The 135,229-nt window shown below is 42.8% G+C and overlaps 3 protein-coding genes across 4 annotated transcripts in view; 2 read left to right on the forward strand and 1 right to left on the reverse strand.

Annotated features, from left to right (window-relative positions):
- The first annotated feature begins 44,305 nt into the window (after positions 1-44,305).
- Positions 44,306-67,442, forward strand: WFDC1 (WAP four-disulfide core domain 1). The gene is made up of 6 exons (XM_077831507.1): positions 44,306-44,461; positions 56,364-56,559; positions 58,889-58,972; positions 62,754-62,894; positions 65,488-65,529; positions 67,384-67,442. The coding sequence occupies exons 1-6, from the start codon at positions 44,306-44,308 to the stop codon at positions 67,440-67,442; spliced, it is 678 nt and encodes a 225-aa protein (XP_077687633.1).
- A 10,260-nt stretch (positions 67,443-77,702) lies between these two features.
- Positions 77,703-121,296, forward strand: ATP2C2 (ATPase secretory pathway Ca2+ transporting 2). Its single transcript, XM_077831024.1, has 27 exons — positions 77,703-77,801; positions 90,215-90,322; positions 91,875-91,991; positions 93,696-93,785; positions 94,134-94,169; positions 94,279-94,340; positions 97,383-97,491; positions 97,578-97,727; positions 97,836-97,904; positions 98,358-98,433; positions 98,634-98,700; positions 101,139-101,263; positions 104,264-104,361; positions 105,339-105,440; positions 107,102-107,191; positions 108,824-108,928; positions 109,546-109,702; positions 112,048-112,218; positions 115,004-115,101; positions 115,204-115,254; positions 115,710-115,876; positions 116,482-116,550; positions 116,647-116,763; positions 117,474-117,621; positions 119,671-119,766; positions 120,022-120,163; positions 121,181-121,296. The coding sequence occupies exons 1-27, from the start codon at positions 77,703-77,705 to the stop codon at positions 121,294-121,296; spliced, it is 2,835 nt and encodes a 944-aa protein (XP_077687150.1).
- Positions 121,297-123,892: 2,596 nt separating this feature from the next.
- Positions 123,893-135,229, reverse strand: part of MEAK7 (MTOR associated protein MEAK7) — a 23,702-nt gene continuing 12,365 nt past the window's right edge. For both annotated transcript variants that reach the window (XM_077831090.1, XM_077831089.1), the window contains 6 exons: positions 133,326-133,556; positions 132,290-132,434; positions 131,115-131,555; positions 128,292-128,410; positions 126,935-127,114; positions 123,893-125,942 (listed from right to left, as the gene is read on the reverse strand). In XM_077831090.1, the coding sequence (XP_077687216.1) occupies positions 125,820-125,942; positions 126,935-127,114; positions 128,292-128,410; positions 131,115-131,555; positions 132,290-132,434; positions 133,326-133,556 (1,239 nt within the window). In that variant the 3' untranslated portion in view covers positions 123,893-125,819. The remainder of the gene's footprint in view (positions 125,943-126,934; positions 127,115-128,291; positions 128,411-131,114; positions 131,556-132,289; positions 132,435-133,325; positions 133,557-135,229) is intronic.

The raw sequence follows: 135,229 nt of genomic DNA on the forward strand, positions 1-135,229 counted from the left end.
CATTGATAACTAGTGCCCTGCTTCTGGTTTAATATTGCCATATTATTTGTAGGTTTGACTTCCAGACTTCACTCTTTCTTGGGCTGGAATATCTGGGGACTTGAAATGTACAAGAAAGTGCTTTGCTCATGAAAGCAAGGAAGCGGTCTCCTGTGGAAATCTGTAAATATGTGTCATTATAGCACACTCCTGCTCAACTCTCTCCCCACCTGCTTACCAAATCTCCTCTTATATCGCTTTCCATCTCCTCTTCTCTGCCAATGAGGGCAATTTTGTCTGCTTCTTCCACAGCCATTGTTTTTCGGTTCCCCATGCCACCTCTAATGCATGGAATAACTTCCTGGACATGGTCTTGTGAGGCTGCCAGCCTGTCCATATTGAAATCCCTCCTCAGGAACTACATCTCCCATGATACCTACAGAAAATGGGTCAGGAAGACATTCCTAGGTGTACATTTGTATTGCAGTAGCCCCTAGGAGCCCCAATTATATAAAATTTGCTTTCATGTAATCTGTATGTGTAACTTTAGCGCCATGCTCTCTAAACCCCAAGGGGTTACATATGTGTAATCCATGCTTGCTTGGTGTGGCGCTCTGTCTCCCTCTAGTGGCGCCTTGCCCAGCTAGAGATTAATGAGTGTGTTACAGCTTTAGCTAAGAGTCATGTGGCTTTTAGCTCATGCAGTAGGGGCTCAGCCACTAAGCTTCAGAAGTCCCAGGTTTGATCTCACCCGCCAATGACCAGGGGTTACGTGTGCACAAACCTTTACTATATAACCACTGAATCTTATTGTTGTAGCCCCTGTCCTTCCTCCTCCATGACTCAGAAATGTAGGGCTGGACGGGACCTTGAGAAGTCACCAATTCCAACCCCCTGCGCTGTGGCAGGACCAAGGAAACCTAGACCATCCCTGACAGGCATTTGTCCAACCTATTTGTAAATTGATGGATATTCCCAACCTCCCTTGCAAGCCTATTCCAGAGCTTAACTACCCTTATAACCTCTGTCCATTGTTTTGTTTACTTCCTTCACTGCATCATACCCGGAATTATACTATATTATCTTTGAGACTGAGACTGTGTCTTTCCGAGGGGGGTACCTAGCACACCTGTAGGTGCTGTGAAGTACTAAATATTATTAAAGTGAATAGTCTTATATCCCCCCTTCAAATAGCAGCATTGCCTGCCAGCATGCTTACTATGTGTACCTACATTCAGATGCTGCTGAGCAAGGAATGAATAATTTGGTACCCATAGAGTTGGTCCTTGTGCTAGGAGAAACCTAGTAGACTTCTTGGAGGGCCCGGCAATTCCACTTAGAATGTGTGCTATGATCTGCTAATAAAGATTCCTTCAGGAGATCCGCTGCATGATACATCTGTAAACAAAAATGTGGTACAAGATCTGACATTTGGCGTCACTAGAGTAAAATGTGCTTTCTCCTTTGGGGTTGCTTTGCTCTCAGCTGATTGGCTTATTTTTTGAAGTGGGAGGAGCGGAAGAGGCAGATTTGGGGTCATCTCATGATGTTAGAAAGCATTGGAGGCAGGTAGCAGTAATCAGCAAGGTAGCAGAGGTCACAGGAACCTGGCGTGTTGGTTCTGTAGCCTTTTGAGATATGGAGAGAAGGGGGGGGAGATGGCAACAAACAGAGGCAGCACAAGTCTGGAAATGCTGTCAGAAGCTCTAAGGAAAAGGCTAGGGTTAGGGCGAGAGGTTTTCCTAGAACTCAGAATCTCAGGTCACAGTGAGTTTGTGAGGTCTGCTGGAACTGGAACATCTTCCCAGGTCTGTGAATGTTCACAGTCCTGTACTGAGCTTGTTTGTACGTCAAACCCAGAACCGGGGCCACCTCTAGATGTTACATTCAAATCTAGTCCAGTAATGACTAAAAGTCATTATCATCTGATCAATAGTTCAGTGCCCTAAGTGAAATGAATTGCTTATGACCAGGCAATTCCTAGGGGTTGGGACCGCTCACGAGAATAAACTCTGGCAGCCTCAGTAAAGAAAATCATAATTAAATGGGCACAAGGACTGAAGTAGTCTCTCCACCGTGGCTCAGCTCATCCGTGGCTAAGGTGTAAGAGTGGTATAGTCTGGCTTGCATCACCACTTTGCTGCACTTGCAGTGTGGCCAGAGAGTCTCCATTCCTAATGCTTTCAGATCTGATCTCTTGCGGGAGCATTAATTTTCCTTGTGCAGCACTGTATTTGGTTCAGCTGCGGACACTGCAGGGAATGTGTCAGTGTTCAAAAATGAGTCTGAATGAAGGAAAGAAGTGTTTACCCTTTGACTAATCTCCTCCTGATTTGTTTCTCATCTTGGAAAGCTTGTGGTTAATTTGTAATCTTAGGTAAAGTACCATGTGTGAAGTAATTTGTCTTTCTTCTAATCTGAAATGAGAACCTTAAATCAGGCCTCAGTTTCAACACACTACAGTCGTTTCTCTCAATAGTCTCAGCACTGCAGCTTTCTTTTGTTCTTCCCTATTGACTTCCTGTATCTGTGGTAGATTCCTGGCAAGGAAAAAAAATGCATAGAAAAAAATAATTCTATCAATCCAATTTGTGAATTATAACTGTAAACTTTAATCACATTTCTCTTTCTCCAGAATTGGGGAATTTTAAGAGAGTCCCATTATCAATAATTAATTAAATCAAGTGTGACAGAAATGCTGGATGAAATCCTGGCTCCATTGACTTCAGTGGGGCCAGAATTTCACTTGCTGTGTTTTGGAGTCTCATGATCGTTATATTATTTATTATTTGCATTATGGTAGTGCCTGGAAGCCATAGCAAAGGATCAGGCCTCATGGTGCTTGGTGCTGCCCAGGCATGTAATAAAGACGGAAAGCTCACAATCAAATGACAAACAGGATGCAACAGGTGCATGAAACAGACAGACCGGATGCAGGTAGGTTGGAAGGAAGAGGGAACAATAAAGCTAACAGAGTTTGGCATAAAAATAAACAAACTTTAGTAGAAAACTTATCACAATTCCTCTGTCTCCCTATACTTTGGGTCAATTTTTCAAAAGTGCCTGACTTTCAATGGGATTCCTAAATGACTTAGAGTCAGATTTACAAAAGTATTTTGGTGCCTAAAGATACAGATAGACAGGCACCTAGTGGGATTTTCAGCAGTGCCTAAGCAGGATGGGTGCCTAACTCCCATTTAAAATCAATGGGAGTTAGGCATGTAACCTGTTATAAATCTCAGTTGGCACCTATCTGTAGGTGCCCAAATACCTTTGAAAATCTGGCCCAAAGTTCCTTTTGAAAATTTTACATTGTGTCCATAGTATTTTATTGCACAGCAGTTGCTATACTGCTGTTTATCACTGTACATGCCAGTAAAGAGGATAGATCGTGCAATATCAAGGAGTGAGAGCTAGAAATTAAACCTCAGAATATAAAATATGGATGGGGAAGAATCAAACTATCAAGCACCAACTGGATTCAGTTGGGTACCAAAATCTGAGACAGATTTTCAGTTGGCCACAAACCAACCTTTGAGGTCTCACGTGCAAATGTAGTACAGACGTCTGTTCATAGATATGAGCTGTGCAAATGGATGCATCAGTTGCTTTAATTCTGCTGATATTATTGCAAAGGTTCCAAATAGTGGAGCTAGCATAAGAAGTACATTACAAGAGTATCAATGAGAACGACGCTCAAGTAAGAAGATACTGGGGATGACCCAGTAGTGAGTTAACTTTACATTTTGCTTGAGAAGATTTGGGGGCTAAGTCCCTCCAGCCCCCCGACCCCAAAAGGAGTTAAGACTGTAGGAGTGCCCAGTGGACACAGAGGACAGAGACTTCCTCCACTCCCAACCCCCAGGGAGACCCATGGCCACGTCAGGGTGCCAGTAAGGTCCACAAGGGGTCGCTACTCTAGCCACGCTATTACTGGGTGATAAAGGTGAACAGCTCTAAGATTCATAGATTCATAGATACTAAGGTCAGAAGGGAGCATTATGATCATCTAGTCTGACCTCCTGCACAACGCAGGCCACAGAATTTCACCCACCCACTCCTGCGAAAAACCTCTCACCTATTAGCAGAGAATCCTCCAGCAAGTGACCCGTGCCCCATGCTACAGAGGAAGGCGAAAAACCTCCAGGGCCTCTTCCAATCTGCCCTGGAGGAAAATTCCTTCCCGACCCCAAATATGGCGATCAGCTAAACCCTGAGCATATGGGCAAGATTCACCAGCCAGATACTGCAGAAAATTCTTTCCTGTGTAACTCAGATCCCACCCCATCTAACATCCCATCACAGGCCATTGGGCCTATTTACCATGAATATTTAATTACCAAAACCATGTTATCCATTCATACCATCTCCTCCATAAACTTATCGAGTTTAATCTTAAAGCCAGATAGATCTTTTGCCCCCACTGCTTCCCTTGGAAGGCTATTCCAGAACTTCACTTGTATGACATACTGTAGCTGCTGCTGCTTCACAAATAACATGCATTTGTATGTATACCTTCTCTGTAAGCTTGTCTCTTTCACCAACAGAACTTGGTCTAATAAAAGATATTACCTCACCCACCTTGTCTTTCTAAGTTTTCAACATGCATTTACTGTCCTACTGACAGATCGGTGTATTTACAATGGCAGCAGGGTTTTGTTGCGACTTTCATCATGGTGTGATTTTTCCCCTTTCTGTATCACATACACCGCGCACAAATTCATTTCTCTCTCTCCCCCTTGGCAGTCCCTGCTCTAGTGTAGTTCAGCTAGAAGACAGCATGAGGGCAGTAGCTACAAATCATTGTGCAGTTCTGCATGAACAGGAGATGGCTGAAGAGTCAGACTTGAAAGTGACACATTTTCAGGTTCCTTTGGTTTCACTCTGCTCTGAGCTGTTAAGATCTTGCTTTAAAATTGAGGTATCAGCAGGCATGACCTCCCCGAGAACTATAGCCTGTTAGTATCAGAAGCAGACTTATTAGTGGGGATTCACATGGGATTTTAGGCTAATATGACAGATACCAGATACAGCAGGTTTGGTTCCTGGATTCTCAATTTGCACTCACTACAGGAATGCGTAGAAATAGATCTAGAGCTATGTTTGTTTTTCTCTCCCAGCTGTGCTTTTTAATTGGATAGTTTTCTATTTTGTCAGTTCAGTTTGGTACAGTTCTCATTGGGAAGCAAAAAAGATTCTACTTGGGTCATCACCACAGCAGAGATGCATTTTGTTGTTGTTCTGGGCATCTTTTGGCTTGGAGCCATCAACTGTTCTCATGTTGTCTTTGGAGCAGCCAGGCAGTCAGGATGTTTGGTGGTCTCATTTCCTTGATGGAGGAAGATGTGAAAAGGGAAAAGCTGGGGCAGATTAGTTTGAGTGGTTGGAGTTTTGGGCTACCGCATCAATAAGGAAATAGGATGGCCTGCGTTGTCCTCCACGTGGTCATAACACTCGCCACTCTGCATTAAAACAATGACTGTAATCAAGTCTCATGCTTCTGGGCTTCAGCCCGGCATCTGCAGGGGACAGGAAGGAATATTTTTGCCTGATGCACAATTGGTTGTATCTTGTGGGAATTTCTTATCCTCCTGTGAAGCATCAGAGATGGGCACTGGCGGGAGATGGGACACAGGACAGGCTGGACCAGTGCTCTGAGGCGGTACAGAGAATCTACTTTCTTAGGTGCCTGGCTGCTATGTCTTGTTCACATGCTCTGGGTCAAACTGATGGCCAAATTTGGGCTTTGGAAGGAATTTTCTTCTATGTCACACTGGCAGGGCCCTTGGGGGGGTCTTTGCTTTTCTCTGCAGCATGGGTCATGGGTCGACTGCTAGGATCACCTGGGCATATTTCACCTAACCACTTTCCTGCCATTGCAGGGGCTTCACACATTTGTCACAAAAGTTTAGTCTCCTGAGAACTGAAATGGTGAATTTTTTAGTCTGAGGGCTTGTCTACACGGGGACACTCAGGCATCTTTACACTACACAATGTAAACAAAAATCAGAGTAATTCCACAATACTATGGTGTCAACCACTTAAAAGTAATTATATACATACTGGCACTTGCCATTCACTATCACTTTCTTCCTCAGTATGTGAACACACACATCTGAGTTGAGGATTTAAGGCAAAACATAATTTAGACCAATGAACTAATAGAGTAACATACATTGCAATAGCTGTTCATTAGGGGTCTAAACAGACACAACTCCCATTGACATCTAGCCCTGTCCCTTAATGTAGAAAGCCAGCCCTAGCTGTATAAATGTTATTGACAATGTTTTTGGCATGTCACTTCCCATCTTAGAAGAACCCATAGTTTGATAGTCCAATCTTCAGCTGGTGTAATCGATGTATCTTCATTGAGATTGATGTACAACAAAGACCCAAGGGCTGGAAGTCAAAGTATAAGAAGATCTAGGTGAAGCTAGACAAATTCACACTGGAAATAAGGTGTACATTTTTAATAGAGAGAGTAATGAACCACGGAACCATTTACCAAGAGTTGTGGTAGATTCTCCATCACTGGCAATTTTTAAATGAGGATGGGATGTTTTTTCTAAAAGACACGCTCTAGTTCAAACAGGAATTATTTCAGGGAAGTTCTATGGCCTGTATTATGCAGAAGGTCACACCGGTCACTTCTGGCCTTAGACGGTCTTCCATCAGTGAAGACAGTGAGAGGAGAAAGAGTTTCATAATGGTTGCCCCTTAAATGTGATACACTTAGCAGCTGACAATCTGTGTTGCCGTTAGCGGCTGTCTATGTTGACTATACCAAAAAGCTGGTTGTGAGAGCCTGTGGCAGCCAAGAAAACTGCTGATCTATACATTCTATCCTTAAGGTCATGCAAATGATGGCTAAAAGATAGCCTTTGAACTGACACAAGAACTGAATCAGAACACATGATGGTCATGTATAGGGTTGGGAAGGAATTTTCCCCCAAGTTAGACTGGCAATGACCTTGGGGATTTGTTTGCTATCCTCTACAGCATGGAGGTGTGGGTCACTTGCAAGGATTATCGGGGTATATCTCCCTGCCATTGTGGGGAGCACCTCAAGCACTGGTGCACCTGGGTCCCTCCTATAGCACATAATAGTCTTAGTCTCCCATGGGCTGTAATACTTTGATCTACTTTTGGTTGTTGGGTTTAGTGTGCGGGTGCTGGCTGGTGTTGCTGGAACAGAAGATCAGACTAGATGATCTGGTAGTCCCTTCTGCCCTTAAACTCTATGACTCCATAACCACGTGAAAGTGAGTAAAGCCAGCGTTCAGACAAGGATGGATATTTTGAGTAGGAGGGTAAGATGAAATCACCTGCATCCATTCTCAGCACCATGTTAACTCATTGGGGTGACATCTACACAATCATCCCATTCAGATGTCTTGTATGAACACTCAACTAAAACATCCCTAGCACATATGGTCCAGGTACAATTTCTATAGCACTGTTTCTGTACAGCACTGCTGGCAGGGCTAGCTTCTCCAACCAGAGTGGGTCGGCGATGGGTGAGAGCAGAAGCATTGACAGCATTATTGACAGCAAATTGTCTCACAGTCCCAGCTGGAATTCTAGCCAAATTAACCAGAATTCCTCCAATGGCTACTGCTTCACAGCTGACCTTCCATCCTACCACTGCTCTGTGAACCTGCCCCAAAGCCACTCTATGGGCCAAAGAGGTAATGATGGTTCCCCAGGTTTGTAACATCAGAGTCTGTGTCTGGATATTAGGAATCTTTTCAAAAGATTTAGATTGTAAGGCTCATAGGTTAAAGTGGCCTTTCAAAGAGAAGCTCATGTTTATTCCAACATTTTCTGAGCCTTGAAATCAGTTGAATAAGTTTAAAAAAAAGATGTTTTTTTCAAATTAAATCAACAACAATAGAACCAAAACATGGCTAACAAAATTGCAGTCAGATTCTCAGCTGAGTTTAAAAGAAAAGGAAATAAGTTTTAGATACGAATTAGATATGTTCTTCAAAGGCTATTAGCTGAAATAGTCAGGGATGTAACCTCATGCTCTGGATATCCCTAAACCTCTGACTTTCAGAAGCTGGGACTAGATAACAGGGTATGGATCACTTGATAATTGTTCTGTTCTGTTCATTCCTTCTGAAGCATCTGGTACTGGCCACTGTGGAAGACAGGATACTGCACTAGATGGACCATTGGTCTGACCCAGTATGGCCGTTCTTAGGAGAGGTCATGACATTTGCAGATGACACTGAGAGCAGCATTACAAATAGATGAAATGCATGTCATCTATTTTTCTGAAAGGCTTTTACGTTAAAGACATTAGAATGCCTTTTGGATTATTACCATTGAGGAGATTAACAGAGTATCATACATTTATGTTGGTGTAATTCATCTTTCACCGTACTTGATATGACTGAAGCAATGGAGAATGTCAACTACAATTTAAGGTAGGGGAAAGGTTGGGTTATAAAATATAAGACGCTATCAAATAAGAAAGCAAAAAAGACCTTGAAGATTAGAAATCTGGAGTTCCTGGCTTCTAGTTTATTACTTGGATGACTAGACCGGAAAACTGGCTTGATCTACAGAACAAAATGTAGTGGTTTTGCTTCTCCAGGATTCTTGCAATTACATTTGAGATTAAACACATCCCACATTGAAATCAAAACTCAGTCAAAATGTTAGTTTAATCTCAAAATGGCAAGTTCCCCGTGGTTTTATATGAAATCATGAACCAACTGGCTTGGTCAAAAGTAGTCTTCTCCACAAACCTATAGGTCCTTTTAAAACCAGGCCTGTTTATGAGTTTGTACAAAAACCACAAAGGAGGTGAATTTCATTGGGTTTAGGGATTTGCTGTGACCATTCCATATGGCTCCAGCTTCCACTGCAAAGAATGTAGCTGATTTGTGAAATGAGAATATGTGCTATGGAAGGCACCAGCAGGGGATAAACATGTAGCTAGAAGCAAGCTTGGGGTGTAGCATTCAGATCTTGATACACACTTCCCAATTTGAACGTGTTTGATCTGGGATTTTGGTTCAGTCCATTACCACATTTGAATTCTTCCAAGTTCGGCATTTACTCAGACCTGGGATTCAAGCCCAGCTGTATATAGAATACCAAGGTATTATGATTTTACTCTCACAATTGTGGTATAATCATCTACTTTAAACAGAGTTGAATGTATGGAGTTATAATTCTTGGTAAAATGGGCATGTCATCTCACTTTGATAGCCCTGTATGGAGAGATTCACATGAAATGCTCTTAGGTATTTTAATCCTGACTCCATTAAAACTGCAGGAAATGAATAACCCAAATTGCAAAGTCAAAGAACCGTATTTGTATGTGATCTAACCATAGCTGCCACTTGAAGAAAGGGACCAAAACCAAAACACTCTCATTCAAAATATATAACAAGCAAATGTTTCCTTCCACAGCCTCTCTATTTTCTTTATTACTTAATTAAGTAATTGCACAGGCTGTCATTACAGACTGAAAAATCTGGGTATGTTTATGGAACAGGCAAAAGATTAAAAACTTCAGCCAGCTGTCTTATATCTTGCACTAATAAAGGAATGATAAAATGACCTGGAAATGTATTTTCACCTGCCAACCTGTGATACACAGACAGATCTCAGTGCAGATTCTTGTCTCAGTGACTCTTATGTAAGCTGGGGTAGCACCTTTAAAGTGAATGGAGATGAACCAATGTAAATGAGATCAGAATCAGTCCCGCAGAGTGTTGTGGAAATCCAAAATCCAATTCATGATCTGCATTCATTAGGGAATCATTTTAAAGTTTCAAAACAGTTGGGTGTATTTTCTTTCTTTAATGACAACTTCAGAGATAGCTTCAGAAGGGAGAGAAAGAAAAGAGGGAGGCATGTTGTTCCCTGGGTTCTAAATGTGTTCAGGATGTGAATTTATACCTCGGGATCATTGCTTAAAGGGCCTAATCTTGGTCCCACTGAACCCATTGGCATTTCTCCTTCCTACTGATTTCCGAGGAAGCAGGAACAGACCAAAGTTGAGCTGTGAGCAGAAATTGAGCATAAAGCGCCACAGAACATAAAAACCCAAACAAGTTTTTTTAATCACCTACCCCACTCATGTGCTTCTCTTTAGTTCAGCTCTAACCTGTGGTGCTACAGAAGTACCCAAATATTTGTCTTCTCACTTTGAGTAATGCCTGGGATACCAACGTTCACATTTGTTTCTCTATGCCATTGGCTGTTTGGAAATGCTTTGCATTTGTTCACTGGAAACTTAGACAGGGAGCTCAAGCAAACTGACTAAATTCCTTTTCCAGTTCAAGTTCAGACTAAGATCCTTTCCCGGTCAGCTATTCCAAACAGGACAATCAGTCACACTCCATTTTATAGGCTAAATGGTATTTCTAAACTTTTCACCTCTCTGTTAGGTCTCACAAGTCTTTATTTAACATGCAGCATGGCTTCCAGGAGAGGGAGCTACAATCAAATCCAAAGTCTATAATGGGGCGGATGATCTTGGGGAAAAGCGTGTTTGCAAAAATCATTGCAGAACGATTATTGTTAGCTCAATGCTACAGTTCCAGGCAGAATGATCAGTTTGTATTTGCAGCATCAATTAAAGTAGTGTCCTTTTTAGTGAAATTGTTCAACATGTATTCCTTGTTTTAAATATATTCGCTACCTAAACTGCCAAAGGTGTTTGAACACAGAACTCAAGTGAAATGAATGATGTATTTTACGTGTTATCCACGAGAGTGCATTGCTTTAAACTGACAATCATTAAAATACTCTTCTTTCTCCCCTCTCCTCTGGCTACCAAACCTCTTTCTACTACCATCTTTCTTTGCTGTTGTCATGGGAAAGGAAGAGTGAACTTTACATTTTCTTCCGAAGATCTGTGCTTATTTTAATATCCCATGGAAGTGAGTTCCCCGTGCTCGTTCAGCTGTTCAGAATGCTGTCTCTCATGAATTTCACCCTTGTGATTGACAGATCAGTAGTTCCAAGGAATGTCACTGTTGAGGGAGATCACTGTTACAGAGAAGAGGCAATCTCTTGGGTCATTTCCATGGAGGGCTTTGAAGATTCAGATGGAAACTTTGAATCTGACCTGGTATTCTGTGAGGAGGCAGTGTAATGAGCTAGTGATGTGCTCTTGGTAGGCTGTGTTGCTAAGATATATAGACACATTATGGACCATATCAAGCATCTTTTAAGACCATCATTTCATTCCTAGATACAATGATCTACCATAATGCAGCATACTGACATGGTCAGAAGGAGGTGCAGTCCCCTGGCCACCAAAATTTAGCAGTGGACTTGGTTTCTCATGCTATTTCTGTTGCTGAAAGGAGTGAAAATTCATTCTTACTCTGTCACTGGAAGGTCATAGAATCATAGAATATCAGGGTTGGAAGGGACCTCAGGAGGTCATCTAGTCCAACCCCCTGCTCAAAGCAGGACCAATCCCCAACTAAATCATCCCAGCCAGGGCTTTGTCAAGATATTTGTCAAATATCTAAGGAAGGAGATTCCACCACCTCCCTAGGTAACGCATTCCAGTGTTTCACCACCCTCCTAGTGAAAAAGTTTTTCCTAATATCCAACCTAAACCTTCCCCACTGCAACTTGAGACCATTACTTCTTGTTCTGTCATCAGCTCCCATTGAGAACAGCCTAGATAAAGATGTTGCTGACATTGAAGACTAAGGTGTCTCCAGTAACAAGTCAATGTCTGGAAGAGGGATACTGTCTCTCAAGAAGGTCTCTGGTAGAGAACAATATGAATCCCATTATTCCGTTCTCTTTGAATCATATGACTCATGCACTTCCTGCATTTCTGAGGCTGGAATGGTTGAGCTTGGAGAATTCATGGAATATTCAGCTTTTCTTAACACTCTCAGCCCTTTGAAGAGCTACTTTCTTTTCTCTCCTGTCCTTTTTGTCTATCGCTGCTAATTGTGCTGCACTGAACCAAAGGAGTAAACCCTCCATCCCACATTTCTATTTAGCATCACAAGCTCTTATTTATGGCCATCTGGGCTAGTGAACCTCGACTCTTTTAACTGGTCAAGTCATTTCATTTTGGAGCCCTCTAGAATATGTATGCTGAGAACAATAAGAGAAAAAGGCAGATGAACGCAATTAAAATCCTGTGTGAAAAAGAACAGTCATTGATGGTTATTTTTAATGCAGTAATTTTAATGGTCTCCCATTTCCTGCTATGGAAATGTGAAACTAATTAAATCTATGACAATAAAAAGTCCCTCTTTTCAACAGAATTCTTTACTAAATAAGTGTCTTCCTGAATGGGGGGGGGAACCCTTAAATGAAATAATAAAATAATTTGGCCATAGCCTTTCTACATTCTGATAAAGATGTTGCTGACACTGAAGACTAAGGTGTCTCCAGTAACAGGAATGTTTCAGCTATGCAATAGTTGGGAGTTGGGCTGGAAAATAATAACTCACCACGTGATCTGGAATTTGGTACCAAGATAGGAAGAGAAGAGGAAAGAGACGTTTCCCGTCCATAGCAATAACGCAGTGAGTTCATCTTGTAGACTCAGGTCCTGGTCCTGTTCAGGTATGTCTACACTGCAATTAGACACTCATGGCTAGCCCATATCAGCTGACTAAGGCTTGCAGGGCTCAGGCTAAGGGGCTGTTTAATTGCCATGTAGGGGCTCGGGCCACAGCCAAAGCTCTGGGACCCTCCTTCCCCACAGGATCCTAGAGCCTGGGCACTAGACCGAGTCCAAATGTCTACACTGCAGTTAAACAGCCCCTTAGCCTGAGCCCAAGTCAGCCAGCTTGGGCCAGCTGAGGGTTTTTAATTGCAATTTAGATGTCCTCTTACTGAGCATCAGCTCTGAAATTGCAGTGAGAACCCTATGTGGATATCAGGGGTGGCGAGTTATATGGGCCCGTGCTGCCCAGGCTCCAGCAATATTCAGGGCCTGGGAGCCCAGCTCCACCAGCTCCACCTGCTGCCCCCGTGCGCCTCCCCCCCAGTGTCCCCCAACCTCTACTTGCTGCCCCCACATGCCTCTCCCGGGCCCCGGAGTGTTCCTGCCTCAAGCCAGTGGCTCCGGTCTGCTGGTTCCTGGCATCAATTGCCGCCTCCACCAGCACAGACCCTCCCCCTCCCCACCGCAGTCACCGCTCCTGCCCCACACCGAGCAAGGGGCAGCCCCACACCCTCACCCCCCAGTGAGGCTACAGTGAGGGGCAGCAGCAGGGGAGGAGGCGCACATGTGATGACAGCCCCTGCCCCCCTCCCGGCACCCACCACAGGGGAGGCGAGGGGGCTTCCTTGACCTGAGAGAGGCCCTAGGAGTGGGTGTGGTGCCATGGGGGGGGCCTCCCCCGGAGCTCGCTGCTGTCACTGGGGAGAGGGCTGGGGTGAGTCTCCTCTCTGGCCCCAGACCCAGGGCAACCTGCCTGCACCCCAAACTCCTCATTCCTGGCCCACCCCAGAGCCCTCACTCCCTGCACCCCAACCCTCTACCCTAGCCCTGAGCCCCTCACAAACCCCTCATCCCCTGGTACCCTGACCCTCTGCCCCAGCCCTGAGCCCCCTCCTGCATTGTGAACCCCTCATCCCCAGCCCCACCCCACAGCCCTCACCCTGCACCCCAACCCTCTGCCTGAGCCCCTCCAACACCCCAAACCCCTCATCCATGGCCCCACCCCACAGCCCTCACATTTTTACATTGTTTAAATATATATATATATATATATATATATATATATATATATATATCAGCTTACAAGGCAGATGTGTGTCGGGGGGAGGACTTGGACCTGTTCTGGGCACCACCAAAAATTATACAAACCTGCCGCTCCTGGTGGGTAAAGGTTATACTGTTGAACTGCTGAACCAAAGAAGAGATGGAAAAGATAAGACTAGAACTTTTGATCTCATGCTTCCCAGGTTTGTGCACTGTGTGACTTAGTGGATAAGTGTGTTTGGATCCCTCTCTATTAGCTAGTGCTAGTCCACAAGAAGGTTAAGAATCTATTATTACCAGGAGCACCGACCCCATGGGTTTTCTGGGGCTGGAGCACCCACGGGGAAAAAATGGTGGGGGAGAAGTGAGGACATGGCATGCTTGGGGGAGGGGGCAGAATGGGACAGGAAGAGGTGGGGCAGGGTAGAGCAAAGACTGGTGCTGAAGGTCCCTGCTTCCATCCTTGCTAAAAACCCATGGTGGAGGTCATTGCATCTATCCTTGCACTTCTCCATGGTAGGGAACTCCTTTTGCTCTCCATCTGAGAAATTTTCTATACCTACCTCTCAGGATAGAGCAGTTTCTAGTTATAATGCCAGCATGATTTTCTTTCTTTAAGGTTGATTTCACTGGCAACAAAAGTCAAAGGTCATGTGAAAGCCAGGCTGTTTCCCATTCTTTCTATTTAATTTATGTTGTCAGTGAGGAAATTGTAAACAGAGCTGTTGGAATTAATAATAATATTTGAAATTATTAATATGGGAAATAATTTCCATTAATATTTGAAACACCGATTTAGTCCTAAATTCCTTTATTAAATCCAAAGGCCACAGGGTACTTTACGCCATTTCTCTAAACATGCCAAAAAAGCCTAACTAATAAGCAATTTAATACATCCAAACAGTAACAAAATATTTATAAGCATTTGATCAATATACTTACAAATGGGCTAAACCCAGGGCTCAGTCCCATATTGGTTGCTCCAACGTGGTCAGGCAGGTATTAACAATGAACCCTTTAAGAGTTTACTTTTTATACCCTTTAACAAACAAGTGATATCATTTTTCAGAGTAGCAGCCGTGTTAGTCTGTATTCGCAAAAAGAAAAGGAGTATTTGTGGCACCTGAGAGACTAACCAATTTATTTGAGCATAAGTGATATCATTGCCAATTATTGACTCCAGTTACAAATGAATTTGAGACCATTCACCCTTATTTCCAGTCTTAATTCAGATAAAATTTACAGTCTCTTTTCTTCCCAAGGCCTTTCCTTTCTTATCTTCTTCCCCACTCCTTGCTTACCAGCAGAACATGGGAAGGTTTGGGCTTGTTTCTTTTAAGACTGTTTTTCTTTGTCTTGTTACTGCATCTCTTTATTTTATTAGTTACTTTTGAAACCATACATCCTTCGCGCACAACAAGTAATACTTCTTATTATTCTCACGTCCTCTTTTACTTGATGATTGGGGCCTTCTTTACAACACATATATTTATCCTGAACCAAACTTAAGCTAACTTTAATTCTTTAATTTTATACTTATCCTACAAGAGCTAAGGCTTTTCCTCCTCCAGCCCTCTTGAAATGAAGAAACCAACTGTGAAAGAGGAACTCAGGCAGGTGGGCAGGGCTGGGTTTGCTGTTTTCCAAAGAGTGCTTCTTGACACTATCAAGTTCCATGTTCCTCTTGTAAATTTCCTTCTTCTCTAGCAGATACCAGCACCTGTAACAGCCTCCTATACATCTTAGGGGAAAATCTTGAAAACCCTGTTGCACATGTTTAACTTTGCTCCATTGACTAGGCCCATGATGGCAATGCAACTGCTCACATGCATGAAGTTACTTATAGTGTCTGTAGAAGCATTTGTCAAATCAAAGCTCTAGACTAGAAACTATTTGGGGGCAGGTTTCAGAGTAGCAGCCGTGTTCGTCTGTATTCGCGAAAAGAAAAGGAGGACTTGTGGCACCTTAGAGACTAACCAATTTATTTGAGCATGAGCTTTCGTGAGCTACAGCACTGGCCACTGTCGGAAGACAGGATCCTGGGCTAGATGGACCTTTGGTCTGACCCAGTATGGCCGTTCTTATGTTCTTATGTTGCCACTATACAAATAAAAATAATTGGGCTCTATCCTGTAAGATACTGAGTATTCTGGCCCCAGACCAGTAAAGTCAGTGGGATTACTCATGTTCTTAAAGTAAGCACGTGTTTATGTGCCATGTTGGATTGAGGCCAGAGCTCTCAGAACCTTGCAGGACTGAGCCCCAAAAGAGCAAGTCAGAGAAAAAGAAAGAAATCAGAGAAGGAATCCTTTAGTTATTCCTGGGGTGAGATCTTAGGGAAGGTGTCAAGACAAACCACGAGTAAAGCCTGTGTATTAGTTAAAGCAATTTACTGTAATTTAGTCTTCTGGAGGTTGCAGACATAAATCTCTTTCTGGCTGGCAATCTGGAAATTGCTAGCATTCTAAGTGTTAAATGTAGATTGACCTGTAAAAAGCACAGTCCAAAGAAGATGAAAACAGTTCTGTAAAATGTACTTTATTATGTATCATCTTCCCCTAAGTGAAACCACTTTGAGCGTATTCAGACACCAGCAGGAATAATTCATTGTATCATCTCCGTGCAGGGTGGCAACTTGCTTTCATATCCCCTGATGCTTTGAACAAATAAATGCTTTCTGTGGTACCTGTTGTCATCAAACAGCTCCCATAATAACAATGTCCAGCAAGGCTTGAGGCGAGGAAATTATTGTGACAGGGGGTGGGGGGGAGGATGCAGCTGTTTTCCATTGGGCAAGCCGGTTTCACAGCGCTGCCCCAGTTTCCCTTTAAGATAGAGTCTGCACTTGCACAAAGCAGGGAGGTTTGCTTTGTGTCTGTTCATGTTTCATTGCAACTCCACAAAGTGTTTGACACGTAAACTTCATGCCCGACCCACATCACATACCTTCCAGCAAATCAAGTCATGCACAGTGGCAGGCCATATGTTTTGCTTAATCTATTCAGTTTGCTTTGGAGCTCAGTATGACATAATTTATGCCTGGTTTCTGGGCCACATCTGTTGTTCCTAATTGGAGCTTATTGCCAGTGTCACAATAGAGAACAAAAGGGACAGTTCATCTGAGCACAAGGTAATGAGTTAAAGTTGAAATAATGCACTTCAGAAAGGTTCCTCCTAAAACTCCCTGTGACATCTCTACATCTCCTGCTGAAATCAGCATTGGGTGTAATCTCTGAAAAGATTCCAGCAGTGAAGTGTGGAAAGGAGAGAGAAGAGAGCTGAACAATAATCTAGAATGGACCTTTTGAAGTTTTTCATGGAAAACCAGAAAGAGCCACCCACCCCAGAACAGCCCAGTAGTTAGGATAGTCACCTCACAGACCCAGGTTCAAGTCCCCCTCGGAGAGCAGGGATTTGAATCAGGGTCTCCCACATTGCAAGTGAGTGCCCTAACCAATTGGCTATTTGGAGTAGGGTTATCTCTCTCCCCTTCTCTGGCTTTGACCAGAAATTCCATTCTGGATTTGAGAAACTTTCCCAATGAAAGAAAAGGAGTACTAGTGGTACCTTAGAGACTAACCAATTTATTTGAGCATAAGCTTTCGTGAGCTACAGCTCACTTCATTGGATGCATTCAGTGGAAAATACAGTGAGGAGATTTATATACACACAGAACATGAAAAAAATGGGTGTTATCATACACACTGTAAGGAGAGTGATCACTTAAGATGAGCTATTACCAGCATGAGAGCGGGGGGGCCTGGGAGGAGAAAACCTTTTGTAGTGATAATCAAGGTGGGCCATTTCCAGCAGTTAACAGGAACGTCCGAGGAGCAGTGGGGGGTGGGAAATAAACATGGGGAAATAGTTTTACTTTGTGTAATGACACATCCACTCCCAGGCTCTATTCAAGCCTAAGTTAATTGTATCCAGTTTGCAAATTAATTCCAATTCAGCAGTCTCTCGTTGGAGTCTGTTTTTGAAGTCTTTTTGTTCTAATATTGTGACCTTTAGGTCTGAAATCAAGTGACCAGAGAGACTGAAGTGTTCTCCAACTGGTTTATGAATGTTATAATTCTTGACAAAAATTCTTGGTGTTTCCATGGGCTGTGAATATCCATCCAGTTCAACTGAAATATGCCAATCTTGATGTGAAAGTATTCATCTATTCAATGCAGTATCAGAAGATAAAATGTTTTAAAGGAGAAAAAATTGTTTAAGAGGAGACTTTAAATCTTTTTCTTTCTGTCTGTCTTTCTCTTTATAACTGTTTGGAAACTTGAAATTGCTTTCTAACCAAACTTTATATCCTCAGAACAAACAGTGGTTTCTTACTTACGGTTTCTCATGAGAAGTTCGGGTCCTGCTCGCTCTGAAGTTATTTATTTGAGGGGAAAGAACGGCATCCACGCTGCAGCTGCTAATAAAAGTCCATAATGCAGAACAGTGCTTAGTTTCTTGACCACAGGGTATTACAGTATAACATTTCTTCTAAAAGATGAACTAGCCTTTTTAATGTTTTCAGCTTGCCAGAAAAGTTTGATTTGAACAAGAAAGGAGGAATCTAAAATGAATTTAAGAAGAAATCAGTCAGGTTTTATTTGTGGAACGTATGATCTGAGGACATTAAGAAATTAAATCCATGTGGGTCTTCATTGATCAAAACCACCAACGTCTATAAGCACTATAGAGATAAAGGACTCTAAAGGCATTGATGGTCTTGGAATAAACAGATTTTATATTAGCTTTAACACTGAGTTTCATCTCATGTAGTTATAAGAAAGCCATCCTGATATCCTGCATCAGTGATTCTAACTGCTGTAGTGAAACAAACTGATGGTCCACCTAATCTAATATCTGGCCTCCAGCAGTGACCCAATCACAGGTGCTTCAAAGGCAGGTATAATGTCCCCATAATAACATATTTTTGCAAAGCTATGATACTGCACCATGGTTTAAGGCCAGGGGTCCCCAACGTGGTGCCCACAGGCACAATGGCGCCCGCTGGGGCAGTTGTCTGCACCCACAGGACACCACGCCGCCGAAATGCCACAGACAAGCGTTGCCATTTCTCAGCAGCATTTCAGCAGCGGGGTGTCGGGCGCCCACCACAGTTTTCTGGGAATAGGAATATGCTATTCTCACAGAAAGGTTGGGGACCACTGGTATCAGGCAGTGCAGCTCTATGGAAATTAATGGATTTGTGCTGACACCAAGGCTAGATTTAGCATTTACCGTTCAGTCTTTAAAAGGATGTCACCGTGACGTGTCATTCCATATTCTTTATGAAAATATGCTTATGATATGAATGTGACATAAGTGAGATATACTTTATGCAGGATGGCTCATGTAGATATCATTGCAAAGGGTATGATTTACTGAATGCGATTATCCAATTTGTATGCCTGTGTCATTTCTGTATCTGAAGTTAGGATCTGGATCTGTATTTCAACTATGCTACTTTGGGTGACGCCCACTGCTAACACTTCAGGTACAACAATGGACAATGGACTGTGAAAAGCTTGGCCCTCCTGTGGACGCTCCATACTGCCAATGACTCATAGACTCTGTGATACTACAGAGTCAGGTGGTCTTGTCTCCTGATATTAAAACATTACCTGGAACTTCTTGTAACTTTCCATGGTAAGGGAAGGGGGGGGTCAAGTTTGGGAAACAAAGGATTCCCGCCTTATGTCAATCCTATTTAAGGGTGGGGAGGAAGGCAAACTGGACTCCTCCTCTCCACGGCTGCCTGCCCAACGAGAAAGACTGTCAAAGCCACCTGAAGGGAAGGCGAGGAGGGAGTCCAGACTGAGACGGGGGGTCCAGTCTGAAAAGGAATATAACTGGAACGCTGAACCACAGAAACTTTGCAACCTGCCTGCAACAACATCTAGGGTGAGAAATACTATTTGTAACCAATTTCTTTAGTGAAACTAGCTTAGTTTGCGTGTTTACTGACCAAATGAAATCAATCTGCTTTGTTCTGTTTGTTACTCCTTTTACCACTTACAATCTGACTCTTATACTTAATAAATTTTTTGTTTATTATTAAACCCAGTTTCTGTCATTTCTAACTGGGGGGCAAGAAGTGTGCATGCCTTTCTCCATGTTGAGGGAGGGGGCAAATTTCATAAACCCTTAGGGTTTGTACCCCTTAAAAGGAGTGAGCACCAGAGTGTTGGAGCAAGTCCCTTAAGCTGAGTCTACCCAGAGCTGATCTGCAGCTGGGTGTGGCCCTGTGTGAGAGAGGAGTTTCAATTGCCTGGCTCAGCAAGACGGGTTAAAGGGGGCCCAAGCTGGCAGAACAGGTAGACTCAGTTGTATCTCAGCACATCAGGTGGCTTCCTAAGGGGCATCACCCGTCACAGCCACCTTAGCAGCCAATGCCTAAACAATATGCTACTGGTGCCCTCTGCTCAGAACTACAATTGCTGTCTGTGCATTATAATTTATAAACCCTTCCTTTGCCGTAACACCCAACAGTTCCTGGATCTAAAATGGACCTCAAATTACAGCCTGCTGAAGATTACACAGTGAAACACCCGCTGATTTTTGGAAACAAAAACCTGAAGTGATTTAAAAAAAAAAACTGGTTTGAAAAGAAGCGTAATTCATTCACATGTGGATAGTTTGTTTTCAAAAGACGTCACGTTGTAGCTGTGTATAGTCTTACCCAAAATTAGAGCAAACGGAATCTAATCCAAGATGTCTGAAGGATCCATTGTAAAGTTGAGAACACAAAAGGGAAAATTTCAGGGTGGGTTGCATTTCCCCCTTGAAAATAAAACATCCTTCATCCATAAACAGCTGGCATGGTCTTTACTTACTCTTGGTACTGACAAGCCTTTGAAACGGTGGGAAATCCTGTCCTCATGTATCCCTGATACTCTGTTAAGTTGCAATCTGTGACCTTGCCGTCTGAGCCTGCATGGGCACTGAAATATCTTTCTCCCTCACTGAATCCTAGTGAGAGGCTGAGGTCAGTAGAAGGGCAGAACGCACAGCAGCTACATTTTCTTCCTCTGCGTTGGGGACTCTTTGCTGCCAGTTTTCGAGCTTTCATGATCCCTGTCATTTGGTACCTTAAACCAAAAAAAAATAGCATAATGCAAAAAATGTGTTCTCTGGTCGCTTAGAAGGGCCCTTTACATACAAGCTGCGGCTGATTAACCGCCTCTGAGATTCGCCTTTGCTTACAACAGCATAAATCTGGAGTAACTGCATGTTAATAAGAGGAATTACTATGGATTTACACCAGTGTAGACGAGAGCAGCATTAGGCTCTTTGTCACCAATTTTGACCCTTGTATTATTCTTGGTGCTGTATTATTTCAACTGAAGTGAAACAGCATAAATCTGGAGTAACTCCCCTTTGGGATGAGAGTTTACACAAAATTGTCATTGTTCTTTCTAAGGAATTTCCACTGCAGAGCTACGGTATATGATTCTCTATGTAAATTTTGGTTCTGGAATTGGTTCAGTATGCTTGGAACATTCCACCTGGTAGCTAGGAGGTTGAATGATGTAGTTAATTTTTTCCACTGTATTATAATATATAGCTCGTCTGTATTACAATATACAGTCTGTCCTTCCCCTGGCTGAATCACATTCCACTCTGATTCAGAACTGGGCAAGCCTGTTGAAGTTAATATGGGGTTACACAAGTGTTTTTTTTCTCCTGCTGATAATAGCCCACCTTAATTGATTACTCTCACTACAGTTGGCATGGCAACACCCATTTTTTCATGTTCTCTCTGTGTATGTATATATATATATCTGCCTACTGTATTTTCCACTGTATGCATCTGATGAAGTGGGCTTTAGCCCACAAAAGCTTATGCCCAAATAAATTTGTTCGTCTCTAAGGTGCCACAAGTACTCCTTGTTCTTTTTACAAGTGTAGCTGACAGCTGAAGTGAGCCCGAGGTGGGCTGAAGGAGATGCTTTTATTCTGAAAACTTCCCAAGCGTTCCAACATGCTTCGAAAAATGAAGGGTCTGACTCCTTGGCGCATTAGCAAAACCTGCTAATGGGTTTGAATCACAATTGGTGCAGTTTTTCTAAAGGAAAAACCTTTCCTCAGAATCCCATCTCCACCCAGCAGGCAGCTTCCACAATCATGCACTGTTGCTCCAGTCAAAAGAAATTAAGGGGACTAACAGCATTTCCCCAAGGCTTTCCAATGGAAGCAGGGCTTGCTAATCTTTAGGAAATTATGCTAACAAGATCGAGGCCTGAACTGCAGGAGTTCAATGCACCAGTCTCTGAAATCACGCACGGCCATTAATCTATCAGGGCTTTAATGAACTAGAAAATGTGTGCTAAGCAGCGATAGGAAAGACGCTGTAAAGTTCCTCCCCTTCAGAAACTGGGTTGATGACAGTGAAATATGAAAGCAACAAAGGGCTCAGCCAGCCAGAGACTGAGAAGCTCCTGGTAAATGTTGAGCACTTGCAACTCCTACTGAAGTCACAGCACGTCAGCACCTCTCTGGATCAAGCCATTGTGATTACAGATCAATACGATGTTTGGTGTCAATGTCAGAAGGAAACTTTCCTTTCAGACAATCTTCCATATTTCCTACTGTTTTGGGAGGCAGAATCTGTGAGAGAAACCCTTAGAACACGGGACACATGGCTGATCAAAACACAATCACTCAAACTGGTCAGAAAATTTAAAAATAAGGATGAAATTTTGGCAAATTTAAACTTGTTTTTTTAAAACTCATGTTTTGCCCCATTTTTCCCAATGACCCCTACAAGTTACTTATTTCCTGTGCAATATTCTATTCTGCTTGATTTCTATGGAATAATATTTCTTGATTACTATGGAATAGTATTTCTTATTGGACAGCATGCAGGGTTGATTGGTCGGTAAAAGAAATAAGCTGCTGTTGCATTCATGGTAGATGTCCAATTTAGTTTAATTAGAATCCCACACAATAGAAACTGGAGAGACTAGGAACAAATGATGAGTGAAGTGGGGTGGCCATTTAAGGGCTAGAAGCCTGGAGGTAACCAGCCAGGTCGGTACAATTAGCCCTACCTGCCACACCTGGAAAGCGGGTTGGGTTTAGTTAATAGAACCAGCTAGGTCTAGAGGAGATGATGCTCTGAGAAAGAACAGTGGGACAGGGGATGTTTAGGGAGAGGAACAACAAGAGTTAAGCTGGGGGGTGAGAGGGTTCAGCTGAAGCCTGCTAAGGCAGGGAACGACTGCTAGGAGTAAATAGGCTTCTGCTGGGGGCTCTGAGGTATTAGGTGGGAACTGAGAGACTCTAGAGACTATACACTAACTGCTGCGAGGGAGCAGGCTGCAGTCTTTGGGAAAAGACTCCAGGCAGGGAAGGCCTTGGAGGCCCCAACGTGAAGGATTACACGAGTGGACTTGTGGGAGGTTTGAGAACTCTGTTTTGGGATTGATTTGGGTACTTTACTTGATAAATCCAGCCCCAGGAAAGAGTTTGGCAAAACCAAAATGTCTTTGTTTTTGGAGGTTGATTTAAGGGGCCCTGAGTTGAAGGAGATTGGAGAAACTGAGGTAGGGCTGCTGCAGACTGATCTCTGGCCACAAGAGGTACTTGGGAGCTGGCTGGCCTGGTTACAAAGGGTTTTATTTGCAAGGAATGCTAATTGGCCATCCACAAGCAGCTTGTTTTCATTTGCTCCTTAAAAGAAACAGCCTGAGAACTTTTCTTTCACCAATCCTCCAAAGAGTTCGATCAGTGTACACATGTGCTTAAAGTTATGCACATGTAAGTCATAGCAGGATCAGTGCCTAAGTTAAGGGGTCTCTGCTTTAAAGTTTATAGCACCAGTGCCTAAGCCATCCTCCTATGATAGCCAACAAACTATAAAGCTTGCCAAGAGTGAGGGTGGGGGATAACTAGCTTTTTTTAGAAGTTGGGGGAAAGTTTTTAAAAGTTTCAGGGGAGGGGATCAGAAAAATGTTGAGAGAAGTTTAAAAAAATATAGAGGGGTGGGAAGAATCTTGGAGCTAATCACCATCCTTGTGGGGATGGGAAGGATATTTTCATTTGCTTCGCCCCCTGCCTTCTACTTCAAACACTTGCATTCAAGTCACTGCATATGTTGGCCCCAACTCCAAACAGCTCTGTGGTGGTCTTCAGCAGCACATCAATGGACTGTATACACTGTTTGGCATAGCCCCAGCTTCTGCATGATGTCTTCCCCTAGAGAAGGCCATGGAAGTCTGCATTCTGTGTGTGGGCTTTATATTTGCAGTAATTTAAAAAAATAACACACCATCTTTACTTTTGTTTTTTGGGTCAACTATTTAGCCTTCTAATCTCTGGGGGCAGTTCATCTAAAAACAAAAGGCCCTCAGTGTCTCAGCTGTATTGGGATGAAAGGAGTGTCAATTCTCTGTTGTGTTTTCTAATCTGAGACTGCTCCTCATCTCTCATCAGCAGTTACTGCTTTTATTCTGTAATCTCTGCCAGATTCAAGGGTCTAACAAAGCAAATTTAATGTTTATACATAAACTGCAAAGATATAATACAATACAGTCAGGATTTTCACATATTTCTGATTGTCTTAACCCTTGTGAGATCACTTTGAAGCTTTTAATAAAATGCCCTTTATTTATTACATCATACAATCTACATGATGAAAGGGAAAGCACCAACTTAAACTTGGCTCCGAATTAAAATTTTGTTGAAAGGAGATTCTATGCCCCCTCAGACCAATGAGAACGTTTCCATGCACAAACTTCCCAATGAAAACTTAGCTGAAAGCCAGTATTCACTCCCCTGTAATGCTTAAAACCCACATATCTCAGCACTGAGTCTGTAATTCTTGCCTTACTTGAGTCTATGAGAGTTTTGCCGTTAATTTGAGGGGGGACAGGATTTCACTATACAGTTCTATGAGCCTATGACAATTTATACCAGCTGAGGATCGACCCCCTTACTGTGAAATTGACCGTAACTAAAAGTCACGACTTGAAAACCTAGCCTGTTTCAAACGAGGAGTGAAAAGTCATTTCAGGATCTTGAGTTCCCATTGCCAAATGTTCTCATTTTACAATCACATTTCCCTTTTAAAGAAAAATGTTTTTCTTTTCCTGTTTATTTTGTAAAAGACTCACATGGACAGCAGGGGTAACTGACTACTAGACACACACAGTTATTCCAAGACACTACACTGACTCCTTAAGGTACCTTTATGTTACCAGAGCCATGTAAAGACGCATCAATGAGAATCAGGCCCAATGTGCTGTCCTGAGCACAAAGTAAATTGAAAAGATAGGGAACTCTATTTCAATATAGGGTGAAATCCTGGCCCCATTGAAGTAAATGGGAACACTCCTGTTGGTTTCAATAGGGCCAGGATTTCACTCCTGATCAGTTCCAGAGATCTTGGGTGACACTTGCTTTTTGAGGCAGCGACTATCTTTTGTGCTCTGTTTGAACAGCACTCGGCACAATGGGATCCTGACTAGACTTCCAGGGCCCTGTGGCAATATAAATAATAATACTTTCAACAACAGGCAGTAAAACGTTTTCAGGCAGAAGTGGCAGTTTAAAGTCTCTGGATGTCCCTTGAAATTGGCCTTCATTGATTTTCATGGCCCAAGATGATAGATATTCAAAAATCAACGGCTTGTGTTTTACACAACAAACTACCACTTAACGTGAATGTTGCTTCTTGCAGCATGTAGGACCTCAATCAGTTGCTACTCAGTGTTTACTTCCTTGCTTTAACAACGAGTTCTGCCTGTGTCAGGAGTCAGTGAAGATTCCAGGATTCAGCCGTATGTCCTGATATTTGGTTTTTACCCCCTTTCAAAGTAGGAGTCTGAGGGGGAGTATGAAAGGATAGCCAATGGGAGCATGTTGGGCCAATCCAATTCCCATTGAGTTCAATGGAAAGATGCCAATTGTCATTGATGGGAGATGGATCAGACCCTTGAGGGAGGGAGGGAGAAAGGGAGGGGTGGTGAGCTGGCCATGCTGCCTGGCAGCTGTGGGGCCAGAACAGGAAGCAGAGTGCAGACATGACACATGTCCCAGGATATGCAGGGATGGAGCCAAGAATCCAAGTGGAAACTCATGCCCAGTTTGTTTCTAGGCAGCACCTCCTGCCCTTTTCACTTCCCTGTGGTTCGGCCAGTAACTGAGCCTGCAGGACAATAATTAGGACACCCACTTAGTGTTTTATGAGCCCTTTCCCCTCTTTTGTGGGTTTTTTCCCATAGACTCAAAACGTCAAGTTTGCAAAGAGCTGGTTTACAAAATTCTGAATAAAAAATTCACTGCTTATGGTTCAGTGAAACGATCTGTCTAATCTATCTATCTAATCTATGCTTTTATGTGTAAATATTCTCCTCTCAAACTGTGAGCCCAGACAGCACTGGACTAGTGCATGAGGATGAGATAGTGAAACTGACTAGAAATCCCACCCCCATCCCTGCTGAAAAGTGAAGCCCACCAATCCATTTCCAGTGTCTAAATTAAATGAAAGGCACTGGGTAAAAACATCGGGTAGGGGGAACTGATGGCTTTTGGAGCTGTGGAACTGATGGAACGTATTAGTATTGGGCAGCGAAGAGAAGAATTTTATCCTGGGAATGTGCCACGTACCACCATCTTAGGCTATGCCCACACTTGGAGCTAGGGGCGTGATTCCCAGCTCGCACAGACATGCTCACACTAGCTCTCATTGAGCTACTGCACTAAAAATAGTAGTGAAGCCAGGACAGCACAGGGCATGGCAAGTGGCAGCAGGAGCTAGCTGTGCCAAATAGGTACCCGCAGGGTTCAGTTAGGTTTGTATTCTGCACCGCTCGCCCATGCCACTGCTCGCTGCTGCCCATGCTACCCCCGCTACACTACTATTTTTAGCTGGATGAGAGCTAGCACCTGTGTCTATGCAAGCTGGGAATCACATCTCCGCGCTAACTCTAGACATAGCGTGAGATGGACAGTTTTTACAGGAGCCTCCTGTGACATTACTGGGTAGAAGTGAGACTAATAATAAACCACCCTACTTTTGGGTAGCCACCTAGTTGAGCACCATTTCTCCATACTCGTGTACATCTCTTGAAGTGACAGTTTTGTTTAACCTGCTTCACTGGGTAGACTGTGCCTAATGCTTTAGTGTATGCATTCCTGAATCTGCATTTGGCTCATCAGCCCAGAGGGAACACACGTTTCACTAACAAGCTCTCAGAATAAAGGGCCTGGTTCTGTAAACAATTACTCACATTCTTAAGTGTTAGCAGGATCAGGCCGTTAGCAAAAGAGTAATTTGCAAAGTGTGATATAATGGTGCACCCAATTTTAAATTAACCTGGCATCCGTGATGACGCGCAGACTGAGAACTCGAATGCTGGTTGACAAGAAGCTTTAGAAGAAGTGGATACAAACAGATGTATCTGATTCTGATCTGATTCTGCAAACGGCTTTGCATTGATGCAAGGGTCCATCTGTGCAGAGCAGTGTGTAGGAGTAAGCAGTCTTCACACTAATTTTCCTGCTATGGATTTGGAAGTTGGGTTCAAATTCACTTTCCCTTGATAGGACCGGGTGGAGGTGATCTGTAATGACTTATTAATACTGTATGTGACCTGTGTTAGGATATAGATATTCAGGCCTGTCTGCAAAGGCCTGTACTTTAAGAATTTAGGTGTATTCTTATCACTTGGCTAGTTCTAGAGGTATAAAAGAAAGAATCAAAATCACTGTCTGCCGGTGTAAGGGCCTTCTCTTATTGTGACAGTCTGAGGCCCTGTTCTTAGGCTAAGGCCTTTGGCTAAGCGACAGAGGCAGCCATAAGCTAGGAAGCGAACGGTCATATCCTCACATTCCAAACTAGTCACATTGAAAGAAGGTGCTATTGGGCTGTTAGGATACAATCCTGTCCTGATAGTGCCTATCGCCTCCAGAGAAAGGGAAGTGCCTCGAAAATGTAAAAGGAAACTTAGTTTGATAGCATCCTGTCTGGCAAGAACTCACTTATCAATAGCTGGGATGTGAAATCCTCACTTCTGTATTGTTTTGTCATTATAGTTCCCACTTTGCTATTGTTTGTCTGTATAATCTCTGTCTGGTTCTGTGATTGTTTCTCTCTGCTGTATAATTCATTTTGCTGGGTGTAAACTAATCAAGATGGTGGGATATAATTGGTTACATAATCATGTTACAATATGTTAGGATTGGTTAGTTAAATTTCAGGAACATGATTGGTTAAGGTATAGCAAGGCAGAACTCAAGTTTTACTATATAATCTGCAGTCAATCAGGAAGTAGGGGGTTGGGGGTGGGCATGCGGGTGGGGGAAATGGGAACAGGGAATGGGGGTAAGGAAATTGGAATCATGTTTTGCTAAAGGGGGAAATGGGAACAGAGAATGTGGGTAAGGAAATTGGAATCATGTTTGGCTAAGGGCAGGAATGGGAACAAGGACACAGGTGTAAGGCTCTGTGGTGTCAGAGCTGGGAAGGGGGACACTAAGGAAGGAAACTGCAATCATGCTTGCTGGAAGTTCACCCCAATAAACATCGAATTGTTTGCACCTTTGGACTTCGGGTATTGTTGCTCTCTGTTCATGCGAGAAGGACCAGGGAAGGAAATGGGTGAAGGAATAAGCCCCCTAACAACCTGGACAGTGAATGTTTACTGTATGAATATGTTGGTTTAGTTTAATAGCAGGCTGTTGGAAAAACAAGTGGGAACGCAAGACAATGGCTCCAGTTAAGACACCTCGGGGCTCAAAGACAATGCCTGAGCTATTAACTGGGAAGATCGCACTTCCTTGTCTCCAGCCAAGTTACACAGCTTGGTTCGCCAATGCTGAGAACCAAAAGATCAAAAGGACCAGAAAGAGTTAAAAGGACTCTGGCTAGAGGTCAGGCAGTTGCAAAGGCATAGACTGACCCACAGACACCTGTTTGGGGGGCTGCCAAAGATAGGCTTTCCTAGGCTTCAGGGGATGGTGAACCTTTAGCAAGACAGGCATGTGTAGCTCTTTTATTGTTAAAACCCTCTTTCTCTTATATTCTGCTTTGTTCCTACTGTTCAGAGTAAACAATACTTTGATTTCAGAAAGCTCCTTTGGGTCACTGTGTTTACCGTTGGTCACAAGCTCGCAGAGTATCCACAGATACTCAACCCCATTCAGACCTGTTGGGGTAAGCACAGGTGACTCCCAGGGTGCTGTAGCGTGAAATCCAGTCTAAATGGGGAGAACTGTATGATTCCATCCCTGGGAGGTAATGGCACAAGACCTCATAGTTGTGGGGTTTCACTCAGAGAAAACAGAGAAGGAGCCAGCGGGGCAGCTAACCCTGTAACTGTGACAAGGGCTACCAGTGCTAGCAGCTCTTTAGTTGAGAATCTGGAAAATTTGGCTTTCAGAAAATTAAATGTATTTTCATTGTGTGCAGCAGTAGCATGGATCTATCCAATACACTAAATCTACCCAATGTACACACGATTCTTTGACTGAAGTGCCTATTGAATTCAGAGAGAAAGTTTGCATAACTGCAGGTTCTCTTGAAAAATCTAAAACTAAAAACATAACAAAGATCCCTTCTCCATTATCTCATTGAGAGGTGGGGATTGCTCCCCCACACATACATCTTGCAGAAAAGACTGTGGGGGCTTCCCCCAAACCCAGAGATCTATTTAAGCCCCAGTGCATCTGCACCAGCTCTAGCAGGTCCATTGTGACTGCACTACTAAGGACATCCTGCCACGGAAGTTGTTCCACAGAAAACATAATCCAGCCCCAAGCTGTGTGATCCTTTTTGTCTTAGCTACGCAGCCCCTCACCCACTACTCTCTCAGCTGGCTCAGTCTGCACCCCCTTCCCACACGTGGACCTCAGGCCAATCAAGCACTTTCCATGGGGGTCTGAAGGAAGAAAACTGATTGTGAAAGTGGCTGAGTCCCCACTTTAGCGTAGGTGGGGCGATTATGTAAGGCATTGCCCTCTCCGTCCATGGCTCATGATGGGACAAGATGGGACTTGGAATTTAACCACACAAGAAGCTATGATTTAGTTATTCCACTGTCCTCCCTTTTTTCCAACTCTTTGGGGGACTGAGACCAAGTACGTTACAAAGGAATGCTCCAAGGCTGCCAATAATGCAATTAAAAAATCAGGCCTCATCTGGGATTCTGGTTTGGCAAAAATCTCCAGCCTGCTGGATTTAGGTTGGGACAAAATCAGATTCAATAAAGTCTTTCCAGAGAAGATGAGAGAATTTTATTGTGTTCTCCAATTACCTCTGTAGCCACATAAGTAATTCACATAAAAAAAGTACTGCAGAAATTACAGGAGGGCTGGGCAGAGAAGAATGATCATTTGGAATTGAAGTGGCACAAAAGAATTAGCTTCTGGCAGACCCTCAAAGTAGCGAGCCATGGAATGGGATCAGAAACTCATGCAAAGTCAGCCTGTGTTTGTCTCATCCAGTCTTAAGAAACCAGCTAAAATATGATCCACTAAACCTGGACTTCTCTAACTTTCCCTATAACTTTTGCTATAAGAAAAGGAGTACTTGTGGCACCTTAGAGACTAACCAATTTATTTGAGCATGAGCTTTCGTGAGCTACAGCTCACTTCATCGGATGCATACCGTGGAAACTGCAGCAGACTTTTACTATGTAGGACCAGATGGGTGCTGGATATGTCCCCTCCCAGTAGGTGATGAGGGTATCCATGGCCACAGCATTACAGATATTATGGTGATAAGTATAGTACAGTGTTTCCCAAACTTGGGACGCCACTTGTTCAGGGAAAGCCCCTGGCGGGCCAGGCCGGTTTGTTTACCTGCCATGTCCACAGGTTCAGCTGATCGCGGCTCCCACTAGCCGTGGTTTGCTGTGCCCAGCCAATGGGGGCTGCGGGAAGCAGCGGCCAGTAGGTCCCTCGGCCTGCGCCGCTTCCCGCAGCCCCCGTTGGCCAGGCACAGCGAACCGCAGCCAGTGGGAGCCGCGATTGGCCAAATCTGCAGATGCAGCAGGTAAACAAACCGGCCCGGCCTGCCAGGGGCTATCCCTGAACAAGCGACGTCCCAAGTTTGGGAAACACTGGTATAGTATAAGAACCTATATAGAACAGAACTGTCCCCTTCTTCCTCGTACTCTGCAGATGGTGGTCTCCATGGTAGGAATGTGTAGGGGAGGAGAGGCAGGAATTGGCTGAGGGCAGGTATGAGCAATATGATCCCCCAACGTTTCCACGGAGATCACCCAGGACAACATATAATTTACATGATATATTTAGCTTATATTTCCTTTTTTACTTAAGTTAAGTGTCCTCCAAATACAGAGACGTTAGGAGGTTTCTCTGTGAATTTTGTTCAGGAAAGGAGAAGGAATCAGGAATGTGTTAGGGATGAATGTCTTTTTTTTTTTAAACCAAATACATTGAAATAAAACTGAACTACATACTTTGCAGTGCATTAAATTCACATGACATATGCCAGGAGAAACTACTCCACAGAGAGTTGGGGGTGTACTCTCCTCAGAGTTACAGCTGCGACTGCATTCCAGAGCTTGTACAAATTCATCAGTTCGGAAGGAAATGGCATTACACAGATCTGTAATGCAATCTGATTTTGAGCATTGCTCCTAATCCAAGCTCAGATCCAGTAGGATATCCTTGGTTTTTTTCATTTTGTGTTCAGCAAATGATAACCAGATTGTTTTCCTGCTGAAGCAGTAACGTCCACTGTTAATCCCTCTGTGTAATGTACAATATACTCTCATTCAGGCTTTACAATACAGATATAGTCATTTTTCTTGTTATTTCCTATGATGTAAACAGTTCCCTGATTCTTCCAAATCTTCCTTTGGCCTTGGCTACACTTACAGATGTACACCGCTGTGTGTTAAACCCGCCTTCGTGCAGCTGAGTAGGGAAAGCGCTGCAGTCTGTCCACACTGACAGCTGCCAGCGCACTGTGGTGGCCACATTTGCAGCTGCATTCGGAGTGGTGCATTATGGGCAGCTATCCCAGCATTCAAGTGGCTGCAACGTGCTTTTCCAATGGGGCGGTGGGGTGGAGTGTGTCGTGTGTATGTGGGGGGAGAGAGAGTGGGTTTCGGGGGGGCAGAGAGTATGTCAGCATGCTGTCCTGTAAGTACAGGTCCCCCTCCTTCCCCCGCCTCTCTCTCACTCACTGAAAGCAATGGCAGCTGTTTCTTTTTTTCCTCATAGACGAGATAAGCAGCCGCTCACCGAAACGTACCCCAATCCCCCCCCGCCACACCCCGCCGCCCCTCTCTTCAAGCAAACGTTAGCTGTCGGCACTCCAAACGGAGCCCCCTGCCTGCCTCTCGCTCAGTCAAAGCCAACAGTGGCTGTGTTTGTTTTTTGAATAAGCAGCCCCCGAAGCGGAGCTTTGAAAAGGCACTGCCGCGTCCGGAGTTCACAACCAAACAAGAGAGGACGCTTCAGTTAAAAGGCTTATGGGGAGTTTCCGGAGGTCAATCAGGGCGTAATAACGTTACTCCCCGTTTACACTGGAGCTGGAGCGTCTCAGCCAATGCGCAACAGCTGTTAATCCCCTCGGGGAGGTGGAGTACCAGGAGCGCTCCAGCCAAGGAGTCCGAGCGCTCTACATGCCTTGCCAGTGTGGACAGGGAGAAAGGTAGAGCGCTCTGGGAGGCTTGATTGCGGTATAACGTGCACATGTAGCCAAAGCCTTAGTCTCTGAAATATTTCGCAGCAGACGCACAAAAGGGAACTGAACGTGACTGAGAGTGCAAAACATCAACTAGTGCGGCTACAGCGCAGTACATCCAAAGTATTTCCATGTTTCCCCTTTATCTCTGGAATAGGAAGATCTCCAATAGACAGCACCTATGGAAAATTCAAGGTCTGCCATGCTTAAAAGCTGTGACTTACTGGGGACACTGCACTTCAGTAGGGAAGTTATACCAAGGGACTCCATTCAGCCGGAAAGTTTTGTGCTCAGTGTGACGGGGTGTTCCAGCCCTGCGCTGAGCTGCCGGGGTGGACCAATCATTCTTGGCCCAGGAGGCCATGCCTCCTCTTCCCTACTGCACATACTCCAAGTGGAGAACTCCGACAAAAGGAGGCAGCCCAGGCCAGTCGGAGGGAGTGGGGTGGGGGGAACAGAGGAGGAAGGGAGTACGCTGCTGGCTCCTGCAGCGGTACCTGCAGCACCCCTGGTGGTAAAGTCCAGGGACCTAGACTGCCCGCCAGATGACCCGCCGGCTGCGGAGACCACCGTGGAAGCCGAGCCGCCGCCTTCTGAAACTACATCCCAGCCCAGAGAGACATGAGGCCTATAGACTGATTGTTTGCTTGCCTTGCCCCGCCCTGGGGTTGCCCTGCTTTGCCCTGCCCAGGGGGCTAATTCCCCAGACGGTTGGATTGTTTGCTTCCCAAGCCAGGAGGCTGCCAGGCTATAGACTGCTTGCTTATTTTGTCCCACCCAGGGGCCGCAGCCTGCTTGCTGCTTAGCCCTGACCAGGGGGCTAATTCCCCAGACTGTTTTGCCGCCCCAACCGGGGGCTGCAGAGCTACAGACTGTTGCTTATCGCACCCCGCCCTGGGGCTGCAGCCTGATTGCTGCCAATAACTATCGCCTGCCCCTCGCCAGGAGGCTGCAGGGCCACAGACTGTTTGATAGTTTTCCCTCTCAGAATCCATGGATTACCCATTTAGGTGACCCCGTCCCGGGGCCGGGCCACACTTGGCAGAAATCACCCACTTACCGGGGAAGCCCACGGCCGAGTGGCGGAGCGGGCCACCCCCATACTGGACTGACGGGGGCACTCCAGCTTGACCAGCAAGGCCCCGCCCATCACACACAGATAAAATGGTGGAAATCGTCAATATACACTTCCAGGCCTGCAGAACTTTCATAAGAAATTCAGCGGGAGTACTAAACCTTTCTGTTCTAGCCAGTGACACAGAGACCTCACACTGAGATACTGATGGGATTGAGACCCTGATATTTATGCTTCTTCCAAAACATGCACAAAACTAAGCTATGACTGAGAGGGCCGAAAAAAAGTGACTTGAAAGCAGCTGAGGAAGTTATATCAGCCAACAGCCAGATTAGCAATGACTCATCCCCTTAATTATAGGTTCACAGATTCAAAATGGGCACTGGTTGGGGGATCTTGCATTAGCCCACCTCATTTGATGTTCATAAAAGGTCTGCTAGCTGCCTACATTCAAGTCTCTGCAGCTAGATGGCCTTCTGCCCATTCCCCACTTGTTTGGGAAAGCTATTCCACCGGTACTCAGCAGTATAGGTTAAAGCGGACTAGCTGCATAATTTTTGGAAGCCATAGTACTTCTTCAGGAAGCTTTTCCACCATTGCTGTATTGTTGCCAGGTTTCTTTTTATGTGATTGCACCTGTTGATTGCTGCATGTGCCAAATAGAGTAACTGCATAGTAAGACTGCAAAGACGGGGGCCAGATTCTGATCTCAGTTACACTAGCGTAAAATTGGAGTAAGTCCACTGAAGTCAATGGAGAATGATATCAGAATCAGATCCAGGAGTTCTGCATGCATTAGCAGATTCCAACAAAACCGTGACATAACTGAGAACTCAAGGACTGAAAGGAACAGCTGGATAAAGGAAATATATGTGATGTAACAGTTTCTGGTTTCCAGGTCCCCTTAGGGTTGCCAGATTTGGTTGGACATATTCCTGAGGATTCATCACATGACATAATCTTTAATTAAAGATTCATCTTTAATTCCTGGAGTGTCCAGGACAATCCCGGAAGGTTAGCAATGCTAGCGTCCTGCTTCAAGACATAAAGAGGCACTGGAGGATATAAGTCCAGGCACAAACAGTTCAAAATACCACAGCCCGAGGGACAAGTTATGCACTTACCATGAGAGGTCATCAACCAGGTTTAGATATGGCCTTCTCTGAAAGTGTTAAATGAAGGTCAAAGGCAAGAAAGAGACTTTCGTTATCTTTGTTTCAAGGTACGAGAAGAGAAGACAGACCAGCTAACTCCTCATCTAACCAATAGGATGATACAGCTGGATATGACTCGCAGGGCCCACAATGCTTAGGTGCTTTTTAACAAATCCTCGACAAGCATCCTTGCCGGACAGCCGTTATTGCCCTGCAAGGGTGACTGGCTGCCGTGGTGTCAGTCCCTAACAGCCCCCTTACATGCTTCTTTCAGTGCACTGGGGCCACAGTATGTCAGGAGCATGGCTCAAGTTCTGTATTGCCAGCTTCCAGGGGAATGATTTAGCCACCACTGCTGTGGAGAGAGTGTGACGGGCTGAGGCAAAAAGCTCCCATTTTCACAGACATCCTCATGCATTTGCATTGCAAGAGGGGACTGGCACGTTGCTCACAGCCACTGCCAAAGTCACCCAGTGCCTCTCATTGGACACAACAAAAAACGAAAGACGCAAACACTGTTTTGAGATGGTTACTTTGTTGCGAGCTGGTGTAAAGAGCTGCACAAAGGAAGCCAAGTGCAGTGAACAACAAACTATTGCAGAGATCCCCAAACTGTGGAGCATGCCCCCCTAGGGGGGCACAGAGGAACATTCGGGGGGAAGCGGGGGTGCAGCAGGGCCCCGGCCAATCCCCACAGGAGATGGGAAGGGAATGCCATCCAGCCCCACTCCACTCCCAGCTTTGCTCTGGCCCCACCCCCAGCCTCAGCCCCCAACCGCGGCCCGGCCATGGCTCCGCCCATGCCCTCATTCCCAGCCCCAGCCCTGGCCCTGCTCCTGCCCCAGACCCACCTCCAGCTGAGACCCCCTTACCCCTGTCTGCGCCACCCCTACCCTGGGAGCCGCAGCTCTGCTCCCAGCCCCTTATCTAATAACTGTTTAACATCTATACAGCCATAGAGCACTCTCGTAGCAGGGAATCATTTGTCTCCTGAATTACATGTAGGCACCATTCAAGCTCTCTGGGTGATGCCCTTTAAAACGTCCATGCTGAAAACTGCCAAACTCAGTCCTGTTTGTGACTCAGCCGACCCAGGATCCAGGCCTCTGGGCTTCCAGAGCAGGGGGCGGCTCCGTGTTCTATCCCCCACTGTCCCTGTGGAGCTCTGACTACCCACAACATGGTGAGGGCTCTAGGGTAAAGATCGTGCTCTCCCAAGATTATAGCAGTCTCCACAGGGCAGGAGGAGGGCACAGAGTGTCAGACTGGCTCCACCAGCCTACCTAGTCTTCGCCTCCTTCCCCTTTGCAGATTTTGAATGCTCAGAGAGGCCTCCTGGGAAGTATGGAGAGGTGGGGGAGACTGCCACAGAGGAAATGGACCCAAGGGGAGGGAAACCCACAGTTCTGCAGGGGACAGTCCCGCCCACAGGAGCTATTTTGGCTTCCCACAAGTTCTTCCAAGAGCCTGTTGAAATAATGAAAGCTACTCATTGTAGCGAAAAAAGCAAAATTATTCTCCAGACTGAGTAAATGTGGTTCGGAAGCTTGCCTCTCTCTCCAACAGAAATTGGTCCAAGAGAACATACTACGTCACCCACCTTGTCTCTGTAAACTTCCCCCTTGTAAGTGGTAAAATGTTTTGAACACAAATGTCGACGCTTCCTTCTAATTTTGTTAGCAGGACACAGTGTTTCCCTAATCAAATTCAGTTGCCTAATGTATATCTTATGCACCATAAAACTAGCTAAGAGGAACAAACACTTTATATGCCATTTACAGTGCTTTCCAAGGGATGGGGCCACTTATATTTGACCTTTGCGAGGCTTTGTGATGCCTGAGGCTAGATGCTTAAACAGAATCACCTACCTGCATTTTACATTCCCTTTCATCTTTTATTCCATGCAATAAATTCCCTGCACCCATTGGTAACAAACATCTGGCACAGAACCCAGCAGCCAGCTTTCTGCACTCAGAGAAGGAATCTATATTCAAAAGCAAGATTAATTATCTTCTGATGGTACTGAGCCTAAAACCACCACCTCAGAGGAGAGAGGTGTCATCTGGACTCTGTGAAATGAGCAATGGTCTTAGCTCTGTTCTTAGTGGGCAGTTTTCCACCAGGGGCCAAATGATTATAATTTTTTATTGTGCTCTCATTCCCCCATTTGTCAGATTCACTCACCTGTTTGACCACCTAGAAGTTGCCATAATAGAAATAAATAATAACGCTAATAATAGTTAAGTGGAGTGATGGATATGATGTAGTGGCTTTTTTATTCTACAAGCTCAGGTGACCTGTCTTGCATCCCAGGAGCAGGGTCCAAATTTCCAATTGACTTCAACAGAACTTCAGGGGCATTGCTAGGTGACAAAGGAAAGCAGGATCAGGTGTACAGATTTGCATGCTGTGATCATAAGGCTTCATCTGCCAGGAAGAAGAAGAAGAAGAAAAGAAGAAATAATAATGGTAGATTTTAGCTCAATTTCCTCCCATCCATTCTTCTCTGTGTGCCTATCTCCTTGCTCTAATAGAACAGAACCTAGAGCTGGATGATAATATTGAAGGCTGTTCTTTTGTCATCGGAAGATGTCTCAAAGTGACCAAGCAAGAGGGAGTTTTGTGTGGTTGTGACTTTTTCCATAATATTTAGTTAGTCTTTTGTCAGCGTGGCTAACTTCTTGGTTATGTTTTCCTGTAAGAACACCCCACCAGCTGCATACTCTATCATGTGACACAAACAGTTTTTACTGAAATCCATATGTGTTTCTGTGAGTTGAAGAATCCTCTCCACCCATAGTTCAGTAAGTGCACTTACGCCTGTATTCTCTGATATAAAAAGCCGTAAAGGGAATTTGGATTAGGCCATATATGACTAACTAAAGGCATTAGATCCCTAATGAGCAAGTTATCCCACAAATAAATGGCCTATTTTTTTACAGACAACTTGACCACCTCCCTGGTCATCAGCAATGTAGCATAACAAACTCACTTAACCCCCAGCCTCACTACTGCCCCTTAACTCATCATATAGACTTCATCCAGTAGCTGGCAGAGAAAACAGAAGGGCTGCAAGCTCTCAGTGCAGGGAATTTGCGAGAGCCCTGGCATGAAGGAACTGTGACTGAGTCTGGCCAGAGTGAGTTACCCTATCCTCCAGAATGGAATGAGAACCATGTATTCTGAGGAAACACTCAGCCTGACTTAACCTTTCCCTAACAGCCAGATCTTTCCTCTGGGACAGGGGGAAATCTTGGCATTGCATAGCCAACCTAGTCTGTTTTTGGCTGAGCAATGGCATTTTTTCCGTGGCTGCACAAACCACCCTCTGAGTTCTATTTGGAGCCTCACTGAGAACATTTTTTTCTTGTTATTTAATTAATTTATTCTGGTTCAACAGTGAGAGTCTGCCTCCAAGTGCAATTTTGTTCTCCAAGCCCTACGAAGTTGTCTGCCCATCCAGATGCTGCTAACCTGATCCATCGCCCTGTACTTCTCTATAATGAATAATGCAGCAGGAGCTCCTAGTCATGTCTCGCAGGTCTTGGGACTAGATGCAAGCTTGTGTCATTGGATAGATTCTACGTCCCATCATGGGGGCAAAGCTTCAGCTGCTGTGTATCATCATGACCACAATGAAACTACACCAATTTCCACCACTGTGGGATCTGGCCCATCACTTTGTTTATACATTTGTCGATTGTAGAATTACACTGACCCATGCATGGAGGAATGTGACTCTCCATGTTTAGGGATACTCAGCCAGGGTAATGAAACTTCCTCATCTGACAGTTTTGAAGTCAATAGGAGTTTTGTGCCATGAAGACATAAGGGCCAAGCCCCACAGCTGTCCCATGGTTTTTATACATGCTGTGAGTGTGGGAAACTGGAGTCATTGCAGAATGGCATATACCCATGTTTTGTCCCTTGACAAATAAGAAGAATATGGAATAAAATATGTTATTACGGGAAAGATCTTTTACAAATGAGCCCAAGACAGTCTTTGGCTTTATCAAATATGTCTAAGACATGGTCTACACCTATTTTTTATGGTATAACTTTCTGTTTAGGAGGGTGATTTTTTACTTTGGGGTTATACTGGTGTAAATATTTATGTGCACGCAATTATACTCGTATAAAGGTGGCTTATACCGAGATAGCTGACTCCCTTTCCCATGTGGGAATGACTATACTGATATAAGCATCTTTATAATGGTATAACTGCATGAATGGCACCAACTGGGGGCTTCCTGGGGGAGTAGCCCCCTGCTCCCCTCCCCCAAAGGTTTTTGCAGTTTCTCAAAATTCCATAGGTTGCCGAGCCAGCGGCGGTCAGAGTCCAGCCATTTTTAAGCAGTGATTCCATACTCAATTACTACAGATGCTAACAAAATGGTCCGGAGCATCTCTCCAGCTGTGTGATCACAACGCCACTGAAATTTGATCCAGCCTCTCCTCTGTACAGACAGATGTCTGGGCCAGATTTCCGTGAATAATGATGTGATTTGGCGCATGGAAACTGGTGGGAACCAGATTTTGCCCGCCCTCCACCGCCACCCCAGGAAATATCTGAATTGGTGCCTCTGAACTGCATCCCCCCAAGGAAGATTGTAACACTTTAAATATACCAGTAAAGTTGCATTAATGCATGAACCCCCCAGAGTATGAAAGCGTGGGATCTCCACAAGTGACTACAGCCAGCTTTCTCTTTGCCCTTGTTTCCCATCCGTTCTAGAGGCCAGCCACAAGCTGAGCACAAGAACTGCTTAACTATACCCGTAGAGCTAAAGTGGTACAACTTTTGTGTGCAGATAAACCCTAATTCAACAGAACAAGTGTTTAACATAATCCCTATGTTGCAGTCTCTGTTTTAATACTTTCTTAAATACTTAGCCGTTAAAGTCATACAGTTCAGAACTCTGCTGAGAAGTAAAGACAGTTAAACTAAAGATTTCAACAAATCATAAAGAAGGTTAGAGGATATTCCTTTTAAACTTCTAATGATTGCCAGGGCCTCTCTTTGCTAAGGATTTGTGCCTGATTTCGATAATTACATCACAGCCTGCCAAAATCCTTTAGACCAATTGTGGGAGCCATAAACCTGCTGTGAACTACTTCGTTAAACTAGAGGTTCTTCAGCAAGTCAAAGCTCCTTTTTTTTGAATGGGTTGTTTAAATCCAAGTGTAAAAGTGAACTTGACAAAACATGGCAACGGGGAACAAAGCTGCACCAGCTAGTGTGTTCTTCTTGAGTCTACAGCAGAATTAAAGCCGCAGTTTCCAAGGCAGGAAGAAAGTGCAAACTACCCTTGAGTGAACCCTCTCAGAGGATAATTTGTCCCACCCTGCCCCAGCCAGGGTGAATCTTCCCGAGTGGTTTTCTTCCAGCTCTGACTTCTGAGATTCTAAAATAATTAGCATGAAGGGGCTGGGTCCTCTGAGTCCTTGGGGGATTTTCTGGCTCTGCTAGAACTTATTGCAAAGAATAGAAGCCATGTCATATGAGGAGTGAGGTGGGACTGGTGTGAGGAATTCACAGCTGAGAGAGAGTACAGTATAACTGATTAAAATAGGTGGAACTGTGCTCACGCACTAAGAGTGTTTAGCAATTTAAGTGGCTAAGGCATGGGGGGGAGGAGTCAGGAATCTGAGCTCCATGCCCAGTTCTATTACTAACCTACCCTGTGACATTCAGCAAGTCACTTTAAATAAAAGCCAAAGCAACCCCCTCTCTTTGACTCAGTTTTCCCATCTGTAAAGTGGGGTTAATAATGCTCCCACAGCTTTGTAAGATGCTTTGCAAATTTAGGATGAAAACTACCAAGCAGATAAGTGTTAAGATTTCTTAGACCTCATGTGTTGGCCAATAACATGGACAGCTTTAAACTGAGCCCTTAACCACCTCTAAATATTTAGTAATGCAAGGAAATTCTTACTTCCCTAGTGTGCATTCTATAAACTGTAGCACATGTGCCCTTACTTCTAGTGGGTATGTGTCAAAGCTGCATATCTGCCAAGAAAAGGGCCAGCAAATGGTTTCTACCCTGACCATTAATCTCTAGAATTAGTAGCTCCAAATCTGGCATGTGCATGCATTCAACAAAAAAATGAAATCAGGGAGATTTATAGTGAACAACTGTCATGCAATGCAGTTTTTGGTTTCAGAGATGAAGAGAAATAGCTACACAGGCATCTAGATGAAGTGGGAATACTTTAATGAAAATCAGTTTAAAGCATTCGGTCCTGTCATTTATCACGCAACACACAATAGGCAGAATACTCAGATGCTAGCAATTCTGTATGATCAAAGCTTTATCAAAGTGTTCTTTATTATTAACAGCACCAAAAGGAGGAACCACATTCTAAAAAGAATGAAAACAGTTTGAGGCATATAATCATGTCTGCTCAAGACAGATCTTGCTATTCGAGCTTTCCATGCAACAACAGAAACTAAAGCCAGCCACAAGAAGACAATTGATGGATTTATATGAGGGATGAATGTGTCTTTGGAGGTACTGAGATATCTGAGCCATCACGGCACTACTACCAATTTATGCTGGTGATTGATTTCAGTTGAAATTTAGGATTCAGGGGCAGAGGTGATGGTGATTTGTAAAGAGACATAAGATCATGAGCTCGAACTTTGCTATTGGAACTGCCCAGGGTGGAGCTCAATTTCCCAGGGAAGGAAGTGGGCCAGTTCAAGGCCCTCACTGACAATAAAGACATGGAATATGGGCCTGATGCCTTTGCCATCAGTGGGGTAACTGAAAGTAACCTGCTAGACAAAACCTCAGCCGTGAGATGGGCCTTATTAAACACAGAGGAAGCAGTGAAGGCTTTTGTGGCAAATAGCTTCCTTCGAGGAAAACCAGTTTGGCCAGCCCTTAGGTGCTCAGCACCACCTAGGTGGTAATGCCTCTGCTTCCCAAAGAGAAGGAAGAGCTCTCTAGAAGGGTCTAACAGAGCACATTGGAGAGACAAGCTGGGTGAGGTCATATCTTTTATTGGACTACCTTCTGTTGGTGAGAGAGACAAGCTTCCGAGCTATACAAGCTTGTCTCTCTCACCAGCAGAAGTTGGTCCAATAAAAGATATGACCTCACCCACCTTGTCTCTCTAATATCCTGGAACCAACCTGGCTACAACAACAGTGTACATCCGTACCAGCGTAGCCCTAAAGACTCATCAGATCAGTAAGACTGAGCCTCCCATGAACCATGGAAAAGAAGGGCCCAGATCCTCAGCTGTGGCTAAGATGCATACATCACAACTAGGGAGGTGGGAGAACAGGGGTTAAGGCACCTTTGCATTCTCATGATCCTAGGCCAACAGCAGGCCTAGCCAGGCCTGCTGACGGGGATGGGCAGGGGGTGGGAATTGCTCAGGGGCCCAAGTGATTTAAAAGGGCCCGGGGGCCCCACTGCCATGGTAGCGGCATTGGTGGCCGGGAGCCCCGGGGCCTTTTAAATCACCCGGGAGGGACGCAGGGCTCCGAGGTGCGCGTGACTGCTCCAGGCCCCACGCTTTGGGGGGCCCCACGGGCCGACATGATTGGCCAGCACAGTCAGTCCCAGCAGTGAAGGATTCATCACTTCCGCCCTGGGCCCCGCACCCCGCTAGGGATGGCCCTGGCCTCAGGGCCCAGAATTGCTTTTGGCGGGCCTGTGCCCAGCATAAGATAAGGCAGGCCTGCAAGTGACACAATAGGAACGGGCCTGTGTCTAGGAGCAGCGAGATATTGGGGATCTGTTTCCAAATACTTTTCAAGCCTCTTGGACAGAGAAGGAGCACGTCTCCCGAGATGCTGAGAGGGGAGCTGCTCCATGGGGTCCCACTATCACGATCTACAACCAGGGAGGCCTGCTCACAGTGTCCACTGCTGGCATTCTGCTTTTCACCTCCGGAGATAGACCGGTGTTAAAACAATAATGTCTCCTCCCCTGGACCACTCACCCATTCACCCTGGCCTCTGTAGGCAGGTGGTTAAGGTCATTCTCCTGAGGAGAGGGGTAACAAGAGGTCCGTCCCCCCTCTGGCTGAAAACACCACTGTTTCACTTTCATTGATCACAGAGTAGGCAAAACAAGTGTCCTGCGTATCAACAGCTCATGGTGGTGCACGAGCAGCACAGATCGGGCAGGCATATCATGGGGAGTACATACTGGCCCCATCTGTGCCCTTTGTAACTCCTGCTCCACTGAATTCACTGGAGATTTGGCCTGAGTTAAGACTGAGTAAAGAGTTCAGAATTTGTCCCTAAGGGGCAGAGCTAGGCAGGGCCCAGGCCTAGAATCTTAGCTGGGTTCTGGGAAGATCTGCAGAGGGAAGAGTGAGTCCCCCCACCAAAGCCAAGCTATGGCAGTAAAACTGATCCACCAACACAGTAGCCTAATGGCCTGATTAGACTCTGTGACGCTAACTCACGCACTCCAAGGTGGGGAGGCGTTATACAGCATGGGATCCTCTGCCCAGGCCTCACCTTCAAATACTCCCTGGACACTGCTGTGCAGGTATCCCCTGCAGAGCTGGGCTGCATAAAGTGCAGGGTTCCACATAGCCCTGAGAGCTCCCCCAAATCCTGTCCCCACACCTGGGGCAATGGAATTGCACTTGTTCTGTGCTTGTTGGGAGAGTGTGGACCAGGACTGGCCCCTAAGTGCATGGACTGTGGCAAACACTTGAAATCATTTTAATGTTCCATAATTATTGTGTGGCACCCAAACCACAGAGTGCATAAAACATGGATTTCCACTGGCAACTGTGAATCCAGTCTTCAAATGCATGTGCATCAGGATTGGGGCCTAAATTCAGGTACCAGCAGCTACCTGCTTCTCTGGAGGCACCTAGGGTTGGATTTAAGTGGCTAAAAACAGGAATTTAGGTGCCTAAATAGTGATTTCTTCAATCAAGTTTGAAAATAGGGCCCTATCTTGTTATCCTAGATAACAGTCTCAAATCCAGTCCCTGCTCAATTCCACGCATTGCATGGCACTGCAAGCCAGCTATTCATCCCATTTTCCTTAAATAAACTCCTTTCCCCTGGCCCAGCATTTCCAACTCGTTCCCAGCGCTTGCAGGCTCCTCTTCCCCCAGTAGCCCCCTCTTCCTCTAATTTAAATCAACCTTCGAATGACAGCTAAAGTCAACTTGTTTTAATGACCACATCCGTGTGTTTTTAAATAATTTCCTTCTGGAAACGAAGCCTCCCTCAAAGAATAAACCACCTTGTAGAAATAGGGTACAAACCCACAGATCAGGGCATCTACTTGGGGGGGTGGGGGAGGGTGCACAATGAGCGTACTTGTTTTCTTGGAAAGTTTGCAGCTAGAAGCTGCTCGGGGCACTCCTCCAAGACCTTTCTTCCCCCCTGTAGCAGCTGCCATTTGATCCCATGCTTTGGCTTTGAATGGAGCGCCCTGAGAATGCCAGATGTTGTGAACAAAGGTCTAAAAATAATCTATCCAGTGATCATTCAAGGGGAATATGTGCCTCGTGGGTACACGAGATGGGAGAACCTGATCTGTCTTTGAACAAGAAAGTTCAACAGCAGCTCCTGGCTCCTGATTCTGGGCTCCAAAACTTTTTTTGTTTGTTTATTTTTTGCCTCCCAGAAGCTGTTCAGCAAAGAGTCGTTTGCTTCAGCAGTCAGCTCTCTCCCTCCCTCTGATTTGTCTGGCGCCTTGAAAGCTGGGATCCGTATTTTCTTATTTCTCATCAGGAACATGGACTCCAGCAGCAATAGCCTGGGGCCCAAGCTGCATTTCTGCAAAAAGATCTTCACTGCAGCCTTGTGTGTCTCAGTCTTACTCGCAGAATCCGGCTTGGCAAAGAATCTTTGGAAACGTGCCCTCCACCTGAAACTGGCCGAGAAGTATGATGTGAGTACCTAGCTGAGGGGGGACATCGCATGTGAACTAGCAGGAGGCAGGCGTATGTAATGGTGTGTCCAGTGTGTCCTTTGAGAATGATCAGGATTTGAATCCTACGCTTTTGCTGTTTGTAAGAGGGCTCGTTTAAGCTTGCTAGGCTGTGTTAAACTTTTACCACCTATTTGCTGCAACATGAGACATACAGATAAGGGCACACTTTATACACTGAAAAATAAATTTGTCATGCCATAGCCACAGCCCAAGGAGGTGCTCTGCACTGGGAGAGGCTAGAGAAGGGTAGCATGACCAGACAGCAAGTGTGAAATATTGGGACAGGGGGTGGGGGGTAATAGGAGCCTATATAAGAAAAAGATCCCAAAATTGGGACTGTCCCTATAGAATTGGGACATCTGGTCACCCTAGAGAAGGGAAACCTGAATGAAGAAAAGGAGATTGTGGTTGCAAGTGCAAAACCCATATAAATGTGCATAGAAGTGCTAGCATAAAATACCAAAAGGAAAGTACCATGGTCCACTGCATAGAGTGGGGGAACTGGGAGTCAGAATTCCTGGGTTCTAAGCCCACCTCGACCACTGGTTTGGTGTGTGTGATCTAGCGCAAGTCGCTTCATCTTTCTGTGACTCATTTTACCCATCCACTGTAAAGTGAGGATAAATATGTAAAAGTGTTTTGTGACATTTAGCTAATGAACAATAGTGTCTTGTGATCCATACAGAAAAGGTAATATATACATATAAAGAGGTCGTTCCTGTCCTGGAGCAAGTAGTTCAAGGGAGAATCCATTCTCAGATTGGCCTCCTTTTATAGAATCATTGAAATTCAGGGCTGGAAGGGATCTGGAGAGGTCATCTAGTGCAGCCACCTGTGCTGAGGCAGGACCAAATATACCTAGAACCATCCCTGACAACAGGTGTTTGTCTAACCTGGTCTTAAGCACTGGAATAGGCTTCCCAGGGAGGCTGTGGAATCCCCATCACTGGAAGTTTTAAACTATCTTTTGAGTTAGACAGTTTCTCCCAGTATTGAACCGAAATCTCCATTGCTTCGGATTAAGCCCATTTCTTTGGTGGACTTGGAGAACAATTGATCACAGTTCTCTTTATAACAGCCTTTAATGTATTTGGAGGCAGTTAGCAGGTCCCCCACCCCCACCCCACCCCGCCCCTGTCTTTTTTTTCTCAAGACTAAACGTGCCCGTTTTTTTTAACCTTTCCTCGTAGGTCAGGTTTTCTAAACCTTTTATCCTTTTTGTTGCTCTCCTCTGGACTCTCTGCAATTTGTCCACATCTTTCTTAGTGTGCTGCCCAGAACAGGACACAGTACTCCAGCTGAGGTCTCACCAGTGCCGAATAAAGTTGGGGCAATTACCTCTGGTGGCCTACATACAGCGCTCCTGTTAATATACCCCAGGATATTAGCCTTTTTCGCAACTGCATCACATTGTTGACTCTCATCCAATTTGTGATTCACTATAATCCCCAAAGCCTTTTCTATGGTACTACCACTTAGCCAGTTATTCCCCATTTGGTAGCTGTACATGTGACGGGTCCTTCCTGAGTGTAGTACTTTGCACTTGTCTTTAGTGAATTTCAGCTTATTGATTTCAGACCAATTCTCCAATTTTTCAACGTCATTTTAAATTCTAATTCTGTCCTCCAAAGTGCTGGCAAACCCTCCCAGCTTGGTGTCATCTGCAAATTTTATAAGTGCACTATCCACTCCATAATCCAAGTCACTAATGACAATATTGAATAGTACCAGACCCAGGACAGACACCTGCAGGACTCCACTAGATATGCCTCCCCCTTCCCCTCAGTTTGACAGTGAACTGTTAATAACTACTCTTTGAGCATAGTCTTTCAACCGCCTTTTAGAAATTTCCTCTAGTTCACACTTCCCTAGTTTGCTTATGAGAATGTCATGTGGAACTGTGTCAAAGCCTTATAATCAAGATATATCACAGCTACAGCTTTGCCCGCTATCCACTAGGAGAGTAACCCTATCAATGAAGGAAATTAGATTGGTTTGGCTTCATTTGTTCTTCAGAGATAAAGTGGGTGATGTAATATCTTTTACTGGACCAACTTCTGTTGGGGAGCAAGACAAACTTTCCTTTTCCCCCTATGACTAGAGAGGTGTTAATGGGCCACTTCACCTTGAATGATCCCTTGAAATATGTGTTAACAACTCATGCTAAACAATCTGCTCCACCTTGCATTTAGCTGTGACACTCTGAGTACACTTCCCAGACCTGAGGAAGAGTTCTGTGTAAGCTCGAAAACTTGTCTCTCTATTATCCTGGGACCAACATGACTACAACAACACTGCATACATGATTTGTTCTTGACTATTCTCTGGAAGTATCTCCTCCATTCTGCCTCCCCAGACTTTTGACAGGTGTTCATTAGCACTGCTTGCTGGCGTGGGTTTCTGGCTGACATGCCATCATCTAGGACCAGCCTCACTCTTACCTTCAGGCCATTATAGCTGAGAACAAACCAGTGAAATGCAGGAAACTTCCTGCAAAAGCACAACACACTTTTCTAGCAAGGCTCAAAGGTCTTCTGCCCAGCAATCCAGTTGCAATGTGCTTGAAAACCCTTTGTGGCTAATTAGTGTGTTGCAAAGAGAAAACTAGTCAGGCAGTTAGTCTCCAAAGTGGTAGTGGACACTATGACCACAGTGTCCCAGCTCTGAGAGGTTGTCCGTCAGGATCAGTGGCAGAAAAACTGCAACTGTTCTGTGTACACAGAACAGAAGGGGAGGGATTGGGCCTGAGCATGTTTCTGGAGTTCAAAATATTCTGGGGCCAAAAGATTTTTCTCAGTATTGCCAAAGGTTCAAAAATCATGAGATAGGCTTTAAGATCACGAGATTATGTAAAAAACAATAGATTTGGGGTTCTTTTCATTTGCCTTCTGCTTTTTGAGTCTTTAGGTTTGTGGTTTAGATGCACTGGAGGTGGGGGGGTGTCACATTTTGAAGCTTTCTCCACAGTCACGAGGGCTAGAAACTTATTTTTTCTTTAAGCATGAAGGCTGAAATCATCACAGATCCACCTGACTCCAGAAGCAGGGGCTTTAAGGAAAACAATCATTATCATGAGACTCATGACAAAATCATAAGAGTTGGCAACACTGTTCTAAACATCAACAAGTAGGAGGTAAAAAGTATACATATTTTTTGTAAAAAGAAAATTCCTGACAGTGTGAATATAACAGTTAAAAATTCAAGGCATGCTAGTTAAAGGGGATCTCAGAAAACCGGTTGTTGTTTTTTAAAGTAGCAAATTAAAAAAAATTCAGATTGACCGTGTCCTTTTAAAAGCCAACATTGGCCAATGCCTTTTGCCTCCTGAATATGTTGGGTCAAAATTTCAGCCATTGTTAAGCTGGCATCTGTTTCCAAACGCTCAGGTTTGATTGGGCCCACAAAAGTTGATGCTAAACTTGTTTACATGTCCACTGTTGGTGCAGACACCCAGCCACTGCAGAGGAGCACAGAGAACGGGTTGTGGACACCGAGGGGTTGGACACTCACATTAGCAGGCACAATCAAGGGCCCTGAAGACAAATGCCAGGGGATATGGCCCATGAGGCTGACAATGACATGTTCAGTCACAGATTTCCTCTGTGCACGTGACAGGTGTTTTGTGAAGTGAAGTTCACACACCTGATAAACAGAGGGAGGGTAATCGGAGACGGGTGCAAAACTTCTGCCTGTCACTTCATGAACCTTTTGCAGCAAAATTGTGAGGACAATGAAAAGGCAATGGGATGTTTCACTGTCAAATTTATCTCACTTTTGGGGAGTTCAAGAACATTCGCTGGATTTCAGCATTCTTTTGTGAACATGTGAGGCTGCAAATTATTTAATAATAAAGAGCAGTTCTGGTCTGCTAAATCTCCATAACTGCACTGGAAAAAATACCATTATTAGTAACAATAATAATTCTGCCATGTTGCAAAACCATTGTGAAGTTAAAATCTGCAATCTTCTGCTTTCCACAAAAACTATGAAGCAAAAGACCCAGACAGATAGGATCCTATGTTTTGATGTTCAGATAGCTTGTTCTAAGGCACAGAATCCTTTCCCTTGGGGATAGGCCCTCCTCCTTGAACCAGAGGCTTTTCAAAGGATTGTTTTTCTGGCAGCAGCTAATCCAGGTGCTACTGATCTGTCAAGCTCAAGAGTAATCACTTTCTCTAGGAGGGGGTGGAAGCTGCATTTCTCTGTCCTTTCCCTTGCACGCTTAAAGAAGCGGAGTTCCAATGTCTGACGTTTCCCTTTCCAGAGCACTGGTCCTGGGCTCTCTCTACATCTCGTGTATGGTTCTGCACACCAATGTGCTGCATCGTCCATGCTTTGCTGAATACACACGAGTCATGCAGAGTGGGGAATGCTCCTGTGATCAGCATTGTTCTTTCTCCACCTAGACCCTCACATCTCATCCGACAGGGCTGTCTTGTTGGAGAAGAGGGGAACAAATGAGACATTGTTCTTAGTCCGTTGTTTGACCTCCCCCAAGCTAATGTATTTGTTGCCCCCTGCTTATACCAAGAACAGTGTTTAGAATGAATGCAGGATGGTGTTTCAGATCCCTTGCTTCTGGCAGCAAAAGGAAGGAGTGGGAATATTTTTTGACGTTCAGTTTAGCCATGTTAGATTTCAGTTGATGGAAGGGATGTCAGAGAAGCAGACAGTGATACAAAAGTGGCCAAAAGGGAAGAGGTTGGAGTGGAACAGCAGATTTGTGCGGTATTAATGTAGAAGTGCAATCAGATGGAGTCCCGAGGGATAGGGCCTAGTGAGACAGCCGAGGGCCAAGGATGTAACCCAGTGGGAACCTCTACTGAGAGTGGGAGAAGTTTCCAAAGATCCAGCAGTAGCAGTAAAATGTAGATGATGATCCAGCAGGTATTCCTTATCCCCCATTTCTATGAATATGCACATCATGCACAAGATGTTTATTCTTTATTGTTTCAGAGGAAAGATGACTGGTGGCCATTAACTAAACAAATCCCACCAATCACACGTCACACACTGAAATCAATGGCAACACTCCTATTGATTTATAGTGGGCCAAGACTGGGCCATAAGCATTGTCTCACGAAGGCAGGCATCTGGAACAATGAAAGGAAGCCAGCCTTGAACTTAAAGGATCTGACCCTCATCTGATGTACATTGGTGTAGCATTACTGACTTCAATGATGCTGTGCATATTTACACCAGATGAGAATCTGGCCCTAAATCTCTCTCAACAGGAACCCCAACTAGAAATATGTCTCACCGGATCCATTCTGTGTTGAATTCCAAGGAAATCTAAATAGATTTCTGCTGCACATAAGGATATTACAAGTGTCAGAGCATTGTGCTTAGAGGCAAACTGGTTCTCATTTGTAGACATGAAAAATCTAAGGATGGATGGAATTTTTATGAGGCAGGCCAGATCCCTCAGATGTTACTGAAAGTCTGGGAATACGGTGAGTGATTTAGGGTAATGAGGCTTCATTCCATTTTTTTCTAGTGACTCTGGACTTGGCTTTCCAGGTTCCTCAGCTGAACTTTTAACTTTCCGCTGTTAACTAGTTTCTGGAAGTCTTTAATGCAGCTATCGCCATTAAAATGAGTTCATGAGTCTCCTGAGACAAACTGCAACTTGCCTCCAGGATTGAAAAATATCTTCAAGTGCAGAAATGTTAAGACATGCCAGAGTCCATAATATTTAAAAATCCAAGTCATGCTCACAGCCAAAATGTAAATCCTACCAAGCTATTAAATAGGCACTCGTGGAAATCATTATTCCAAGACAGCAGTAATACAAGACTTTGTAAATGAGGGAATTACTTTCCCCCCCTTTTCCTAAAAATCTTATGATACCCAAAGCAGCGGCAGCATGTTGATTAGTTAAATTTTGCAAACATGCTGTACAGCAGTGAATTTTTAAGTACTGGGATATCAGAACACTAGGAACACTGAGAAAATAAGGTGAAAACTAAGTAGAGAAACAGCTACTCCGGGAATTCTTGGCCTTAGAACTTTTATTGTTCTAAAAGGGAAGTCACATTCATTATGGTCAACTGTTCATTATGAATTTTGCCCTTTCAATTAGTGAATCAATCATATTTGTTTTCTTTTAAGTATCAGTTACCCATCTGTATTTGCTAAATATTTTGGGTAAATACATTTCAGACTATGGGTTGAGTGACAATAACATTTTAAATAGGAGAATAACAACTAATGAACTTCCAAAATGAATGCTTTGATGAATGATCGTCCCTGCTAAAGTCTATGGAACTTTTGGGATTCCTGAACATTTTCACTCATATGCAGTGTTTGGACTGGATTATGAATTATGAATAGACCTGGTTCCACAAAAAGAAAATTTGAAATATTTGATTTTTTTAAATTAAAAATTAAAAATTGGAAGTTAGTGTTCTGACCAATTCTATCGCTGATTAAAAATGGGGCCAAGGGAGGAATTGGGAATATCTTTGTCAAAATTTTTCTTTTTGTTGTTGCTGTTGTTTTTTTACATTTTGAAATCAAAATATTGAACTTAAAAAAAAAATCAAAGAGCTCTCATGATTACTAGTGACAGGTTCAGAGTAACAGCCGTGTTCGTCTGTATTCGCAAAAAGAAAAGGAGTACTTGTGGCACCTTAGAGACTAACCAATTTATTTGAGCATAAGCTTTCGTGAGCTACAGCATCCAGCCAGCATACAGCCAGTATGCATCCGGTGAACTGAGCTGTAGCTCACGAAAGCTTATGCTCAAACAAATTGGTTAGTCTCTAAGGTGTCACAAGTACTCCTTTTCTTTTTATGATTAATAATGTGACCCATCAATGCATAGGAAGAAATTCTGATACTCTTCCTTACTTTGAGCAGCACCTTACTCCATAAGTGCCTGTTAAATACATGGACTGCTAGTGGAATAAGGTGCTTGTCAACATGATTAGTCATATTAGAACCTGACAGTGTGAATATAACTTGGTGCTTTCATTTGTGGAAATACTGGTGAATTAGGCTTTTTTCCCCTCACTTCTCAACAAATTAAAAACCAATCATCATCTGGATTTTCCCTACCACACCCCATGATCTACAAGCTCCAATTGTTTGTTAGAACAATTGAGAACCTGGGTGGGTTTATACTACAGTTCCCACATAATATATTGGATGCATCTCAATCAGAGGGCATTTCAGACATCTGGGAATGTTCCCTATTATTAAGGCTGGTTCTTGTCATTGCACAAATGTATGAGATTGGCTGAAATAAAGAAATATCACATCGTTGTCACTATATGTTATGCATGATTCATTACAGAGAAAGTGGAGGTAAAATCTATCATGTCAGCATTACAAATAATATACAACATTTTCCCCTTATCACGTTGAACGGAATTGCATCAATTTCCTATGAAATGAACTATTAGTTATTCCTAATTACATTTTAAAATAACTGATTTCAATCCACTCATTCATAACAACAAGGCCATAGTAGGAGCAGTCAGTCCCAAAGTTAATAAATCCAGTTATTTGTGCACTGCCTCTCAATAGTTGCAAACTGAGGCCATCTGGAGGAATCTAAAAGCATTGCAGTGAAGTCTTCAAAATCTTGCTTAAATGTTTCCTTGTACATTGATGTAATGACAATATTTGAATGAAGGGCTCCCATAATTTTCCCCCCCTTAACCTATGCCTGCTGTGTGCATTTATTTGGGAAGGAGAAGACTGAGTGATTGGAAAATCTATTTGCGTTCTTATTTAAAGAAAAGCAGTTTCCCACACATAACCATTACCAGGCCCAAGGAGAGAGGCAGAAACTCTTGGCAAGCTGACTTATCTTAGATGCAAATCATGGGAAATGCTTATACATTGTACCTGAGAAACATACTGGATGTGTTGTTACTACAGGGGAGTATCCAGCTTGTGAGTTCAAGGTCTTGCAGGGGATCCTATTGGTATCCTGTCCCAGGAAGTTTGTTTTTCAACACCTAGTTCAATGAGCTGTACCCTAAAGACAAACATTTGCTTTCCAGAGGCGTTGTTGAGTCCCAGGGAGAAGGTACCTCTGGCAGGGATGATTTAGCAGGGCCCAGACGTGGGGAGAATCTCTCAGTGTTAATCCAAGTTCCTCTGTAACCTGATGATGCCCTCTTGAGAGTGGCCTGACTAGAGTGGTGCAATGCAGTAGAGAATCTGCCCCTTTGTGACTGATTTGCAAATGCTAGGGTGCTGGACATCATTACGAGAGTGTAGGTAGAGTCTTAAACCAAACAATCTGATAGCAAGTTCTTTTCTTGTCTCCATTTGCAGCTTTATCATTTTGGGCCAAATGCTGATCTCAGTTACAGGGTGTAAATCCAGAGTAACTCCTTTGGCTTTGGTGGAGTTTATTGGGCATTACACCTGTGTTCATGAGAGCTGAATCTGGCTGAGTCTAGTTTGATCCCAATATTTGATTATTGTCAAACTTTTCTAATCTCTATTTCTGAAGTTTGCTCTCTTCAGTTCAGCTTAGTTTCACTTACATTCCCCAGGTTCTCTGTCTCTCTCACGTGCTCACACATACTGACACCATATTCTTTTGCAAATCCAACAAAAGTTATTTTTTTCATACTCCAGAGCATTAATAGACACTTTGCTGGTAGCACATGGTAATAGTTAGATAGCAAAAGAGACAAGAAATCTTTGTGTCTGAGGAACATAAAAATTCAGAAGTCAAAAATCATTCCTCCAAGGAGTGATGTATTATTTAGACAATGGGTCTGATTTTCCCCTGCACTGAAGATGCTTTGCATTGTCCCACCAACACAAAGCAGCCCTAAGGCTGACGTAGCTAGCCAGGGAATGCTTGCCGTGATCTGTCAGAGCCCCCTCTTGTGGCCTAGAGTCACTATATCTGATCCTTGGCTACCCTCTTCCCAGCCCTCTGCATAGCTTCCCAGCCACTGAGAAGAGGGTGGACCCCAATCCTATTCTTTTCCCCTTGGGAAAAGGGGTGTGATCAAGGGGAAAGGGCATGCCTGGGGCTCCCCATATTAGCTCCTTAAGGAAGTTGGCAGCTAGTGCAAATGATAGCAGCTGCCAGGTTGCTCTAATTGACACCATGGGACTGGCACACAGACAGCTGATGTTCGGAAGGTCACATAGGCACTGCCATGAGGAGGGAAGCACAGGAGGAGAAGCATGGCCGGTGGGTGGGGCTGATCCACATATGCAGCCCCCCCCACCAGGGCAGGTGGAAGCTGAGTCAGCTGTAGTGTCTGCAGAGCGCCTGAGGTGGGGAAATTTTGTTCCTCCCCCTTTCCCACAGAACTCCCCTGCCTCACACTGCATGTCTGAGCGCAGGGATGAAGGCTTTGGCCCATGGGGAGTATGAATCAGGCTTGAGCCGCTTGTCAATTTCTGTGGAACGCAGGGAGTTGGCTTCTCGTCCAAATGCCATCTTTGTGAATCATGTTACTTTGTATGCCGCTGCTTATGCTTGTCAGGCAAAGTACCACGCTCTGCTAATTCTACTTGAGAGTTTTCCTCATCGTTTATGTGTGATTAAGAATAGGCCGTATTTTCCCCATATCCAAATACAGTTTGACTTGGCATAGTATTAAATGGCCATGTGTCCTCCTCTGCAGCTTCTGGTACAAAGCTGGACATTTCATACAGAGGTTTCAGAGTAGCAGCTGTGTTAGTCTGTATCCGCAAAAAGAACAGGAGGACTTGTGGCACCTTAGAGGCTAACAAATTTATTAGAGCATAAGCTTTCGTGGGCTACAGCCCACTTCATCGGATGCATAGAATGGAACATATAGTAAGAAGATAGATAGATAGATAGATAGATATACACATACAGATAAGTTGGAAGTTGCCATACAAACTGTGAGAGGCTAATTAATTAAAACGAGCTATTATCAGCAGGAGGAAAAAAACTTTGTAGTGATAATCAAGATGGCCCATTTAGACAGTTGACAAGAAGGTGTGAGGATACTTAACATGGGGAAATAGATTCAATATGTGTAATGACCCAGCCACTCCCAGTCTCTATTCAAACCCAAGTTAATGGTATCTAGTTTGCATATTAATTCAAGCTCAGCAGTTTCTCGCTGGAGTCTGTTTTTGAAGCTTTTCTGTTGCAAAATTGCCACCTTTAAGTCTGTTACTGAGTAACCAGAGAGCATGAAGTGTTCTCCTACCATTTTTTGAATGTTATGATTCCTGATGTCAGATTTGTGTCAATTTATTCTTTTGCGTAGAGACTGTCCGGTTTGGCCAATGTGCATGGCAGAGGGGCATTGCTGGCACATGATGCCATATATCACATTGGTAGATGTGCAGGTGAACGAGCCCATGATGGCGTGGCTAATGTGATTAGGTCCTATGATGGTGTCACTTGAATAAATATATGGACAGATTTGGTGTCAGGATTTGTTGCAAGGATAGGTTCCTGAGTTAGTGTTTTAGTTGTGTGGTGTGGGGTTGCTGGAGAGTATTTGCTTCAGGTTGGGGGGATGTCTGTAAACAAGGACTGGTCTGTCTCCCAAGATCTGTGAGAGTAAGGGATCATTTTTCAGGATAGTTTGTAAATCTGTGATGGTGTGCTGGAGAGGTTTTAGTTGGGGGCTGAAGGTGACAGCTAGTGGCGTTCTATTTTCTTTGTTGGGCCTGTCCTGTAGTAGGTAACTTCTGGGTACTCTTCTGGCTGTCGGTCTGTTTTTTCATTTCAGCAGGTGGGTACTGTAGTTTTAAGAATGCTTCATAGAGATCTTGTAGGTGTTTGTCTCTGTCTGAGGGATTGGAGTTGTATCGTAGAGCTTGACTGTAGACAGTGGATCTTGTGGTGTGTCCTGGATGGAAGCTGGAGGCATGTAGGTAAGTATAGCGGTCAGTAGGTTTCCGGTATAGGGTGGTGTTTATGTGACCATCGCTTATTAGCACAGTAGTGTCCAGGAAATGGACCGCTTGTGTGGATTGGTCTAGGCTGAGGTTGATGGTGGGGTGGAAATTGTTGAAATCATGGTGGAATTCCTCAAGGGCTTCTTTTCCATGGGTCCAGATGATGAAGAAGTCATCAATGTAGCACAAGTAGAGTAGGGGTGTTAAGGGACGAGAGCTAAGTCAGCCATAAAAATGTTGGCATACCGTGGGGCCATGCGGGTACCCATAGCAGTGCCTCTGACTTGAAGGTATATATTGTCCCCAAATGTGAAATAGTTGTGGGTGAGGACAAAGTCACAAAGGTCAGCCACCAGGTTTGCCATGACATTATCGGGGATACTGTTCCTGACGGCTTGTAGTCCATCTCTGTGTGGAATGTTGGTGTAGAGGGCTTCTACATCCATAGTGGCCATCTCACTTTACAGGAAGGTTTTAAATTCGTAAAAGGCTGCTGGCATTAATCACTTACAACAAACACAGAATGATTATGAAACACAGGAACAATAAGGCCTCTCTATCATCATCTTCATTTCAACTTACCTCTCTTTCTCGCTAGAGTATTTTCAAGGCACCGATTACTGAAGTGCCTACTGCCTCTCTTACTCTTTCAGACAAGTGTAATGGACATTTTAGGGATTTAAAAATTAAACTCCTGAACGCTTCTACATCATTAAAACAATGTAATAAATAGTAGTACTTGGTATTTAGGTAACACATTTCATCAGCTGATCTCCAAGCACTTTGCTAAGGTAGCAACAGATTAGTATCTTCATTTTACAGGTGGGGAAACTGAGGCACAGGGTAGTGGTGTCACTTCCTTGATGAATACGTGAAGTCAGTCATTTCTTAATGCTCACTCCAGCTATGTCACTTTGCAATATGTTTAATGTTGACCAAATGTTCTCCCTTATGCCAAATCTGTGTTTTGCCTTTTTTTCTTTTTTTTTGCAAGGATTATGAGTACCCTCTTCATTCTCACAGCGCCCACTACCAGAAGAATGACCGCTGCCCTCCACCCCCGCAGACTTTACCAGAGCGAGCATGTGAGGTGCCCAGCTGCCGTTCAGATTCTGAATGTGAAAGACACAAGCGTTGTTGCTACAATGGGTGCATCTATGCCTGCTTAGAATCAGTACAGCCACCTCCAGGTATGGTAGGCTGTGAGATCAAACTGCCTCAGAAAGAAATGTCCAAGATGTTGCCCAGATACTAACAGAAACAGCTGAAATAACAATGGTAGGCTGTAAAATGGGGGGTGTATCCCCATATATATTAGTGTGGAGAGGTTAGCCGGGGCTTGTCTCTCTCTGGGGAGGCGGGGACCCCCACCGACTCACTAAGTTCGGGAACAGGTCTAGCAGGGCCCCGGGCTACTTCCAGACTCCCCCTCTTGAGGTACCTGGGTTAGGGTGGTGTCCTCAGGGGGGTCCAGCACCATGGGTTCTTCGGGATAGGTGGCGAGGGGTAGACTCGGCAACTTCTCTGGGTAGCTGGCCTGGGGCAGGCTCAGCAACTCCTCCGGGTAGCCGGCCAGCCCTTGGGTCCACTGCAGGTCGCTGGGGCTTCCCAACCAGGAGGTAGGCCAGATGAGTCTGGTCTCCCTGGCGGCTCCTCTCAAGGAGCTCTGGGTCTGGCCTTTATACTTCCTGTGCCATACCTGACCCTCTGGGTGGCGGGCTCAGAGCTCCCTGGCTCCACCCACTCTGGTGTCCAGAGGGGCTTGTCTCTCTCTGGGGCGGCAGGGACCTACACTGCCTCACTACAATTAGGTCTAAAATAGGACTTGGGGTTTGAGCCTGAATCAAGAACTAATCTTTGGTTCCGTGGCGGCGAATAGTTGAGAGCTGCCCTTGTGTGATTTTTGGCTCAAGAGAGAGGAAGTTGCACACATCTGTTGATCTTGCAAGATTTGTAAGATTTGGCAAGATTTCCACCAACTTTGGCAAGATTTGGCAAGATTTCCACCAACTTGAATGGCAGAAATCACGAGATTAGTTATTTTCGCTATATTATGCATTAACCCAAGTTCATGGCCGCATGGCAGGTAATGAGAGTGGAGAATTTTTGAATTTTCAAAATTTAAGTGAAAACTTTGCAAAACTTTGAAAAAAAAATGTGAGTACATTTTTTGCTGGTCTTCAGTCAGTTTGGAACTTTTCCAAAATTCAAAATTATGACAAAAAATGTTTGTAAAAGGTTTTCTGCATTTTTCAACCAGTTCTGCCGGAAACCTTTTTATAGGAAAAACCAAGATGCTTTAACCAGCTACTTGCCAAAATCAGAGATTTTGATTATTGTTGAGAACTAGCTTTAGGACAATCATTTTCCTTTTATTATAGTGGATACTCTTAGTGTTGCAATGTATTTAGTCTCTGCCTGTAGATGAATTTATTTGAAAAGTTTGAGCAAAATCCTTTCTTCTGTTTCCAAGTTAAGGGAGAGTTCAGAAAGATATTCCTTTCCAACTGTGAAATAATTCTAACACCATCTTTTTAAAGAGACGGGTGGTCTACACTTACGGCAGCATGTACAGATGCTGCACGCCCAGCTAGTACAGGTATAAATAACAGTGTAGCTGGCGAGGCACAGCTTAGGTAAGTAGCGTAGAGTAAGTGCCCTACATGCCTGAACCCCCAGGGTACGCACGCTACATGGCTGTCTACTTACCCAAGCAGTACCCACCATGCCTACATTGCTATTTTTAACCATGTAGTGTCTTGTTGCAAGAGCCTTTCCCCACTGCAGTGAAAGGCTCCCGCAGTGGTGAAAAGCTCCCTCAGCTCCCCACTGCCAGAACCTTTCCCGTTGCCTCCCAGCTGCCAGAGATATTCGTTGCCATGTTTAGCTACACACTGCCGTGGCATGTATGGACACAGCCTGTCTGCCAGGCCATGGGTCGTGACACATGTAATGCCGGTACTCTACACGCCGACATAAGTTTACACATAGCCAGGGAGACAGTCAAAATGGCTTGAAACTTGGCACAGACATCATTCTCATTGAACTCTGACTTCTCTTGGGTTACACAGGGAGCAAGAAAGAAACTTCTGAGCATGCTCCGGGGGAGATTTGCTCTGACTTTTAGCAGCACTCAATGAAGCTCTATCCAGTTTGGGCCAGATCTTACAAGGTGCCTAGTCATGGCTCAGTCCAAAGCCAACGGAAGTCAATGAGGGTCCTTCCATTAACGTCAATGGATTTTGGACCAGGGTCTCAAAGGTTGCTCAGCATTCTGTAGGCTTAGGCCCTTTGTACTGCCATGTTGCAGGGGTCCTTGCTATGACTGCTGCAATCAGGCTGCGGCTGGGACATTTTGAATGACTGCGAACGAAAAATACGTCACTGAAACACACACAGTAAAACCCTCCCTGAAGAACTCTGCCTGCCTTATCATCAAGGACTGGAGAAAATCAGTGGCATGAAAGTAATTGTGTGCCCTGTGACTGCTCATCCTTAACAATGTGGGTTTTTTAATAGTTTTAGACTGGTTGGTGCAGCCGAAACCACGTTGGCTTGGAGGAAACGGTTGGTTGTTAGACGGACCAGAGGAAGTTTTACAAGGTACAATGAGCGCAACTCGGCATTTTAATCACCTGGGCATTGTGGGTTGTTGAATTCTGCTGGATGAAGGACACTGATTTGGAAAATAATATGCAAGTCAGATGCAGTTCAGTGCCAATAAATCCACCCTTTTTCAAGGGAGAATAGTAAATACTGTGGTTTCAGTTCAGAGCCTCAGACCCCGGTGAAACACCACTTAATCTACATTGCAGACTCAGTGTTAGCGTGGAAAGAACACTTCCTGTAAACTAATTGTCCATTAAATGAGATACAGATGTACAGTGCAAAAGGCCAAATAATAACAGATTTGTGATTGTACCCCATGTGGAAAGGTGACTCCAGGGTTTGTGAAGTGAACAGTATTTCAAATCTAAAGCAAAAGATTTGTTTTTAATATACAGCTCTGTTGAAAGCCTCTTTAGTAGGGGCAAAATTCTCTTCTTCCATCTGCCATGCAGATGCATAACCAGTGCTCATTAGTGCATGAAAATCTGATTGTCAGGGAAAGTGATGTGAACAGGATGAGCAAAGAATATACCCAATGCAACTTGTAAAAGAAGATTTTGCCCTCAGAGCTGGGTATGCCATGATAGCTTAATCTGACACTACAGTATTGCATGTCATTCTGCATGCATGGGTGTTTGGGTTAGATGGACCAAGTGCAAAGGGGAGAGTCATTTCCTTCCCAATACATAACCCCAGCTCCATAGAACTGATTTACATAACTCAATGCGAGATTAGTTTGTGTGTTGTATTTGGTGACCAACGCGATCCACTCCCATTCAAGCTTATAGAGTTTCATGTAACCTTTATTTTGCACATTTTAAGACCGTGCTGTTACCACCTATGAATGCTATATACATTCAAAGAGACAAGGTGGGTGAGGTAATATCTTTTATTGGCTCAACTTCTGTTAGTGGGAGAGACGAGCTTTCAAGTCACACAGAGCTCTTATCTTATCTTGCCTCTCTCACCAACAGAAGTTGGTCCAATAAAAGCTATTACATCATTCCCCTTGTATCTCTAATATCCTGGGACTGACGTGGCTACAACTACGCTGCATATACATGCAAAAACAGATAAGACCAGGAAAGTAATTGATCAAGTTACCTCTCCTGGCACACTCCCTATCAGTACTCAGCCTGGGCCCTGGAAGCTAATGATCCAACCAGTGATGAATCCTGGTCATGGTCCACCTGAGGAACATTGTGTAAACGCTAAGAAGAAGGGACAGGAGGACTTCTTTTGCAAATCTCTGGCCTCTGCTATGTTCTTACGCTGTGTCTTCTTCACTCTCGTGTTGTCTACCACTGTCTTTTATACCCTGTTCCATGTCTTAACTCATGCTCAGTTACCTCATCTGTGAACCTACCCATTCTCAACCTGACTAAACATTTTTATGCATAAATCATAACGAACCTAAACTAATACATTTTTGCTTACCCTGTTAAAACTTTTTTTGGTCTACTTCTATACTGATTTCCTTTGTATTCTCTGCTGTTTATTTTACTGGCTCCATCTAATTTTATCTTACTGGTCAGTTTTTGTGACTTTGGGTTTTTGCTTGTTTGCTTGTCTTGCTGGGCACCTGAAATTAACAATTCCCTCATGATGTTCTGTTTCACCCTGCTATTTACATAGATAAGGTTTTACAAAGCAAGACACACAAATTAGGTTTCATGCTTTACACAATCCTTAAGCTGTTATAACTAAGCTCTGAAATGTTGCTTCAGCAGGGACACATAGAAAAGCAAAAATTCTTTTATATTTTTCTACCTTTTAGATAATTCATTTCTCCAACACAGTCCATTGCACTGTTTTCTAACAGATGCTTGAGATGCACTTTATTTAAATGAGTTTTAGGTTAATAGATTTCAAGGCCAGAAGGGACTATTGTGATCATCTAGCCTGATCTCCTCTATAACACAGGCCAGAGGATTTCACACATAAATTCCTGCATCAAGCCCTTCAGCAAGTCATGTCCCTGATCTGTCCCTCAGTTTCCCTATCTGTAAAATGGGGATAATGATACTGACCTCCTTTGTAATGTGCTTTGAGATCTACTGATGAAAAGCTCTATGTAAGAGCTAGATGCTATTATCTTTATATCATTGCTAGCCTGAATTTGTATAGTATCAGCTTCCAGCCACTCGATTTTGTTAGGCTTGGTCTTTGAAATTAAAGACCCCTCTCTTATCAGAAATCTTCTCCCTGTGTAGGAACTTCTAGATCATGGTCATGTCAACTCTTAAATAAAGATGAAATCACATCCCATTACAAATTCTCTGAGCTATCCAGTCCCACCTCAGTAGGGAGGTGTGATCTGAGCACACGCCTGGAAAGTAGGAACTTGAGAATTGTCATTCTCAGCCCTGACACTGACACCCTTGGTGGCCTTAAGCCTGTCTCTTGGGGGCCTGATTTGCAGACTCCAGATGTTGCTCATGCAGTTCCATGTGTGTTTCCCATGCATGCACAGCTGAGCATGCAGAAAGTAGGTTCCTAAAGTAAGTGCAGGCCTGAAGTCTGAAAATCAGGCCTTAAACCTCATTGCCTCCGTTTCCAGATGTATAAAGTGAGCATAAAACGACCTGCCTTGCAGGTTTAATTTATTTATCAATGGTTCTAAAGTACTCGGACAGTCTTGCTTCAAGGCTTAGGCCAGTCATTATTAGAGACCTGGATGAGATCTAAGAAATGGGGCAGATTATCCCACATCTGCCTACTGTGGGGGTCCTTCCACCTTCCTCTGAAACATCTGGGGCTGGCCACTATCAGAGACAGGATATATGGATGCCAGCTCTGATCCAGACTGGCAATTCCTAATGAGAAAATTCTGCCTTCAACTCCACTGACTTCACTAGGGTTGTACAAATGTCAGTAAAATATACTGCCCCCCCCATTTATTTTTGACTCTTATTTTATTTGATTACAGCTGAATGGAGCAGTTAGCATGAAGTGCTCCAGAAGTGAGTCCCCTCAATCAAGGCATGTGCATTGTAGGAGACTGTCCTGAAAATAAAATTCCAGCAAATGAAAGAAAGAAAGAAAGTGTAGGGTGCCTCTACGTGGTCTTGTGGTTAAAGTACAGAAACGGGAGTTAGGAGTCCCAGGTTCTGTTCCCAGCTCTGACACACACTTGCTGCATAACCTTGGCCATGTCTCTTAACCTCTCTGTGCTTCAGTTTCCCCATCTTACAGATGGGGTAATACTGGGTTACCCCACAGGAGTCGTGTGTGAGAATTAATTTATTAGTTAATAGATGTAGAGCATCTTGAATATTTTGGAACCATTCCTTGCTGTGCCCAGTGACCTCTGGGCACAGAAGAAGGGGAGAACTACCAGGGAGTTGGTAACAGTTCCCTGGTTCTTGATCTAATCCCGGGTGCTGGTTAAAGCAGCTTGATGGCTGCTCTAAATTGTGCCAGCTGGTAACAGTCCTGGAGAGGCCACCAACTGTTCAGAGCACTGCCAGCCACCCCTCTTTTCCACCGGTCTCCAGCCCCAGCACACACCCCGTAGAACGGGCTGCAGGAAGAACAGAAAGGCAGCTAGCTAGGGACTCTCCAGTTAGTGGAAACAGTCATTCTCCCCTCTCTTTGAATGGAGTAAAGCCGTGTCGAGCTCTCTACACGTGTTAAATATTCAATATTACTGTTTGTAAAGCACTTTGAGATCTTTTCCTGGGAGGGGCTTCCAAAGAACACAGCAGGATTATCCTTCTCCGGTTATCCTGGCCTAATAAAATCTAGGTTTATGACACGCAGGCTTGTTTTCCAGCGGAGGCCTGCAGCACCACTGAGGATGGGGATGAGCCTCTGCATTGCCCTACAGGATACGAATGCCACATCATCAATCCTGGCAACACAGCCGAAGGAATCCCCAACAGGGGTCAGTGCATCAAGCTACGAGGAAATCCCGGTCAGTTCATTCAAAAACATCCATCCTCGCTTACTCTGTCCAACGTAGGGACTATGCTGAGGGGTCTCTCACCTGCCCTGAGGCAGATAAGGGCTTGTCAGGTCAAGCTAAGTAGCGTTCCTGGGTTTTCACCTCCTCCCTCTTTTAATCCCGGGTTTCTTCAGCGATGTATCTGATCTTTCCACCATGGCTCCATCACACTTCCATATGACAAAGGAAATGTTCCTGCTGCGTTGCAGGCAGCTATCCCCCAAGACTGAACATCATCTCCCCCTTGCCCCCCACCCCAACCCCCCGGCAGCCTCTCCATTCCCTGCTGTCTCAGTTGAGTGGATGCTTCGGAACCCAAGTCTCGCATGCACATGGTACTGGCAATCAAGTCATTGCTTTGGCCTTAAAAGAAAATGCCATAAGACCAAATATGGGAGCTAAATTCAGGGGGTGAGGAAGTGGGGGTGGGGAAGGAGTTCCGAGTGAGATGAACACCCTGTATAAACATGGGGGAGCTAATGTCTGCACCTAGTTATACATCAGCCACCCCACAGAGAGAACAGTGGGTTGCCATTACTTAACTGGGGGCAGAATCTGGAGCATATGTTTTTGTGGCTCGTCTTTACTGTGTGTTCTTTTGATCATACTGGTATGATACTCAAGGATAAGGCACTATGAGCATGCAGGATAGGTCACCATTTAATTGGGGGAACCACTGCACAGTTAAAAGCTGTCTATGTGTAACGCCTTAAATCACACGAGAAAATTAAACTGCTGCCTTTGAAAAATGCCAAGGGTACAATCAACACAAACAGCTCATGTTCATGGTCTTTCGGGGCTTCTGGAAAGGTGCTGACTGATCTCAATTTCCAGGGAAGCCAAAGGGAGTTCAGTGTTCGGCACCATTCAGGATCAGCCCCTAAATAAATCCGAGCAGCAATTCACTTTTCTCTCTTTTTCTTCATGTGTGCAGTACATGACATTCTGGACTGTAAGCCAAATTCTCAGCATAGCTCCACTGAGTTCTTTAATTTACTTGACTTCAGTAGAGCTAAGCCAATTTACAAGCTGGGGAATAGGCCCTGTAAATTTATTTGATCAATGTCTGTGCATTTGCATTTTGGCTGGGACAGGAAAGAATTTATTCCCATCTACAGACGATAGTAAACCTTAGCTCATTCTATTTAAATATCAAACAGTAAAGTTCTTAAACTACAGTAGAAAATCAAGATTGAAATTGTTTTGTGTCACCTGACCAGAGTTTCTCCTGTTGTTTCAATCACAAAGATCATCCTTTTTTTTTTTTTTTTCTCCACTGGCGTGTTTGCCAATAAGGGAGCTCACACATGCTGATGTGTTTTCTGAGACCGTTTTCAATCTGTACTTCTGTAAAAGATTTATGGACTATATACTCTGTGATGCAACTCATCACAGGCCAAAAACATCAGCAGCCCCTTTTCCTACGTAACCACAATAAAAACTAGTAGAAGTATCAAACCAGAGCCCTCTTTTGTTGTGGTTTTTTCCTGTAGTAAAGACTAAAGGCTTCAGAATTTCAATTTCCTTTGCCTTTCTTGTGTCTTTGAGGGCTTTTTAAATGTCCTCTAGTCACTAATGTAATGATATATACCTGTGTTTATGGTGTTCATGCACTAGCTGTCTCTTTGAGCTGTAAAAGTTTCGGACACAGTGTGGTCCCTGGTAAACAAAGGAGAGGAAGCTGGAACCTGAACTGTGCGGAAGCCTGTTAGAGTGTCTCAAATTCTAGCTATGTTTTCTTTAATAAATGCTTTATGTTTAAGAAAGACTAATTATTTAGATCATGACTACTTTTAGTGGTCAGAGTATTTAGGAGGAGGATGTGACTGCATGGATCCACTGGCCAAAAGGTACTGGTAGGAGCTACATAGCGGCCTACAGATACCAAGACAACACAGCTGCAGCCATGGGAAGGCAAGATGCATGCTCTGTTCCCTGCCCAATTGTTGAGGATAGGAATCTTGGTCCCCCTAGTTCCCTGTAGAGTTTTCAGGCTATGCACAGGGACCAGGATTTAATCCAAAGAAAGCAGTTAAGAGCGAAGCCTGGTTGGATACGTTATCATAACTAGGCTTGGACGGATTCTATTTTTATCAGTAAATCTCGATTTCACCATACACCCAAAAACTGATGAAAAATACTTCCGTCAATAATATTCTAAATTTACAGATAGGAGAAGTAAGAAAAGTCCTGCTTGTGAACCTGTCAGAGTTTGATTTAAAGCTATTTACCGTATACAGTTTGACATGCGACGTTGACAATTTGTGTTAATGGTTATCAAGCTTTATCTTTTTGAATCTCAACACCTACTGTCATTAAATAATTGTTGTCTGACCCCTCCTCCCCATACATCCCAATTTCCAGTGACTGTGAAAATTTGAATTGATTAAAATAGCCAACAAAATTGCTTAAAAACCATAATTTTGCACAACTGTAAACATTTTGAAATCAATAAAAAGTAGCGAAAAATGCTTTAAAATAAACATGGATAGCATCTGTCAAAATTATTTTAAAAAATCAAATTCTGCCAAGCCTGATCATAATGTATCTTATTGTTTTGCAGATGGACGCAACCTAAGGCATAAATATTACAAGGAGTATTTTGGTAAGACACCTTCTGTGGGTCTTTGGTATTGCTGAGCTTTACACTGGTCACATAGTTTACAAGGAATTTGCTGCCTATGAAATGGCACAGTGGGGAGACATTCGTCAGAAGCTTCTCAGCACACCTTTGACAGTGCATCTCAGGGCAGATATGCAAAGCCCCTACCACAGCGTCTTCCAGAGCTGAGACTGCCAACAGTGCTGCAATGTATGGTGGGTTTATGATATGGAAGTCACCTCTGGAATGGGAAACACCCAATTCAATTCATTTTCACTTGTGATTTAATCAGGAAAGGAATCCTGTTCTTGGAAGGCGAAAAGCTAGGAAAAGCTACCCACTACTTTGCACCTTTTTTTTTTTTTTCCTTGCTGGTTTTCCACACCTTAGTTAGATCACGATCACTCTTCGATCTAGAATGGAATGGTCAATCTCCCTTCAGTTAGTCCTATGCGACCTAACTGAGGCGCTGGGAGTAACCAAAGGCAGAATCACTGGTGTAATTTAAACCTACCACTGCTACAACAGCCCCACCAAAGAACTGGAAAATGAGACTGTCATAAACATACAGCTACGGGTAGCATAAAATCCCTCCTTTACCTGTAAAGGGTTAAGAAGCTCAGATAACCTGGTTGGCACCTGACCAAGAGGACCAACAGGGGGAGAAGATACTTTCAAATTTGTGGGGGAAGGTTTTTGTTTTGGGCTTTTGTTGTTGTTCTCTCAGGAGACAAAAGAAGAGACCAAGCAAGTATTCCAGCTCCTACTGAAATGATATATCTAATATTAGAGAAATAGTAAGTAACAGCAAGGAATGCATTAGATTATCTTTAGTTTTAGCTTGTGAATTTTCCCTGTGCTAAGAGGGAGGTTTGTCCCTGGTGGTTGGTCTTTTTTGTAACTTTAAAGTTTTGCCTAGAGGGGAATCCTCTGTGTTTTGAATCTGATTACCCTGTGAAGTTACCTTTCATCCTGATTTTACAGAGGTGCTTCTTTTACTTTTTTTTTCTTTATAATAAAGTTCTGTTTTTTAAAAATCTGGTTTACCTATTTGGTTGGTAGATTATTCTCAAGCCTCCCCAGGAAAAGGGGGGAAGGGACTTGGGGGGATATTTTAGGGAACAGGAATTCCAAGTGGTTCTTTTCCTGAATCTTTGTCTAACTCACTTGGTGGTGATAGCAGTACCAATCCAAGCACAAGAAAGGATTTGTGCCTTGGGGAAGTTTTTAACCTAAGCTAGTAGAAATAAGCTTAGGGGGTCTTTCATGCAGGTCCCCACATCTGTACCCTAGAGTTCAGAGTGGGGAGGAAACCCTGACATGGTGGCATTGGTGGGATCATTTTGAACCAGAAGCACAAATCTCAGGATATTAAAAGGACTTATTTTTTTCTTTTGGCTGCTTGGAAAACAGGGAGGTTTTTTTAAAAAAAATGGGGATAAACCTCCCTCTTAGCACAGGGAAAATTCACAAGCTAAAACAAAAGGTAATCTAACGCATTCCTTGCTATTACTTACTATTTCTGTAATATTAAATGTATCATTTCAATAGGAGCTGGATTACTTGCTTGGTCTCTCTCTTTGTCTTGGAGAGAACACACAAGCCCAAAACAAAAACCTTCCCCCACAGATTTGAAAGTATCTTCTCCCCTTATTGGTCCTTTTGGTCAGGTGCCAACCAGGTTATCTGGGCTTCTTAACCCTTTACAGGTAAAGGAGGGATTTTATGCTATCCTTAGCTGTATGTTTATGACAAAGACACTTACCATTTAAAATATACAGCTAGAAATCTTTCTGAAGCGTTCATTACTGAAAGGACATGCCGTAAACCCTAATTTTGCAGAATTTTGTTTTACAGGGAGTAATTCCAATAACGTACTTGGCTACATAAAACAACAGCAGAAGCACTTAGGATAGCTTGGGTAAGTACCCTCTGAATGGGTATGGATGGGATGGATGTGTGAAAATGCATGACGGTTGCCCAATGTACAGTGATTTAAAGACATAGTCTTTTACGAGTGAAATTACCCCTCCGTAGCATCAGGCATATGCTCCATTTAGATGTCCTTGAAGCCCTAGTGGTGCTGAGGCCATAAGAACAGCCATACTGGGTCAGACCAAAGGTCCATCTAGCCCAGTATCCTGTCTTCTGACAGTGGCCAGTTCCAGATGCTTCTGAGGGAATGAACAAATTATACTGGCCCTCTGCACAGGGTTGAAATTCACTCTACGGGTATGTCTACACTGCACCGTAAACCCATGCTCAGTCTCACATTTGAATCCAAATCCCCCTTCCATCCACACACAAATCAGTCTGACTCAGGTCAGCACCTCCTCTGGACTCAGGCCTGTGGACCCTGCTGGAAGGGTGGGTCCGAGCCTGAGTCCTGTTGAGGCTTGAGTCCAGACCCGGTCAGTTTGCAGTGTGGACTCAGCTGAAGCCGCAGACTCCAATCAGAAGAGCTGCATGCTGCAGTGTGGCCACGTTAGCATGATTGTGAGACCTGGATCCAGCAATTGTAAACCCAGGTTTACGATGCAGTGTGGATGCTCAAGCACGGGCTTGGAAACATCAAGTCCACAAGCGCAGGTCCCACAGCCCTGGAGTTACAATGCCGTGTAGATGTACCCTAAGTGAATTTAGTTGAAAGGCATATGCTGACAAACGGGATATGGTATTCACTATCCCAAGGCTGGTCTGTGCTGCAGGGAGATCTCAGCAAAATATTCCTGGTGAAATTCCTCTCCTCAGGTTCTTTTTCATTTGGTTTTGATTTCTCAAAATTTGGCCAGTTTCCTGAAGAACCTCTGACATTTGGTATGTTTTCTTTTCCCATGTAGAACAGGATCGTGCAGCCGAATTTTGGGATTCTCAAACATTTCAAAACAGCATAGAGCCGAAGATTAACATTCATGTCCATGCATTGTATACAATTATAGTAAATGCCCAAATGTTTTATACTGCACATCTAGGGCCCAAGTCTAAGGCAGCCACATCTGATCCGGAATGAGAAAACGCAGAGACCGGTAGTTTAGAAGAAGACTGCATTGGAACCCAATCTTGCAAACTCTTAGGCATAGGAATAACCCCACTGAAATCAGTGAAAAGACCTTCAGGGACTTCAGTAGGTTTTTGGGTCAGCCTCATATGTAAGAATTTGCATTATCAGCCAATCTGTCCCACACTGGTGGTGTCTTTATCTTTCAGAATCAGATGCAGCTGCATTAAAACAACAGGGACAAAATGAATCAGTTAACTTTTCATTCGGCCTATGTGAGGCCAATTGCTGAGGTTACATGGTTGGGTAAGAATGTGTTCTATGCAAACACCACAGCACTGATAAACATTTAAATTCCTTTTTTTTTTTATTTGATTTTCATTCAGTGGGACCTAACTATTAAGGAGCTTTTAAAGAAAGCTATATCCAATAGTTGTCTGGTTCAGATGAATTGCAGCCCTCAGTCTCCAGATACAGCTATTCAGCATCTTCCTGATCTCTGCAAGTTGTTGATAAAAGACCTGCATGGTGCAAGAGCAGCTATTCTAGAACTCAGCCCTGTGAAGAGTGGGAGAAATCCATTCCTTTGAAGGCAGCTGTAGTGTTTATGAGCAGCACCTTTACCACTGGAACAGATAACCAGTCTGATCCACAATTTCATTTCAGATCTATATCAGCACAGTACACACTACAATGCACATTAGGGGACTGAGTCTGATTTCACTCACGTAGGTGTAACTCAGGAGTGACACTGGTATAAAAATGGTGCACGTGGGTTTAGAATCAGGCCCTAGATATAAACAACCAGCTTGATTTTTCTAATATATGTGTGCTGAATACAATCAGTGACTTTCATACTGCACGTACATCATATTAACAGAACTCAGAGGTCTCTTACCCATAAGGAAATGAATCGACTGGTAGCTTATGCATGACAATAGTATGAATGACTTTAATATGTTCACTCAAGAAAATGGGCCAAATGTGTCTCTGTTGTGTCACCATTGAAATCAGTGGAAGCTACACCAAGGATGAATTTGCCCCAGTGAACAACTATCCTTTTATGACTTAGTCTACAAGGTAATCTATGTATTTAACAACGAGGCTGGAAATGGTCTACCATGGTGCTCTGTCTGATATTCCCTTACGTACTACAGTATATGCAAATGTTTATCCTTCCCCTAGAGTTTGGAATCCCTATATGGTAAAGGGAAAGTTAAAAATACTGAGCATTTTTTACATAGTTGCTTTCTGTTTATTTGTTTGACCAGCAAAAATGGTCAGGTTTTAAAAAATTTCATTCCAGTGTTAGACTCAGAGACTTTGAGGCCAGAAGGGACCATCGTGATCACCTAGTCTGACCTCCTGCACATTGCAAGCCCCAGAACCCCACCCGCTCCTGAAATAGACTCCTAACCTCTGACTGAGTTACTGAAGTCCTCAAACCATTGTTTAAAGACTTCAAGTTACAGAGAATCTACCATTTACTCTAGTTTAAGCCAGCAAGTGATCCCTGCCCCACACTGCAATGGAAGGAGAGAAAAAACAACCAGGGTCTCTGCCAATGAAATTCCTTCCTGACCCCCCCTCTCCAAACAAACAGTGAAAAATGTGTACAAAATATTTTACTATTTTTAAATCAGCTCCAGAGCTCAGTGCCCTTAGTCAATGTTATGTGTTTTAAGGACCTTGCAGGATCAGACACCTAGGCTCCGGTCTCATTGAGCAAAACACTCAAACACATGCTTAACTTGAGGTGGGCATTTTGCTTTGCAATGCTAGTTAAGCTCATGGCTGAGTACTTTCCTGGATAGGAGCTGTAGAGCAGGAATTTAATCATTGCAAAATGAATCTTTAAAAAAAAGAAGAAGAAGAAGAAGGAAGACTGATAAAATAAGGTACTGCTGAATGTTTGCTGGTTACTACATGCTGTAGAAAATCCAGCCTACCTAATGGTGCTAAGGTGTTAATTTTTCTTTTAAAAGCTCTTTTAAATTGTCAAACTCAGAAACAAATCAGCCGGAGCGGAGATCTGAAGGCTACGTTTCCAATATAAACATTCATACTGCTTTTGACAACACCATATATTGAAAGACAAATTTTCCTGAGTTCTTTCTGCTGCCCAGAAAACAAATGGTTTTAAGGCAACATTGTAAAAGCTCAGTAGGAAACTGGTAATGTTAGCTTTTAAATAACACATCATATGTGTGTTTAGTCTCATTTTAAGGCTTGTCTGGTGCTACAATAAACTGTTCATGTGACGTTATATGCTCACAGTGCTCACGAGCTGCCAGGGTCTCAGCTGGTGTCAATCGGTGCCTTCAATGGAGCCGCTCTGACCTCCACAACGTGAGAATCTGGCCCAATGACTCATTCAATACTATCACTCCTGTTTTGTGCTGCTTGTCATTCGAAACGTAGGGTCTCCTACTTTGGTGCTCAATAAAAACAAATCCTGTATATTTTTCAACTCTGTCTAGTTTCGGGTGTGTGTTTTTAACACCGACTCTGATCTTCTTTAAATTAAAAAAAAGGAAATGTCACGGTGAATTTCAGTCCATGTGAAAGCTGCCAGAGCAAAAGCCCGGATAACCGAAGCCCTTCATTTATCTGTAGGATAAATGTATAGCTGGCAGCAACCTGAGCTTTCCTTAACCTTTGCCCTCGTCACCAATGTACCTTGACCACCTGGAGGCTGGGTTGCTGGAACACTATGAGAGCCATTGACCCAAACTGTAAACCCTGTATATGCTGGACCACCACTTCAAGGCAGCAGGTGTGACAGCATCCACAGTTCCAGCATCTATGCCAGGAGTGGGCCGGAGGGTTGAGTTGCCATGGCCCATTCAGTCCTTGGCTTTTCTGCTGCAAGTGCCCACCGATTACCAGGGTGGATTATTGCCAGGATGCCAGCTGGGAACTGACTCCACCCAGCTCATTTCACTTACGTCACCAGCCATCAGCTCGGAAATGTTTGGTCACTACGGATGGGCTTGAACTATGAGAGGCTTCACATCCCATTAGAGATGCCCTACTCTGCATCAGAGCGAACAAGAATGTTGCAGGAGAGTAAAGGCTAAATTATGCCTTCCCCTATATGATTGAGCTAAAGAAGAAGGAAGGGGCACAGAGTCTCCACCCCAGCTCACCCACCCAGAGACGGGCTCTCAGCACTGGCTGGTCTCAGCTCAGCGCGGAGTAGGGTCTGGATGCTACTAACCAAGGTGTTTCTAGATGCCAGGAGAGCCATGACCCCCATTTCCCCCTCTCCTCCACCCACACTCTGAGATGGGTGCACTGTACTTGCTGCTGTTGTTGTACAGGTATAGCAAGGGATGCACCTCCCCTCGCCTCTCCATAATTGTAAATGTAGTAGGGGCAATGAACCATGAGTTTACCCACCAGAGAGAGAATAGTTTTGAATTGTGTTTGGGGAAGGGGTTCAGTGGCATTGGGGTTGGACGAGATCAGGTAGAAATAGGATTAGGGCAGGTGTTTGGGTAGATCTAGTGCTAGTCCTGAAATATTCTGCTTTTAGCATGGCCCAGCAGAAGAAGAAAGTCTGGTTTGGCTGTTTAGCTGGGGAGCCTCTGTCAATCCAACTGGTTGGATCTAGCTAATGTATATTGATTGTATACCCACCTCACACCCACACTGAGCACTCAGGTTACATTCTTCTGAGAGGGCCATGTCAGATTCCTGTTTATTTTATGACTTTTCCAGCTCACACAAACACAAGAGGCACAATGAGGCCCAAAGGCTCCGCACACACACGTCCCTGAGGTCAGAGAGAGGACTTGTGTAGCAGGCTTGGCTTCGGAAGGCTCACTGGGAATTGGCAAAGCAATTTTCATTTTAATGGATGCTGCTTCTCTTATGGCAGAACAGATCTCACTGTGAGGCTCACAGCACAGAAGCATAGAAGTGTAGGACTGGAAGGGACATATGTCTAGGTTTTTGATTTCTACTGGTGGCACACAATTGCACATTACCTCAATAGTGGTGGCCACAACAAAATTCATTCTGCACATGGATAGAAAAATTAGAGGGAACATTGGAGGGGGTGCAGTTAACTCTGAAACTGTGACACTATGGTGGCAGCGAGTGTGTGTGGGGGGGTCTACGTTGCAAATTGCTGTAAGTGCCAACAGCAGGGAACACAAGTACTGTAGGAGGAAAAAGCATCACAGAGAAAACATAATAAGAACAATGCACAGTTTTAACTGCCCACTAAACATACCAGGAGTCACCCATCAGTGTGTGGGGCCTACTGTGAGCATCAGGGCTCCCCTTGGCAGAAGATCCTGTCTGTTTGCTGGATCAGAAAGAGGCCCTGTGTCACTTCAAGCTCAGCTTTTTATATCAAAAGCCCTTTCTTTGTTTGAGTCTTTGGAAAACTCAGCCTCAGGGGGTGGTGCTTCCCAGCAGCTGTTCATAATCCCCAGGGGTAATCACGCCTCACCTGTTTTTAGTTCCTGAAGGAGCTGTGGTAATCATCCCCCCACCCCCATGAAATAAAACACTCTTTTACATAAACCATTCATAAATGTAATATAGTGGTCCTCAAAGATACTGCATTGGGTTGCACTAGCCCTACACAATACCCCCAGACACACGAACCTTGAGTTCTCTGCTCTGTGCAGGACCTGATTCAATGCAGCCTATCACTTACTAGAAGAGATCTTCACTTGAAAGTCTTGTGTAGATGCCTTTTCATGCCGAGGGCAGGATTTAGCCTATGCCAGAAGCTGGTTGCCAAGACTAAATAAAGCCATGAGTCAGCTGATCTTGAAATGGTGATGACACATTTTTGCAAGCATGTATCCTTTTTAGTCTCTCTTAATATTAACATTTCATTGCTAGGAGTCATGTACATATTATCCTCATTAACACCGTATGCAGAGAAGCCTCCTTAGAATGCTGTAGAGCCAGATGTTATCCTTCACCACTCAATTTGATGGTGATCTCTTTGACAGAGGGTGCAATTGTGTACTACATGAGTCTCTGCTCCTTGTCACCCTATGTAACTACAGACTATTTGCCTTAATAGTAATCAGCTTTGCTTTAGATCACCGGCAATCAGGTGGCATCTTACTTTCCCCGATGTGCCATTTTGCATTCCTGTAGCCTAGAAGGATGTTAATTTATAATGGTTCTGCCTTCTGTGGTCTTCGGAGAAAAAGATTCCTGCCTATTTAAAATATTAGCATTCCTAGCCGTTTGTTGTTTTTTTAAGTAAAATTAAACAGGCACGATATATAATAATAATCATATGACATAATAAGGATCTGAGTTGCTATGCCAGCACTTCGGAATAGAAGTTGTATCGGGGCCCACGTTGTTAATGTTACTGTCTCTACAAGGATTCTTCATGCCATGAATTTTCTGTACATTGTAATGGCCAAAGGAATGATACTTCCTTTTAAGGGCATGACACACAGAAATCAAAAGCAATAACAAGAGAAAACTTCCTCCACTCCTATAATTCTTATGAAATGTCCAGTGAATATTCTGAGTGAACTGCACTTTCATTCTGTATTTATTCAGCTGAATGGGAACTCAAATATAATTGATTGAAACAGGCCTAAATTAACACAAAAAGGCTGACAGAGCTATGTCTCAGGGTCTTGACCTCTGATAATAGCACTGAATGCTAGCTGAAGCCCCATTCTATGATGGGGCGCAAGCTACAGATTATGTAGCAGATGGTATTATGCTTGTCCAGTTGTACCGCTCCACTTCTGTGGTTGGGCAGTCTGTGTTTTTTATCATACTGTACCATTCCATCTCCTCAGCACTGGTTATTCTCAGCTCATATAATGTCAAGGAAATGAAAATTTCAGGCCAAATTGTCCAGTGGTATAACTGGATTACACTGCATAGAAGTCAATAGTGTAAACAAACACAAACAGAAAAATTGGCCTTCCATCTGCTATTGCCAAACGAATCAGTGAAATATGGAAATCAGTAGATAATAACTTGCCAGCCACCTGTGCCTGGCTAAGGAAACCTCTGTTCAGGGACGTTGCACAAAATATATGAATTGTATACCTGGTAGGAAATTGGCATGATCATAGAAGATTAGGGTTGGAAGAGACCTCAGGAGGTCATCTAGTCCAATCCCCTGCTCAAAGCAGGGCCAATCCCAAGTAAATCATCCCAGCCAAGGCTTTGTCAAATCTCTAAGGATGGAGATTCCATCACTTCGCTAGGTAACCCATTCCAGTGCTTCACCACCGTCCGAGCAAAATAGTTTTTCCTAATATCCAACCTAGACCTCCCCCACTGAAATCTGAGACAATTGCTTCTTGTTCTGTCATCTGCCACCACTGAGAACAGCCGAGCTCCATCCTCTTTGGAACCCCCCTTCAGGTAGTTGAAGACTGCTATCAAATCCCCCCTCACTCTTCTCTTCTGCAGACTAAATAAACCCAGTTCCCTCAGCCTCTCCTCATAAGTTATGTGCTCCAGCCCCCTGATTCTTTCGTGATCTATACATTGGTCCTGTATGTGGGTGAGTGACTGCCATATGGGTGTCTGGTGAGAGCTATCAGACTAAATGGTCTCTTTGTTAGCTGATGATGAAAGAAGTTATTTCCAGACACTTTTGCTACCTGGGAAACTGGGAGACATCTGATATGATCCTAAGACTAAAAACTACAACAGACACATTCAAATGAGTAATTAATATCTCACTTTCTGAACAGAATTTATTTCCCTGAAAAATGCTTTATCTGGACTCAGCTGAGCCTGCTGGCTTTTGTCCAGATCTGTACCTCTTCTTAGGAAATGAGGAAACAGAGGTAAAGCAAATATGGAGCTTAGTGGCTTCAGCATACTGGTGACGTGGCAGCTCTAAGTACCAAGCAACCTTGCACAGGGCCCTCCTTCAAACACGGAACAATTTGGGTGATAGATCTGAAAGTAGATGTCCAACACCATCCTCTGGTGTCTTCCCAGGTGAATAAGCATTACCACCTTCCAGCAATTCATGAACCCCTTTCATTTATCCTATGGCACATCCAGAGCAGTTCAGCTGGCAAGGACTTCTCATTAGGCAGCCAGATGGCTAAGAATAGTATAACTGGGCTCAATACTCTAAGGCACATTCTCTTTAAAAGTCTCCAAATGATCTGCAATCAATTAATGACATTTCACAATACCCCTCTGAAGTAAGAACTAGCCCCAACCTTCTCCACCCAGAGCTGTCCCCGTAATCTTTGAGCTAGGCTTAATGGAGATAGGTCTGTAGCATATGCCCTTTGAATGAGTTGTAATGTCTGTGATCCCCAGGGCTCGTGGAAGTCCAGCCTGAGATATAAAGCTTTCAGATATCCCACTGGGGTGGTGCATCTCCACTATAGCTGGTTGGAAATTTTTAAGGAAACATCTTCCCATTAGAAAATGACAGATCATTGAAATTGAAACATTCCACAACAATGTGTTGCTTGTGAGAAAACTTGAGGCAGAATCAAGGCAGGATTCCTACCTGGCAGGCTGCCACAGACCTGGGGCTTCCCGGACGTTAGGGCGTCCTGGGTTGTGGCTCCTTAGCAGCTCACCAGGTGGATTGCAATAGAGCCAGGGAGCCAGGACTGGACAGTTTTGAAAAATTCCAAAACTGATTTTTTTTAATGACCATCTTGTGGGAAATTTTGCATATCTGACATTTCATTCAGATTCAGAAGGAGGGTTATTGGGTTTTTTTTTTTTTCCAAAATGCAAAATTTGCTGGGGGAAGAAAATTCCGTTACCAACACAGCTCTAATCTTCATACCACCAAAAACTCCGGGCTGCGCTTTAATTCCACAAAGTTAGACCTAACTGGCAATTTAGAGCTAAGTGACTTACCTAACAAGTCAATGAAAGTGTTAGGGAGAGAACCCAGGAATTCTGATTCAACTGCCCTGGTTCAAACCACAAGACAACGCTCCATGTCAACAGATGAGAATTTTTGGGCACAGGAAAGGGGTAACTGATTAAGTATTGTTCAAGCAGGTTGTAATCCACCACAAAAATGCTCCCCAAATAGGGAAAGAATCTACAAGTAAATCTACATAAAATTAAACTGGACATTTTTGCTAGGAGATAAAAACTGGCATGAATTCAAGATGTTTAACAAGTTGGGAGCATCACAGTCTTCCAACAAGTATATTAGAGTTTGTGGTTTCCTCTGTCTCCCCTGACAACGATATACTTCACCTTGAAATGTCCCTTAAATATATGTTAACTACATATGCTAAGCAATCTGTTCCATGTTGTATTTAGCTGTGACATACCAAATAAGTTTCCCAGACCTGGAGAAGAGCGCTGTGTGAACTCCAAAGCTTGTCTCTCTCACTAAGGGAAATAGGTCCAATAAAAGATATTACCTCACCACCTTGTCTCACCCACTCACACTGAATTGAACATTTCTTAAGGAAGCTTTCCCCCAGTGATTCCCCCCACACTCACCTTGCGAACTTACAAACAGCTCAGCAGTGACCATACCCTGCATTTGCATGGAACTGCCTGTGGAAAACAAGCCACCATTTCTGCCTAATGCTGAAATACAGCATAAGGAAGGAAGGAGGGACAGCTCAGTGGTTTGAGCATTGGCCTGCTAAACCCAGGGTTGTGTGTTCAATCCTTGAGGGGGCCATTTAGGGATCTGGGGAAAAAATTGGGGATTGGTCCTGCTTTGAGCAGGAGGTTGGACTAGATGACCTCCTGAGGTCCCTTCCAACCCTGATATTCTATGATTCTATGCTGTTGCATTTTGTCAGAGTGTGGGGGAAACAATAGAGCTGAAAGACCTCCAGGTGCAAAAATCAATTGCTTTACACTCCCTTAACAGCTACTGCATCCTGAGTTACAGCCAAGACTGCTCCATACAAATACTAACCATGGGTTTGACTAAGCACACACAGGAATCCTTTGGCATGGAGCTGAATAAGCTAAGCACCTTGTAGGTATCTGCTGCTCTGAGCGGCCAGAGTGAAGGAGGGTGTGCAGCCTCTCCCAGGCACCTGTTGCTGGCAGTGGGCGTGGCTTCCTCTGTAGGCATCAGGTAACACCTGCCAATCCCTCTTCTGTAGCTACAACCCAGGCTTGCAAGGGAATTTGAGCCACAGCCAGGAACAGGTGATATTCAAGCAACAGCAGCAGAATGAGGAGCTGCTGCTAAGGCAAAGGAAAGATGGTAGAAAGACGCTTCTCCAAACTCTTCCAGAAAGGGTCACTTTTCCGCTTAGCCCAGAAATATCAGCCAGTTGGGAATGGAGAGCCGGAACGGGAGGTAAGGATTCCCTATGCCTCTTGCCTGTAAGTTATGAAATGTGGTGTGTAGTTGGGGCTAAGCCTACTGTGCATTGCTGGCAACATTACCTCTCTATAGCTCTGGCAGTTTTGCAGTGCTACTTTGATTTATCATCATATTTAAAATGGAGGATAATAGCAACAACGACACTGACCTGCCTATTGGGGTGTTGTGTGGTTAGTTAATGTGTGTGCAAGCTGAATAGCTCTATGATAAATTGTAAGTATTAACATTCATCTTTATGTCAAGGCTTCGCTAACAATACTCAGATTTGCAGCATATGTCATTGTGTTTGCACTGACTTTAGGGTCAGACATTTTAACAATGTAGGCCAGTACTCCGAGCAGAAAGGCCCAAGGAAGTGAATGAGTCCTGAGGATGAACTTCCAAATGGGTGATTCCTTCAGTTCAGAATAGAGCCTATTAGCGAGTGGGGTGAGACATCCAGCTGCTCGGATGGCACTTTATCATTATTTTCATTTTTATTTTACAAAATAATCCACGGACGTTTTCAAAATGTCACTCATTTTCAGAAAGATTTTTTTTGTCTTCTCAAAAATGTTCATGAAATGTGGTTTTGGAACATTTCTGAAATATACCTTTTTTGGTGTCCCCTCTATTTGCCACTGAATGTGAGAGAATGAAATCGTTGGTTTCTGTGGTTTTCCATATGTTTGACTTTCTATTTTACATTTTTCCTCTAGCCACTCTGTAAGCTCTCTGGGGCTGGGCCTGCCTCTGATTACTATGGGTTTGTCCAGTGCAATGGTGCTCTGATTTCTGCTGAGGCCTCTAGGATCTATTGTAATAGAATTAATAATAATGATAGGATTGGATATTTTCAAGTAACAAAGTAACTGATCCTTGCCATACTCATGTGAGGTGTTGACCTTTGGACCCATTCACATGGGTGAGAGGAATCTGATTTCATCCTTTCTTCCACACCTGGATTGATTCATTTTGTTTATAACACTACATTGCTTTCCCTCCTTGGCATTTGCACCTTCCAAATACTTATAGGCAGTTTATGTGCCCTTTAATCATGATTTGCCCAAGCTCTGTATATTGCAGTTAGTATTCTTAATCTTTCTTCAAAAGCTATTCCCTCCAACTCTCTAATCTGCTCTTCAGTCCTTCCCATTTGTTGTCTTCTTTCTAGTATCAAGTTGGCCAAAACTGTTGGCAGTATTCTATGTGTAGCCTCACTAGAGAGGGAGACCGAGACCATCCTCTTTTTGCTCCTCTATGTGATGCTACAGCATACACAGCCCAACTTCACAGAGTAAAATGGAGACGTGGCTGGGATGCCAAAAAAAAAAACAATTCTGATCTTGCTGTGACGTGAGATAGCAAAATAATCTCTCTCTTTTGGTAATCTGTTAACCCAATGAAGAGGAACGTAGATGCAGTTTTTAAACTCCGGTCCATTGATTTGGCCAATATTTGAGTGAGGGTCAAGTCACTTGTCCACAGTCAGGAAACTATAGTCAATCAGTGGCTTGTTCTGAATTAGAACTTGCAGTCTTCTGGCTCTGACATTCTTGCTACAGCATAGTAAATAATTCTGAGTATTTGCTCTCTCTGTGAGCACATGATCTGCTTGAATTCCAGTCCAAGTCTATGCAGAACATGATACCACTATAATATGACACTACAATGCGGACTAGCATGTACACAAGGGCAAGCAAGTGCGTACAGTGTATTTGGACCTTCAGAAAGCCTTTGACCAGGTCCCACACCAAAGGCTCTTAAGCAAAGTAAGCAGTCCTGGGATAAGAGGGCGGGTCCTCTCACAGATCAGTAACTGGTTAAAACATAGGAATAAATGATCAGTTTACATAGTGGAGAGAGGTAAATAGCAGGGTCCCCCAAGGATCTGAACTGGGACGGATATTCATATTCATAAATGATCTGGAAAAGAGAGTAAACAGTGGGGTAGCAAACTTTGCAGATGATGCAGAATTACACAATATAATTAAATCCAAAGCTGGCTGTGAAGAGTTACAAAAGGGATCTCACAAAACTTGGTGACTGGGTAACAAAATGGCAGATAAAATTCAGTGTTGATAAATGTTAAGTAATGCAGATTGGAAAACATAATCCCAACAATGCATACAAAATGATGGGGTCTAAATTAGCTGTTACCACTCCAGAAAGAGCTCTTGGAGTCATTGTGGATAGCTCTCTGAAAACATCCACTCAGGGTGCAGCGGCTGTCAAAAAAACTAACAATGTTAGGAGCCCTTAGGAAAAAGAATAGATAATAAGACAGAAAATATCACAATGCCACTATATACATCCATGGTACATCCACACCATGAATACTGTGTGCGGTTTCTGGTCGCCCCATCTCCAGAATGAGATATTAGAACTGGAAATAGTACAGAGAAGGGCAGCAAAAGTGTTTACTGGTATGGAACAGCTTCCATATAAAAGATGAAGAAGAGTGGGACTGTTCAGCTTAGAAAAGAGACAACTAAGGGGGGACCAGGGGATACGATAAAGGTCTATAAAATCTTGACTGGGGTGGAGAAAGTGAATGAGGAAGAGTCATTTACCCGTTCGCGTAACACAAGAACCAGGGGTCACCCAATTAATTTAATAGGCAGTAGGCTTAAAACAAACAAAAGGAAGTACTTCTTCACACAACGCACAGTCAGCTTGTGGAACTCATTGCCAGGGGATGTGGTGAAGGCCAAAAGTATAATTGGATTTAAAAAAATAATTAGATAAGTTAATGAGGATAGGTCCATCAATAGCTATTAGCCAGGATGGGCAGGGATGCAACCCCACACTCTGGGAGTCCCTAAACATCTGCCTACCAGAAGCTGGGACTGGACAACAGGGGGGTGAATCACTTGACATTTGCCCTGTTCTGTTCATTCCCTCTGAAGCATCTGGCACTGGCTGCTGTCAAAAGGCAGGATACTGGGTTAGATGGACCATTGGTCGGACCCAGTATGACCATTCTTATGTTCCTAAAGGCCTACATTTTCAGTGTAAGTTTAGGAAGAATCTGGGGAAATGATTTCCATTCAAGCCCACAGAGACCTCATTACAATGCAAATACATCAGAATGATTTCAATGCAAGTCTACAAAGATACTAAAATCATTTAAATGTACAACTGGAGACCTTTCCACAATGCCATTAGGATGTGATATTAACATGTCAAAACAATTTCAGTGGTAATCCATGGAGAATCCATTAGGATGCCATTATATTCTGAAATCATAATGCCAAACAGGGTTGTTACATCCTATTGGAAGAAAAGTTTTAATTTACTACACACACAAGTGCTCCAAGACTTTATTATATTGTTGCTATTGACAATCATTGTTTAAATTATGCCATGTTAATGGTTATAATAATAATGTGATAACTCAAGAATCAATTCCCTGCTTTTGTTATTGTCTGGTAATTGACTAATACTCCATCTGTTTTCTACTTGGAAAGACTTTTACAGTGACAAATAGAGGGATAAAGAAGTTTAAGCCCCCCTTCAAAAAGTCATTTAACTTCTGTGTGCCTCGGTTATTCATCACTAAAGTGGGAATCATAATTCTTTTGTCTTTTCTATTTAAACTTCCTGTTTTAAACTTCTGTTTAAAATTGTTAACTTCTCAGATCTGAGTTTTTCTGAAAATACATGTGCACAGGGCCTAGGAAAATGGAGTTCTGATCTCCGTTGATCTCCGTGGCTAGAGTAAGACAAACAACAATTATATGTGAGCTAAGGCGCAAACATGATTCAAACAGAAAATTTGAAAGTGGAAAGTTTAGAATAGAGTAAAAGGTAGACTACTCTGAAATATTTATGTAATGACACCCACAGCCAAGTCAGCTGCTGAGACAGAAGCAAGAACTGCTAAAAATACAGGTTTTGTTAGCTTGAGCTAAAGGCCTGGATCTCCAATGATTTCATTGGAAGCTAGAAGCCTAAATATGTCTGGGAATCTGGGCTCAAGCTCATTAAGGCAGAGCTCAGAGGCAGTAGCCAACTCAAGACCTTTTTCATGGCATTGCCACAACAGGAGGACACAGAGTCATGGGTTATGTTCATATCAAACCTCCTAATATAGCCTCGATTTCAACTTCAATACAAGCAGACAACAAGGACAGTGGGTGTTCAACCTCCACTTTAACTTCTGTCTCCACCCACACACACCTTTCCTCATAACAGTCACCTCATTCTCTCTGAAACTGCTGGGATCTGCTCTCTTCCACCCTCTTCCATATATATATATATACCCTTTGCTTGGGGGACTTAGGGCTGGTTGAGGGACCTGAGGGCAGGGAGATGTTCCCCAGAGGTTGGAGTTTGTCCAGCTCTATCCTCCATGATCAACACCAAGTGCTGGTCTCTTCTAAACCCTAAAACCAAACTGCAGAGATCAGTTTCTGAGCTGTGTTATAGTAGCTTCACACATCTCTAATGGTGCTTTCCCCGCACAGATAATGCCTGATATCAAATGGAGATGAATCTGTTCAGGAGCTATCATGGGTCTCATAGTCTCCTACTGCAGCAAAACTCCCAGGAGGGGAAGGATGGTTGGCCTGCAAGGCTTGCTTCCTATCTATCTTCCCTTCATGGGGATGGTGCTCCCCACCATGGTTTGTATCCCCAGGGTTCCGCTGGGAGCCAGGCTGCCACTGGCTTACCCCTGTCCCCTCCCTCCTCGCTTTCAGGCTGGAAGGGAGAGAAAAATCAGAGGGAGGGTTAAAGATTTATGAAGAGGCTCAAAGAGAAGTATGATGCATTGAGTGACTGCTCCCTAGCTCTCCAACATGCCTCCACAAATAGAGTGAGACCCCAACACATAGTATGCCTGTGGAGGGACCTTTGATGAACTCCTGGAGTGGGAAACAGCATGCCATTAATCTGCTGCTTCCTTCTTTTGCTCTCCTCTGTGAGCATTGTTGGATACCATCCAGCCCCGGGGGGATTCTGCAGCAAAGGAGATTTAGGTTAGATATTAGGAATACCTTTCCAACTATAAGGCTATTTAAGCTCTGGAATAGGCTTCCAAGAGAGGTTGTGGAATCCTCAACCCCAGAGGTTTTTAAGAACAGGTTGGACAAACCGCTGTCAGGGATGGACAAGGTTTACTTCGTCCTGCCTCAGTGCTGGAGGCTGGACTTGACTTCTCAAGGTTCTGTCCAGCCCTACATTTCTATGATTCTCATAGCTTTGTGTGCATGAGCATTGTAAATACTGTAGCAAGAGTAGAGATAGATGGGCAGAATTATATATGAATATAGATGAGGCATTTCCCTCTCTTTTAATAGGAAAAACGCCCTCTTTGCCTGGAATTATTGTTTGCTGCATTCACACAAAAGCCACTAGCAATGACATGGGCCTTGCAAATATAATCTTTCAATTCCAAAGCCTTTTCTTATTTAGGCAAAGATAGTGTAAACCCTGAATCAATAATTCTGAATTAAAGTCAAGACAAAGTTGACTGTATAACCTTTTGGATGAGATTTTCAAAAAGTCCATCACCCCTGTTTGCAGGCAAAATTTACACCTAAAATATATGTGACCTGACAAAATGAACTAGGTTGCAAATCAGATTCGGTGCATCTCCAGTTAAATGTTTGCCCCCGCTGGATTGGAAAATTTGTCCCTTTCCATTGAAGAACTTCTTAAACAGTAGCACTTGTTTAAAAATGTCAGAGCTTGAAATTTTTTGATTGGGGCGGGGGGGAAGGGAAAATGTCATCATGAAATGTTTTCCATTTTTCTCCCAGTTCTATTGCTCAGTCTGTTTTTTCCATTCCTTTCATTCTAGTGTGCCTTGTACTTTTTGTGCTCCTTCTCTGTGTTGCAATTTATTCATGTCTCTGAATTTTTCTTAATTTTAGTTTTCTCTTAGTGGAGCTGGTGCTGTACCAATAGCTCGGGGACTGTACGAATTGCTCACATACACACGCACACTGGGTCCAAATGTTCCAACCTTTCTTTTTTTCGAACAAAAAATTGCAATGTTAGTGAAAGTTGGAATACTTTTTGAAAAAGTTTTTTTGAATTCAGCTTTGATTTTTTTTTTTTTGGTCCAAAAGAAGAAAAAAAAAAAAAGAGGAACAAAGCAGTTCATGTCAAATGTTTTGTTTCATTTTGGTGTTTAAAACCAAAACAAAATGAACATTTCCGTTCAAAACACACACAAAAATCAAAATCTTCCACAAAAAATGTTAAACAAAACCATTTCGTTCAAGTTCTTCACAGAAACACTGGATTTTTCTACGAGCCATACATATATATGTACGGGTTTGCAGGATCAGAGCTTAAGTTTGTTGTCCATCCGGCAATGGAAATAGGTTGGCTTTTGTTCTTTGCCCTAAATGTAGTACTGAGTTACAATTCCAGTATATGCCTGCTTTTTTTTTTCCTTATTTTAACATCTACTGTAATGGGGTGTGTGCTTTTCCCTGCTACTCATTCACTTCCCAACAGAGGTGTACAAGCCTGCCCATATCACTCTTTACTTACTGCTGCTATTGCTCGACTGCATGTTTATACATTGGCAGTAAAGTTTGGTAATATGTGCCCTTTAAAAGAAAAGTACCAGGAAGGAAAGGAGTGCTATTTAAAAACAGACCAAATGAAAGGTCAGCACAGCATATCACACATGAGCAAAAAGTCAGAGCCTATTTACATAGTCTTTAAGCATTTGATTAAAGATTTTCTAAGGGAACAAGTTTGCTGGCAGACACATTTAGCTCTTTAGGGGTCATCTTGCCCTTGATCCTTCTGAATTTGCCCCCAGAAATACCAAAGGAGAAACATGCTGCCATGGAAACCAGTCCATTGTTATCTTGAATACATTTTGGTTCCTAGTCAGGTGTCCAGGTCTTTGGCAAACATTAACTTCCTTTAACAAAAAGAAAAACAGCTTGTCCCCAACTGGGCATGAAAGGGACCAATGGCCCTAATATTTTCCAGCAAGCTGGGGGTTAACTTCATTCTCTGCAGCTCCCACACAGGTTTACAGGGTGGAGTAATGAAGCAGGGTTGACACTTGAAGGCCCAATCAGGCCCTTAGAGGAAACCCAGGAAACTCTATATAAGCAGCTACCTTACAAAGCTGAGCTTCCAGGGTCCCACCCTGTTGCTGAGTGGAGTGGGTGGGACTGCACTCTGTGTGGGTCTGTGTTTAGGTCAAAAACTCCTCGTGGGTGTAATCTGCACACCCTAAGGCATGAGTGAAGACCTGGAACATGTACTTCCAGTCTGCCTGTCTTTACTTTTGAGTCAGGAAACACAATGAGAACAAGAAGGAACACATTGAAAATCTCTCCCAAGGGAAGAGAGTGAGAAAGCGCTGTGTGTTTGTGTGTATGTGTGTGATATGCTTTGTGGTAGCAGTGTTGAACTAATTGGGGGTGCAAGCTGGCTTGGGCGAGGGGGTCTCTGTACATGGGACCTGTCAACTGTATTGCAAACGTTCAAAAGCCATGAGTGAGGTCAACAAAATCATGAGCCTGGCTTAAAAGTTATTTGAAAATATTTTTTAAAAAATATTTAAAGTTTACGTGTCTTGTGGTTTTAGAACCATCAGCGTTCACATTTTCAGGTTTATCTCTGCAACCATGAAAGCTAGAAACTTTTTTTTTTTTTTTTCCAAGTGAAAGTTGAGTTTCTGGTATATTCACAGGACTTCAGGGCCTCGGGCTGTAAGAAAAACACCAAATATTGTGAGACTCACAATGAGAGTGGAAGAGTTGGCAACCGTGCTTAAGCAGGATTAAACAGCACTCGTGACACAGCACCACAGATGGGGGCGGGAAAATACCTTGTTGTGGAATTCTAGTTTGTTTTTCCTTGGTTTTTGTACTATGCCCGTTGTTGTAATGCCATACAGAGTAGAACTTTTCAAATATCTCACACTCACACACACACACCCCGGAGTGTTAGTCTTTTGGGGGATTGGTTTTCACCCGCTTCCAATAAATACTAAGTTGTGCTCTGTGGGAAAGCAAGGATGAAGTTTTACATTTGGAAAGGCTCCTTATTTGACCAAATCACTCGCTCTCCCAGCTTAGACTTCACCAAATTTAGCTCGCCCAAGTAAATATAGGAAGGAGAAGGGAGCAAACAATACCCCAGAATGAATAACCCTAACCAAACAGAAACGAGAAGTCTTCACAGGCTCTGGTGCATTTGAGAGTCGTAGAAAGCTCTGCCTCTCTCACCCTTTCCAGATTTGCTGTGTGTCCCAGTGCGATCTATAATGAATCATAGATCAAAACCAACAGTAGCCAGAGAGCTAAAAGAAGATGTGACATTTTGTAAGGTGTGGTGGTGCAGAACATTATGCATGACTTGTAGCCTAAATGTCTGCTCCTTTGTAACTTGTAGCACTGTCTGTGCTGGCCAGACAATAGTTACACTAACAATTTTTATTTTCTCCTGCCAACCCCTCCTTGAGTGGCGCACTCTTTATTGTATTTAAGTAGGTTGTAGCTTCATGCTAGTCTAGCATATGCCAACTCATTGCTGGAAATGGCCCACCTTGATTATCATACACATTGTAAGGAAAGTGATCACTTTAGATAAGCTATTACCAGCAGGAGAGTGGGTGGGAGGAGGTATTGTTTCATGGTCTCTGTGTATATAATGTCTTCTGCAGTTTCCACAGTATGCATCCGATGAAGTGAGCTGTAGCTCACGAAAGCTCATGCTCAAATAAATTGGTTAGTCTCTAAGGTGCCACAAGTCCCCCTTTTCATTTCAAACACTGTGATCTTTGTCTTGCAAAGCCATTCTGCATTTACTGAGTGGCATGTCCCAATACATGCAGATGAACTCCTTTTAATAATTGTCCCTTTGTAACAATACAGTTTATTTAAGCAAAACTTATAACTTTTATATATCAGCAAAATAAAAAATGTAATGGCTTTTCATGTATAGTTCAAATCAGTAGCTCAAATTTCAGATCAGTGGGTCTGACATTTCTCCACCTTATTAAAAGAAGTGAGTGAATTATAATTATAGATATTATAAAAGAGATTATAAAACATCTAGATAAGGCACTGGGTTGAGACTTAGGTGACCTGGCTTCTGTATCTGGCTCTGTCATTAATCAGCTGTGTGACTCTGAGAGAGTCACTTTCCCTCTCTGTGTGCCTCGGTGTCCTCCTCCACCCTTTGTTTGGATTGTAAAGGTACTGTCTATCACTACGTTTATGTAAAGTTTCCAGCACAATGGATTCCTGTTCTCAGCTAACGTGTCTAAAGCCTACTGTAATGCAAATAATACTTATTAATAATAATGAACATAACATTACCTAACCACCGCTTTTTCTGTAAAGGAAAATCATGCTGTTTCTCTCGAGCAATATTATTTCTATCTGTCCATGTAGGGGCTTGTCCAGCTTTCATTGGGGTTGTATCTGAGAGCCTTTGAGGGAGTCAACAAATTAAAGGACAAAGGAGAACTGATGACTTATCTGGACACTGATATAGTAATGAAATGTCTGCCTAATCTAGTTGCCCGAACCAGCAACCTGCGAGTGCTACTGCACAACGATGGCCAATCGACCTGGGATGCAAATTTTAATAAAGAGTATGAGAAACTGAATGAGTTAATTTAAGAGGCCCCAGTCCTAAGGTACTATGACAGTAAGCACTACAGCCAGGTCTATGCTACAAGCTTGGGTCGACACAAGTTACGGCAGCATAAAGCCACCATAGTTAGTATATCGCTTGTGCCAAGTTATCCTCAGATGACTCCAAGGGGGGGGTATCAATGCAGTCCTCTTAAAGCAGTATGGTCAAAACTGGACCATACTCAAATACTGGAGGTCAAGTGGCTTATGCGTCAAAGGCACTAACAAAAGTTGAGTGTTGATATGCTCAGAGAAAAAGGCTTTGACCTTAGTCCATGTGTGTAAAAAGTTTCATGTCTTTATTTACGGGAGGACAGTGTTAGCTGAAACTGACCATAAACAAAAAGAAGGAGGAGTACCTGTGGCACCTTAGAAACTAACAAATTTATTTGAGCTTATTTAAGCTTTTGTGGGCTAAAACCCACTTCATCAGATGCATGCAGTGGAAAATACAGGAGGAAGATATAGTAAACTGTAAACTGCTTATTATTGCCAAAAGGGCCCTTCCCTTCCCCTTCTCCTGCCCGCTGAGAATACAGATCTTAGTTTTTCACTTACAAATGTATGATTTGCAAATCAAATACAAACCTGGGAGAGATTTGATGGGAGCAGACACACTCTGGAGAGCATTCAGGGGGAGCAAAGTCCAGAGCTAGCCATTATACATGTCAATTTGATTTTAAAAGAAACCTCTCTGGTGTCACAGGCCAAGTGGACTGTGATTATCACAGCAGCAGCTCAGGATGAGAACCTGCAGAAAATGATTAAAGCTACTAGCACAGGGTGACCGGGACAGCATGTTCCTAGGCCCTATCACCGATTCAGGAAGAGCTCTCGGTCCAAGGTAGGATTTTGTTTAAAGACACTAGGATGGTGATTCTTAAGGTGTTAGAGAAAAATATGTTAAAAAGGATAAATGGAGGTCATTTAGAGACTGTAAAATCTAAGAGATTGGCCTCAAATTAACAGTGCTTTGAGGAAGTTTTTAAGCCTTGTCACATATGCTAAAAATACAGATGAAGTTGAGCAAAAGAGCCCATGTTGGTGGCATAGGAAAAATTGGCCCCATTGGAGTAAAGTAGGCATAGATTTGTTTATGTTGCCTGGAAAAAACTATGCCCTCATTCATGACTTATTCTCACTTCTCTGAAATAGCTTTACTATAAGGCTTTGTCTACAATGGCAACTGAACGACAAAACTTTTGTCGTTCAGAGGTGTGAAAAAAACACACACCCTGAAAGACAAAAGTTTCGCAGATGAAAAGCACCGGCGTGAACAGCACTTTGTCGGCAGGAGCGCTCTTCTGCCAGCAACATTATCACCATTCAGTGCGGGTGGAAGTTTTTTGTCAGCGGGAGAGCTTTCTCCTACCAACAGACGGCGTGGGCTGCACTTGAGTGGACATGAGTTTAAGCAGTTTGCAGTGAAGTTTGAGGTTTAGAAGCTTGTTCGCAATCCAAGGGGCTGGTGGAAAATGGTGTTTATAATAACTTGGCAACTGAAAAAGGCTGTGGATTCAGACTCATATTTAGCACTGTTAAAGGACATGATGGCACCAATGAAAAGCGTTTTGTCACCTGCAGACGTTTTGCTTAACCAAAAACTTAGAGCCTGTAAGGAGTGAAGCTGACATCAGAGGAACTGGGGATCTTTAGAAGCACAAAGGAACAGATACAGCTAACCAGAAAAGCAATATGATTTGGGTCCCAGGAGCTGACACCATTCCATGCAGTGTGCTCCTGTGGTCCACAGGACCACCTGTGTAAGTGGCTCAGACTCTTCAGGAACCGTGCCCATAATATCCATGTCCCAGCATCCCTAATGAAGGGAGGCAACATCTGTGCTAAGACCCAGAGGAGCTTACTCAGGAAGCAGAACAGCTGCACCTAATTTTCAAAAAAAGCACATGGAAAGAGGGCAGTCTCCTAGGAAGCTGGGTGCTGCTTCCAAGAGAAAAAACAATCTTCTCCACTTCCTGAGTGATTGCTGCAGACATGCACCATTTTTGGCTTGGTTGCATTGCAATTCCTTGCATAGGCATCTCCTGAGGACTTCATGAAGGAGCTTTAATTTGAGCTGACTCTAAAATAAATCACCAGCTCTCTTTCCCAGGAACAGCTTCTCTCTTCTGTACCGAGAAGGATTTCTGGTTATTTGGGGGAAAGGCTCTGGAACTAGACCTGGCCATGTTTACCTTCTGCCTCTTTCCTCTCCAGCCCATTATGTGCAACACCCTTGCTACTTCTCCCTGGAACTACTGCCAAGCGGCTGGCTGTTTTTCTCAGCATTTACCAAAGTATTTACCTGATACTTTCTTTCTCCTCCCCTTTTCTTGTAGCATGGCCTGATTTCCTGGAACCATTGGAGAATAAGTTTCCACTTCCAGCATAAAATGGACACATGCGTGCACACACACAGTATAAGGGGGAACTGTATCCTCTCTCAGGAGCATAACAACTTGTGAGTTACAGGCATGATTGAGTGGTCAGACCAACCATTCCAGCTCAGACACTGACTACCTCTGTGGTCTTGGACAAATAATTTAACCTCTCTGCCTTAACTTTCCCCATCTGTAAAACAGAGATGATAATATGTACCTGCCACAGGAGTGGGAGAGGGGTTGCAAGGGTGAATTATTTAGCTGTTAAATAAGTGTGAAGACCTATAACTGAAGGATAAGGGAAGAGAGGCCAAATAAAGGGAGGAACCAAAAAACTAATGAAATGATTGTACTAGCTATGTTGTTCTTCCCTAACAATTGCATTATCTGTATTACTCAGACAGATGAACGGGAATTGACAGCAATTGAACAAGAGAAAGAAGTGAAAGCTCTGCCCCCCAAAGAAGCTTGCAAATGCCATAAAGAAGACTTGGCAAAAAGTTTACATGTAAGGATGATTACATAATGTGTAACCACACTTTGTGGAAATACGGACTCACCCCAATATCCCACATTATTTTGTTCCGAGAGGGAGCTAAGCTGTGAAATTCATATCTAGTTTTAGATGCAAACTTCCTCGTGCATCAGATGGGGTTCAGATATGTCCTTTTCATTTGGGTGGCTTTCTGAGACTTAACAGTTGAATAATTGGTTTACTTTGTTCTGATCAGTGAGGATGGTGAGTTAAGTGAACCTCTGAACTGCAAATGACTTGAGTTAAAGCTTGGGCAGCACAGACTACGAACTGCGCTTGGTCCATCACCAACGGGTGGAGGATTTAGCACAGTTCTGCAAACTTACATGCAAGATACACAGCTTTTCAGGTGTGACAATCTTAGTGGACATAGGACACAGGACTGGAAGGGACCTGCTGGATCATCAAGTCCTGTCCCTTGTTATTGCAGGCAACCCTGTCAAGTAATCCCTTTCATAAATGTATCAAGCTCCATCTTAAAACCTGATAGGAGTTTTGCCCCCACAACTCCTACTGGGAGGCTGCTCTGCAGCCTCACTCCTCTGATGGTTAGGAACCACCTTCTAATTTCCAGCCTAAATTCATTCATGTCCAGTTTACACCCAGTTTACTCTCATATGGCCCTATTTTCTTCCCTTAGTCCCACAGCATTCCAAGCATCTAAATCAATAATATTCATTTTGTAGCTCTAGAACCATAGATGATTCCCTGAAACATCACATGGGGTTTTCCCTGGGCCTGGATCATGTGATTTACATGTAGCCATGTGTAAGAGATGATGTGGGGGAAAGCACACATATACACCTCCCCGAAAGGAACACTGGGTTGCATTCTGCCTCTGGAGGAATATTTTAAATATTCAATTTATATTACAGTTCGCAATGGGCAAAAACTAATAATATGCTGTAAGGAATATAAACATGATCATATATGTATGAAAAGAATATGCTGGAGGATAGAAATCTAGGAAATGCTGATCCACTAAAGCTAGGGACCAGGGAGTATTGTTGTACTGAGTATTTTATATAGTTTTTAATTTTTAGTTTATTCTCCACTACTGCCATCTCTCAAACTTGCAGACCCAATTTATTTCCATGTTTGTTTGTTCTTTTTTTTTATTTGGCAAAACATTGATTATTTTTTTTCTATTGTTTCTAGTGAACCCAGAAGTTAGTTAGTTACTTAGTTGGTTTTTATTTAGTCATTCGTCAAATGGCATCACAAATCTGGAAATGGGATTTGTTAATGAATTTGTGCTCCCTCTGCTGGATTTATGATAGTAGCCTCCAAAGATTTGTAGCTGGTACAAAAGCAGTGGTTCTCTTTTATTGTTGTTTTTCATGTCTGATCATTCTGGATATTTGGTCAAGTGTCATCTGTGGGGGGAGTACAAATGAAAGCCATAAGACTTGGTCAAATATTAGATCTGAACTTGTGGCCAAATGTATTTATTACTTTTAATGCAGCTTGATTGCATGATGCAGTTTTCCTGGATGATTTTACACTGATTTTAACCTCCCTCCAGGTTGATTTACAAACTGGACTCTCAGAGTTTTCAGTGCTACAACGCAGAATAACACATGGCTGGAATGAGTTTACAGTAGACAATACAGAACCTATATGGAAGAAATATCTAGACCAGGTAAGGATTACATGTGTAATTATGGTGCAGCCCATTAAAAGGTGGTTTCACATTTGTGCAGTAGTACTCAACAGTGAGAAAATCTGTTTTGATTGGATCTTAGTGCTTCCATATATTAGAAATTGTATGGCTTTTATTCCTGTGGCCCCAATCCAGCAATGAGCTCTGCATAGAGACACAGGGGCTCACTGAGCCTGGGGGGAAATCATTACAAACATGGACCATGATCTTGCATTACATGGAGATAGATTCAAAGATCCACCCGTTGCTTAAGATGCTGTACACTGTATAAATCAAGAGCCGTATCATTCTTTGCACCACTTACATAACAATAATGATATTCATTTCCTACTCAGGCCAGTGGTAAAAGAATGAAAGGTTGTATAAAGAAAGTGATAACTGGAGTATATTCTGATTTCAGTTATGACATAGTTCCGTGAATGAAACTGATGAGCACTAAATCTTCAGCAAAAAAGGATGAACTGTGTAAAACTCAGATGAAAGTTAACTTCAGCTCTTGTGCTAGAGTAAGAAATGCAATATTGCGATATCACTTTGAAGACTGAGTGATTCAAGTAATGCAAGAAACAAACTATCAAGGTGGTGTCTTTAATCTTATTCTTCCTAGGCTGAGTTATCCTTCATTAGGTGCACATGGAATCTCATGTTTATTAATGGATCTCACAAGCTGAATGTAATTTACATCTGTGCCTTGGAGCTTTTACCAGAACAGGGATTATTTTTTGATAGAGATTGATTGTTGTGATTTTCTTACTAATCAGTTTTGCCTCTGGTTGCACTTTAGATGGATCCTAGGGATTGTAAATTTTGTTTATTTTATTTAAGGGTTCATTTTTATTTCACTGATTTCCCCCCCCCCCCCCCCCACACACACTTATTCAGTGTCCTTTAAGCAGCTTCATAGAACCATAAGTAAATTTTCTACGCTTGTTTCTAAAGCATTCTTTGTGCCTAATTAAAAATGACACATGGGTGCTTTGCTCCCCACCTGCTTGACCCTTTTAGCAAGGGATTTTCTTTTGAGGGTACAGAATGGATTTTTTTTAGTACAGTCATGCTCTCTAACAACCCTTCAGTCTCCTTGGGGAAGTGTTACTTGTTGGAGTACACAATTCACACTGATAAATTTGAATGACCTGTAACGTACATTTTTAAATTTCACTGTGGCCTGGCTCCTTTCACTTACTGTACGGTATTTTATGCAATCTTTTGTTAAGAATGGGAACTAAGGACTTGAGTTTCACGATTGACTTCAATGGGAGCTGGCTCAAGCCCGAATTCCGCTAAGGTGCATCTTCATAACCTATGGCGGAGTGGGGGGAATGGAGTTTCTTTCTTTATCTTGCTTAACTCAATTACATCACTTCCAACGGTTACTGAGTGAGGTCAAGATTTTCACAAATAGAAGCTTAAAATTAGGCTCCTAAATCCATATTTAGGTCCCTAAATAAATGGCCATATTTTCAAAAGACCCGAGCATCCAACAGTTCCTATTTATTTGCAAGAATGATGCAGTAGCACTAGTTAAAGGAATTCTTTGTATCAATTAGATGTTTCTTCTTATTTCTAAAGAAGTCCCAGCATTAAACCGTGTCACTAACAGTGAACTAATGAGGATTATTTTTCTTAAATAAAATGGTTTTTTGAAACAAAAAAAAAATCTCTTATTTTATTTTATTTTAGTTTAAGAATCCGCTCATTCTATTGCTGCTGGCTTCTGCTTTAGTAAGTGTAATTACTAAAGAATACGAGGATGCTGTGAGTATTGCAATGGTAAGTTATTCACCTGGAAGTGGAATCCCCTGGAAATTGAAGCTAGACAAATTCAGACAGGAAATAAGGCATACAGTTTTAACAGTGGCGGTAATTAATCAGTGGATCAGGTTTATGGAGGATTCTCCATCACTGGCCATTTTAAAATCACGATTGGATGCTTTTTTCTAAAAGAGCTGGTCTATGAATTATTTTGGGGGAGTTCTATGGTGTGTGTGATACCCAGGGTCAGACTTATATGATCACAGTAGTCCCTTCTGGCCTTAGAATCTCAGAATCCCCTGTAAGGCAAGCTCTGCATTAGCTGCAGTTAACATGCCCATGAATTTAATACTTCTTTCTCTTTAGGCAGTAATAATTGTGGTTACAGTGGCCTTCATTCAGGTACGTCCTAAGAATCCTTAACTTTGCAGCATAGCTCTGCATCTCAGTTTATGGCCCATTTGAAGTAATCCTGCTTTTGTAACTTAGTTTTATGCTGCTCTCTCATAAGGAGTATCGCTCTGAAAAATCTTTGGAAGAGCTCAACAAACTAGTCCCCCCAGAATGTAACTGGTAAGTCATGCAGAGCTATTCATTTTCTTTTAGTTCAGGTTGTGGGGAAGAAGCCAGATAATGAAGGCAACAATTCTGATGCTTGTGCATGTAATGAATTGCTGATAACTGTCTTTGGATGGGTGTCCAGTTGGTAATAAGAACAGGAGGACTTGTGGCACCTTAGAGACTAACCAATTTATTTGAGCATAAGCTTTCGTGGGCTACAGCTCACTTCATCTATCTCCCTCTTATGACTTGCCCTGGTGTTCGCAGTTGCAGGAATTCTCCTTTAGCGGAGATGGCTGAAGTTCGTGTTTCGGTGCTTACATTCCTGGGGTTCGAGCCCCGGTGATTAGCATGGGGTTTATATGTGTGTAGCCAAAGGTGCCTTACACATGATCCAAGGGATGAGCTAGCTTCAGTCAATAAGATTGAGAGTCTAGCTACACCTGCAAGTCAAATATTGGTTTCTGAGCTGTGCAATAAAAATTTTTTTGCCAGTGAGCATATGGAAATAACCATCAATCCCAGGTTGGCATTTGTGCTTGATGGACTGAGAAATGATCCTACCATATTTATTAGGCTTCCCAACCCCCACTAACGTGCCCCGGGGGGGGAAGAGGGGAGAGTAGGATTTCTCATTCTATTTTATACAGATCTATCTTATTTCCATTTCCTTTTGGTTTTTTGGCCTTGTGACTGAATCCTTGAACTAATCCCCCCTGTACCATCTTTGCACCACTGCTGTCTGTAATTCATATGTACTGAAGGCTGCTCTGAGTAGTAGCAGCTGCCAGCGAGCCCCCGCCAAAGGATAAATCCATCATCTGGAAATTCCTGAAGTGTGAGGATGGCCCAGACATGTCCACTTTTCCTTGGATACAGCCCCCCTAAACTGGAAGCTGGAGAGACTGGCAAAGGAGTCACTACAGCAAGTTTACACTATCTGATGATTCCCCAGTACAGGAGGAATCCCCCACTGGCCATATTCTCTGGCATTAGGGTACCTTTACCCTGGGAGATCCACAAAAAGCACCTCTAATAGACTGAAGGTCCTGGCCCATTGGTGTGCATATTAGGGATTTGCATACAACCAAGTTGACACCTGTCTACTGATGTGCATGTGCAAATACCCAATTTACATGCAGGATGTTTGGTCATAAATTAACCATATGTCAATACATGCATTCATTGCACATGCTAAGTTTAAAAATGTTTCTCTGCATATGATACAGTTTGACTGTATTTGTGTCCGTTATGTTGTATAGTGTATCAAATCTTATTGGTCTGACTGCTTTAGTGTTAAGGATCAACTTTCTAGATTACAAAAAGCCTTTTACTACTTGTTGTGATGGGTTCGGTCACAGAGACCCCCTTGGGACTGTCGCCTGATGTGCTGAGATTTCCTCTGAGCCCATTTTCCCTGCCAGCTTGTTGAGCCAGACACTGTGTTGTTAGGCTGCTGCAACACAGACCCAGTCTGGGCCATGCCCCCGAAAGCTGCAGACTTTAACCAAAAACTGCTCAGCAGGTCACCTATCTCCAGCACCCAGACACCCAGTTCCCAATGGGATCCAAATCCCAGATAAATCCATTTTACTCTGTATAAAGCTTTATACAGGGTAAACTCATAAACTGTCTGCCCTCTATAGCACTGATAGAGAGAGATTCACAGCTGTTTGCTCCCCCAGGTATTAATCACTGACTCTGGGTTTATCAATAAACAAAAGTGATTTTATTAATTATAAAAAGTAGGATTTAAGTGGTTCCAAGTAATAACAGACAGAACAAAGTAAGTTACCAAGCAAAATAAAACAAAACACGCAAGCCTAAGCCTAATACATTAAGAAATTGATTACAGGTAAATCTCACCCTTGGAGGTGTTCCAATATGCTTCTTTCACAGACTAGACGCCTTCCTAGTCTGGGCCCAATCCTGGTACAATCCTTGTTAGTTTCAGCTCGGGTGGTAACTAGGGGATTTCTCATGACTGGCAGCCACCTTTGTTCTGTTCCACCCCCTTTTATAGCTTTGGCACAAGGCAGGAATCTTTTGTCTCTCTGGGTCCCCACCCCTCCTTCTAAATGGAAAAGCACCAGGTTTAAAATGGATTCCAGCATCATGTGACATGTTCACATGTCCTGTGATACCCTTAGTCTCCATTTCTCCAGGGCTGGCCCGCAGGTACCCTAGGAGGTTTGCAAGTAAACAAAGCTTTTACAACCAATTGTCCTAGTCAATGGGAGCCATCAAGATTTTAAACCACCATTAATGGTCAACTCTTTGCATAATTACAATAGGAGCTCAGAGTTATACTTCATATTTCTAGCTTCAGATACAAGAATGATACATTCATACAAATAGGATGAATATATTCAGTAGGTTATAACCTTTGTAATGACACCTTACAAGAGACCTTTTGCATAAAGCATATTCCAGTTACATCATTTTCACATTCATAAAGCATATGGAGTGTAACGTCACACTTGTATCCTTGAAAATCAGCTCTATCATGACGAATACAAATAAATGGTTCATGCTGAGGTTATAATTATTGTGTCAAAAACGAGGCCTGGCCTTTTCTACTTCAATGGTCTTAGAACTTTGTGCCTTACAAATACTCCGGTTACCTTTGCCTATTTCCTCCAATGAATTTCACAGAGTAGGCACCTAATCTTTTCAAAGGTGAACATTTAGTACAGCAACATGGAAAAACACCAACGGTAATTCTACCTTTAAACAGCTTGCCAAGTATGATGGTCTTTTGCATCGGCCTGTAAGCAGTCTTTAAAGTTCAAACTGCGGGGAAAGCACTCCAATTCAGGATATTCAGGTTAAATGTACATTATTACTGAAATCTAAAGCTTCCATAATCCACCCATCTGTTTGTGCATTAAAACTAAATTCAGGGTAGGAATATAATCTCCTTTCCTCATTCTTAGTTAGATGATAAACTCTTATTTAGATTGGATCATCTCTGGGGCAAGGACCTGGTTCTTATATTTGCCTAGCATGCTGTTTGGCCTATTTAAATAGTATCATTTTCTCAATGTAATGCAGCATAAGGAAAGGAAAACTGCAGCATCTTCTCGCCCGAGACTTGGTCCCAGGAGATATTGTGTGTCTTTCTATTGGAGACAGGGTTCCTGCAGATATAAGACTGATAGAGGTAAACACAGCTCACACATAAATGATAACATCGGTTTGCTAGTCTATGTTGTGATAAAGGCTCCACATAGTTACATTTTTAATTAGGTTACAGACCTGTTGGTGGACGAATCCAGTTTTACTGGAGAAGCTGAGCCTTGCAGTAAGACTGATGGTCCCTTACTGGAAGCTGGAGACCTAACAACGCTGAGTAATGTTGTTTTCATGGGAACACTGGTGCGATATGGGAAGGGAAAAGTGAGTCCTATATACTCTCCATATCATCCACCTCTAGATAATAGCTAGAGAATCTTTTAAGTAAGGTCAGTATTTTGCATGATGCTCATTGCTATTTTCCTAATCCAGGGGATAGTTATCGGAACTGGTGAAAACTCACAGTTTGGAGAGGTGTTTAAATTGATGCAAGCGGAAGAGGTAAGGGACAAGAATTCTGTTTGTTTTGTTGGTACAGTGCTGTGTGGTACTGTCACGGGACCCGAGTCTCCGCATTGTTACTCAAATACTGGAGGTCAAATGGCTGTTTGTTGGTAGGGTGGTCATGAGCTTCAGGCATTGCAGTAGGATTTAAGAGAGCTGGGTTCAAGTCCCAGCTCTGCCACAAACTTTGAAGACTCTCTATGCCTCAGGTCCCCATCTGTGAACTGTCTAATGCTTCTGTCTTGTCTTTTGAGATTATAAACTCTTTAATGGACATTTTTCTCTCACTGTGTATATGGTGTACAGAGCCTGCACAATAAGCCCCCAATCTCAGTTTAGGGTTGCTTCAGTGGTAATTATTATGGCTGTATTTATTGTTACTGATTCTACTCACACACCCCATTTTACATAACAGAAACCAATTTTGTTTTTTTCTCTTCACCTTTCCAGACCCCTAAAACACCTCTCCAGAAAAGCATGGATAAACTGGGGAAACAACTTACCCTTTTCTCCTTTTGCATAATTGGTGAGTTGGCCCGAATGCTCTGCATAAACTATGATCCATTCCGGTGTCCCTGGAGCAACTTTTTCAAAAGGGCCCTTTCACGTGGAGTGCCTCAGTTTTTGAGTGTCCAGCCTGCGATGACTTGAGATGAAAGGTATCTTGAAATCCCTCACAGATCCTTAACTTCCATTTTTTAACTGGCTTTTCCCCCCTTCTCCTAGGTTTAATAATGCTGATTGGCTGGTTGCAAGGAAAGCATCTTCTCAGTATGTTCACTATTGGAGTGAGGTGAGGATTGGAAAGAACTCTTTTATTATTACAGTGAAACACGTCCCGCTAAGAGGTTGCTTGAGACAATGGAGGGGACTTTTCTGTGGGGGAAAAAAAGAACTCAGTACTTGTGTTAGTCTCTTAATATGGGGCTTGGTTCTGCACAACAGAAACCAATGGGAGTTCTACTGTTGATTTCAGTGAATATGGAATCTGACCTTACTATTCATTTAATGGGAAATGAAGGAACAAAAGAAGGCTGGAGGTTTTATTTCATTTTATTTTGGGGGGGGAAACAGACTGGTGCATTTAGGTGCATTATTTCACTAATGTCTGAATTCTGCCATGAACATATTTCCACTGAGCAGTGCCTTGGAAGACATCCACATAAGCATAGCCTTCCTCGATCCCTGCCATAAAAGTACTGCAAAGTCTTAGTAGGCAGCCATTTTAAAACAAACACAAGAAAGCACTTCTTCACACAATGTACAGTCAACCTGTGGAACTCATTGCCAGGGATGTTGTGAAGGCCAAAAGTATAACTGGGTTCAACAAAGAATTAGATAAGTTCATGGAGGATACGTCCATAAATGGCTATTTAGCCAAGATGGTCAGGGATACAACCCTGTGTTCTGGTTGTCCCTAAACCTCCAACTGCCAGAAGATGGGACTGGATGACACGGGATGAACACTCAAAATTGCTCTCTTCTGTTCATTCCCTCTGAAGCATCTGACACTAGCCACTGTCAGAGACAGGATACTGGCCTAGATAGATGATAGGTCTGACTCAGTATGGCCATTTTTCTATTCTTATCTCTATGCTTTAAATTAAGAGGAATATTATATCTGCACATTATTAGCCCTTCTCTGACTTGTTTATAAAGCCAGGAATGTTACATCTGTGCCTGACATATAGAAATACATGCACAACCCCTTAGTCAAATACTATAAACCAACTGTTTGAGTAATATTTGGAAAATGGATCCTTAAGTGTTGCCATAGCTCTAAGATTACTCATTACCTAACACTGTGTGGAAATAAAAATATGGATGAAGGTCAACATGGAAGGAACTAAAGTAGTTTGGTTTCATACTCACAATGGCTAGGGGGACACTGATGACAAAGGAGAAAAAAGTTTGTCAGCAATTCTTGACTCAGAATTTCAAAGGTGCTGAGAAACAAAGCTCCAACTGGCTCCAGTTTGGGCTGAATCTGGGTCTACTACATCCCAAGCCAGTGTTCTGACCACCAGTTTATTGGCTATCCTGGGGTCTCTTGCTCGCATTTTTTTGTGATTTTTTTTTTCCAAAGGTCTCAGTTTCACTCTTTATCAGAATGAAAACAAATTTCAAAGTTTCAACATTTTCTGGAAAATGGAATTGTTGTTTTCTGGGCAGCCTTAGTACTAATCACCCCAGGAAACTGAGCCCACCCAAGTTGTCTAAAATTTGACACCCGGAAATTCAGGCAATTAAAATCGGTAGTCACTTTTGAAAATGTTTGCCTTAACTGATGTTTTAATCCTGAGTTAGTTTTTATGCTTAATGTAAACATTTATTGCCTTGTAACAGCAGATATCCTTTATGACCCATTCATACCTGGCTACAGAACAACAGAGGGTTATAAAATGATTGTCAGTATTTTCTCTGCAATAACTATGCATAGTGCCAGATGCCAGTCTGGTTTACTAGGGCTATGTCTACACTACCGCGGTAAGTTGACCTATGCTACACAACTCCAGCTACGTGAATGATGTAGCTGGAGTCAACATATCTTAGGTCGAGTTACCGCAGGGTCTACACCACAGGGGGTTGACGGGAGAAACTCTCCTGTTGATTTACCTTACTCTTCTCGTCGGAGATAGAGCACAGGGGTCGACTGGAGAGTGATCTGCTATCCATTTGGCGGGTCTTCACTAGACCCACTAAATCGACCGCTGGTGGATCGATCTCAGAGCATTGATCCTGGCTGTAGTGTAGACGTAGCCTATGGCACCAAGAGATCCTTTGGGAGTCCAGGCTACTCAGAATAGAATTAACTCTCTGAGACTAGCTTTGATACATCTAGGAGAGGAGGTCAGTGGGTATGATTGAACCATGCTGCCAAGCAAGGTTGAACCTTCATCTTCAGAGATTAAAAATCTCAAATTCCCAGATGTAAGGAAATGAACTATCCCTGGCAATGTTCAAAATTGTGCTCACTCTCCAGACTCTTTTAAAGGGAGAAGGACATGCAGAGGATTATTGTACATATTTATATTGCATTATGTATTGGGAATTTGAGCTGTTAATATTCAACAGTCACGAGATTTCCATTCCAGACCATCATATTCAAGAGGACATTCATGCCTTCTGGAAATGCTTATTTGCAATGTTCGAGTGTATGCTTGGGTGCAGCGCCTTGTGGTGTGACCCATTGTAACTGGAAACCTGTTCTTTTGCTATACTGCAACCCAGCCTGGCCGTGGCTGCCATCCCAGAGGGGCTACCTATTGTGGTCACGGTGACGCTGGTGCTGGGCGTTCTAAGGATGGCCAAGAAAAGAGTGATTGTGAAGAAGCTACCCATAGTAGAAACTCTAGGTAAGGCTGATGGTGGTCACATCCAAAAACAAAGCCATGTATTCATCTGTCCAATCTATACAAATCTGCAACCAAATTGGCTACTAGCTTGCTTAGATAACCCAGGGTTATCTGGTGTTATGACTTGAACCAAGGGCTGGAGCAACCCAATAACCCAAATTCTTAAAAATTATCTCTCTTCACCCCTCACCATGTTATTCATCCTCTTCCTTTAGTCCCAGTGGCCACTAAAGTGGCATACCAGGAACACAGCCGAGATCAAATGGCTAATGCGCTGTTGTCACCCTTTCTTTCCTTGGAATTGGCTGTCCTTGACCAGCCCTTCTCTCCTACTAAGACCTGCCTATCTTGCCCCTGCACCCAGGCCTTGCCTCTTCACTTACTTCCCACTTTGTCGGTCCATATGCTTCTCCTGTTCTGTACCTGGCTGGAAAGCAGCTGCTGCCCCTGCAATAGAGCAACTGGCACAATGGTATAGGCCAACTCAACTGCTGTTCTTCCCTGTCTACCTGCCCACCTCACTGATATTCCTCTGCCGCCTCTTCACAATGGCACGCCCAAAATCACTGTCTCCTAGTAGGCTCCCTGGCCCTATGGGTTAGTATGGAGCATTGCATGAAGGGAAATGGAGATGTCCGATATTGAGCACCACTCTCCATTCTGATGATGGAGTGCATTTAACTACATCTAGGACCACAAGGCAGCATCATGCAGCTTCACATGGCTACTGTGGAGCCTTACCCTGCATTTATGACACAGATATAACTCCCATTGACTAAGGAACACGGAACATGGGACTGGAAGGGATCTCCTGGCTCTCTGAGTCCAGTCCCCGACTATCACAGGCAACCCTGTCTCATAATCCCATTTAAAAACGAGTTAGGTGGTTTGCCCCCTCTACTTGCATTTAAAGGCTGTTCCAGTACCTCACTCCTCTGATGGTAAGAAACCTTCTAATTTCCAGCCTAAATTTTTATTCATGGCCAGTTTAGCCCCATTTGTTCTTCCACCAACATTGTCCTTATCTTAAATAGCTCTTCTCTCTCCCTGGTGTTTATCTCCGTGATATTGAAAGCAGTCGTGTTCCTTTGTGTCCTTGTTAGGACTCCAGGATCAGGGTCCCTGTTTGCTAAGCAGCAACAGAGTCCTCTCACCCTTATCTCCATTTTATCTGCACTGACTCTAACGCCAGGACATGTGGAGCTGCCTGCCCCAACCCCATAAAGAATTGATTGGATTCTAAAAGTGCCAGCTCTGAATGGGCCTTTTCATCCAATAACTAGGAACTTTGGAAGAATGTCCGAGCATTACAAGGAGCAACATTCTCCTACTTGTTAACAACACAAGTCCACAAAACTTTTGTAAAGAGCATATTTGTCCTTCATGCAACTTTTTATTTAATTCTGCGAATAATTAAATTCAGACTAATGAAAGATAATGATTTGCTCTGCACTAATCCTTCAAAATTGCAATTAACTTAATCACAGGCCAATCTCCTTTCTTCTGTCTGGGTTCTTGTATGGCCCTCATCATCATCACCGTATCTGAGCTCAACCCATTTTGCCACCTTCTGGGGAAATGATTCCGTCCGTTTAAGTGACTAAAATTAGAGGACCTGATTTTCCTTTACATGAAAGCCTCTTTGTACTGCTGTAGCAGTGTAAACTGGCCTTAAAATGGGCATCAGGCTAATTCACTCCCACTCTAAATCTGCTTTACGTTGTCAGTGCAGTGCAAAGAGGCATTAGTGTAAATGAGAATCAGGTCCAGAATTTGTGTTGTGTTGAATTGTATTGCATTTGTATTGAAATGTTTTATTATTTCCAAGCAGAGTTTGAATGTGGAATTGCCTCTCTATCTGCCCTAGGGACTCTTATGGCCCCCATTATTGTCATAACTAAGCACCTCAGCATCTTCAATGTAGTTATCTTCACAGCACCCCTGTGAGGTAGGGAACAGCTTTTATCCCATTGTACAAATAGGGAACAGAGACACAGAGGGTGTGTCTATACTGCACCAAAATGCCCGCAGCTGGGCCGAGTCAGCTGACACGGACTCGAGGGGCTTGGGCGGTAGGGCTACAAAATTGTTAAGTAGCTGTCTGAGCTCAGACGTCTACATTGCAATTTTATAGCCCAGGTTCTGCAAGCCTGAGTTAGCGGAGTCGGGCCAGCTGTGGGTGTTTTATTGCAGTGTAGACAAATCCTGTGAGGCTAAATGACTGGCCCAAGGTCCCATAAAAGGTTTGTGGTGGAGCAGGGACTTAGAATAGAATAGAATATCAGGATTGGAAGGGACCTCAGGAGGTCATCTAGTCCAACCCCCTGCTCAAAGCAGAAACAATCCCCAATTTTTGCCCCAGATCCCTAAATGGCCCCCTCAAGGATTGAACTCACAACCCTGGGTTTAGCAGGCCACCGAACCCATCTTGACCCAAAACAAAAATAGGTGCCATTGGGATCCCCCTTGCATCATCGTCCAAGAGAATGAAGAACTACTGAGTGAGTCTTTGGGTGCCTGGGCACCCATTGTCTCACCGTCTGTTGGGGTTTTTGTCTTTTATTCCCATATTTCCTCCCAGCTGGTTGGTAGCTGCTGCATTAGCACATGATCTTGCTGCTTCTGATCGCTTCCTCAGAAATTAATGCCTTCTCTGAACCATGCAACATGTGATGTTCAAGAGTGATGGAACCTTCCTTCCAAGAGCTGTCTCCTCCCAGCTCCCAAACCCAAATCATATACATGGTAGTACAGTGCCTTATCAAGACACTGGAGAGGCACAAACATGTTTGCACTGGTTTTCTCTGTAGCCCTTAATGAGGGGTTAGAAAATTCACCCAGCTTTTTGTATTTTGTTCTTTCTCTCACATAGGTCTTTGCCCAGTAATGGCTCGTGTTTGTAACATACAAGTAACATGTTATAACATTTCTATGGCATCTAATCTAGTTGCTCATTTACACGTTGCATTAATTCTGATAAAATATTTTTCCTCCCATCAGGTTGCTGTAATGTCATCTGTTCAGATAAGACAGGGACTTTGACAGCCAATGAGATGACAGTAACTCAGCTAGTAACCTCAGATGGATTCCAGGCAGAGGTATGGTCCATGAAATTATACTGACTTCATCATTCAAGCCCACAAGAGATTGCTCACATTTAATTTAGCATAGGTCCAGTCCTGGACGTCCATCAGTCTCAGTTCTTTGCATGGTCAATTCCTATATAAGACGTTCTAAATGTACGTGTATTTATATTAGACTACGGGCTTATTCCTTGTGCATCTGAAATTCCCGCTGACATGAATGGGAGTGTGGGGTATTGAAGGAATGCCAAATGAGGCCCCATAGTCACAGAAGCTGCTCATGCAAAGTGAGCGTGCTGTACTTGAAAGAGCGTGGTTGATGAAATCACATATGCTTTGCACACAAAGCTCCCAGCAATATCATGAGCATAAACACAAATGTTAGAATATTTAGATGGTCCTGCCAGCAGTGCTAATGCTGCTGTTGGCATTTCTAGCAGAAACATTTTCAAACATTTACTAGCAGGTTGACTTGATGCTTTTTTTTTTTTTTAAATAGCCATGGGGCCTGATTAGCTATGGCCTTGCATGTTGTTGTCATCACACCAGTGCATAGTGGGTGTAAACTTCTACCATAAAAGACAGTGGAGAATCACACCTTCAGCAATCAATAATCATAAAACAGGAGCATAGGTTAGTATATTGTATTCCAGCTGGCAAATCTAATGTAGCTGCACCTAACTAAGAATTTGGCCCGTTGATTGAACTGTACCCAAACTTTAAAGCCCATGATGATCAAATAGGATTGAAAGATGGCAAAGTGAGTTTTCTCATCCCTAGATAGTACTGCACTTTGATTATTACAGTATTTGCCACCTTAGCTATAAATATTGCTCCCAGCAAAACACATTAATCCCAGCATGCCTTGAAAATAGATCATAAATGTCCCCAGAGATGTTGTGCTGTATAAGGAGAAAATATTGATTGTCATATATTTCAGCTAGACACTGGGAAATTTTATGTATGCACCTTCCAAATATATTTTCCCCCAGGTGAGCGGGGTTGGATACAGTGGGAAAGGAAGTGTGTGTCTGTTACCATCAAAGGAAGTTATTAAGGAATTTTCCAATGTCTCAGTAGGAAAGCTAGTGGAGGTAAGTAGAAAATATGAATCAAACTACTCCATTTTCACTCAATTATAATTTATGATCCTCTCCTTGTAGGATGAATGTTACTGAAACTGCACTTTTAGTGGCTTTAATTGAACATGTCCTTGCTATAGCAAGAGGACCTAGAGAAGGGTTTTGTGCAGTTACTATATCAGACATGACAGTGGTTTATAGCAGGTGACAATCATCAAAATATCTAGGGAGAAGCCAGAAACATTGGCTTGCAGAAATGCTTTGCAATTTTGGATAAGAGTTTATGCAGTGGTGATGCATAGAACAAGGAGCAACTAACTTTATTAGTTTTTGTTTGTGTAGAGTAGCTGCAATTCCAAAATGCAGCCAGCTGGTTAGGCAGAATCTTCACTGATTTCAGAAGGTACTGGGGATCTGATTTTCATAGACACGCATGTGCAATTTTTACCACTAATTTTGCACATGCAATTGTATGTGGAAATCAGATACTTGCATATGCAAATAGCCTGAACTGGAACCTCAGATTTAATCGTCTTTCAGTTTTGGGAACGGGTTGATCCAAACCCACCCCTCAGATTTATATTGCATGTTAGAGCCACAATTAGAAGGGACTAGTCTTTCCAGGTCGGATTTGTAGAGCTGATTCAAAGAGAGGGAAATCATGAAAATATAGTTCAACATTTGCATGTTCATTTTTCAGAATTTGAAAGATTAAATGTTAGAAGAGGGACAGGCGGACCCGGGGCAGATTGAGTAGATGGGCTTCTTTATTGCGATACTTGTTCCCCTCGACCCAATTGTCAAGTAACCACTGAATTAGTTACAGCACACTCCTTTTATCTAAGTTAGTATATAAATACCTACATTTACTACAATGCCTCCAAAACCCTTATTGAGTAATATGAACACCCATATCAGGAATATAATTATTCTTGCCCCTCTTTACTGTTTACAACATTAAACATATCCTACAGACATTTTTACTTTGAAGATGCATTTCTCTGCAGTAATTGTAGCCACAAGTTTCCCCTAATCAGCAGTTTGCAGGGAAGGGAGGAAGGGGCAATGACCCTGAGCTCATTTATGTAGCTGGGAAAGGACGGGAGAGGGAGATAACCCTGCTTTACCCAAAAGGTATCCTTTAGATCCCCACATTCCTTATGCAGCTGCATCACTTATCAATCCTTAACATGGAGAAGGGAAGGGAAAGGGATAGCACTTTATCTATCAAGCAAAGAGACGGTGCCTGCCCGTGCCTTCCTCCCTAATACCGTACTAGCGGTTAGCCAGGTCTTTACTTAACCCTTACATACCCCAACATTCAATATTTTTACCAGTTCTACTGATTTGGAAGCTCCTCAAACTGGTGGAAAAGTACAAGAGCCATCTTTTGAAATTGCTGGTATTTTGATCCAAAATATTACGCGATGGCTGTGCCACTCAACTTGACCCTTAGCCCTCAGGTTCAACCTTGATGCCAAATTCTGACCTTGGGTTTTAACCTATCCTGGATCTGGATCCCACCTCCTTAGTTTAGCTCACCTTGACATGAACAGGAAGCTGTCACAATGCAGCCATTCTGGCTCTGCAATATCTTACCAGTTAATTAGAGGGAGATACGTAACGTATAATATTTCATATAAAAATAATGTATGCAAATATATCACTTTTAGGCTGGCTGTGTAGCTAATAATGCTATTATCAGAAAAAATACTGTGATGGGCCAGCCAACGGAGGGAGCCCTTATTGCTCTTGCGATGAAGGTAGGGTTTCTTATATTTGTTTGTCTTTTGCAGATTTCTTCAAGCTAAGGTCAGGTTCTGTGTAGGTAGTAAAATAATAGCTCCTTATATGAGCTGGGGAGAAAGAGAATATGGTCCTTTAGTAACCCAGAAACTTGCAAAATAAGCTGAATTCACTGGACATTATCTATTGCAGTCAGTAATTGAACAGACTGACTTCAGATTCTTCTTGCTTCTTTTTGGTCCTTCTTGCAAGAATCTTTGTCCCCTCTACCCCAGCCCACACGTGCACGCGCGGCCACACACATCTATGCCTGCTGCCACAGGCAAACACCTTCACAGAGCATTTCCATGCTATAGCAATAATGGTTTTACTTGGCTGGTTTGTGTAGTCACACTGCACAATGGATTTCTTTTGGGTTGAAATCAGACTCCTTTCCATTGTTCTGCAGACACCAGTAAGGAAACAGCAGACAAATGAACAAACACAAGCCAAATTAGAAGTCATGGCAGAGAGTTTTCTTGTAGTTTTGTCATCTGTTACTTCCTTACCTTTTTTTCCTACAGTTGTGAAAAACAAAGAACTCTTTGATTGTTCTTTTGACCTTCCTGTGTAGAGTGCAAAATACTGTCCACCACAAACAATGGGCCTGATTTAGCACTGCATTGCACCTCATGTAGTCACTTTCACCTGTGTGAATGCTACCATTGTGATTTGGGAAAGTACCAGAGCCGAGTGATTTTTTACAAAGCGGTCAAAACCCCCAGAGTGACAGGAAACGCCCCCCAAAATGGAACCTTCGGAATATAGCAACATCAGTGCAGGGCATGGCTTATTTGACTACATGATATTCAGCATGTTAAATATGAATCAATGTGTCACAATTTGGACAGAATGTATTTTTCATCTGAATTAGTTTTCAAGTTGTCAGCTCCCTAGAGGAACACTCTGAGGGGGTTTTTTGGAGTTCAGTTCCTTTCTGAGCTGAGGCTATAGGAAATAAATGAAACCACTGCCCATTCTTTGCAATCTTCCTCTTTTTCGAAGGGTGAAATGTGTATGAATCAACAGAATGATGGTCCTGTAATTAAAGAACAAGACCGGGAGTCAGGAATTTTGGGTTCTATTCTGAGCTTTGACACAGACTTGGGAAAGTTACATAGGCCTAAATGTTCATAAATGTCCATTAATTTCTGAGTGCCCAGATTAAGACATGAAGGCCCTGAATTTCAGAGTTGAACACCCACAACTGCAGATGAAGTCAATGAGCATCATGGCTACTCATCACTTCTGAAAACTGGGCTTTTCATAAATTCCAAGGCCAGAAGGGACCATTGGGATCTTCTGGTCTGACCTTCCGCGTAGCCATAGAACTTCCCCAAAATAATTCCTAGCACAGAGCTTTTAGACAAACCTCCACACAGGTTTAAGGTATATCAAATTAGGCAGCCCAGATAAGCAAAAGCTTCTGAAACTGTGGGCCTTAATCTCTCTCTTTGCTTCTCTGTCCTCATCTGTAAAACACTACTGCATAAAGACATGATCATTGTTTAATGTTGGTAACTCACTGTACGTAAAAGTGCTATACAGAGCATGTGCAAAAACTGGCATTGTTTCGTATTTCAGTAATAATCTTAATTTCCTTATTTTAGATGGAATTAAGTGATGATATAAAAGATATTTATATAAGAAAGAAGGAAATTCCATTTAGCTCGGAGCAAAAGTGGATGGCAGTAAAATGCATGCTGAAAAATCAGGTACAACAATAGTTATATAGACTGGTTTCATGTTTCCTATCTTGTATGTGAATATCCATGGAAATGAAATGAAGTTTCTTAGGCAACAGCCATACAAAGGGTTTCAGACACAGGTAGATGGTGCTTTCATAAATTACATCATAATTTTCAAAAGCCACCATTTCAAAGACATTTTGTTTTGACATTGTGGATAGCACTGAAAAAACCAGGACGAGATTTCAGCGTAAATGTTTGAGAAAAATTCATCCTGTTTTGCAAACAGCTGTAAAACTAGTAAAAAAAAAAAAATAAAATAAAAGTGTTAATGATTTTTTGCACCAAAATTTCAATGGGAAAAAATGGACAACATTTCCGAGAAACTGCCTCCTTTGTTTCCCTGCCTGCTTTAATTGTCTGAGTTAATTTTATTCTCTATTTAAAAAAAACAAATAAACACTTTTTCACTACCAGGGTCACTCAGATTCATTCCACATAAATGCTGCATTCTATAAGAGGCATGTGTCCATGTGTTTTATGGGATAGATAATGGCATACACAAGGGAACCTGCACATCTCGGATGCAAAGCGTTTAACTGTCAATATTTTTTAATGACGTAGCTTGTCTCCTTATTTTAAAGGGGCAGGAAGATGTTTATTTTATGAAGGGAGCCTTTGAAGAAGTTATTCAGTATTGTACCATGTACAACAATGGTGGCATCCCACTGTCTCTCACGCCACAGCAGAAAGCCTCCTACATCCAGGAAGAGAGAAGAATGGGATCTCTAGGCCTGCGGGGTCAGTTAGTATTGCATCCTTTAAGCTTACAGGTTATCCTAACTGTATGTTTTCGAATAATAGTAATAATAATAATAATAATAATTAATAACAAACTCTTTGCTTCTCTAGCGCCTCATGCACAAGTTGCAGGAGTGGGATGAGTCTTGATATAGCAGCAGCAAAGTACTTTTCAGTGAGAACAACCCCCCATTTTCACTCCATGGAATTCTTCTCCATCTAGCAATAACCAGGCATCTGCCAGTGTCCTTGCTGTCTCTAAAAGTACTGGCCAGGAGAGGATCTGGGCCACTGTAAAAAGCATCAGGTGAAAATTGTTCTTGCATAATGGAACATAAAAGGATTGGTCACTTGGCCCTTACTCATGTTAGTTGTCCCAAGGAAGAGCCGGGTGTTTTAGGGAAATCAGCACAGATTGGGAGCCAGGAATTCCTGATTTCCAGGCCCAACTCTGGTAGTGACTCTCTGTGTCTTGAGTCAAGTCACAGCACCTACCTGCTTCAGATCTCCCATGTAAAATAAGCTCAAGAATACTTGTTCTATTTAACACTAAGGAGTGTTTGGGGGGATTGTTAGAAAATATAGTGTCAGTTATAGTCATTACTTATATGAGTAACAGCAGCAGGATCAGGCCTGGTTTTTTATATTTTTTTTATATTTTTATATTTCCCCTCTGTTTCCAAGAGCCTTGTGTGTTGACTGCTCATTTTCTCATAAAAATCTTTCTTTATTGGTGTTTTATATCCGTGAAATGCAAAGGAACTGTATGCAACCACTGGAGAGTGTGAACAGTTTTCCTCCACGAACAATTCCAATTGTCTGAGACATAGGTTAATGCTGTCACTAACAAACTGAACACTGTACCTTGCATAGTCTGTTCTGGAGCCAGGTTTTGGTCAGAGAAGCTATTTCAACAGCAACAAAAAGCACATTTGGAAGTGATACATGGAAGCCAATGGGAATCTTGCCTTTGCAAAGACTCAGCATAGTCTGTGTGAGGATTTCAGGATTTAGTCCTGTGGGCCTGCTGCTGCCCCATTTGAAATCCCTCCCATCGATTTCACTGGGAATGGGATCCGGCCCTATATTTCAGCATCGAGTTTTTACAAGTGAAGTTGATTGATTTTTTTAATATTAGGGAAATATCTAGCCCTCAGTTTGACTCTTACTTCATGTCAACGTATGTCCCACAGACAGACTATACAGAATCAGAGAAATGTGGAAGGAGCCTCAAGAGGTCATCTAGTCTATCTCCCTGTGGTGCGGCAGGACCAAGTATATCTAGACCATCCCTGCCAGGTGTTTGTCTAACCTGTTCTTAAAAACCTCCAATGACAGGGATTCCACAGCCTCCTTTAGAGCCTTATTCCAGTACTTAACTATCTGATAGAAAGTTTTTTCCTAATCTCTAACCTAGATCTTCCCTGCTTCAAACAAAGCCAATTACTTCTTGTCCTACAGTGGACATGGAGAACAATTGACCACCATTGTCTTTATAGCAATCTTTTAGAGGTTTGAAGACTGTTATCAGGTCCATCCCACCCCTTGGCCTTCTCTTGTATATACATTTATATGTATTTTTGAATATTTATAAATTTCACAAGTTACAAAAAGCAAATGACACGGGACCATCACCATGATCTCGCAGTATGAATCTTTAATTACTACCCTGCAGAAAAGTGATTGGCCTAAGCAGCTGATGTGGAGCTTGTGATGGGTTAGAAAGATCATTTAAAACACTTTTTCATACACACATCTGATGAAGTATTCTGAAAGTTACACCTGTAAATCAATGCAGTAAATTCAAGAACTGTAGAATTACAGATTTTTAGACGCAAATTACAGCATCTAAATGTTTGCGGCCTTGTCTACCTGGAAAGTTGCGTGGGCTTAACTAAAGGTATGATTTTTAACTGATTTAGTTCAACTGATGCAAGGCTCTGGGTAGGCATTTATTTTAATTTAAGTGTGGCTTATTTTGGTTTAGCTCCAGTCAATCAGCCTGGTCTATGCAGAAGATTAATTAAATTGGTGCATCTCTGTGTGTAGGTACCCTTTTACCAACGTTGGTAAATGTAGAGACTCAACCTGAACCAAGAAACCGAGTTTTAAACCAAGAGAAGAGAATCCACACACAAGTTGCACTGGTATAAGTAAACAGGTCCAATTAAGCCCAGATAAATTTGTGACTAGACATGGCCTAACTACCTGATTTTCAGCTGCAAAAGTGGAAGTCTGATTAAGAATCTTTGAAAATGTCAAACTAAATGTAATATGGATTCTTATATGGAAACTAATGTGGAATAACTTGGTCCTTTCTCCCCCCCCCCGCTTGCTCTCTTTAGTACTTGCTCTAGCTTCAGGTCCAGAACTTGGCAGACTAACATTTTTAGGGCTGGTTGGAATAATTGACCCCCCAAGAGCCGGAGTTAAAGAAGCAGTTCAACTCCTCTTTGAGTCTGGTGTATCCGTGAAGATGATAACTGGAGATGCCTTGGAAACTGCCATGGCTATCGGTAACAATTAGCTATTTTCCCACATTTTGCATTATCTGTCTGTCAGACCAACAGCAAATCTTATATATTTTATTGACCTTCATAAGATAAACGTAGCCCATTTACCTTTCTTTTCATTTCATAGAATCATAGAATATTAGGGATGGAAGAGACCTCAGGACGTCATCTAGCCCAACCCCCTGCTCAAAGCAGGACCAACCCCAACTTAGTCATCCCAGCCAGGGCTTTGTCAAGCCGGGCCTTAAAAACCTCTAAGCATGGAGATTCCACCACCTCCCTAGGTAACCCATTCCAGTGCTTCACCACCCTCTTAGTGAAACAGTTTTTCCTAATATCCAACCTAAACCTCCCCCACTGACACTTGAGACCATTACTCCTTGTTCTGTCATCTGCCACCACTGACAACAGCCTAGCTCCATCCTCTTTGGAACCCCCTTTCAGGTAGTTGAAGGCTGCTATCAAATCCCCGCTCACTCTTCTTTTCTGCAGACTAAATAAGCCCAGTTCCCTCAGCCTCTCCTCATAAGTCATGTGCCCCAGCCCCCTAATAATTTTCATTGCCCTCTGTTGGACTCCCTCCAATTTGTCCACATCCTTTCTGTAATGGGGGGCCCAAAACTGGATGCAATACTCAGATGTGGCCTCACCAGTGCCGAATAGAGGGAAATAATCACTTCCCTCGATCTGCTGGCAATGCTCCTACTAATGCAGCCCAATATGACGTTAGCCTTCTTGGCAACAAGGGCACACTGCTGACTCATATCCAGCTTCTCATTCACTGTAATCCCCAGGCCGCTTAGCCAGTTGGTCTCCAGCCAGTAGCAGTGCATGGGATTCTTCCATCGTAAGTGCAGGACTCTGCACTTGTCCTCACTGAACCTCATCCGATTTCTTTTAGCCCAATCCTCCAGTTTGTCTAGGTCACTCTGTACCCTATCCCTACCCTCCAGCATATCTACCTCTGCTCCAGCTTAGTGTCATCCATGAACTTGCTGAGGGTGGAATCCAGCCCATCATCCAGATCATTAATGATTTGTTGCAGTAGATTCCTTGAGTTCCAGATGTGACATTATACAGTAGTTCACTATGTCCGGCTATGTCAGAAGAAGGACAGGAGACACTGGGTGTGGTTTAATTAGGTTGCAACTTTATTCCTAAATGTCTGGGAGTACCTGGCAGATAAAATTGTACAGTGCGGATAATTCCATTTACATATACCTGGGGGGCTGCTGGGAGCCCTCCCCTGTACCCATCATGGGCCCCAACCAACCTGCTACTGGGACCTCACACCCCTTGAACAAGAGTTAAAGAGGGGGGCTATAAAGGAGGACAGCATTGGCTTCTTGCCATACCAGTCCTAGGAGCCCTGAACTCCCATTGTTCCCAATCCTTTAAAGAATACCTCCTTTAAATCCTTTTCCAATCCATTTGATCAGATCGTTGTATCCATTCCCATTGGAATACCTGCACTGAACGTCCACCCCAAGCTTACATAGTGAGTTGTGATATCATAGCCTAACTCCCCTTTCATTTTTTGTCCCCCCACTAAACTCTCGGCCCACTGTGGGGAAAGCAAAGAAACCCACCTCCCCTTGCCCAATCTGGCAATGATGGAAAAATTCCTTCCCGGTCCCGCGAGAAAAGAATGACTAGCATAATGCTCCCATGGCAGGTTGTGACAAAACCTGGTATTTCGAGTACTTCCATGGGTGGGAGGGTGCGTGCTGCTTGGCCTGGCCCAGGTGAAAATAGGTCTTGTACTGCTCAGATGTGGGCAGAAATAGTCCCCTTCTCTTCCAGTCACCTGGTGGGGAGCATGGGTCAGCACCCCCATGCTGACCTGGTACGGAACTACCTTCATGTAGCAGGTAACTGGCTCTCTAGCTGCCCTTAAAGGGACAACACACCTTTTCCGACAAGCCAAATGTCCCCGCCACTTAATGTGTGATGAGGTCATTTTGCTGGTTCACTGAAATAAATCTAGTTAACTGTAGTGATCTAATTACAGAAGCAGTATGGATCCATTTCCAGCAAGATAAAATGCACTGGAGCGGCAATATAGAGGATGTAAAGTTACTGCTGATACCCTTAAACGAATGAGAAAAATGTCATCGCTGGGATTAATGTCTCTTTTAACATCACATGCAAACATCTCTGTATATCCAATTATTACATTTAGGGTTTTCAAATCGCCATTAGAAATAAACCATGCAAGCAGCATAAACTGGAAGAACAAATCCACAGATGGTGTCAATTTTCATTGCTCTAACTATAATCATTGGAAATTTGCTGATTGACAGCAGCTGAGGGTCTGGCCCAGTGACATCATACTTAGCCAAGTGTGATTCTTTTCTGCTTCCTGTATGTTCAGGAGATGATTCCATTGCGAAGTCCATGGCAGAGGCTTTTAAACACCGCCTTGTTTTCACCGAAAGAAAACGATTAGAAGGCGACTCTGCAAATGGAAAGACATGAAGTATCCTGTTCTCTCTGAAGGTTATTCCCGTGCAAAACTAAATTACCCTCTGTGGAAATGCATCTTAATATTGCACCCAGTTCTGTTCATCTAACTCTTCACTCATGCAAAATTCCCAATGAGTAAGAAGTGCATGATTGACGCGTTAGAGACCTAGAAAGAGAATTTTTGTCCCATGCCTCCATAGGTGACACCAGCTCATAGTCATTTTCTGTGACCGTCTTAAATGGGGTCTTTTGTTTCAAATCAGAAAATAATTAGCCACTCCTGGTGGTGATGGACTGCTCTTACGTTGGGTTTTCTATGCAGGACAGAGAATTGGACTCAGCAATGGGAAACTGAAAGCCATGTCTGGAGAAGAGCTGGACCATGTGGCAGAGTCAGAGTTATCATCTGCAGTCAAAAATGTAATGCTGTTTAAACTGTTTCCAATAGTGCTGTAGGATTCCACTTAAAATAGCATTCTCATGGCTTTTTTTTTTTTCTTTTTTTTCCTTTTCATCATCTAGGTGTCTGTTTTCTTCAGAACAAGTCCAAAGCACAAGCTAAAAATCATAAAGGTACAGATTGCCTCCCAACACTGTTATATGAAATGGAAACCCAAACTGGGGCACTGATCCTGTTCCAGCCCATGTCGCTGGTGGGTCTCTTGCTGAATAGGACTGGGCTCTTTGAAAGGAGTCAATACAATAGAGCTATGATTACATGGGCAACTTAATATCTACGAAAGTGGAAGTATCCCCTGCTCCTATTGATGTCAGCTGAAATAATGGGGGCTGTGCACTTCTGGAATCCAGCCCCTAACTGAGTAGAATATCTCAGTTGTTTCTCTCTGCACTACCCATGGTACTTTGTGCAGCTCTGGGCTGCTAAAGTCCATATTCCCATCTGAGATGTGCAACCCTCCTCCTGCAATGGAATATAAATTACAAACGTTGTCACTGGACATAGTTTATTTTCACATTAAGAGCCCATCCTAGTGGCATTGAATTTATTCATCTCTCCATTTCCACAGGCTTTGCAAAGCACTGGTGCCATTGTGGGAATGACAGGGGATGGGGTCAATGATGCAGTGGCCCTAAAATCTGCTGATATTGGGATAGCAATGGGACAAGCAGGCACAGATGTCAGCAAGGAGGCTGCCAACATGATACTGGTGGATGATGACTTCTCAACGATAATGTAGGTTGCGCTTCGGCTACTTTCTTGACATTGAATGCAATGAGTTTCTATGTGACTAGCACTGAAAATATGTCAAAGGCCAGATCCTTAGCTGGTGCAAAGCTGCATGCAATCTATGGAGTTATGCAAATTTACAGCCACTGCAGGTCTAGCCCATTGTGTCTTTGGAGGCACATATGGAGGATTACGTTCACCATACCTGGCTCCATTCTGCCTGCCTCACCTAGGAAGCTTATAGGAAGAACTCCTGCAGCTTGTAATGCCCTGTGGTTCACAAGAACAGAGCCAGCAGGCAGAGTGGTCAGAATGACATAAATATGCCTCATGTACACTTATGTCCATGTACCAAAACAGAATGAACAGATCTCATCTCAGGCTTCCTAGTTCTGACAGCATCCCTTTAATCCAACAGTTGTATGGATATCTGTCATGTTAGAATTGTCCTAAACTGGTATTTGGACTTCCATTGAAATGAAAGGGAAGGGGAGAGTATAAACTAAGAGGCTGTTCTCTTGTCTATAAAGTTTCTTAGGTGATTACTAGGTTAGATATGAAATATCATGAATACCCATCAGTTTATAAATTACCACATCTCTCCTTTCTAGGAATGCCATAGAGGAGGGAAAGGGAATATTTTACAATATAAAAAATTTTGTCCGGTTTCAGCTTAGCACGTAAGTACACACTGGTTGAAGCTCCACTGATGGGCAGCTTTTTGGCTAGGCTGGATGAAGTAATGTTGTGTTGTTCCTGCTCCATCTGCTTTGCAGGAGCATTTCAGCATTGAGCTTAATCACTCTGTCGACAGTGTTCAATTTACCAAATCCACTCAACGCCATGCAGATCTTGTGGATCAACATTATAATGGATGGACCCCCGGCTCAAAGGTAATGAAATTACACAATGAGCCAAAATTAGCCTTGGAGAAAAGTGATGGAACTCTATCGACTTGAAAGGCATTAACAAGGCTTTGTTAACAAAAGTTGTCATGGTCAGGTGCTGGGCCTCTTGCCCTTACCTGTCTTGAGGTGGAATCTCCAAATTCTTCCACCCATAGACTGGGAGTGGATCCACTACCCTGTATGTATCCACCACCTATCACACCCAGGTCCAGCTGGGTTTTGGTCATCTGGGTTTCTTGCCTGTGGCAACCTGTGTCCAGTAATGTAGCACCCAAAGCTTTTTAAAAACAGAATATTTTATTTAGCAGTTGAAAGAAAGCCTTAATGCCTTGTTATCCCTGGTTTTGTGACTGAATCTACCTGTGGGACAGTGTATAGAGATTGTCAGCTCCTCCTCTGTTAATCCAGCACAACATTTTACAAGTCGAAAACATAAATCACATGTAGGGGCACAAATCAGTAACTCCTTACCAGACACCCCTACATTCATCCCACCCATCCTGAACAGGATTGAGGCATGATGACACCATAGAGGAGCTAGCACTAATGTTTCTCATGCTTTGCACCTTCAGCGACTAAGCAAGAGATTTCAGCTTCCAGGGCTCTGTCGGTTTCCTCGCACCAGCACTAAAAATTTAGAACACATGTAACTGATCTATATTTATATCTAAACATGTTGTTTTATTTGATGAAAGCTTGGGAGTTGAACCAGTTGACAAAGATGCCATCAAACAACCCCCTCGAAATGTTACGGATACAATTCTCAGCAGAGCATTGATCCTGAAAATCTTTATGTCTGCTATAATTATCATCAGTGGGACCCTCTTTGTCTTTTGGAAAGAGGTGAGATAAATATTAAATCCCATCTTGTTTGCACTGACATGGAGCACAATTCATCACATTTTAAGGACAATTTTCTCAGAAGGTAGAATGCCCAGTGGAGAGGACTTGGGACAACATGTCAAGAAACTTGGCTCCGCCACTAACTAGCTGTGCAGTCTCTTCACCTTATAGAAGTTTCCCTCCTATAATATGAAGATAAGAATGCTGAACCACCCTTCAAAAGTTCATTGAGGTCTGGAGATTAAAAATACTATGTACATATCAGGAACTACAAATACTACTATTAGGTAAAAAGAAAAGGAGTACTAGTGGCACCTTAGAGACTAACCAATTTATTTGAGCATAAGCTTTCGTGAGCTACAGCTCACTTCATCGGATGCATTCAGTGGAAAATACAGTGAGGAGATTTATATACATAGAGAACATGAAAAAATGGGTGTTATCATACACACTGTAAGGAAAGTGATCACTTAAGATGAGCTATTGCCAGCAGGAGAGCGGGGGGGGGGGGGGTGGGGAGTGGAGAAAACCTTTTGTAGTGATAATCAAGATGGGCTGTTTCCAGCAGTTAACAGGAATGTCTGAGGAACAGTGGGGGGTGGGGGTGGGGAATAAACATGGGGAAATAGTTTTACTTTGTGTAATGACCCATCCAGTTTGCAAATTAATTCCAATTCAGCAGTCTCTCGTTGGAGTCTGTTTTTGAAGTCTTTTTGTTGTAATATTGAGACTTTTAGGTCTGTAATCAAGTGACCAGAGAGACTGAAGTGTTCTCCGACTGGTTTATGAATGTTCTAATTCTTGACATCTGATTTGTGTCCATTTATTCTTTTACATAGAGACTGTCCAGTTTGACCAATGTACATGGCAGAGGGGCATTGCTGGCACATGATGGCATATATCACATTGGTAGATGTGCAGGTGAACGAGCCTCTGATAGTGTGGCTGATGTGATTAGGCCCTGTGATGGTGTCCCCTGAATAGATATGTGGACACAGTTGGCAACGGGCTTTGTTGCAAGGATAGGTTCCTGGGTTAGTGGTTCTGTTGTGTGGTTGCTGGTGAATATAAGTGATCACTCTCCTTACAGTGTGTATGATAACACCCATTTTTTCATGTTCTCTATGTATATAAATCTCCTCACTGTATTTTCCACTGAATGCATCCGATGAAGTGAGCTGTAGCTCACGAAACCTTATGCTCAAATAAATTGGTTAGTCTCTAAGGTGCCACAAGTCCTCCTTTTCTTTTTGCGAGTACAGACTAATGCGGCTGCTACTCTGAAACCTACTATTAGGTATTTCAAGAAGTAAATTTGGCTGCAGGGTTTTAGCTTCTGACTTTTTATGCCACAAAATTCAGCTATGATGTAATCTCTAGTTTTGTTGGCAAGCCTTTGCAATTGTGTCCTTTAGAAAGCCAAATATTAAGGACTTTATACAGTTGATTGCTTCACTGGAGTATTTGTACCTGAGTAAAATCACCATAAACCACACAAGTATCAGTAATTACCCTTTTGAAGGGAAATGTCAGGCTATAAACTGATTGTGATAGCCAGGTTCAGTAATATTAGGTTAATCACAATTACTGAGAAACTTAAAATCACAGCACTTGACCTCAAAATAAGAGACCTCTGTTATGATGCTGGATTTGGAATACATTCTATCTGTATATTATTACATCAATAATAATTGCTAATTAGACATAACGTGCAAATAAATTCTCTAAAGGACTTTTGGCCAAATTCACCACTGGCCAAAGATTTTTAAAATATCTGAAGATTTGATCATAAAACATAAATACTGGTAGTGGGGAGTTAGGCCCAATTTTTCAATGGTATTTAGGCGCCTGTCATTGAAATCTGAGGTTAGGGCTAGTTGCAGTGCCTGGAACTACTGTTATCTCTCTTTTTATAATTGTATTGAATTTTAAGTTGACCGTGACTTCTTTTTAAACAAAGTGGCTATTATTAGACGAAAGTGCTGTGTTAACACTCTTTTATAAGGCCCCAACTTTTTTTTAATAATTTTGAATTTTACATGTTTCCAGATTCCAGAAAGTGGCACAACTCCCAGGACCACAACAATGACTTTTACTTGTTTTGTGTTCTTTGACCTCTTCAATGCCCTGACATGTCGTTCTCAGGTGAGACAGACAATGGCATATCAGCATTGTCTTTTAAATAGCAGCCTAAATGTCTGCTTCACGTTAGTGGTATCTAAATATTCTGAATAGGAAGTGGCACGTTTTCTTCATTGTAACTGAAAAAAGTTCAGGTTTTATCCTATTAACCAATTAGGTTTTATAACAACAGTAATGATTAACCAATTTACAACAAAGATTCATACAGACGAGAGGCTGAAAGATTTGACATTTCATCATTATTTTTTTCCCCCCTAGACAAAGTTGATCTTTGAGATAGGCTTTTGCCGAAACCGCATGTTCTTATATTCTGTGCTGGGGTCACTGTTGGGGCAGATGGCTGTCATTTACATCCCGCCGTTACAGAAGATCTTCCTCACAGAGAATTTAGGCGCATTAGGTAAGTCAGTAGGGAAATAGCAATCATCTTGTGGTTTTAAGCTATTTAAGAGGAATATGAGATTTGCCAGATCAGATTAGACCTCTGCCATCTTGTGCAGCTCTCATCGTTCCATGATGACTCAGAAGAAGGTGGGGAAACAGTGTAGCCGGCCAGTTGTATTATGTCGCACATTGCTGCGGAGGAGGAAAATTCTTCCCTCCAGGCAATCAGTTTGATTTGATCTTATTTCTGGTTGCATAGGTTATAAAATGTTTTTGTTCGTGCCATTATCCAACGCCCCTCACATTCCAGGCAAAATAGCTGCGTGGTTGTATTCACATGTTCTCATATTTAGACACGTCAGGTTCTTCACACAGCTTTGTAGACTAACCTCGGTCTCCATTAGAGAAATTTGTGTTGGTGGAATATCTTGAATGACACCAATGCAAACCCCTAATGCACCTGTGTCAAGCAAGGTTTACGTGGGTGTGTTTGACTACCAGACTAAGTCCTAGCAATATAAAACCTCCTTTACACTGGTGCATAGATGGTCGTGCTACTGTTACTAGAGCAGAACTCCTATTTTATGAACTAACTGGGGAGTGAGGAGTTCGTAAAATCCAAAAGTTCATAAAATGGAACTTGCCCGAATTAGAGCAGGGCTAGAACCTCAGTTAATTTTTAATCAGTCAGTGATAGTGTACATAAGACTAGTAATGAATGGATACAGTATACCTGATTTCTCTTTGTTTGAGAGAACTTCTTTGCTGCCAAATGTCTCAGCCTTTTCAAACTGTACAGCCGCTTGACCATTAACTGAAGGATTGAAGTCACATTTGGCAGCCAAAAGGTGGGTCATATAACTGGTCGTTTATAAGAGCAGCGCTCATAAAATCGAGGTTCAGCTGTAGAACAATGTCATTACATCAGTACAAATTTCTCTAATGTAGACAGGGCCTTATCTGAATATTCTTGCCCAGCACAAACATGAAGCTGACCCACTGTGTTCCCCTTTCTTCCCTCACTCCTGGGCAGATCTGTTGTTTCTCACTGGCCTGTCGTCTTCAGTTTTTATTGTGTCAGAGCTCATCAAAGTGTGTGAAAAGCATTGTTGCAGATCAAAGAAAGCGAAGACTCTTCATGAAGTATAACGGATGCAGACGTCTCTAAAGAATGTTTTTTGAATTAAACTACCATTTTGTAATTCAAATGCGTCCTTCTGTGACTGTGCAAATCCTTATGGAAAGTATTAAAGTGAATCTAGGTCGACAGCCCTCCCCATATCAGATAATATTCCTGCCACTTTCTTCACCCAGGCTATTTCAAGTGGTCTGCCCTGGGGTGTAAACACTACCTCTGTTGCACAGATTTATATATTTTTTTCATAATTGGTTGACCAGTCTGTTTGAGCTGGATCTATCACTCTGCGCAACGTGGCGATGCATCTCTACAGAACAATCTACTGCACACGGCTGATGTTTGGTTATTTAAATCACAAGGATTTTTGTTAATCAAATCTGGATTTAAAATGTTAACTAGCGATTGTCTGAGGGAGAATCTTGCTATTACTTAGGCAGTAACCTCCACTTTAAAAAAATGTCTTTCCATTCTTTTGCCTTCACTACCAGGACACCTTATCCCATTTCTCTTGGTGAATGCTGTGGCTTTGGAGCCCAGACCAACTGATATTTATTCAGCAAAGGTTTTAAGCAAGTGCCTAGCTTGAGACTACTTCTATTCATTCTTAAAGAGCTGTACATGCTTAGGGACTTAAAGGGGGCTTGTTTTTAGGTTGTCCTCCCCATCAGGCTGCAGAATCCATGCCTTTCAGCTGACTTCACCCTTATGGGAATGTAATAAAGCAAGATACTCAGCAGCCCCACCTGTGACTCAGCACTGCTCTTCATGTCTTCTTTCACACCCCTCCAGGAATCTTTAGATCAAAAGCTTCTTGGGTTTACGGATTGTGGGCCAGATTTGTAAAGGTAGTTCAGCATTGCCATGCTCAACATTGCAATGTCTAACTGATTTAGGAGCCTAGATCTCATTTTTAACAGGGATTTAAGCACTTAGGAGACTAAATCCCATTGACAATTGATGGGGTTTAGGCTCCTAAATGTTTCTATCCCTTTTGAAAATGATTTAGGTTCCTAAATCAGTTAGGTGTTGCAATGCCAAATACAGTGATAGAGCACACTGGAAAGACAGTCATCCTGACCTAGGAGTTACTGTGCTTCATCATTCAAAGACCTTTACCATAGCCTTGGACAGAGGTGGTGATACAGCACACTGCTGGCCATTAGATAAGGTGCACAATTTTTTGGTGGGAGCGAGTCATTGTTAAAACATGGAACAACAATGAAAACCGAAGAGGGGATGTTTTCATTGCTAGCTCATTCCTTTCTACATCCTGGCACTGGAATGCAGTGGTGCATGGGAAACAGCCTTGGGCTTGACAGAAAGACCAGGGGGACAAAATACTCACTAAATATTCACTTGCAAATGGACTGCTTGTTTTGTACACTGGCATGTTCAATTTCTGCACCCCAGGTCTACAGCTTAACAGATTTAGTAAAATCTTAAAAAAAACCTTCCTAACTGCAAGAACGCTAGGACAATGGACAGACTGCCTAGGGAGGCTGTAGACTCTCCTTCACTGTTGGTTTACAAAAGGAGGCTGGATAGCCATCTGTCTTGGATGGTTTAGATACAATAAATCCTACATCTTGGCAGGGGGTTAGACTAGAGGGGCCTTGTGGCCCCTTCTACCAATAAGATTCTATGTAATTACAGAACTTTGAGTTTCATTTCCATCCAAAAGGTATTGCTGAAATACTTCTTGGAACATCCATAAGTTCGCCCTCTTCGTTAAAGTTACACTCCCTGATATATGAGTTTATATTTTAGCAGTTCTTAAAAAAATACGATAAAGGGAGTTTTTGTTCTCTTTGTTTAAACAGGGTGGAGAGGGCTGGGCTGGGCAAGGTTATTGTGGCAGAATAGAACTTTTGCTCTACAGTAAGCACTCCGTCAGCAATTACAACATCCAAAGTTCCTTATTCCCTTACCAGGAAATGCCTTGTTTCAGCATCATCTTGCTGGGCAAGTCTGTAAATAGATTCTCCTTCAGACCACTCACTAAGAGCACCACACTGTTAGATTTCTCTCTCCCCCACCAACTACCTTCACCTTATATGATCTGATTTTAAAGATAAAAAGTCCAGCTCCTCAAAGGTCACAAATCACAGGACTTCAAAGCAGTCAAATGCTGTGCTGATTTACAACAGGATGTTGCCCAACATGAATTTCCTTGACAAAACCAACCCAGTGTGGCTGTTTTTTGCTCTGACTCAGACTGGTTCAAACAAAGACAAGTCAGCTCTTAGATATTACATTTTTGATGAAGAGCAGTTTTTGGCAATTCACTTAACAAAATTAAATACAACCAACCAACCACAATTGCTATTCTTTGGTGACAATAGCCTCCACTTGTTCCTGCTTACCATAAAATATGAACTGGCTCTTTTGGCTTAAAAACTGCTTAAAAAAAAAATCCTGTAGATAACTTAATAAACTTTTCTTCTAGAAGATTCCAGAAATGCAGCAATCTCTGGGGTGGAACCCAGAAGCTATTTTAACAGCGCTCAGTCACACTATACAATCACCTAGTACACGCAGCGAATAATAGCTAATTGAAATTGTTGGGGAAATTTCAGGTGGCAGGATGTAAAAAAAAAAAAAAACCTGTTACAGAAAGAACTAAATACATTTATTAATTTATTTTCTACAGCAGTTCGGCAACATATCATTTAAAATTATTATAAAAACATTCAGAGGGAAAAAAATCGTGTAAAAAGTTCAGTATAATTACTTAACACAGAATTTTGGGCACATTAAAGACTCTGGAACCTAACTTGATCATTTAGATAAACACATAAGAATATTAACTTAGGCCAACCTATGCTGATGAATAGGTACCACGTATACGCTAACCATTATTATGGGTAGGGTATAAAATGCATAGATGATTACCAGGGTCTGCAGCAGGAGGGATTTGTCCATGTTCCCCTTTCAACAATAATTTATATATAATAATCATGAATACTACCTACTTCTCACATTATAAAGTGAAGGCACAAATACAAGCTAATTTGAATGTCCTACTTTGGCACTCAATAAAGAAGTACCAGATAGCTAAGGGTACACCAGAAAATACTTTCATTAGAGTTCACTGGAACCTGATCAAAGTAGTAAATGACCATATACAGTGTTAAAGTATATTTTATGCACCATGCAGTGTCAACAGTGAAAATCTAGATCCTTTATATGACAATGAATCCAGTCTAATACAAAGATGCTTTGATGTGATCTTCTGCTTTACTGGGAGAAAGATACTTCAGTTATACATATTGATAAAGAGATAAATACTGATTTTCAATTCCCCATGTCACTTGCTGGGGTGAAAATTCTAGTTCTCAGTAGAAGTGGGTTTTTTTTGGCAAGTAAATTACACAGCTAGAGAGTTAGCAATACTCAAGGTACTGAAATATGGATAGCTATGAATGGATTATGTTAGAAAAAAGCCCTGAATGTGACTGATTGTAGCTACTCACCAGCACAGGCAAGTGTTGTAAATAACAGAGAAGGAGCAAAAAAAAAAAAAGCAGTGTATCAGAGGTCAACCTATTTTTTTAAAAAATGAGTGATCATTGATTTCATTGCAACAAAATCTGTAATAAGAAAATAGTTTCAAAAGTTATAGACATTAACTCTAACATTTTTAAGGCATTTGTATAGGTTTTTAGATGTATGACTCCTTATGGCATAATCACACACTCCAGTCTACCTCTGAAGGCATTTTCCAAGACAATTTCCATTGACATCAATGAGAGTTATGCCTGAGTAAGAAACACAGGACTGGGCCCACTGACAGGAGTCTTTGTGGTTGAATCCATGAATGACTCTAAGACTATTTTACAATGGGCCAAATTCTGTGCTGGCTTATTAATTCAGTGAAACTTCACTCAAATGAAGTCTAGCATAAGTCAGGGCAGAACTGGATGCAGTATATACAGACTTCTATGTTTCTGTGTACAATCCATATATTTATGGAAAAGCTGAGCTTAAAAATAGATCCGAATTTGAAGCAGCTTTTACAGCAACGACGCAAATCAAGCACAGTCTTTATAAAGACTGAACTGGACTGTTCTACAGATACCATTTTAAAATGTTAACAACTTGTACGCTGCACAGACATTTAAATAATGAAGCTGATTTCATTGCATGCAAGGAATTATTTTCAGCTGAGGTATCAAAAGCTTGACATCTTTGAAATTCTATATACAGTCAAAGTTAATACACTGGTGACTAAGCAGCAATAATATTTGTGCTTAATATCTGCATGCAGAGAAGAAAATGAGCCTATTGCAAATGCCATCAAATTTATTTCCAGCTACAACCAGGACTTAGCCAGCTATCTAAATTCCCACTCTTCCAAAAGAAACCACCTGCAGTCATAACATCTTCCTGGCTCTAACTATTACGCTAGTACTCTTTACACTGCATTTTTGTTTCAGCTAATTATACAAGTGGAAACAGATGAGAAAATATCCTGTCCAAGGAATATCCGCACTTGATGGGATCAGGCAGAACAAGCCACGTTAAATGGGTCATCTTAGTTGTCATCATCCTCTTCAATCTGCTCTCGCAAACCATCACTCTGACGACTTTTTCCAGTCATTTCTAACAAGGCCTGAGCCTCGGGGTCTGTATCCAGGATGCTCTTCTTACCCTTTATCTTAAAGAAAATCAAAAAGGCAATTTAAAATGTCATCACAAATGTCAGCAAGGTCAGGTCACAAGTAAATGAAGCTTGACTATCCATAAGCTACTTGTTTAGTTTTAAAGATTGCTATGATGGTTTCCCAGGTGCATGTAAACAGAAAAGATTCAGTAGGACATACCAACTACTTTGCACCACTTCAGTGACACAAGACAGCTGTAAAGTTGGCTTAGCAGGCCAGTTTACTGTTTATGGTTGCTTTGGGTCACAAACCAGTCGGCGTATACTGGTTAATCTGACCCAATATTTCAAGTGCAGATGTGAACTTCTAAGTGATTCAAATACAATTTGACAGTCTTCCTAAAAGACTAGTTCTGTTTCTATTTACAGATGTGTGTGCAGTGTATAGCCTCTGGGCATGTTTACATAATGTGAAAAGAAAATATCAGCTGCGTAAAATAGACATCGTAACAGGCACAACTGAGGAAGATTTACTGTACAAAGACAGAGTCCCCAACCTGGTCTCAGGAGCAGAGAAACTTTCATAGTCTATTTATGCACGTCTTCCTCACTTGTTCTTATTGAACTCCCAAGTCCTACAAAGATTTCCTGCATCCCTGACTAAATTATGGCTGTCTTAACACCCAAAATAATCCCACTCCTCTTTGGTATTTACATGCTTCAAATATATAGCATCGTGGAGTCATTTAAAAGGATTACAGTAACACAGCCAATGTTTCATAGAGACAGTTGCAGTAGTCATGGTTTGTTTCATTTATGCTTCTCGTTCCAGCTGGCATATGTACTTTGTGCTTTAAATTTCTGAAAGTGTTTAGCTGCCATAGCAATAGGGGCCAAAGAAATACATAAAGTGTGATTTCTCACAATCCGGACAAAAAGTCAACATATATAAAACATTGAAGAAATATGTTATATATATTCTCCCTTGTATGTTTCTACACATGTAGGTTAATTCTGCCAGCTTTTGAAACACTGTATTCACTTACCACTGCGCTTTCTGGGAGATCTCCCACTGCCCACACCTCCATGGCATCTAGCGTAAAGTTTTCATTAGCTGACAGCTGAGGACTGTTGTAGGTAGTACATCTAGGTTTCGCTTTGCTGTGTCCCTTGCCATAGTTACTGTCTATCCAGAGCCCAAAGTAATCATGCTGTCCTCCCATGCCCTGTGAAATAAATCATCACATTAAATACTTATTAAACCAGAAACTAGGCCCAGGCTCAGGGGTAGATTGTAAGTTGCTAGTTTCAGTATTTATGGCTAAATTTCCAAAGCTGGTAAAATGGGGCATCTCAAAAAAGCTTGTGTTTACATATCTAAATTGTATCTTTGTGTGTGCAAGCTATCTGTACAATACCGACCTTGCAGGTCCTACAGGAGCATGACAATTCTGCAGACACATCAGCTGTACCTTGCTTTGGAAATGTAACCCGCTATGTAGTCTAACAGCTACTGTTCGTTTGACAACATGCCCGTTTTAACAAGGCGATACACATTTTAGCCAAGTCTTTCCCATTTAAAGCAACAAGTACAATTTGATGTGGCTTTCTTTAAAGCAAGATTTCACTGGGACGCAGTGATTACCAAAGTCACTATTGAGGCAATGTTGACACATTCTGTCTTAAAACATTTGCCTGCTTGTTTAAAATAACTGAAATTCACCATGGTGCTGAGGACTGGTGCAAAGTCCTCTCTACCTGTAAGACCCTGTGTGGGACTGAACAGAGAACTTCCGGAGGGTAGTCACATAGAGACAGACTCTACAACCCTTGTGCACTGTTTCTGATGAGGGTTTCTTTATGCCAGCCAGGCATAAACCAGTGAGAAGAGACTAAGGATGGGTCATCTGGATCTTCAGTTATGCAGGTCTAGGGAATCTAACACCATGTAAATGGTGTGGACATGTGCAGCCAACTCTTCGAGCCAACAGGCTAGAGTGGCAGCATCCGGAGGGCTGCATGCCAACTTTGAATGCTGTTCCCAATCTGAGGATGGATTCTACTCCTTAACTCCCCAGAAACTTCACCTGCCCGAAACCCAGTTACTTGGGTTAGAAATGCATGAAATGGATTTTACCCTAAACAGTTTACTGTTTAAATATGAACATCAGCTGTAAATAATCAGATAACCTGGCATCTTTACTCTGAATGAAAATGTATTAAGGTGAGAAATCCTCATAGTAAAAGTGCTGAGCTAATACACAAGGTGAAAAGGTGAAAACTTCCTTTAAGAAACACAGCACATGAAATATGTCAGCTTAAAAAGGCAGAAACAAATACAGAAGACACTTTCAAAGACCAGCCACGAACCTGATTTCCAAACTGTCATTTCTTAGTACTTACGAGTCCATTTGGGATAGTTTGCTGTCCATGATTCAAATACATGTAGTGGTCATTGTATCCAGTGTATGTGTGCACCATGAGAGAGGGAGAAATGGAAAACAAAAAGCATCTGTTGTCACCTATAAATTGCAGCAGTGTAAAGTGTCAGAGACAAAACAATGGACAAAGTGTGACTTACTTATGAGTAGGACGGGAAAGCAAGATCCCAAAAAGCAGCAGCAAAACAGTTCAGAACGAGTACTGATATGTCAGCAGCATCAGTACAGATGTTTAGTCAAGACGCACAGCCAACGTCTGTTCTGTGTTATAACTGTGCAGCACCACAGACATCAATGGGATTGCATGGCTGTAAATGAGGGCAGAATCTGGAGATCATGGGTATGTTTGATTACAATGTAAGGACTGGGCTACCCACAAAACATGCACAGGTTCACCTACGTAGTTTTTAAATCCGTTTAGTTAGAGCAGTGCAAACCCCTATGTGTGGGCATTCTTGGTTCTATCTACAACTGGAAGGTATCAATTCAGCTTGATCGACGTAAAAAACACTTTTAGTTAAGCTTGATTCAAGTTTTGTATGTAGAGAAGGCCTAAGGGACTGATGCTTCACCGCCTTGCACCGCTGTTGTTATTTACACCTGTACAAGCTAGGTGTAAAATGCCATCTAATCAGCATGCAGCATATTATCTTTATTTTGCACAGCTGTATTTACACACAGTACAAGACATTGCTGAACTGGGGCCTAATTTGTGAAAATGTAGGCCCTGATTTGCCAAAGTATGTGCTTAAGTACTTTGCTGAATCAAAACCTCAGCTAGCATTTCCCCTGAGTTTAAGAAACTCAGAACTAAAAATGTGAAACAATATCTTGGATAATGCCCTACTGAACAGTTGGCAAGGGATCCAGACTAAAAGGTTAATTAAAACCAACAAGGTTTTAAAAATGAGTGATATGGAGTAAAATGAGTAAATATATAACTTAGGGAGTTGTATTAATAAATGAGAATGTTCAACAGAGTAAGTTACCTATTAAGTCAATGCACACAGAGTTTCTATACTCACAAATCAATTATCTCTGCAAAATTTCACAAGGATTTTAATCAAACCTCATTTTTCCTGTCTAATTTATCAGGGCAAGATATGTGCTTGAATCAATAGCTACAAGTTAAAAAGTGTCCCCTGCAACATGATGTCACTGGTTTCGGTAACCTGTCTGCCATAACTGTTCTCTAAGGGCAAGTGCTAAAGATCTGGTGCATGAATTCTCACCAGAAAATAACTGTGATAATGCATAAGGCAAGCTGCATTTGAAAAGAAAACAACTTGGCCATTTAAAATTCTTCAAATCCTCTCCTCTCAAATTTCAGCCAACCCAAAGGCACTGATTAACCCACATGATTAGCAACTGGCATGGCAATATATTTTGTAAATTAACCTGCTGGAATGAGAGAAACACAAAAATCATATTTATATGTTACCTTGTATATATTTTTTCTTCCGTTACTACTTCAAAAGCTAAAGTCCCCTCTGCCCAAGTTTTGTAAAGGGAAAATAAAGGGTTCAGCTAGCATGGCTAGCTTTTAGCTCCAAGGGAAATCCCTTGTTGCTGTATTTTAAACAGGAACATAAATATCCATCCATCCATATACAGAAATATCCATCTGTTAGATGTAAACATACAGAGACAAATTCTGCTGAGTTTCAGCAATGTAAATCTGGAGTCATTCCAGTGTAGGGTGACCAGATGTCCCGATTTTTTAGGGACAGTCCTGATTTTTGGGTCTTTTTCTTATATAGGCTCCTATTACCCCCACCCCATGTCCCAATTTTTCACAGTTGCTGTCTGGTCACACTATTCCAGTGATACAGAGCAGAATTGGGGGGGGGGGGGGGGATTGGTATATCTTTTACTATGTAGAGCAACAGCCAAACAAACTTAAGACTGCCATCTAGTGGACGTTTATTTTGATCTATTAAATAATGAAGTTTGGTGGGCCACATTCGTCTCTTGTTTACACCAATGGAGCTCCAGTAAAGTCAGTGGGTAGAACTGAAAAGAGAATTTGTTCTAGGGTATTTATTTTGTGGTCAGTAAGTCCTGCGGATTTAAAAATTGTAAATGAATAACAGATACAAACTATACAGCAACCATCAGTACTGGATCTGAGTTTGTAATAGGGCAGAGGAACTAGCCAGGTTTTTACCAATATACAGAATTATAATTTCATTTTGAAGTAAGGAAGCAAGCATTCCCTCATTTTAGAGAAGCATGATATGTGTTACTCCAGTAAAATTACTGAGTTCAGGAAGTGGATATAGAAAGGTATTCCTGCTAAACAACATGCAATGCAACAGATACCGATGAACCACACATCAATGACCACTGTGGCTACATTCTGGTCTTGTTAGAGCATCAACCTAGCAGGTGAAGAGACATTTTCTAAGGGAAACAATAAATAAAAGAGAGAATGGTTTGATTAAACTATGTTTTGTAAGGGGCATCTACTGGATGCTGTCTTACCAATATTATGGGCAACTCTGTATGTGAGGTTTCAGAGTAACTGAATGTATCTGTATGTGAGAAAACAGAAAATAAAGAGTGGAGAAGAACTACAGGGTCAACAAATTATTCTTCCACTGAGACAGATAAGCTTTTGAAATTAAGTCAAAAGATAGCCACATGTTAAAATTTGGAAGAGGACAGATTCAACTGTCTTGCAAGAGTTCCTTCCCCTTCGCTCCTTGATAAAGTCTTCATTAACACATCCCATGCTGCTACTCTAAGCCATGAGATTTTTGCAGAAAAATACATAAATTCTTACCTTGAAATTGTGGTTTAACTTCCCATGATTCTGATGCAAACCCACCAAAGATATATCCATCCAAGTCCTTTAAGACCAATATACAGGGACCCTTGTTTATGATTTGCCCACAGAGCTGTGAAAAACTTTCTCCGTGAACCCGAGAAGAAAACAAAAGCCTCCACTTGTGCTGTAGCTCCGAGGGCAGATGGGAGTTAATGTATATGATGGATGGGATGTCAAGAAGACTAACAAATCCACTTCCTTTGATGCCCTTGCACTTTGGAATCAAATTGACTATGTTGTTAGCCTGATCTGGGAGTGAATGCAGGACAAGGAGCCCCTGCCTGATGATAACACTGAGGAAAGTAGAGATCTGTGGCACTTGGAACACCCAGTTCGCAATGGTACTTTGATCACACATGGCATCCATGAGAGGAGGTCCAGCGAGTTTCTTCCCATCTACACAATAAACACATTAACACAAGATAACTTGTACATTTCTCACAAGGGATCTGCAAAGCTGCTTATAGCATCCAAGTCTATATCTTCCCCTAAGTATATAATTACTTGCCTTCTAATTTTTTATGGTGGAAACACTTATTCACATTTGTTCATTATTTGAACAAATAATGAATGGCAAATGGAAGGAGCTAATACTGTCCGCAAGATTAAGTAAACATATGCGTTGGAAAGGGGCACAGTTCTTGGTAACTTGGGACATCCTCTAGCTGTATTGGAAAGATGGTTGAGAAATATGATGTCTCAGTTACAACGTATCAGATGGCTTCTACAAGATGAAAGATCTAATACCATGGCATAGCAAAGCATAGACTCGTTCATCAAACATAAGCAAAGACTGCCATAAAGGGATATAAATGCACCAAAACACCAATCAACTCTAAGCCAAGTAATTCTACAATGGTGACGAGACCTAATGAGATAAAACACGTAGCTATAAATCTGCATGACTACAAATTAGATTGAATAGGGAATTCAAATCCAAACTGTTCCCAAATTCCATCAGGAAGGGTAGGTGGGTAATTAAAATCCCCAGATCTGAATTCAACCCTCTCGTTTTGGTTCTTGATCTGAATTTCTAACTCCAGGTCAGAGAGCGCAAATATCTTGCAAGAACAGCTGATTCTGCAATACTTACACCATTTTGACATAAATTTTTTCAGTATTTTCCTTACCTTCAAGTTTCAGTTCTGATAACAGCTGAGAAGCCAGAACCTTTACTCCACTGGTAGGATCTTGAGTCTTCCCCAGATTCCAGCCCTTCAGCAGATTCCTGTAGCTCAGTACATGAACTACAGAGGTGATCACATCCTCTGTGAACTTAAAGGGCATAACATTGCCATTACAACCTTAATTCCATATTTAAAAGAAAATTGCCAAGAACACCGCAAAGCACCCCACAAGGGCATTAATCAGTGCTTATCGCAGTGACCTGGGTGAAATGGACGTCGTTGCCATACGTAAATATTATGAATAACACCTGTCTGCTATAGTTAAATGTCATAAATAATCATAGGTTTCAGAGTAGCAGCCGTGTTAGTCTGTATCCGCAAAAAGAAAAGGAGGACTTGTGGCACCTTTGAGACTAACGAGTTTATTTGAGCATGTAGCTCACGAAAGCTTATGCTCAGATAAATAATCATAGTTCACATTTGTTAAGCGCCTTTCCCGCAACGACCTCAAGTATAAATCTTAATTCTCAAACATCCTTCCATGGTAACTTTTACACATGGGTTAACTGAGAAGAAACAGAAGGTCAGAGAGCGTCATTTACAATCTAGCCCATATTGGGGGTGAAGTGGAGCTACACTGCCCCCAGAGGAACTTGGGGTGCTTGGGCTGCATCATCCCTTTTGTTTGCGCAGCTTGTTCTCCCTTTGGGCTATTCTACAGCCCCTTTGGGTGTATGAACCCTGAGTGTGCCTTGAGGGGGCAGTCTATATGCTCCTCCCAGTGCAGCCGCAGACTCGACAGGTTCACAGGGAACAGAGAGGAAAAAGCCTATGTACTTCCATCCCCACTGGACACCTGCACTACTGCCATACGCAATCTGGCCCTAAAATGATTTGCCCAAGATCAGAGTGAGCGAGTGGCTAAGCTAGGAAAAGAACCCAGGAGTCCTGAATCCCAGCCCGGTGCTCTAACCACTACCTCCCCAAAACATTTAAGAAAACAAAAACAAAAATACACACAAATGATCTTTTCCTTTACCTCTTGGATTTGTTTTCCCTTCACAGGCCCTTCGGTACTAGATATCATTCTCATTATTATGCTACTCTTCTCCTCTACGTTGCCTTTTAAAAGGGATGACATAAAAATTATGAACTGCTCCTTAACAATCTGTTCACTTGACCCCGATGACTTCCCAGTCAGGTCAACACTTTTCATTCCACTGTATAGCCTAAAGGTCATTTGCTCCGGTAATGCTTCCTGGACACGGGCCTGTCAGAGAAAGAAGAGTTAAGGACAGATTTTTAACTAGGAAAAACAAGACTTCTATACGCCGCTAAAACAGTCCAGCTGATCTGTGCCTAGGTTTACTGGTTAGGAATTGAATATCCCACTATCTAATATGTATTAGAGCAGGGATTGGCAACCTTTGGCACAGGGCCGGTTTGAGGGAAGTGGCGCGGGCCAAGGGATTTGCTGGCCCCCACTTCCCACAGCCCCCATTGGCCTGGGACAGTGAACCACAGCCAGTGGGAGCCGCGACTGGCCGAACCTGAGAACGCGGCAGGTAAACAAACCTGCCCAGCCCGCCAGGGGGCTTACCCTGGCGGGCCGTGGGCCAAAGGTTGCCGATCCCTTTATTAGGGTGAAACCTTCACAGAGGATCACTTCTCAAAGAGGCAGTCCCCATCTTCATCAACTATTTTATAGTATCCCCAAGGTTTCCAGTAGAATTTTGTAAGACCTTTAGTTACTTAGAACTTAATAAGCCATAGGTTCAAAACAAACAAACGGAAATACTTCTTCACACAACACACAGTCAACCCGTGGAACTTGTTGCCAGGGGATGTTGTGAAGGCCAAGAATATAACTGTGGTAAAAAAAGAATTAGATAAGTTCATGTAGGATAGGTCCATCAATTGCTATTTAGCCAAGATGGTAAGGGAAACAACCCCATGCTCTGGGAGTCCCTAAACCTCCAACTGACAGAAGCTAGGACTGGAAGACAGGGGATGGATCCCTCAAAAATGCCCTGTTCTGTTCATTCCCTCTGAAGCATCTGGCACAGGCCACTCTCAGAGACAGGGTGCTGACGTGGACGGACCATTGGTCTGACCCATTATGGTCGTTCTTCTGTAAAGGCCAGGGTAATTTTATAGTACCTATCTTAAACTTGAACTTGTAAAAAATTAAAAATATGCAAGTGAAGGATTTCTATAAGAAAACACTGTTTCAAAGATCTGTAGCTCAGTTAGTCAGAACAAAGTTCTGAACGTATTATGCCAGTTTAAGATGCTTCTTTTTGGAAATATAGCTCACAAATGCATTTAAAGAAATAGGTAAGTGAAATTCCCCACCCCCCCCCTTCATTTTGCCTCTTAGAAACCAAATGCAGACAAGATAATTAACTCTGAAAAGTAACTACAATGCGTGTATAGTAACTACCTGCAGAAGTTTCAGAGTAGCAGCCGTGTTAGTCTGTATTCGCAAAAAGAAAAGGAGTACTTGTGGCACCTTAGAGACTAACCAATTTATTTGAGCATGAGCTTTCGTGAGCTACAGCTCACTTCATCGGATTCATTCAGTGGAATATACAGTGGGAAGATTTATATGCATAGAGAACATGAAACAATGGGTGTTACCTCTCCTGCTGGTAATAGCTCACCTTAAGTGATCACTCTGGTTACAGTATGTATGGTAACACCCATTGTTTCATGTTCTCTATGTATATAAATCTCCCCACTGTATTTTCCACAGTATGCATCCAATGAAGTGAGCTGTAGCTCACGAAAGCTTATGCTCAAATAAATTGGTTAGTTTCTAAGTTCCACAAGTACTCCTTTTCTTTTTACCTGTAGAAGGATTTTTACTCTGCACAGCAATAGCCAATTCAATCAGTGGGCCAAATCTAGTTCACCTTACTCATGTAAAGAGTCCCACTGATG

This window comes from Eretmochelys imbricata, chromosome 12 (genome assembly GCF_965152235.1).
Source record: "Eretmochelys imbricata isolate rEreImb1 chromosome 12, rEreImb1.hap1, whole genome shotgun sequence".
NCBI classification, from domain to species: Eukaryota; Metazoa; Chordata; order Testudines; family Cheloniidae; genus Eretmochelys; species Eretmochelys imbricata.

What these genes read in the sequence shown, in the direction of transcription:
- WFDC1 (XM_077831507.1), top strand. Translation starts at nt 44,306, where the DNA reads ATGGACTCCAGCAGCAATAGCCTGGGGCCCAAGCTGCATTTCTGCAAA. An exon ending in ACCAGAGGAAGTTTTACAAG is followed by an intron (nt 58,973 to 62,753) that starts GTACAATGAGCG and finishes CTTGTTTTCCAG; the next exon opens with CGGAGGCCTGCAGCACCACT. An exon ending in ATATTACAAGGAGTATTTTG is followed by an intron (nt 65,530 to 67,383) that starts GTAAGACACCTT and finishes TTTGTTTTACAG; the next exon opens with GGAGTAATTCCAATAACGTA.
- ATP2C2 (XM_077831024.1), top strand. Translation starts at nt 77,703, where the DNA reads ATGGTAGAAAGACGCTTCTCCAAACTCTTCCAGAAAGGGTCACTTTTC. An exon ending in GGGATCTCTAGGCCTGCGGG is followed by an intron (nt 109,703 to 112,047) that starts GTCAGTTAGTAT and finishes TGCTCTCTTTAG; the next exon opens with TACTTGCTCTAGCTTCAGGT. An exon ending in GATGGACCCCCGGCTCAAAG is followed by an intron (nt 116,764 to 117,473) that starts GTAATGAAATTA and finishes ATTTGATGAAAG; the next exon opens with CTTGGGAGTTGAACCAGTTG.